This window comes from Beta vulgaris, chromosome 1 (assembly GCF_026745355.1).
Source record: "Beta vulgaris subsp. vulgaris cultivar EL10 chromosome 1, EL10.2, whole genome shotgun sequence".
NCBI lineage: Eukaryota > Viridiplantae > Streptophyta > Magnoliopsida > Caryophyllales > Amaranthaceae > Beta > Beta vulgaris.
Window position 1 is genome coordinate 45,334,473 of NC_079202.1, and position 142,325 is coordinate 45,476,797.

Sequence of the window (142,325 nt, forward strand, 5' to 3'; positions counted from 1 at the left end):
GCTCGTGACCGGCCGTCGCGTCGACCATTGCATCTATATGAGGAAGAGGAAATGGATCCTTAGGACATGCTTTGTTTAGGTCTGTGAAGTCGATGCAGACTCTCCACTTTCCGTTCTTTTTGCTGACCACCACGACGTTAGCTAACCAATCTGGGTATTTTACTTCGCGGATCTTTCCGGTATCGATCAATTTCTGGACCTCTTCATTGATGACTTGGTTCCTTTCAGGAGCGAACTTCGTCTTTTCTGCTTCACAGGCTTGTGAGCGGGTCGACGTTGATTATGCGTGATAACGTCAGGACTGATACCTGTCATTCTTCATGGGACCAAGCAAAACAATCTTGGTTAGCTTTCAAAAATCAATTAACTGACCTCGTATCTCTTGTGACAATGTCGCTCCGATTCGAACGACGCGATCGGGGATGGATGGATCGAGCATCACTTCATCCACGTCCTGCTCGCGGGCGCGTCGGGCGCTGACCCATCCTTTAATTGCTAGATAGCTGCTTTTGGGGGCTTGAGCGACGAACTATAGCATTCCCTTGCAGACTTCTGCTCGCCCTTTATTTCTTGGACCCCCATTTGGTAGGAAACTTCAGGACTGATGATAGGTTGAAGGGACGGCCTTCATCTTTGTATCCATGGGTACCGAGAATGATGTTGTACGCTGACGGGCAATCCACAACGTTGAACCTGGTTGGAGGTTGACGCCTTTGGCTAGCTTGGCAGCGTGATCTCCCCGATAGTATGTTGAGCCTCTCCACTGAAACCTACTAAAACAGTAGATTTTTTAGTAATATCTTTATCACACAGACCCATACCTTCGAGGCGCTTTTGAATATGATGTTGGCTGAGCTGCCCCATCGACCAACACTCGCTTCAACAGGCAGTTGCTGACAGTCAGGGATATGACTAATCCGTCATGATGCTCCACGTCGCAGACGTCGTCGTCATCAAAGGTTATGCCATCGCTTCGAGCTTGCGCTCCTCGGCTGACCTGCAAGATTTATAAAGGCGGACGAGGGGTACCCTCTCTTGCTAGCCTTTTGGCTGCGGAATACGTTAGTCCACATACATCAGATCCACCAGAATGACGTTAATTACCTTTACGTGTGCGGGCGACGCAGGAGGGTCGGATTGCGCGTATTTTTTCCAAAGGACGCTTTACCTTTGTCGCTCAGAAGGTCCTTAAGATGCCCCTTATTGAGCATGAACGCACTTCGCGTCGCAACGCAATGCACTCCTCCGTCTTATGACCATGATCATGATGGAACTGACACCATTTTGACTGATCTTTTTGCGCCTCGGCGGTCGCTCTTCTTCGGCCAACGAACTGGCGCTCCGATTCTAGCTAAGGCATTCACAACGCCTCCGACGTCGACGGAGAATCCGTAGGAATCTAAGCAGGGAAGGTTGGCGACTCCGTCCTTGCGCTGTTACCTGCACTTTCTATAATTCAGTAACATTGTTTACCTGGTTTGAACGGTGTAGGGTGACTTCGCCAGTTGTTCTTCTTAGGGACGAAGGCCTTCCGATCAAGGGAGTATCCGGCGCGCGTCGGGTGGATATGTGTTGAGGATGGCGTCTCTTCCTCCAACCTCATCTGTGCTAATGCTCGCGACTTGACTTCCTCGAACGTCTGGCACGGGTACTTCGTCAGACGATTGTATAGCTTCGACCGCAAGATTAGTCCTTTCCTGAAACATTCAATAGCAGTCTTAGTATCAAGATTTTTAATGCTAATCATTTCTTTGTTAAAGCGATTATAATAATCGCGAACGGATTCTTTGGGTCCCTGCACGAGCCATATAGGTCGCTCGTTTGCTTTTCCAGGCTGCGACTGCCTTCAAACTTCTCAAGAACTTATTGACGAGGGTGGAGAAATTGCCAATGCTTCCTGGCTTGAGAGATCCCAACCACTTGAGAGCGGGACCGGTGAGCGTGGCTCCGAACGACTTGCACATGCATGCCTCTACAAATGCCAGGGAATGAGCTTGCCACATCCGTTGTTTGTATTGCGCGACGTGGTCCCCGGATCGGTTGAACCATCTAAGTAGCAGCTAGGTAGGCAGGTTGAGCTTTTTGGGGAGCACGCTCTTGAGATCCTATCAACGAACGGTGACTCTGCGTAGCCGTCAGGGTGTTCCACGATACCTGGTGTTGGGGCTCCGGGGAGCTGGGACATGAGCTTCATCAAGCCTTGTTCTGCTTTTCGATTGAGTCAGCGCTTGTCATAAGATTTGCTTCTTCTCCACCTTGGTCGTTTCTTCATTGTTCAAGGGCTCTTCGTCCTGGGCTCTTCTCATTTCAGGTTCTTCATCATCCGACTCAGAGAGATTCCCCATAAAGGGATGTCGTTCAGATTTTCTCGACGCCGGGCTTTCGAGCCTTGGACGATGCTAACTCCTCTTGAATTTCTGGATCCTCTCCTGCGATGTCGTAAAGTCGGTAGTTAGACGCTCGTTGCTTGCCTCATTTCGAGCATCTCTGCTCTCATTTGCTCGTACTGCCTTTGCATTTCCTCGAGGTTAGGTGTTTCTCCCATTTGACAGATTTTGAATAGTAGATGGTCTGGTTATGCCCCACGGTGGGCGCCAAATTGTTTATGCTAAAATTTATCACTAACGATGAAATTGAAGTTTTGGGACGTGTCAACCAGATATGTTAAGTCGATGCGACAAAGAATGAAAGGGAGTCAAAGGGATGAACACACAAAAATGGTGACGCGGAAAACCCCAATGAAGATGGGTAAAAACCGCGGGTGGTTAGGGATCCACCAAACTAATATCGTTCACTATCTTTCTTCGTGACTGAGCAGTGTCGTTTACAAGAATGCTTATGCGTAAAAAACATGAAAATGACCTCTCTCTCTCTTTTATATGCCTTCTCTTTTCTTTGGCTTTTTTCCAACGAATACAATAAATCTACTCATTATTACATTGATTTCCTGCTTAAATCACGCATCTCCTTCACTTATCGCCAACTCTGACTCACATCCTCAACGGCTGAATTTAGGCTGTTAAACTCTTCCCTTATTAGCCGGACCGTTCTATTTAATGCTCTAGCTTCAAATTCCACATTGCCTGCTACGTCTTCGTCTGAATTTCTTCGCCACTGTGCAACCGTCGTCATGTCATCGAGTCATCGCGTCCTTGCGTCAATGTCAACCTGTAAAAAATTCAGCCATAACAAACTTTATATACCAGTTTGCTACAATTAACTCCTAACCCTAAAATCTAAACCCTAATCCCTAATCCTAATCTAAATACTAACCCTAAAATCTAAACCCTAATCCTTAACCCTAAGCCCAGCCCAGCCCCCTTCCCCCTCCCCCTCCCCCTCCCCCATCCCTCCACCCCTCCCTCTGCTGCAACCCCCCACCCCTCCCCAACCCCTCCCCCGCCGCAGCCCCCAACCCCTCCCCCTCCCTCCGTCGCAACTCCCACCCCCTCCCTCTCCTTCTGTCGGAACCTCCACCCCTACCCCTCCCTCTGCCGCAACCCCCACCCCCTCCCCCTCCCTTCCGAGGCCCCGTGAAGCTCACCACGCACTCCAAGCCCAGCCCCACCCCTCCCCTCCCCTCCATCGCAACTCCCACCCCCTCCCCCTCCCTCCCGCAGCCTAGCAAAGTTCCCCTCCCTCTGCCCCAACCCCATTTTTGCGGGTTAATGTGCAAAATCGAGCCCAGAAATCGACCCAAATCTGACGAAATCATTTGAAGGAGGGAAGAGGAAGACGATTTGAGGGTGGGGGAGACCGATGGTGTGGGGGAAGCCGGCAAAAGCAGCTTCATGGTAGCTGGTGTTCGAAGGGGAGAGGTGAGGGTTTGGCGTTCGAGGGGGAGGGGTGGGGTGGGGAATTCGAAAGGTCGAGGCTGGCCGACAAAAGCAAAAGTAGCGTCGGTGGGGATGGGGGAGGCTGGCAAAAGCAGCAACGGTGGGGGTGGGGGAGGCCGGCACGCACATTGGCGGTGGGGGAGGGGGAGGGGTAGGGGTTGGGGTGGGGTGGAGGGGGTGGGGTGGGGTAGGGGCTGCCAAGGAGTAGGGTTAGGGTAAGGGGGAGGGTTTAGGGGTAGGATTAGGGTTATATTAGGGTTAGGGTTAGGTTAAATTAGGATTAGGGCTTAATGATGGTAAAATCGTAAATAAATCTAACGGTGGGTTAACGACAGTCAGAAAAAGGGTATCTGGTGCACGTTTTCGAATAGTCAGGGGTATACAGTGCATTTCTGAAACATTGAGGGTATATTGTGAATTTCGCGATTTGTCGGGGGTATTTGGTGAAATAACCGTGCGACTAATTGTTTTCCTTGGTGTCATGAAGCTTTGACAAGGTTACTTCCAATGATTGTCCTTAATGGATGAAGAAGGGTCCTTTTACATCCATTGTCGAGCACACCATTAACAATTGTGGTGTGACGTCACTTGTATGCTGATGTAGCACCAGACCCGTGATGACGCGACGCCGATTCCAAATGTGATGCCAGTTGCCAACGCAACATCGGATCATGGCACGACGCTAATTCTGGATGTGTCGCCGGTTTCATACGCGATACCATATCTTGACGCGACGCCGGTTCCATACCGTTGTGACGATGGATCAGTCATAACCCAAGACGGTTGTGACATCAGAATCCACCAAAGGACGACAATAAGTTATTGGTCTACTGAAACGAGAATTTTTACAAATTTAAAAGCGATTGACATTAAGGTTGTACTTGAGACTTCGATTGCATGTAGATATTTCCTATATCCTAGACGTTGGGACGTGACGCCGCCAATAATTCAATTCAAATGTATGATCTATCAAGATAGGGTCATCAAAATGACGCCACACTTGATGGGATCCAGAAAACAACAAATGAAAAGGCAACGCAATGCACGTCATTGACATTCATGTAAATTTACTCTGAAATCAACTGCCAAACGTCACATTTGACAATCAAAAGGAGGAAAGTCATTATATCGAATTAAGGTATATGTATAGATGTATTGTTGCAAACTAACGGTCTTTGATTTAAGAGAATAGGTCCAACATGAGAAAGGAACAGTCCTACGAAGCATTCAGACACCAAATGGGGGACATTACGACGATGACTTATTCAAGAAGTTTAAGTAAGTTGTTGATGACATGAAACAAATGAGTTGTCGTCGTCATACGAGATCACGTCAAAATAAAACCAGTTGTCCCGTGCAATCTAACATAAACTCAATATTGACGTCGCTTGGAGGTATTCAAGTGGCAACGTCGTCAAAGTGTTAGTCCACGGTGACGATGCCTCAGTGCTGGTCATGAGCAACGATGTCACCTTGTTGTCCGTCGCCGGCAACAACGTCACATTAGTGTCTGTCGTCAGCAAGTTATGTTGGTCGGCAGCAACGACGTCATCTTAGTGTTGGTCGTCAACTAGTGACTTGATACACGTGTCGATCATCAACCAATGAAGGTGGCTTAGCTACAATATGTAAACATAAGTAAGTCTTCTACTTAATGCAAAAAGCAGGTACGCCTCTTTAAGAACGATTATACTAGCTTTGTGTGATATTAATTTACCATAATGTTACCGTTTACAAATTTCTCAAATTCAATAACGACTAATTATATATTCAAGTTTGCTTTGAGATAACTTGAGTTGTTAGGAAGAATGACGTATGTATCGTCACATTATCAATGCCCATCACGAGACATGTTAGAAGTCGTAAACTTCATCAAAAAAATTTGGCTAACTTCAGTCGAAAACTCAAGAAGCTACCAGGTTAGAAGATGATGTTTGACATTGTTGCTGTCAACAAAGAAGTACGGACACCAAATGAAGAGGAAACGCAAAGTGTAATAGTCGAAGACATTTGCTTTGTCCTAAAGTCGCCACAAGGGGACGTGATAATACAATGCCAGCATGAGATGTAGCGTCATGGGGAGGGACGTCAAGAAAAACTACACATTGCCGCCAAAAAGAAGTTTAACATCTCGGCTAAGTAATGATGTTTGGAATTTTTGATGTCATCATGGTGATGCCGGAAAGTTTCGAGACATCAAGCAATAAGAATAAAATGGTAAGGTGCGAAGTTCTCAGATATCTTTACTTAAGACAACTTGTTTTCTTACGACATTTGCAGGATCTTACAAGAGGTGTTAACAATCCCAAGAATAGAATACCTAAAGGAAAAATCTGGCAAGACGATCCACGAACCTAGATCTAAACCATTTGACATCACACCCAAACGTCATGACTTGGGCCCGGTCTAGTGGGCTTCTGGGACGGGTCTAGCGGCCTTTTCGGGTCATTTCTGAACTTGGTCAAAATTTAGCCTATTTTTCCATATCTAGGTTGCCCGTAACTCGAAATTTTTGCCCAAAAAACGGGCTGAGGCGGACCCGATCGCGGGCCAAAAAGGTTTGCCCAAAACCCGGTCATTTTCGGGTTGGGCCGGGCTCACCTTGATCACCTCTAGAGTATTGATTTGTGCTTATGTTGATATTTGTTGGGTGGAAAATTCTCTTTAGGCAACTTTTAAACTTGTTAAAGTGGTATCACATTTTATCTATACAAGGTACGTATATACCTATGTGTTGGTTGGATTAGTATCAAGTCCTAAGGATGGAATCTATGTAGTATCATGTATATGGAACTATTTAAGTTCTTATGTGATTTATATTCAAGTGAAATTGCATGTTTTATGCCGTTGTGTGAAGCATGTTGATTATGATGATTATATTATGTTTGTATGGATGATTGATGCAAATATATGGGATTGAGAACTTTATTTTATTGATTCACATGAGTGACTAATAATTACGTTTTATTGGATCGTGAATTGGATCATGTTGTTCCCTTTGGATTATTTAATTACTTTATGAGGATCAAGTGCCTTATTAGGTAAGTTGGCTATTCACCTATGAAAGGTTGGTTGGTTGTTGACTTGGATCAACAAATATATAATGGTTATGAAATTAATAATGGAATTATTCTTAGATCGTTAAGTTGATGATCACCTTATCTAATCCTAAGATAAAAATGAAAGTTTATGTATCCTTGATGATTATATTATTTGTCTTACTTTGTGAGTCATAACAAGTAAATAATTTATTAATCACTTAAAGTGGAAAGTGAATAGCAATAAACTTTGGACTTGTGGACGTCTAAAGTGTTGGACTAGTACGTGGTGGTAGCCCATGGCTTTTCTTGGGACCGGATTCATCACCGTATCCTACTTTTATTTAAAAGGTTCCTCAATATCGTAGGTCGGGGGAGTACGGGAGTCACGTCCGTACTTCGTCTTCCTGGTTTGGTTTGGACAACTCTTTCCACTGCCTATTCCATCTAAATTAATTAACTTATTTTTTGTGTAGTCAAGTTCAGTAAAAGTAGTCAGTTATGTTATTATATTAATACTTATCCCTGCTTAATGTTTATTATTATCATGTTAGGTTTTATATTTATTTATGTAGTACTTAGTTTTGCTTAATTCGTGCTTTGTGTGTGTATGTTGATCATGGTTATACCTTATTGATCATGTGATGACCCATTTGGTAAACAATCTCTCGCGATCCATAGACCATCGTCCATTTCAGGTTTGAAGATGATGCATCATGGGTTCGAGATTTCGTGGAGAGCTTTTGTTGACTTTATTAATATCATAGTTGACTTATACTTTTTATAGTTGAGTTTTGACTTTATGTTGGTTTGACTTTTGGTTGACTAAGTTTTATTTTCAAAATCATTTATCATTATTTTTTTCTGCTGCAAAATTATGAATAAGCCAATACGTTATCAAACAGGCGATAATGCTTTGATAATTCTCTAAGTTTTATATTGAAAAGGTATTTATGGAAATAGTGAATTGTCGGGTTGTTAAATCTCGGATGATGACACCTGCTGCAGTGGAGGAATGGCTAACGGAGCCATCAAAGTTGAGTTTGTGAAAGGGATTTGAAGGTGGATCTCCACTATACAATGGTAAGGTGCTTCGGTGGTTGATGAGGATGAGGAGGAGGAATATGGGTGGCGAATGTGAACCTGTTGTATGTCAACATTGTATGGATGTTCTAAGAGTCCACTCAGTGAAATAGAATTAGATTTTATGGAATATATGTATATATATATATATATAGTGATTACTTCTTTTATATAGTGAGTTCATATGAGAATGCATACTTACATGAGAAATCATATGAGAATGTATATATATAGTGATTACTTCTTATATATAGTGAGTTCATATGAGAATGCATACTTACATGAGAAATGAGAATGAATTTTACATGTTATAACTCTTTATGAATAAGTGATGTAGCTCTAATGAAAAAGCGGTGTAACTCCCAAAAAATAAATATTACAAAAAAAATCAAAATATGAGAATGTTCCTTACATGAGAAATGAGAATGAATCTCAACCACACGATTGCATTAAAGTTACAACACTTGTTCATTAGAGTTATACCCCCTTTAAAAATTTTGAGCCCAAAAAATTTATTTTTTTGATTTTTTTTGTTATATATATATATATATATATATATATATATATATATATGTTAGCGCTATCATAAATGATAACATGTCATTCCTTCCATATTCTCCATAGTAAGAAGGTAAATTTAACAATGCCTGCTAGGATTTGATCTAATGGACGGTAGGATGGAGAGTTGTGGTTGGGGTGGGGGGGGGGGAGGAGGTCCCAAAGTTACCTACAAAAATGACATGAAATGAAAAGATGGTCGATTGACTCCGCTTTCAATTGACAAAACCCACAAGTTTTAACTGGAAGAGTAAATCTTTCTTTGAAAAATATGCCATCAAAATCTAGATGTCAGCCTGTCAGGGATACCCTCTTCAAAAGTCAGATTCTAATTAAGTTTAGCTTTTTCCAAAACGTTAGCTAATTTAGTACTACTTCTTTTATTTCTTAATAGATGAAGTATATTATAGTGATTGGACATATTTGTTAATATACACTCCCTCCATTTTCTTTTGTTGTTCTTCTATTTCCCATTGGGAAATTTCAATATGTTGTTCATATTTTGAATCTTTCCATACATAGAGTATTTTTATAGCTTAAATCCTCATTGGTTTAAAGTTGCAATAAATGTTTTCATACCATTTAATAGTTATTTTTTTTATTCTTTTACCCCTTAAAATTTTGTCTCATTGGTTGCTTAATACTCCATCCGTTTCTTTTTAATTTACTCACTTTACTTTGGGGGAGAACCAAGGAGGAAGTACATAAGTATGAGAGAGAAACTGAAACGGTGGAGAGAGAAACTAAAAAGTGGGTTAAAATATTAAAAAGTAAATGACATGGGTAGAAAAAGAAGAGAAAGTAGATGTGACATGTTATCAACAATAGAAAAAGCAACAGTGTGTAGATTAAAAAGAAACACACCAAAAAGGAACATGTGTAGATCAAAAAGAAATGGATTGAGTATAGATTAAGGGCTTGTTTGATAAAAGTAGTTGTTGTGGTAGTTGTTAGCTGTAGAAGTAGTTGTTGTACTAGGTATTAGTTGTCATATATTAGCTGTTAGAGTTTCTTAGCTTTTATGATAATTAGTGTTCGGTAAACTAGCTGCTAGTTTTAATAAATAAACAAAAAAACTATATTCAATCTTCAAAAGCTACTCCAAAAGCTATCTCTACCCTAAAAGCTAATATTTATAGCTTTTCTAAAACACTAGTTTAAACACTAAAAGTTACCCCAAACACTACACCAAACACAACTTTTCACCATTATTAGAGTTTTGACGTCCAAACACTAAAAGTTACATAAAAAACTATTGTCGAACACACCCTAACTCAAAGGGTTATAATAATTATTTTTTAATTAATTTTATTTTATTTAAAATAGTGGAATCTTACCCATTTTTTAAGTTGCATTGGTTTATCCCGAAATTCCAAATAGGAACAAAAAGATGGACGGAGTAACTTTTATTATTAATTTTTTTTTAATTATAGAAAACTAAAATTTGAAAATATGCATTAAGATTTATTCAATAACAATATATATAATGACATTTATTTTTTACTAGTTACTAATTTTATAAATAGTGTCAAAATTCAATATGGTTCATTTATTAAGAAATGGAGGAAGTAAAAGTCAATATACCTACTATAGTACTATCGTATCCGCCCAGGCTCCACTTTCGATTTCAAATAATCGTACCCTCTTGGGGTCCAGGGACAACCGGAGAATGTAACTATTCTTAGTCGAGGTGACTTCAATTCGAGTGTGGACAACTTAACCTTGAAATCGTTAGTAGTATGAGGGGTTGGTTTACTTTTGGACATATTGTAATTGTAAAGCTATAGACATAAAATGAAGATTAGACAACAAGTAGTAACATTTTACTGCGCCGAAAAGCTAGCTATACAATAAAAACAAGTTAACAACTTTCACATGGTTGTGCATAATTAGCCTCTCACATATTCCTTAACTTCCTATTCCTTCAACTTTGTTAGGAATCTTAGTATATACTTCTTCTCTCTCTCTCGTCCCACGCAAACCCTAGAAGCCAAACACGAAACCTAACAGCCGCCACCCCTATAGGCTCGCTAGTGGTGGGTCACTCTATCGATCGCTGGCGAGTCTGTCTTATGTTCTATAGCATAGTTAAGGTTCCCTATTTTGTTGTTTTGCGTTGGTTTTGTGCGTCGGAGTGAGGACCTCCGTTGGTGTTTCCGTCGGGACTGTGCCCTTTCTTCCCTATCTGGTCACCGGTCTCCCCCTCGTACTCCTCTGGTCATTGCTTCCCCGCCCCTACTCAGTCTATCCCTTTCCCCTTTTGTTTAATTTCATCACCTCTCCCCCTCCCCTACCATCGAGTCCCATCCTCCCATCCCCCGCCGTCACATCACCCCACCCTCTTTCATGCATCCTTTAGTTTGGTATTTACCTCCTCTTCGCCAGTTTTTTTTCCCTTTCCCTTTCTCAGTCCCCCGTCGTCTGTCGGTGTCTTCCAGGTGGTTTTGCGTTGGTCAGTCTTCCCCCCTCCCCGTTGATATCGATTTGTTTGCGTCCATGGTCTTCGTCCTCGTCCCCGCCCCCGTGTCTGGTAAGTACAGTCCCATATTTAGTCTTGTGGTTGTCTTGGGCTTCCTCTCCCCTGTTTTGTTTGGTCTCGGGCTCCCTTATCCCCTCCCCCCCAACCGGTGTCTGGCTCCCCCTTCCCCTTCCCCATGTTAGTGCTGGGCTTCCTCTTCTCCTTCCCCATAGTTGTTGGAATCTTGAATTAGTTATGCCGGTTTGTCTTCAAATGAACGTTAAATCTTCGAATAATAGGAGTCCGTTATTTTCGAGTTGTTAAAGATGTTGTCCGTGGTTGGTTGTGGCCATCGACAAGTGTTTGCCAGTTGGGTAAGTTTTGATGATTCAAGGTTGTTACAGTAATATATGTCGATTTTTAATATGTGTTGAGGGACAAGGTGACTCAAGAAGTTTGCGAGTATGGTCACTAGGCGATGATAGGTTTTCATGGTTGGGACATATGTTTTATGATTTTGCAAACCGGAGGTGTGTTTGAGAGCTCCACTTTTTTGCGCTCTTTTTAGCTTGGCATTAATCTTAATCGTCATTGCCATGAGAACTGCAAATCTGAAGGCGACATCCCAGTTGCATTTGGGGGTTTTTACCATGCCACTCATCTGCGTTTCTCCTACCTCATGGCGAAACCTGAAATACTCTCGAGCGAGAGTAAGGAGTCACAACGGAACATGACTCTTCAAAAGATCATGAGCCCAGAATCCAAGCGATAGCAAATTGCGGGGATTGCTCGCGCGGCAAGAAGCGACGCTCGCTGTTGGTTGTTTGTTATCCGGATCGTGACCGTCATCTGCTTCTTCTAGCACTTCTATCAGCATTCTGAGGTTCGAATCGACCATCACAAGCATTGAACAGCGACGCCCGCCTTCCTAAGTCTTTTTGTATCAATTTTAATTATTTTGGTTTTAGCTGGAATCTACGAGCTCATAAAGCTCATTTATGTTTGTATGTTTGAATTATATTTGGTTGTATTAGCATTAGGCTGTACTTCCGCTTTTAATTAATGCATGATTCCTCGTTGTCAAAAATAAAATAACAACAAGTTTGTGCTAGTTTTTTTATACATTGAGAAAGAATTAGGAGTAACATCTCATTTTTTTCCTACTTGAAATCCGTTGCTTTATCGAAACCTTTACAAAATAGTAACCTTAATGGTTTTGGATTAGAGCATGGGATTTTTCGAATACTTTAACTTTGTTCTTGCACTTATTAATAGATATGGATGAAGTCATGAAACATCGACATCGCTCGGCCGCGGGAACTTCCTCATCATACTCCAATTACAACCTCTTTCTCCATCACTAACTCCGATAACAATGGCATTATTACGAATTAGAGTGACATATTCAATGAAAATTCTTTTAATGCAATTATTACCAACTAAACCAATTTTGAAAACTATCCAAAAGTTTAAAAATGCAACAATCAATTATCTATACATCTTTAGTCAAAACAAAAATAATTCATTTTAAGTGAACCACCTTGTTTGTTTTTATTAAAATCTGTGGGCACTGGGCAAGCATTGGAGCCCGCCACATGTCACCCCCTCTCAAATGTTGACATGACACTCCTCTCGCAAGCAAAAACTCTTATCATACACATCCAAAAGCAAATTTCATTATAATATATAGAGTTTAAATCTATGACCTTATATAAAAAATGAAGCTCCCACCAATAAGCTAACATATCAATGATGTTTATATCTAAAAGAAACTTATTAACGAATTTATCACAAGATTTTGCTTTACAAAATAAAAGAAAAGATAAACTTATAAAGAAGATTAGACAAACCAATGTTATGAGTTATTACTGGAACTCAATGAGCTAACATATCAATGATGTTTATTTACTCCTAAAAGAAACTTACTAATGAACTTATCACAAGTTTTTGCATTACAAAATAAAAGAAAAGATAAACTTATAAGTCAGATTAGAAAACCCAATGTTATGACTTATTAATAAAACTCTATGAGCTAACATGTCAATGATGTTTATTTACACCTAAAAGAAACTTATTAATGAATTTATCACAACCTTTTGCATAACAAAATAAAAAAAAGATAAACTTATAATTAAGATTATAAAAACCAATATTATGAGTTATTAATGGAACTCAAAAGTTAAGTTGTGATAATTTGTATGCATATATCTCTATTATATAAAGGAAGGGGTGATGAAGATGGTGTCCTCGTTTAAAAATACTAAATTACCTTAATGATTTAATAGAATAAAAAAAATACAAAAGAAAATAATTTAAAAATCCTTTTCCATTTCAACTTTGCATTTTAAGTGGATATAAGGCACTATTTTAAAATTAGTGCATGCATCACGTACATATAAGACTAGTATAATATAAATAAAGTAAGATGCATTGACGTGTGTTGCCCGATCGATTCCACTTAATTCATTATATGATGTCATGTCACCTTATGGCATGCCATTTCGTTAGAAACTCTTATATTACTAACAAGTCTCTCGAACTCTTTACTCCTTGATATGCAAGACATTATCTAACCACCAAGTCGCAATTTTCTACTAGTCAAAAATCAATTGTCAACCCAAACAATTAAAATCATTTTGTCTAATTAACTTATATGGAGCCTCGTCCAAACCCAACAACTAGTTAATTATATATAAGCTAAGTGATGGAGTGTATTAATTAAGGACCACAACCAACAAATTTTAGATTCAAGTTCAAACGGCGACGTTGTACCCAACACAAAATATCATTCCACAACAAATGATCAAAGTAAACAACATTTTCCTCTTTATTATATTTCAAGATAAAAAAAAATCGCCTAACACCGAGTAGCAGACAATCCAACCATCAATTAATAAAAGAAAAACCAATAAAAGTTGCGCAGATAAAATAAAAGTAATTTCATTATATGGTGACTTTTAAAGTTGAATATTCTTCATAAATAAAAAAAGGGCAAAAAGTAGATAGTTTGACAAGTTTAAATAGAATGTGATACTTACACATGAGACAAATTGTTTCATGTGTGAATATAATTGGCCTATCTAGTATGCAATATACGATAATCTAACAATATCGTACTTTTTTTTTTGTTTTGTTAGTTGAAATATACAAGATGATGAGAAATGATAAAACCATATCAGATATAGGCAACTTTGCCTATATCAAGGGCAATTTTATCATTTCAAATGATCTAGTAGGATGGTTTTATCAGGACTCCAAGATGATAAAAGTAGGTATGGCCCTGACTAGGAGGGCTACCAAACTTTTACTCGCTTTTTCATTACCTTTTTCAAATATCAATTTTTTTTACTAAGATATACTATCCCCGCTCTTTATTACTCCCCCCGTTTTCTTTTGTTATTGATGTATTGCTTATTGAAAAATCTCAATATGTTGTTCATTTTTCTAATCTTTCCATACATAGAGTAATTTTATAGCTTAAATCCTCATTGTTTTAAAGTAGTGATAAATGTTTTCACACCATTAAAATTTTCAAAAATTATTAACACAGATGGTCTAATTTTAATATAAAAGTAGACCTAATTACTAAATGTATTAAACTAGTTACCGAAAGAAATTAAACTAGTCACTATTAGACTAATTCTCTTTCTAATATTCGGCTTACCATTGCCTAATTTTAATTTTAAAGTAGGCGCTCTCTTACAAGACAAACTCTAAAATTTTAGCTTTACCCCTTAAATTTTTGTCTTATTGGCTGCCTAACATAGATTAACTCAAAGGGGTCGTAATCTTTATTTTAAATTAATTTAATTTTAGTTAAAATAGTGGAATCTTGTCTATTTTTTAAATTGCATTGGTTTCTCTCCGATTTCAAATAGGAACAACAAAAGAAAACGGAGAGAGTAATTGCAACAATTGAATTTTTACACTATTCACACATCCTTATCACCATTATGTGAAACTACGGTCATGTGAGGATATTATTAGATTCGTCTCGATATATACTTTTAATATATCAACTTTTTACAATTTTTACTAAAAGGTACTTAAAGATATATTCCCTCCGTTTCCTAAAGATCTTCCCTCTTTTACTTTATTCCTTATTTGGAATTTGTTTTCCCCTTTTTACCCTCTCATGTCCCTATCATATGGTCCACCATTACATTATTAATTCAATTTTACTCCATTTCTCTCTCCTACTTTAACCCCTTTTTATTTGTTTATTTATTTTAACCCCTTTCTCTCTCTTACTTTACCCACCCCACACAAGTGGATCCTCCTTGGTATATGTAGGAACAGTAACAAGGAAGATCCTTAGGAAACGGAGGGAGTAGATGGTTAAAGTTGTGCATTGGCAACATGAAAACTCAAATAATGTTGCAATTAATAAAGAATTCTGAAGTATTACTGATCAAAATTGTGCACCGGCAAATGTAGAATCCTATATGATGCAATAGAAAAGATAGGAGAAGTAGTTCCGAAAACTTGTAATATAATAATTTTAAATATAATGAAGTTTGTCATAAATCCAACAATATTACATATTAAAATTTGTTTATCTTCATTATATTGTTACTTCTAATGTTAGTATGTGAATTGTGTCAAAATCACCATATTGCAAGTCGGGGTCCGCGCTTTGGGTTGGTGCGGTTTGGGATGTAACCCAACCCAAATCGCAAATATACGGTTTGACATTTTTCCAACCTAAACCACACCGCACTTTTGCCGAAACGAACCCAATCGAACTGCGCAAAACGGTTTGGTGCGGTTTAACCATCTTTTCCTCCGCGCCATCAATTTTGTAATCTAAGAGTAAAAAAAATTTGTTAACAAATATAAAGAGTCTAAATAAATATGAAGTTGGCTTCATAATTAAACATAAATCTCTATTATATAAGCCAAGGGAGGAGGTGTGGTGTCCTCTTTTGAAGTGACTAAAATACCCTTAATGATGTAATTAATGGAATGAGAAAAATTACAAAAGCAAAACATTTAAAAATTCTCATTCCAACTTGCCATTTAAAACAAGTTTAAAATGGTATATGCATCGAATACTTCAATCAAAAATTAAATGGACAAAATATTTAAACTTATAAAAAAAGATGGCAAACATAACGTGCACATGAAATGTCTGAACATTCACTACCTTTGATACTCTTTAATTCACTTAAACCAACTCATTATTTTTATTCTTTGTGTTCAATGTTCATTCACAAAAAATTAATGTTAACAATCACTCACAACCTTTTTATTTTTTTACATTAGCGAATTAATAAAGTACGAATGGAGTATCTAATAGAATAACAAATTTTGAAATTAACGCACGCATCGCGTGCATATGAAGGCTAGTAATAATTTATCAAAAGTGTCCAGGTTCTTTAACTCAAATTTCTTTTTCAGTTGTATACTTGTATGCCACGTTGTCAAGTGTATTTAAAAAAATGATTTTTTTTTTTTTAAAAATCATATAAAATCACAGTTTATGGTACGAATTCGGTTTTCAAAAATCAAAATCCAACCCAAACCGCAAATCGCGGTTTGCTTGAAATTATAACCCAAATCAAAAATTTGAAACCGCAAACCAACCCAAACCATGAAAAAACGATTTTGGTTGCGGTTCGAACCGCACTCTGAACAAACCTAATTACAAGTCTATAACTAAGAAATGGAGGCAGTAGAGTTTAGGTTTTAGCTAACACAATGGACTTGGAGAGGCCAAGGAAGTCGCATACTCACGTCGACATAGAAAATGTACTCATCGAGAAATTAGGGTTTAGGGCATAATAAGTTGAAGATAATATATCCTTAGGCTATGTTTAGTTAACCTGAAATTTTCTGATCTGAACTTATTTTTTGTGATCTGATCTGATTTGATCTAAACTTATTTTTCTCATCTGATCTGAACTATTTTTTCCGATCTGATCTGATCTTTTATAAAATATATTATTACTATTATATTATTATTTTTTAATTCATTATTATGTATTACATTATAAGATCTTATTATTATTATTATCATTTTATTTCAATAACAACTTTTACACAATTTTTATTAATAATAGTAATTATTATTATTTATCATTATTATAATAACAACAACAATAACTATAATCATAATAATAATTATTACTAAAAGTAATTATATAACCCAAGTCATTAATTTATAAGAGCACTTATAAAATATTTCACACTTCCCCTTAAAAAAATGTTTATAGTATTACTATTATTATCATTTTATATATATAACAACTTTTCACAACTTTTATTAATAATAATAATTATTATTATTATCATTATTATAATAACAACAACAATAATTATAATCATAATAATAATAATTATTACTAAAAATAATTATATAATCCAAGTCATTAATTTATAAGAGCACTTATAAATTGTTTCACACTTTCCTCTAAAAAAATATTTCACACTTGAGAAGTCGGCAGGCTTAACTCTTTTTCTTCATATAAAATAAAATAAGATATACAAACAACTATGACTTGCACAAGAAAGAAATGGACAGCGTGCAACTTCAAATAGCTATAGAGATTTGGAATTCGGTAGGAAGAGATATACATGATTTAAATTTATAATTTGTATTTCACACTTAGCTTATTTTGAAATGTAATCCGAACTTAGTAGTTTCGTTGTCATGAATTTGAGAAATCATATTTTATATATTTCTTATTTTTGCGCCAATCTTATGTTCTTAACACGTGGATTTTAATTAACAACAAAATAACTTAAAATAATGATAACAATGACATTTATAATGACAACAACGAGATTAATAATAATTACCAATATTAATAATTAATAAGTACAACAACAACCATAATAATCCTTTTGAACAAATGTACTAGTAAATAATTGTATTAATAGTAATAATGAGTTTTTAAATATAAGCATGATCTGATTTGAACTTATTTGATCTGATCTGAACTTATTTTTTCCAATCTGATCTGAACTTATTTTTTCTAATATGATCTGATTAAATCTAAAATAAGCAACATTAAGGTAATCTGAACATAGCCTTAGTCGGTGAACGTTTGGTCGACTAGTTTAACTTGTAGGACAAGAGGCAAAATTGAAAGACAAAGTCCACGTGGAACAGTGCAACACCTGCTATGACGTGGCTTTTAAAAGTTAGAGCCAATGATGCGATACCAGCTCAGTGACAGTGGAATCACCAATCCCCATTCTCCTTCGCTCAAACGTCTCCCAATACCAAATAACCAAATAGTAACATTAATTCCAAAATTTAAAAACAAGGATTCACACGTAGATCTACGCAATACTTCCCTCATCGAAACCCACTTGATCCACCGTCTCAACAATAACATTACACATAAAAACAACAAATCCTACTTCATTACAATATTTTAATATTTGTCCATTGGAGATGTAAGTCTCATAGACTCATAGTTCAGGTAAGAATTTGAATTTCTTTATATGCTACTGATCAAATATATAGCTTTAACTTCTTACCTTTTTTTCCCCCCAAATAACTAATTTTGAGCTTTCTTAAATTAACACTTTATAGAAATAATACTCAGGGAAAAACAAAAGTATTAAAATCTTCTTATATATATAATGACATCAATTTAAAGGAGATTCTAAAGATTCGCAATTTACACTATTGGTTTATGTGTATCCAATATATTTATCATAGTATATCCTTTGTGTTTTTTTTGTTTAATTTACTCACTTTTTCTTTTGAACTTATTTTAAGCTTATTATCTGTTGTAATTTTTTCCTTTAAGGAAAAAAAAAAAACTCAATTACATTGTTTTGTTTAGCTCTTATTTCTTCCCCTCTCTTTCTCATCGTAAACGACCTTGATTCAAGTAAAACTAAAGTGAACAAACTAACTACACATAGAAATTGCTTAACGAAGGTAGCTTAGTGTAGTTGGTAGAGGGTTCATGGTCACACACTCAGAAAAATACATGTAGTGTTCTTCGAGTGCACCGAGTACTTCTTATCGATTCCTTCTCACTTGTCTAACCACTGACACATTATTAATTTATTTTAGATTATTATCATGATTTAGTTTTATTTACATTATATCAGCAAACACCACACTAGACAGGTTAAACTTGTGAAATCAACAATAGTGCGAATTCAATAATACCAATACCACTAGGCTATTACCTACCGTTCGAATGACGGAGTACTATTAGGTTTATTATAATAAATTAATAATGCGTGTATTGGTACTTGAGTGATTGGTAACAGTTGGAAATTGGGTCCTCGAACTCTCCAAGATTACTCCCACAGTCTCCTCATATCTCATTTTGAAATTCAACAGAAATTTGGAATTCTCCTCCTTAGGAGAGAGAGAGATTGGAGGAGGGAAATGGGACTGTAGATAGTCCTTCAAAATTGAAAATTTCTCTTCCAATATCTTCAACAAAAAAATTAAGTAGAGGCATCAGCAGTTTCAAATTATTATCCGACCATATTAAACAAATCAAATGCGAAAGTGATCATTAATAATAATAAGGTTTTATTTCTACTCCATTACTTTACTCCATTGTTTGTAGCTTTTATAAACAATGAATCTTCAAAGACGAGTTAACGGGTTGAATCGTCGACTCAGTTCTCTTCTTCTTCATCATCCTCATCTTCTTCTTCTCCTTTTTTGTTGATTTCAGCTGCAATTCTTATCTTGCTTTTCTATGACTGTAAGTTTCTCTCTTTTTTTATTTTCTGGGTATTATTTCAAATTCAACCTTCAATTGTGTCAAATTTGTTTCTTTTTTCTTTTTGTTGTTTTATTTTCTGGGTTCTTGCTAATTGTTGAAGAATCAAGATCAATTAATTTTGATTAATTATCTATCTAATCAAAGAATCTACCCAATTCTGCTACGATTTTTCCCAATTCAAATTAAAAAAAACTCCTTTTTACACGCGTTTTCGAGCATGTCTTTGATTCAATTCTAATCGCCGTTTTCTAATTAACCCATGAATTTGATTCGTTTGTAAGTATAAATTTCAAAATAACTGCATTGAATTTACATAAAGAAATTGTCCGTTACAGTTTTGGTCAACTGAGCTAATTATGATTTGCATTAGTAGTAATTGTTAAAACAAATGCTTAAATATAAATTACCCATGAAAGAAAAAAGGGAGTATATTTTGAATGTATGATGTTTGCTTAAGATTTGGTGCTTTCATTTTCTGCTTTCTTTAGATACAATTCTAGTGAATACCATTTGTTAGTCTGATTCTTCAAGTACAATCCAAAGGATTTAACTTTAGTTAATTTCAGCTTTGCTTAAATTTGAATTGTTGTATTTTGAAGTTTTTTTGTTGGGGGGAGGAGGATAATTATTGATCTGTTGATGTATTGAAATATTGTATGGTGTAGGTTGTAAGCTGGTTGTGTGAATGTTGTGGTGGTAGGGTGCATTGTGTAGGATTGATGAGAGATGCAGAGATCACGTAAAGCTCTTCAGCAACGAAGAGATTTGAAGAAGGCGATTGGCAGAAACCATTTGTATAAAGTTTCACTTTCCTTAGTTATCATTCTTTGGGGACTCGTCTTTCTTTTGAATTCGTGGATTGGTCATGGTGATGCGCATCAAGGTGAGCTTCTTCTTATTATTGTGTTTTGCTGTTGTTACTGTGTTTGTTTGTTGTTAAATATGTATTACTTGGGATATTCATATGGGAAATTAGATACCAAATTATGTACACAATTCATGATTGTTGTCTTATATCCGATAATAGATCATATCTGATCTTTGTGGTTAAAACTTATGTGAGCAATGAGCATCAAGGAGAGCTTCTTCGTGTAAAATGTTTTTGCTCTTGTTATGTACATATATGTATTGACAAGAATTTTCCTAAGCGACTTTCCATACCATATTATGCTCACAGTTTATGACCGTCCCCTTAGTTTCTTGATACTCTCTAGTCTCTTGTTTAGGCAAGATACATTTGATCTTTGTGGTCAAGTATTGTCAATTTTGATAACTTGATTTATCATTATGTTGTAGTAATTAATTATGAAACCACAATTTCATGATTTTTTTCAAAATCTAGAAGCAACCATTTGGACTATTTAATTTCAATCAAGGCCTATCTATCCTCATGATGGCCTATTCATGTTTAATGTGCACTAGCTAAGATCTATATGGCATATTTGGACCTACCATGACCTATTCGTGGTCAATTTAGAGAAGTTTATGCACAATATGTGATGTTTAAGGTCTATATATATCCTACTTGGGTCAGTTAAGGTCTATTTATGATTACTCCCACTTATTTATGATCATTATGGCCTATTTGTGCTCTGTCTTCTTAATTTGAGAGGCATGCAGCTAGTAACTTATAGCATATGAGCTGTTGATCTTTGCTTTGTCACCATCATTTGATTCCTGGCTAAATTGAAGTGCTAAGCTTTTATGCATCTGACTGATGTTTCTATCTCATTCACTAAAAGCTCAGTAGTAGAAACTCTTTTCCTAATCTGTAATCCCTCTGAAAACATCGTGCTAATCTTCTATCTTGGGACACTAAGCTTATATTTCCGTCACATTTTTGCAGCCTGATCAGGACCAAAATTGTAGTCAAATAACAGATCAGTTTGGGTGGAAAACCAAAAGTTAGAATAGGTGGCTTTGGTTGCTCTTATGAGCAAGAACTCTTTAATCGCTTTTTTTTAAATCTTGGGTTCATGTATGATGTATCTATCTGTGTGTTTATCATATATAAACTACCATCCTTAGAAGCATAGAAATAGGTTGTTTTTTTATTCTTACTTCTGACTGCCTCACTGCCAACAACTTGTGCAGATGAATCTAGAGCGCCTGCTCTTAATGTCTCAAGCTGGGATGAAAGCAAACTTGGAACTGATGCAGCTTCTGATACTGTACATGAACATCCATTATCTTCATTAGAGAATAAGCATTTGAATGAAACCTGTGCCGAATATGCTTATGAGACTTCCTGCTATAACAGCACCATGGTCAAAGAAGCCAGTGGTGAGGTGCAATCCGGAGAAAATACTCTAAACAATACTAGTACAGATGTTACAGGATCTGCAGACCATGTTGAGGTGGAAACTGTCAACTCAGACTTGGATCACAGAGAAGGCACTGTAAAGACTGAGAGACTAACTCGCACTGTGCCTCGTGGTCTAGATGAATTTAAAAAGAAGGCTTTTAATTCTAAAAATGCGCATGTACCTGGTGCGACAGGGAGTGTCATTCATAGAATGGAGCCTGGGGGTGGTGTATACAACTATGCTTCAGCTGCAAAAGGAGCTAAGGTGTTGGATTCTAACAAAGAAGCCAAAGGTGCTTCTAATATTTTAAACAAGGATAAGGACAAGTATCTTAGAAACCCTTGTTCAGCTGAGGGAAAATTTGTTGTCATAGAACTTTCTGAAGAAACTCTAGTTGATACAATCAAAATAGCAAATTTTGAGCATTACTCTTCAAACTTGAAAGACTTTGAGCTACTTGGAAGTCAGGTTTACCCTACACAAACATGGGTAAAATTGGGCAATTTTTCTGCTGGAAATGTGAAGCATGCTCAAAGCTTTGCTCTAATAGAGCCCAAATGGGTGAGATACCTGAAGTTGAATATATTAAGCCACTATGGGTCTGAGCATTATTGTACACTAAGTAGTGTCGAAGTGTACGGTGTTGATGCTGTTGAGAAAATGTTAGAGGATCTGATAGCTGTTCCTGATCATCATCATTATGCAAATGGGGAACCAGCAGATGAACAGGAACTCACGCAGCCTGTTGCAGAACCTGCCGAGAGCAACAGCCCAGATCAGAATCCTTCCAGTGAGAGTGAGACAGAAGAAGATAAGAACTTGAAACATGATGAAACAAACAACGCAAATCCTGATCCAGTGGAAGAAGTGCGTCACCCACAGATCAGCAGAATGCCTGGTGATACAGTTCTTAAGATACTGATGCAAAAAGTTCGAGCACTGGACTTGAGTTTATCTGTTCTAGAGCGGTACTTGGAGGAGGTCAACTCCAGATATGCAAGCATTTTTAAAGAATTTGATAAAGAGATGGAAGAGAAAGAACTGTTATTAGAGAAGACCAGATTGGATATAAAGAATGCTCTTGATAGCAGGGATGTTATTGTAAGTAATGATTTCTCATTGTATTTGTATTTTAAGCTCTCTTTATTTATATCATGGTCAATTCTTTTTTAGCGAAATATTTTGATGTAACTAAAATTTGATTTTTTGATCCATTTTATTGTTATGTCGGGTGTTCCAGGCTAAGGATGTTGATGACCTTGTGGCTTGGAGATCCTTAGTGTCCATGCAGTTGGATGGCTTACTAAAGGACAATGCTATTCTCAGGTTGTGTTTTGCTCCCTACTTTGATCATGCTGTTTATCCCTGGGATGAGGGTTGTTGATTTGTGCCATGATGCAATCTTACCACTTGACCTGAACATGTCTGGAACTATGCTGGGCTTCTAGTTTTAGGTGGGGTACAGGGATGAATTGTGACTGAGTTCCTGCTATTTGAGCTAAAATTTTCATCTTGTGATGGATACTGTCCCCAAATCTCCAACTTTAAATTCAATTCATCCCAAAATTCTAAAGAATATGTTCCCTTCTGATTTGAATGAAGAATAGCAAATTAGCAACAATGCTTGGGGGATGGGTGCTAAATAGTATTGGTACTAATTACACACTGCGGTATTTCCAGATTATAATCGTAATACCAACTAAATACTATCTAATACCAATCATGTACACTTTTTGTACTGGTATAAAAGGTTTTGGTAATTTGAAACTTTCAGGTGTACTATGAAATTCTATTGGTACTTATGAAAGCATTTGGCATCATCTTTCGTTCATTTCTTTGCTAATACGAGTCCTTGAATTTTGCAGGTCAGATGTCCGAAAGGTCCAAGAAAAACAATTGTACATGGAGAGCAAGGGTATTGTGGTATTTCTTATGAGCGTAATTTTCAGTCTCTTTGCTCTCGCTATGCTGTTCACAGATATTATAGTAAATAGTGTTTATATACCAGAAAAGTCCAGGAAATTTTGTTTGATGAAGTCTTCCTGGTTTTTCCTCTTTTTGAGCTGTAGCACTACTATTGTCATCCTTTCACTATAAACAGCGGCTTGTATGTTCTTATTGAGTTTATATACATAATATATATACACACATGAATGATCCATTAGCCCAGAACACTTTCCAGTGCCTTGGATTTAAGAAGCTATGCAGTCGGCGTATTCCTCAGACATAAGTGTGCAATATGCTCTTATATGATCCGTGTTTGGAGTTTTACTTGATTGCGTAAGTGTGGCTTTATAATTAGTGTGCTTATTTTTTTTTTTCTTGAAGGAAAGTACTTGTCAATGTTATGAATTTAACTTGAAATTGGTTATACCATCATTCTTTTTTAGTATGTACACGGAACACATCGGCCTACCTCTAACCTCTTTTAGAGCTTCAGCCTAAGCCAGAACAAGCACAACCCCCACTCCCCTCCCTTTGTTAAGAGGCTCGAACCGGGGGCACACCTTGGGAGATTGAGGGGTAGCTACCATGAGGCTACCCCCTTGCCCCTTGGTCTCTTACAGTGTCAGGTCACAGGTGTCAGGTGTGTTTAATCCCGTTCAGAAATTTTCCAGCATGAACGCGAATAACCTGGAAATCTCATAGCAAAACGTAGAATGCTTGAATCTTGATCATGGCGGAAAAAGCATGAACTTGTGTTTGGTATTTACTGATTGGAACTCTGGAGGAGAGTTATTGGATTCAATTAAGTTTAGCACAAGAGCTTCTTTCGCTTTTTTTTCTTGTACAAAAGTATCCATTTAATTAAAAGACATCAGTTTTATCCGCATTGCATAATGAGTTTTTGTTTAACAACAATAACTAGGGGATGGGACGGGAGCTTCTTTCAAAACAGGATTGTAACTTTGAGATTTAAAGCAAACTCTATATGTCAATTTCTTTTTATTAATTGTCATTTTAGACGATCAAAATAACAACAATAAGTATTATTATAAATTTTATATTACTTTTTACAAAAACCACAAATCCAATAGAAAAAAAAACAGTCAATACAAATTATACAATAGGTGTGCTTATAAGTTAAAAGCAATTACCGAGTCACTTTGAGTATTTTTCAGAGGCAATGAACCAGGCATATACATGAACCACTAAAATGTTTTAGAAAAGGGTTGCTATGTCAAAATAGAGGTCATTATGATTATGTGTTCCTCGTACAATTTTTGACAAGCATGACGTTATAGTATACACTTATTTTTGGCGTGCAGCAGGTCTTGCAAAAATTTAGCATTAAATCAAGCCCCATTTGTTTTTCTTTTTTTGGGAAAGTCCATTTGTATTTGTTATTTTGAGGGGAACTCCATTTGTATCTTAAACCCAACTAAAGTATATAGGTTACTAGATGAGTGGCTTCGTGAATGCGTATGGGGCCAACACATGCATCACACGCACACCTACAAAAATGGCGTATATATAATATATTGTCGCGCAAGCATGAGTAGAGCATCGTCTTCCACAAACCCAAGTATAGTCACTCAGAAAAAACTTTATCTAAAGTTAAAGGATACAAGAGGGTACTGAACTTTTACAAAAAATTCAGTTAGAGTACTGAACTTTAAAAAGTTCCAGTTAGGATACTCAAAATGGATGTTTGTTAACTTAAGGTACTAAACTTTGGTTTGTACCGTTATCAGCCCCAAAAATAAAAGAAAAATGTGACGTGACATTAATGAAAAAGAAAAAGGTGACATGACATTAATTATAAAAATTCCAAACTCTTTTTCTCTCTCCTCTGATTCCTCACCATCTGTTCGTTCATTCGAGTTTGCCAGATCCTCCACTCATCGACGGCTCATCTTCAACCTTCAACCATGGAAAAATCACTGTTCTTCTCTTTCTCTCTCCTCTATTATTCATATTTTACCCTAAGTCATAAATCGATTAAATTGGATGGAGATGAGAGGTACAAAGAAACATAAATCATGCTAAAATGACTAACGTCTACCAAAACGGTAAACTATGTTGAATGAATGGCAGCACAAGTAAAATATATAGACTGAGAGGTAAACTTCATCATTCTGTCAGAACTAAGTGCATCACTATTATACAAAACAATGATTTATAGCTGTAGAGTACAATATGAAACGTAAATTTATTTCTCAATTTTTTTCCAAAATAGCATTTCAACAAACGTAAGATCACAAAACACAATAAATTAAGATCTAATATACCTTATACAATAATGCACATTAAACAAAAAAAAAAAAAAAATTCTGCCAAAATTAAATTACAGTAAAAACAAAGGAAAAATACCATCTCAATCCGCGATAATTTTCTCTTGGCCTCCGTCTTCTTCTCAGCCGAACTAAAACACAGAAAACTGAATTTTAAAATTTTTTTAGTAAAAAGGAAAAAAAAAGTTTGACAGAAAAGCGAAATTCCACCAAACCCTAGATCACGATCTCCACATCCTAGATAACAAATTCTTCATTGTTAACCACATTCTACTTAACAACCAGAAATTTCAAAAAAAAATCATGCAAATTTCGCAAAGATTCGAGAGTTATATTTTTCCTTTTTTTGTTTAAAAAATACGAAGTAAAAAAAAAAAAAAGAGGAGGAGAGAGAGCGAAGGATCAACGGAGAATTTTTCCGGTGGGAAAGTTGCTGGAAACCGGTGAACGAAGGTTATCCGGTAGAAGAAGAAGAAGAGAGAGAGAGAACAATGATTTATGATTTAGGGTAAAATATGAATAATAGAGGAGGAGAGAGAGCAGAGGGTGAGGAATCAGAGGAGAGAGAAAAGAGTTTGGAATTTTTATAATTAATGTCACGTCACCTTTTTCTTTTTAATTAGTGTCACCTCACATTTTTCTTTTATTTTTGGGGCAGATAACGGTATAAACCAAAGTTCAGTACCTTAAGTTAATTAACAGACATCCATTTTGAGCACCTTAACTGGAACTTTTTAAAGTTCAGTACCCTAATTGGAACTTTTGTGAAAGTTCAGTACCCTCATGTACCCTTAACTCACTTTATCTACCCAATGAGTCAACAACCCACTATAAATAGAAAGAAATAAATAGTAGTATCCAACTCATCGGTTTTAATAATTTTTAAATTCTTTATTTTTAGTGGGTTAACTAATACCCACGGGTAGATGTTGCATTATTTTAGTAAGCGTCTCCTTCAAACACATTTGCTCCTACATGTGGAAATCCACATTAAATAGTTAATAGTCTTGGATGATGCCCCATGTAATTTAACAAAATAGAGATGGCGTAATTTGGGGTTGATATTTTTCCACAAGTACAAGCCATAATTTAATTATAAAAGTATGACATTACAAAGTAATATTATGAACATAACTTTCCAATCAAAAATCTGTTTGAAACTCCCTCCGTAATGAAGTAAGGGTAAAGAAGAAAACTTTTCTTCTCTTTGTAAATAGTCCTATCATGTTACTTTTTACACTATTTATATTTTCTACTCCAACCGTTTTATATTATACATACATTAAAGAAACATAGTAAAATGAATTTTGTTAGATTTATTATATCATTATTTATTTACATAAACTCAAATTTTCACAATTTTTACTTATCCATAACTAACTAATATTATCAAAATCTTTATGCAATCACCCCAACAAAAAAAAGGTTTTGTCCCTCTACAATCGAGAGCTTCTCTCACATCAAGTGGGTTTCCTTTTCTCCACACTGTCTCACTGTTCCATGCAGATTTCCTTCCTTCTCTCTCTTCTGCATGTGTTAGAAAGTTCTTAAGGATACGGAAGAACTTTCCATCTCTCCCAATCAGGTTGCGTAGCTTTCTCCGGGAATAGTATTTACTAGGTTTACACTTTATAGGCTCCACTAGATCTTGCATTTGTTTCTCACGCATGAAAGCACCAATCAGGTATTTGCACGCCAAACATTACAATCTTGTGTTCTCCAAAACTGCGACTTCTTCAGCCTATTTAATACAACTACCTCCAGTTATCCTCTAGTACAATTACTCACTACCACTTCATCCTTGTCTTGTCATCTTCATTCTCCTCTTTCTAAAATTCTCTTCAATATTACCATGCAAGGAGCATCTGAGTTCCGAAATTTTTGTATGGGAGCATTAATTGATCCCCCACCAGACCCTTCATCATTAAATCGTATAAATTGGAATCTTTCAGCTTTAGGCCATTTCTTTGGCCCCAATCCTCCTGCACCCAATTTGGTTTAGGGCTTATAAATGCGCAATGGGTAAAACGTGGTTCAATAACTATTTAGCGAACTGGAGACTATTATATATTTACATGCAGCCATAAAGCAGATGTGGAGGCCTTACTCCAAGAGCATACAACAGTTATTGATGGTCGTATAATCACGTTCCGGGTTTGTCATTGGTATGTTGTTCCTCAAAGTATAAATTTTCACCATGCAAGACTCTGGGTTCGCGTAGCTGGTCTTCCTCTGGGTTATTTATCAAATGCATGGGCCATGCAAGCGTTGCGGCATGTAGGATTCATTGAAAGTATTCCCGATGAACCGACAGATTTGTCGGTTGACCCGGAATTCCGAGCTTAGATGTTAATTGATCTTTCTAAGCCCCTCATCCCAGGTTTTTTTTTACCACTTTACAACTCTCAGGTAATTTGGGTTTATTTTCATTATGAGGGGGTTTTCAAGTTTTGCAAAAAGTGTGGTTGTGCAGGACATTATACGAGATCTTGTCAATTGTATGATTACGAAGCTCACCGTCGTATTCGAATTCGAGTTGCTGAACTAGAGCACTCTGAAAGGCGAGTCCTTTATGGACCTATGAGCCTAGCCGATTACACAAATATTATTGAAGGACTTCCGGATCGGTTCCGTTTTCGGAACATGCAAGTAAATTTATTGCAACATATTGAAGATCAAGAAGATTATCCAAGGAATCGACCTCGCTCGTATCCAGGAAGTGATGATAATTCAGGACATCAAGAAATTCCTTCAGGCTCGCGCTCTAGGGATTCTGATCAATATTTCTCGGGCGAGGAAAATTTTAGTGACCAGCCTATCTCCCCTGCAGATGCCCTGAGAAATGAGGAAGTTCATATTCCAGGGGGAGTAAATGAGGAAATACATCTGATCTAGTCCCCAAGAAGAAGGTTTGGGCTGTCTTCAGACCTGTATGCTCAATTTTATCCTTCTCAAGCTTAAGGTTATTCAGCTCCTAGTATCTGATCCAGTCCCCAGGAAGAAGGTTCCTAACTCTCTTTCAAGCCCTGGGTATAGATGAGTGGGCCCAACAAAGGCATGGGGAGCCAGTCCCTCTTAGTCCTCAAGTTCAAGAGGCCTCGGAACAAATTAATTCGGGCCTTCTTCAGGAGGTAGTGGCTCAAGGGTGCGTTCTGGCTAGAGTGATCCAATCTCGACCTTTTCAACCTGTATCACCCCCAGTCTGGTTCTCTCTCCCATGCAAGGCAAAGGCTACGTACTATGTTACATTCGTTTGCCCAACGGTCTAGAGTTCACCCTGCAACAACATTTCATCACTCCCCAGATTCGCATTTTTCATCTTTCACACAATCATGACCTTCTCAAGAGAGACCTATATCAAAGGAGGACCCTCCAAACTCCCCACAAACTCCTCGAACCCAGCCTATATTACATGGATTTCACCTTGCTACTAGTGTATGGCCCAGAAAGAAAAGGAGGGCTCCTGAATTAACAAGGAGCAAGTTTGTTTGTGCGGATATCGAGACTGTGCATCCGAGTTATATTGCCACTGATTGGGCTCTTAAACGTCGTCGTGTTAAATGGGAAAGGTGGGAAAGCAAGGGGTTTCAACATGTGGTGGATTGATAAAGGTGAAGTCCAATTGATACCAAAGTCCATTACAGATATAACTATGGCAGAGCATTTTGGTGTTGAAGCTAGTATTGAGATTACTTCGAGAGTCTCCAGTGCTACCAAACGTCATGTAGGGCTGGATTTTCATCTCTCTTTTAAGAAGTTTAAAAGCAACAATGAAGCATCTACTTCAACTTTTGTTCCTACTGACGACAACGATGACATGGAGTTGCAATTTTTCATGGTTCTCTTGCTATCTCCTCCTGAAGGTGTGGGGGCTGACCTTATACAGCCTATAAGGTTTTTATGAAAATAGTAGCTTGGAATGCAAGGGGAATCTCTAGTGATAATCCCCTTGCGTATGTTTTTTGGCTTTTTACTACGCATAAACCTATGTTTATTTTCTTGTCAGAAACTAAAACATCAGTTAGTCTAGCTCAAACTAAGTTTATTCCCTTGCATCCGACTTTTGTTGCTGGTATTGATGTTATAGGATCAAGAGGAGGTTTTAGTAGTGTTAGGGTTTACTAGTTATCAAGTCTATGTTATCCATGCCTGTCAAAATTTTATCTTATATACTGTATGTCAACCTGATGGGATTCAATGTATATCTGTTTCTTTTATGGGGCCCCGGTTGTCAATAATAGGGCAGAAGTTTAGGACCTTTTGCTTCAGTACCTGCAACCTATGCCTTATTGCATGATTATTGGAGATTTTAACCAAGTTGAAAAACATGAAGATAAGCTTGGTGGATCTAGTACTATACGTGGCTGGAATGATTTTGTGAGCTGGAGGTTGAAATCTAACATGCTAGAGGTACCCTTCCAAGGACCACATTTTACCTGGACAAACAAGCAATTAGGGGATTCCTTACTATTAGAGAGGCTTGATAGAGCTTATGTGACTACATTATGGCTCACCTTATTCCCAGATCATGTTGTTCACCATGAATCTATTTTATGCTTGGATCATGTCGCTATTATTTATACTACGTATGATCAATCTCATGGCTCTAAAAGACCATATCAAATTGAATCATGGTGCCTCAAAATGACTCAAGTCATTGAGATTATTACGGAAGTCTGGTCAAGGTTCTTTTGAGGTTCTTTGATGTTTGTAATTCAAAGTAAGCTTAGTATAATTCAAAAGAAATTGTGATTTTGGTGCTTGCAACACAAGAAGCTTCATGGGATAAATTGGAAACAACTAAGCTCAGACATTGCAGCAATAGGACAACGAGTTCAAACCATGACTAGTGGTCAAGACTATATACGGTCTATTATATTAACATATCCTAATATAGAAAAAGGTTTCCTATATTGGAAACAAAGGATGAAGATTCAATGGAAGTTATTGGGGGACTGGCCTTCACATTTATTATACTCAAAGATCCGCAAGCGTAAAACAAGAAATGATGTAATGTGTCTTAAGGATGTTCAAGGCAACTGGGCTACCGATTCCCAGCACATTATGAATATTGTGCAAAATTATCGGATGGTTGTTTACTCAAATGATAGTTCGCCTGGTAGTAATGATGAAACGAATCAAGTTTTAAGAGAACTTGATTTACCCTCACTTTCTGCGCATCAACAAGAGGCTCTCTTGCAACCATTTAGCCCCGACGAGATTAAGCATGCTATGTTTTCGATTGTTGATTCTAAATCCCCGGGACCAGATGGGTTTACGGCCGAGTTTTATAAAGTGCATTAGGATCTCATTGGAAGTGACATCACTATGGCAATTCAAGGTTTTTTTCCAAAATGGTTTTCTTCTCAAAGCATGGAATAATACCCTCTTAGTGATGTTACATAAAGTTCCTAACCCTACAGAGGTGTCTCAATTGCGCCCAATTAGTCTATGCAATAATATTTACAAGTGTATAGCCAAGTGTCTGGTTTTTCGAATGAAGCCTGTGCTATCGACACTTATCTCTCCATTTCGACATGCCTTTGTTCCAGGAAGAAACATGACAAACAATGTGTTGTTATCTCAAGAGTTGCTCCATTTTATTAATCGTCAAACTAACACTACGAATTCGTATGCTGCAGTTATGATTGATCTTAACAAAGCTTATGATAGAATATATTGGAAGATTCTTGGGGCAGTCTTATAAGCCTATGGGCTCCTAACTAATTGGACGAAATGGATCCTGCAATGTGTGTCGTCGGTCTCCTTCAAAATTCTACTGAATGGGTTTGTCTCTCCATCCTTTTATCCAAAGTGTGGACTTCGACAAGGTGATCCGCTCTTCCCATACTTATTTGTTTTATGTATGGATATTTATTCTAGAATGCTCACACCCGGGGAGGACCTAAATATGTTCAAAGGCGTAAAAGTGGCCAGGCGAGGTCCCTCGATTTCTCACTTGTTTTTTGCTGATAATGCTTTGCTTTTCTTTAAAACATCACAAGCTACTTGTCTTGACATACAGAATATTAGCAACCGGTTTTGCCTCATTTCTGGGTCTAAAATAAATTTCCAAAAGTTCTATATCAAATTTAGTCCAAATACATCTACTAGCTCTCAAAGTATGTTTAAAGGGATTCTGCATATGGACCGTAAGGATAATATTGTTTCTCACCTTGGTGTACCCTTGGACATTCAGCACTCAAAGATAGCACACTTTCACTTCCTTATTGATATGCTCTCAAAGAAACTACTAAGTTGGAATAGTATGTTTCTTTCTATGCCAATTAAAGTGATTCTCATCAACACGGTTCTGATAGCCATGATTTCCCACATTATATCAGTTTTTGAAATACCTGTATCGATAATGAATCGCCTTGACTCTATGATAAGGGCTTTCTTATGGTCAAACAATGATATATCGAGTATCCAGTGGGTTAAACAAGAACAGGTTTATCTTCCAAAAGGGTTAGGGGGTTTAGGAGTTCGGTCCCTCTATGTTCTTAATCAAGCATACTTATGAAAAAAGTTTGGTATATGCATACCAAACCAAATTGTTTCTTGTCTACTTTCTACCGCTCTATCAAGCCATTATCTTTATCTACTAGTTTGTATGTTCACAAGTTAGGAGCAAATAGATCTTGGGGTTTTAAAGGACTACAGATAGCAGAAGGTTCATTATTTAAGAATTGCTCTTGGAAGCTTGGAAATGGGGCGTCTTTAAAAACCTTTTCTACTGCTTGGTTAAATGGTCGAATTCCAATCGCGAAAGGTTCAGTTTCCCTACGTCAAATAGCAAACTCTCGTGTTAGAGTTTTCATTGATGTAGAGAACAAGGTATGGAAAACAGCCTTGGTCAGATCCTTTTTCTCTTTTGAAGATGCTAAAGATGTGCTCTCAACTGAACTTCCCTACTAGTCGAGGGATGATTTTATGGTTTGGACTCATCACCTTTCTGGTCAATTTACAACTAAAACAGCTTATGCATGTTTGCTGCAACAACAAATCCCTCTTCATTCTTCTAGTCGTCTAAGGGAAGTAAATCTAAGGGGTCGTTTGGTTCAAAATAAGGAATGGAAAGGGAATGGAAAGGGAATGGAATAGGATGAAAGGATGGAATGGAAATGGAATGTGTTACTTTAAACACTTGTTTGTTTTGATGTAGGAATTGAATCATTGGCCTAATGACTCCCTTACTTTTTGTTTCATGTGGTGTGAGGAGGGTTTCAAGATGGGGGAATCAAAATTGGGCTAGTAAGGGAGTGAAAAAAATGGATAACCCAACCAAACATAAAATAAGGGAGTGTGTTACCTCAATCCGTTTCCAAGCCTAACATATTTCCAACCAAACGGACCCTAAAGGTTTATAAAATGTGAAAGTATTGGGTCAGACCGTCTGACGTATTGTTTACTGTCAGACGGGTTGAGCCCAATACATCTTCTCTCATTGATACTCGTCAGGGACAACGGGAAGAGTGAAGGGAGTTGAGTTAACTCACCGGAACTTCATCGCATTGATCGCTGGTTTTTTCTACCGTTTATGTATCCACCTTCCCTCTCTTTCTCTCTCCTCTTTCACATCTCTCTGCTACCTATTTATACCACTCTCTCTCCCCTCTAAAGTTTCGACACTTTTCTCCATTCTTATTTTCCTTCATCAAAACTCTCATCATTTGACAGTACTCAAATAATAGCAACAAAAAAACTGAAAAAATCTCAAAATGCAGAAACTTACACTTTTCTCTCTAATACTACTACTATTTTTATTCGGATTCTTCATGCTGCTTAGGGCGGTAGCAATGGCGGAGACGTTGGTTTTAATGGCGAGGTTCGATTTCGAAACGATGTTGAAAACTGTGGAGAAGTACAAGGTTACATACATGTCGGTTTCGCCGCCATTAGTATTGGCGTTCGAAAAATCAGCAGAGGTTAGTGTTTTGTTTTTCAGTTGGACTTTGTTTTGTTTCAGTTGGACTTTGTTTTGTTTCAGTTGGACTTTGTTTTCTTTCAGTTGGACTTTGTTTTCTTTCAGTTGTACTTTGTTTTCTTACAGTTGGACTTTGTGTTTCTTTCAGTTGGACTTTGTTTTGTTTCAGTTGGACTACCTGAAAAAAAATGAAGACTACCTGAAAAAGAATGAAGACTACCTGAAAAAAAAGAAGACTACCTGAAAAAGAATAAAGACCAACTGAAACCCAAAGTAAGTCTAACTGAAGTACAAAAACCAACTGAAAAAAAAAAGAAGACTAACTGAAAACAAAATGAAGACTACCTGAAAAAAATGAAGACTACCTGAAAAAAATTAAGACTACCTGAAAAAAAATTAAGACTAACTGAAAAAAAATTGGAACCACCTGAAAGTCGTCCGACCAAAGATTATGGTCGGACGAGTCCGACACAATACGTTCTCTTATAAAATTCTATGGCATCTCCCTATCCTACCAAAATGGAAATACTTTCTCAAGCGCATCTTGCTTGATAGATTACCTACAAAGGAGCAGCTAGTTAAACGAAAGATCCCTATTGATCTTTATTGTGACATTTGCCATCAAGAAACTGAAACTCTACAACACCTTTTTCAAGAGTGTCCCGTAGCTCAACAGACTTGGCAACAACTCACCCTTCCTTTTCAAATTCAACATGGTAGCCCAATTCATTGCTCCGATTGGGTTGCTACACATATCCTGCTTTTTAATAGCAAGGATGATACACAGGGTTCAAACCTTAAAAGGTTTATTTGGACCCTTTGGAGTTTATGGCTGCATTGCAATGAGCGCCCTTTTCGGAGTAAAGACCCTGATGTGGCCTGCGTTTAAGGACAACTTCAGGATATTACTCAAGTAGACTCTCAACTTGCATCTTTATCGTGTTTTAACAATCTCAAATTTCTTCATCCACCGGAACAAGATCTGCATGCTCCGCCAGGCTTTCTTGGGGTTCATCTAGGGACAACTCAGTCTAGCAATCCACAATATGTAATCATCTTTGATGCAGCATGGAAGAAAGAAACAAAGGTGATGGGTGGTGCTTTGAATATTCACTTCCCCTCTTCTTCCTTGCAGCTTATTGCAAAGGGAGGTGGTACATATGATTTAGCTAGTTCAGCACTCTGCGCTAGAATCCTCTTTAGCGGTGCCGACATCGCTTTTGTAGACTATTAACAAGATCAAGCAAGACGCTTTATCCTTTTCACGGTGTTTTCTCTTAAAGGTGAATCGCCAATAAATTCAAGGAGCGCATGATATAGCTCAACAGTGTGCTAGAACTTGTTCGCAATTCACCACTACTAGTTTTTAAATTCTGGTTTTTCCCCCTTTGTCAAGAAAAAAAAAACTAACTAATATTTAATGTTGTAAATTGACAAAAGATAAATGGAAGTATGAATAATACATATCGAGGAAGATAAACTTTTACGCTCAAATCTCAATAATATGAATCAAGAATTTTGATTAACTTTGGGTATTGTTTGAAAATCCGAATTTCATTTCAATTTTAAAAATTGTAATCATGCATTTGAATTCCAATTTTAATTCCTCAAACTCGTTTTAAAACATGAGGATTGAATTCCAAATTCAATTCCTCAAACTCGTTTGAAAAACATGGGAATTGAATTTGAATTTGCGCATGGGGTGGAATTGCCGGCGGTGGGAGAGGGAATGGAAGAAATAATGGGGAACTTAGAGGAAAGAGAAAATAAAATGGGAGAGAATTTTGAAATAACATGGGTAGGGGGTAGAATATATACTACGTGTTTTGAACTTGGGTTGGAATTGTATTGGAATTGACCCAATTCAAATTTAATTTTATAGAGTACCCAAACAAGAGAATTGGAACATTCCATCATTTTAAATGATTAAAATGATAGTTGCCAAAAATATCCCAAAATTAATCAAAACTCATAACAGATTATTTTTACGTGGTAATAGAATCTTAGTACATGGCAAAAAGAATAGTGGTCTCTATCAGAAACAATAGAGTGCCAAAACTTTTAAAGAGCAATTTAAACACGAAAAAACTTCATAATTCAGGACCAACTGTCTTACCAAGTCTCAACCAGTTGCGCTCAATTTGGTCTAGTACGTTAAGTTTGGTTGGAAGTTTATGCCAAAACAATTTAATGCACGCAAAACATCACCCTCACAAGTTGCAGCAGGGCAAAATTAAGCAAATAAATGCACATTATGATTTTGATACTCGTCGATAAAACTTCAGAATTGCATTTCATTTATATATTAAACTTGTTTGGGAATTATTAAAAGGAGAAATAAAATTACAAAAAATTAAAAAGAAGTTTCTTTTTTTGGCTCCATTGGAAGCCTCATGGTAAGATAAAAGACCTATCAGAGTGTCAGACCAACACCTCTCGCAGGTTAACCTGGCCTGCACTTTGAAATTAAGGGGAAAGTAAAGAAACCCTTTCCCAAAGTGCTCTTAGTGAGGATCAAACCCCAATCTTGAAATTGACAGGTTCTTTTTGACCACTAGACCAAGCTTTGCTTGGTAATTACAATCTTGCATGTCTTTTCTTAGTATCACCCTAATACACGTTATATACACAAATCTCAATACCTTATAACCCCCTCCAATTCCCTTTCCCTCATTCACTCATAACCCTCCAATTCCCTTTCCCTCATTCACTCATACGCAATCAAGCTTGCTTGGTGCAGGTGGTGGACCTTATAACTTTGAGGTTACAGATTCGAACCCCACTACCTACTAATGTTTGGGAGCAGGAATTTTCTTATTTTCCCCTACTCTCAAGCATTGACATGTATAGTTGAACTGGCTGACCTGCGAAAGATATTGGTGCAGTAGGATTCTTCTTACCAAGGAGTTCCCAATAGGGGTCCCCAAAAAAAAAAATTCAGTCATACTTAGTTTTATACGTACAAAAGAACTAGGAGGGAAACCAATATATTCACAAGATTCACGCCTTATATATAATGATCAACGCTATCGATGGGGGAGTATATCTTCCAGTGAATTTACAAAACAAGCCAAACATTTTTTTTGGTACAAAGAGGAATATCTATAGGCCAGTACAACCACCTTAAAACAGTAAAAGTTTGAAAATCTAAACCCAGTACTAGAGGAATACAACACAAATCTTTTAGTTCAAGAAACAAGGAAACAAAGACTACACGTAGTGAGTACAGAACCAAGCCACAGCACTAAGCATACAATATCTCTGACCTCAGAGGCAAAATAAAAGCTCCCCTTTCATCAGGATGTCTGGCCTATCTCATGCTTACCACCGGCCATGGAGTCAGTCCAGGAGCTGGCAATGAAGGCCGTATAATTGGTACCCGCTTCACCACCGAAAATGCCTCATTAAGCCGTGCAGCACGACTCATGAACTGAGATACCTTCTGCAAAACATAAAAAACATACAGTAGTGTCAAGGAGTCACCCATATGAAAATTTCCTCTACAAAAGCTATATTCTGTTGATAAAGACATAAAGTTGACAAGGGATTGATAATTAGAGCATCATCAGCTAAACATTATATTCGCTAAATACATTTAACTTTTCGCGTAGCATAATAACTTTCTTGTGGTTTTGACCCTGCTTGGCTCCTAAGTAGATCTCACAACTCAACACATTATACCACTTGTCAAAATGTCTTATCAGAGAGATCTACAGTATTTTTACACCAAGAGCACAGGACGTGCTCAGTTTTAGAACAAACGCAAGCTTGATTAGGTCCTTTCTAATCATGGGAGCAATAAATTGCTCGGTAAGTGATCATATAATCTGCTTGCTACCCAACTGCAACTGCAGTGATGTAGCATACCCGTTCCTCTGTCCCCAAAAGATGATGAATATTTAAGATATGGCTACTCCAGAACATAGTTAAAAGTCTCAATTATTCTAATTATGGTCCTTCCAGAAGATTGCAAAGGATCCAATAAACCTATTAAGGGCAAAAAGAGTATAGAGAGAACAATGCATACAGATGATTCATTTTCCCCACCCAAAAAAAAGAGCATTGAACATTTTAGAGCAGAGGAAACAATGACAAGCTTCGCTTATACTGCAGTACAAGTTTCAAGTGGCTCATATACATACAGCCAGAAATGCAAAGTTATCTCACTGCTACTTGAAGAGGTTTACCTAAACTGACAGAAAAGGTTTAGTGTGTCAGTATCAGATAGGTTCAAGGGGTCGCTTTATTTCTCACAAAGGGTGCCTACTTTCTCTATCCTTCATCCCTAGAAGTGCAATTAAGAAGAGAAAAATGAGGAATAGTGCCAACACCTCAATATCACAAGTTGAAAGACTAAACTATACACTAACAGGCCAAAGGCTCCATAACTACTAGCATTTTCCACAGCTTCAACTGAAGTTAAAGATGTCACGGCAACCAACAAAACACACTAGTAAAAGATAGGCTAGGTTAACAGAAATAACCAAACTTCAATTATAGCATGAAAAAGAAAGTACGGTGTCAACTGTCATCTACGAGAGACTGATAGCCCATGAAAGTAGCTTAGCTAAATTTTGTACAACAAATGTTGCAATACATAACAGCATGGTAAAGGACCATCAGCGAGAAAATCTTGGCCTAAAAAAATCTATCAGGTTAATCAACTGATTAGTTCACTCCCACTCTGGATAATAGAATATATAGGAAATGCTCATGTGAGTAATGCAACAAATCGCCAAGGTATTAGAAGAAAGAAACAGTGTCTCAGATCATGAGCTTAAGTATTCAAATATGTGTACAGCTGTGCAGCCTAGCAGCCTGGCCCCAAACTCAACAGAAGGTAAAGAGTAAGTTCTCACATAAGTCATACATAAATGGAACCATCTATATTCTACTAAGATGTCGTTTGGTTCACCTCAAATTCCACTAGAATTTGGATTTCTTAGGAAGTACAAAATAGAATAGTGGTTTGGTATGCAAGAAATAGGGAATTCATGAAAAATAGAATTTCTAAGGAAATGGAAATTCCTATGAAGGGTAGGAAATTAATCACCAACCCCCTCCCCATTGGTGATTAGAAATTCATGTGTCAATTACAAATTCCTATGCTCAACCAAACACCCAAAGCCACTTCCTAGGAAATAGACAAGGGAATTTACTTCCCATGAAATAAGACTTCCCATGGAAATTAATTAAGTTCCAGCAGTAACCAAACGAGTCTTAAGTGCTCGGGCAAGTCACCCTCTAACAAGCACATATGTGTAGGCTTTGTTGTTGCATAAAAATGAAAAAAGAAAATGGAGCGGAGAAAAAAGTGACAAATTTGGGCAAGTGAATCACATTATTAAAAATAGAGTGAATTGGTAAACTTAACCTACTTTGACAAAGAAGTGAAAGTGACCGTTTGTCATTCCATCTGCTTTCTTCCCAATACAGAATTGAAATTGATAAAGAGTTGTACTGACATTCCAGCAACACATTAAAGACATGGTTTCTCTAGTAAACTATGTTTCCATTGTCGTCAAAGAGCTAACCTTTTCTCGCTTCCATTATAACAACTGAATTTCAGCTGGGAGCAGTGGCGGAGCCAGCTGGGGGGACATGGGGACAGATGTCCCCCCACTTTAAAAAAATAATTTCTTAAAAAAAAAAAAAAAAAAAAAAAATGAAAAAAAAATCACGCTGCAGTCAGAGGGACGCGTGAAATTTTTGAAAGCAAAAAAAAGAAACGCTTAAGAAATAAGAGGAGAGAGAGACTGGGTCTTTGAGGAAGAAAATAACACGCTGCAGTCAGAGGGACCCTTGCCGGTGTACCGACTGTCGACCGGACTCCGGAGAAGGCGGAGATTCACGCCGACGCGAAGAAGTGAAGAGTTGAAGACTCGAACTATCGATTATCGAACAGCAGAAGAAGGCCAAGAAGCGATTCAAGCGAATTGCGAACTCTCGCCGGAGATTCACGCACCGAACGACCGACGCACGGCCACCCATCGTTGACTCAGCGACTCGCCGGCCTCCGACTTCCGATTCACGCACGGCCAAGGGCCCAAGCAAGCATAAATCAGTTTGTAAGTTTTCTTAAAATCTTAACTAACCCTAAACCCTAAGTTTTAGTTTTAGTTTTTTTTTTTAAGGTAATACTTTAAATTTACAATTTACATTATTTGGTTGTGAATTACTTGATTGATTTGTTGATTGTAAAATGTTAATTTGTGATTGTGGAATGTGGATTTTGGTTTGATTGTTTGAAGAGGAATACTTTGATTAGTTTGATATGTAATTGATTAAGGTTTATCAATTTAATAGGAAATGTCAAGTGATTGTGATTCACATCCACCTAATTCTAACAAGTCCAAGGCTAAGGGAAAACAACCCGATCTTCGACAATTTCTCTTTAAAAGAATGAAATCTCAAGAAACTTCTTCACCCGCTCATAGTGAAACACCTCAAAATGAATCTCCTTCATTTACCTCTCCTCAAACTCATGATGTTGATATGGATGTTGGTGGTTCAAATACTAGTAATACTAGTATATTGATATGGATGTTTCCGGTTTACGTCGTTTTAGTGTTAATTGGTTCAAGAAATGGGATTGGCTTGAATATAGCATTGATAAAGATGCTGCATTTTGCTTTGTGTGCTACTTGTTCAAGAATGATGTCGAAATTAATATGGGGGGTGATGCATTTGTTGATGGAGGGTTTAGGGCATGGAATAAACCGGAAAGATTTGAGAAGCATGTTGGTGGTGTAAAAAGTGCTCATAATCTTGCTTATGAAAAGTATGTGAATTTAAGAGATGGAAAAAAGACTTCAATTGTGAATGTGTTTGACAATGTAAGTGAGGTGACAAAAAAGGAATATCATATTCGTTTGAAAGCATCTTTGAGTTGTTTACGATTTCTTTTGCGCCAAGGGTTGGCATTTCGTGGACATGATGAGAGTGATGAGTCTTATAATAAGGGTAATTTTCTTGAGCTTTTGAGATGGTTAGGGGAAAGGGTTGAAGAAGTGAAAAAACATACATTAGAAAATGCTCCTAAGAATTGTCAAATGACTTCTCCTCCGATTCAAAAGGACATTATTACTTGTTGTGCAAAAGAAACCACTAAATGCATAATAGAAGAGCTTGGTGATGATTATTTTGCTATATTGGCCGATGAATCAAGTGATGTGTCTCAAAAAGAACAACTTGCTCTTCTTTTGCGTTTTGTGCATCGTGATAGTGGTAGGATTATGGAGAGATTTTTGGGTATTGTTCATGTTAGCGATACTACCGCTTTGTCTCTTAAAAATGCCATTATGTCTTTACTTGTGGAGCATTCTTTGAGTCCATCTATGATAAGAGGACAAGGTTATGATGGTGCAAGCAACATGAGAGGTGAAGTAAATGGTCTTAAGACTTTAATCATGAACGATACTCCGAGAGCCTACTACATACATTGTTTTGCTCATCAACTCCAACTTATACTAGTAGCCGTTGCTAAAAAAAATGATACTTGTGGTTGGTTATTTGAGATACTTGCAAACTTGTTAAATGTGATTGGAGTTTCTTGTAAAAGAAGGGACATGCTTCGACAAAGCCAAGCTCAACATGTGGCTCAAGCATTAGAGGTTGGGGAAATTGATAGTGGAACGGGTTTGAATCAAGAACTTGGTTTGAAAAGGCCCGGAGATACGCGTTGGGGGTCTCATTTCAAGTGTCTTTTAAATATCATCAACTTGTTTCCTTCTATTGTTGAGGTACTTGTGTATATTGGGAAACATGGTTCGTCGGAAGACAAGTTCAAAGCTCAAATTGTTTTAGGCTCATTGGAGTCATTTGATTTTATTTTTATGGCTCATTTGATGTTGACTATACTTGGGTACACAAATGATTTGTGTGTTGCTTTGCAAAGAAAAGAGAAAGATATTGTGAATGCCATGGGACTTGTTAATTCCACAAAGAATGTGTTGCAAAAAATAAGGGAACAAGGATGGGAGACACTCTTACACAAAGTTACTTCATTTTCAACTAAGCACAAAGTTGAAGTACCTAACATGGATGCTCTTTATGTTCCCCAAGGAAGATCAAGGCGTTTTGTTGAACAAGCAACGAATCTACATCATTTTCGAGTTGGAATTTTTTTGGAAGTGATTGATTTGCATCTTCAAGAACTTGATAATCGATTTAATGAGAGGAACATGGAGCTACTTACATGCATGACTTGCCTAAGTCCCAAAGGTAATTTCTCTTCCTTTGACAAAGAAAAGATTCTCAAACTTGCCTCTTTTTATCCCGAAGAATTTTCTAGTGTTGATGTGATGGCTCTTGAACTTCAACTTGATGTATTCATGGATAATATGTTAAGTGATGAAAGATTTTGTGGTTTGCAAGATCTTAATTCTCTTTCCATGATGCTTGTTGAAACAAAGAGGCATGAGAATTTTCCACTTGTATATTTGCTCATCAAGTTGATGTTGATTCTTCCCGTTGCTACGGCAAGTGTTGAAAGGGTGTTTTCCGCAATGACATGTGTCAAAAATAAGTTGCGAAATAGCATGGGCGATCAATTTATGAATGATTGTTTGGTAACTTTTATTGAGAAGGATGTGTTCTTACAAGTTCCCGATGAAAAAATCATTGATCACTTTCAAAATATGAAGACCCGAAGGATGAAGTTGTAATTTTTATTTTTAGTTTAATTTTTTTTTTTGTCATTTTTCTTAGATTGTAAGACTATAAGCATTTTGGAAATTTGAATGTAAAACATTAAGTATTAAACAATTTATGGTGTATTGTTTTTTTTTACATATTTTTTTCCGAATGTTTGACGGTCGAATTTTGTCCCCCCACTTTGAGAATCCTGGCTCCGCCACTGGCTGGGAGAACGTATTTCACTTAGAGAACCAAAAGGACAAGGAAGTGTTTTTCTTTTTTCGTCCCAGCACAACTTTTTGATAACATTTCACTCATTTCAACTACTCTTAAGTCTTAACTCCCCCACCCTCTATAAATGTTTCCTTCAGATATTTTAATCTGCTAGTTAAACTACTCAAGATATATCCCAGCAAAAGAAAAAGAGTAATATTATTTAGCTAGCTATTAGCCATCTAACAAGGGTAAAATAGAGAGGAAAAGGTTAACCTATGTCTCACCTACCCTTAACTTTTCAACCCTTGTAGTTTATAAAAGTAATTATAAAGATACTTTCTAATTTACTGTTACAATGGCCAAACTAAGCTATTAAAAATTATCCTATCATTTTCTTATCTAATCATGTCCAAAACTTTCATGATATGATGATACTAGTGGTTGACTAATGTTGAAAGCACAATATCAAATTGTGTGACTGATGACCCAACTTTTTGCAGAAAATTCTGACTCCTAGATGCTTCAGAACTAATCCAAATGCTTTGAATAGCCTAATATGCCTTCATTTTCAATAAGATCCATAAATAGACATTTCTGAAATACAACCGCTGCATTTTCTTCAAAACAACACTTTCATGATACCGGAAACAAGAAAAACGTGCGCAAGATAGAATTTTAGATCACAACTCCAATAGCTACCGGTGATCAACAATGACAAAGTATGCTAAAAACTAACCCCTCACAAAAAAAGTATGCTAAAGACTTGCTTAGAATAACATTTTTATTTTAAGGTAGAATAGAGACAAAGGGGTGAGTTTGTTTGTGTGTGCCCAAGCACATTAAACCCACCATTGAACAATAATTAATCTATCACCTACTTGTAAATTAAATGATATTCTGGGTATATCTAGGACCAATTCTGGATTTTCCAGACTATATAAATGGGTACTTTTGGAAATAAAACACCTGCGATTAATCAAGAATTCCTCAACTGAATCTATATTCTATAGTTAAACCAGTAGATATATAGCTGCAACGGGCAATACAGGATTTACCAGAATAATAACAGTAAAAACAGAAAGTTATAACAATTAACAAGCAGCAACTATCTGAAACTATTATTTTCTACACTATAATAACTAATAAGATAAAGGCAACTAATAAACAACATAACACTAATAGAGTATTAACAATAAAGGAATAGATTTTGGGAAACAAACAAGAAAATTGCAAGTATAAAAGATGTAAGTACATAATAAGCAGTGGAAAGAGAGTACAGACCTTATCATCAACAATGACCTTAAGTTGCAATCCAAGAGTCTTACGCTTCATCTTATACAGATACCGGCGTCGTAAAAGCACGAAACCCATAACCGCCGCAGCTGCCATTGATAAAGACCAAACAGGACTCACCCTCAACACACAATACCTCAATACTTCCAAAGGCACCCTCCACCACACTACCTTCTTCTCCTCATTCGACTCCGAAAACGTCCCACTTCCGTTCTCCTCCCCTTCCTCCACCACACTTCCACTCGAATGCGAATTCGAATTCGAATTCAATTGCTGATGATCAACTACACTCCCATCCTCTACATGTTCCTCTCCTCCCTCTTCTTGGGTATTGAATGTTGTGTCATCAATCTCAACCCCATTCCCACTTCCATTTGCACCGGAATAATCAACAGCGCAATCGGAATGAGGATCAATCAATAAAAGGAGATTACGGGAATCAGAAGGATCAGTGGAATCAGAATTGGTACTACTATTACTACTTATTCTCTCTCCTCTACCAGCCAAACTGGTACCACTTGGATCAATCCAACTCGGATTATCCGATGAATCTTCCTCTTCCTCAACATACTTATGATGCGAATCGAGGGAAAAGTAATCAGAACGAATTACACCAGTATCATCATCTGAAGAAGAAGCTAAATTTCTGGGTTTTTCTTCAATTTTCACATCAGTTTCCACCTCTGTTTCTTGAGAATCGTGAAGCAATTCCCAGTCCCAATCATCCATTTTTCCAGAAAAGGGGAGAAACGAAAAACCCTAATTTTTTTTTTTTTAGAGAAGAAGAGATTGAAAATAGTGTCATAAATTGAAATTAAACCAAATCAAAAAGTAGGAGAGAGAATTCAAAAGGTGGGTAATCCATAGGATGATTTGAAAGGAAAAGGGAAGGTACCAGATTCTCTCTCCTTGAATTTTTTCTTTTGAGATTTCTTCTCCAAGTTGGATTTTCCTGTAGGAAAAGAACAAAGGGGAAAAAGAGTGGATTTTTGTAGCGAAGAAAAAAAGAAAGAGTGTTATATGAAGTGACGAATGAAGAAGATGGAATTGGAAATTGGGGGGTATCATACGTGTACGTAGGAGAGGACCTTGATATGTGCCTCCTTATCCATTGACCCACTAAAGCCTAAAAGGGAGTAGTTTAGTCATTTAACTATGCCTTGAGACTTGAATGATGTGGTTACTATAGTATTATTATTAACCACTAGGCTAGGAATTGCTCATAGCCTATTCATTTTGATATGGACATTTTTCTATTTTGGTTTGAGGAGGTGCTCCTTTTATCAAGGTTTATTTGATTTAATAGAAAATATTTATTAATTTTAGTTATTTTGTGTTTAGTTTGATGGAAAACTATTATGTTGAAAAGGGAAAATTGAGATGTTGGGAATAAGAGTGGAAGAGAATAATTTTAAAAAAAAAATTATGGAGGGAAATGTATGCAAAGGTATGGAAAGGTTTTTTCCATCTTAGTTTTCCTTTTTATATTTCTTGTCCAACCAAATAATTGAAAATGTGGATAATCATTTTCCTGGAAAATATTGATTCGAACCCTGGACAATATCCTGAAATTCAAGATGTTTCTCCACTGAGCTACCACCTCTTCCTCTAATGGATATATACAAATTATTAAGTTGGTCTTCTCTTCCTTCACTTCCATTGTATGGAAAAAAAGCAGCAAAAAGGTAACTATTGCCACACTTTTGCTCTGATTTCTTTAAGCACATGGCTAATAATGTTATAAGATATATAATGTGACTTTCTCATTAAACCAAAAATTGAGTGTCTTCTTTTCCCCTTTTCTCTCTTTTCTCTTCTCTCCCAAAAAAAACCCTAATTTTCAATTTATGGGCTACCGTCACCCTTTTGGATAATAGTAGCCTATTTTTCATTTTGTTACTATCACTTCGTTATTCTTTCTAATAAACGTTAGTCTCATTCATGAAGGGTTTTTCTACTCATTTATTGGGTTGTATCTATTTATATATTGGATTTTATATCTTTCTATGTAAGATTTTGGGGACATTATCTTTGGTTTTTTTGTTAATTCAAGAGGATAATTTGTTGATCGAATTTTTTTTCCAATTTTAAAACTGGAAAAGATCGTTAGACTCCGTTGTAGAAGCATCAAACATTAACGTGAAAGTCTAGGGTTTTCAAAAGTGTTAAATCTCCTCAGCTATCGTGGTTTTGTCATGTTAGAATTGTATTTATTTCATTTTGATATGTATTTGTTAGTTTTGACTTTTGTTATATATGTCGTAGGATTTTAAATTAATGAATCAATATTACTTTCAAAAAATATGTGACTTGTTATTTATGAAAAAAATGCAACAAATGATGTCTTTACAACATTTTGGCGAACCTTTTGTAAATAGTAAGAGCAAATTATATATTCCATCTTTAGTAAATTTCTTTGCACAATACATTAACATCTTTGAGGAAAAAAAAAAACACCTCGACTCCCCACCTTCTATAAACCTTCATGCTTCGCCCTTCCTCCTGACGAATAAGTTTGATCTGTCGGCTACAATCCTATTCCATCAACGACCTGCTCTCATTCATGTACAAAAGAAAAGAAAAAACGATTTGCTTTTATGGGAATTTTTTTTAATCTATCCAGTGGGCCAACAACTCACTATAAGTAGAAACAAATAGATAGTAGAATCTACCTTATCAGTTTTAATTCTCTAACTAGTTATTAGGCCCGGGCTATGCCCCGGGTACGGAAAATTTTCAATTATTAAAATTATAATTTAAGATGATAACACTAAATATTATTTGGTCTAGTGGTTAAGACTTTAGCGTATGTTCTTGAAGTTCTGGGATCAAACCTTACACTATGCAATTTCTAAAAAAATTTATTGTTGTGAATTACATGGAGTAAAACTCCCGAGTAATATATTAGTATAAATTTTGATGGGTTAACTATCCACCGAGTAAATAAAGCATTGTCCAGCTCTCATTGATGATAGTGGTCCCTATTGGTGAAGTAATTGAAATAAAAGGTACTCCTATCACCCAAAATCTCCGGCCATTTAATCAAATTATGAGGAATTGACTTTTTCTCTATGACTCTGTCTTCCTTTTCCCTCCCTTTATTTGTTCAATTTTCATTTCTCAACCACACTATCAGTCAATTGGCATTGCTGCAGCAATATTCACCTCAGACATCAATATGGAGTTGAGAATTATGTATTTCCATCACTCTTTTTTTTTCAATTATAGAAGAGAAATTGAGATAAGAAGTCAAAATGCCAAAAATCTAGTAAGCTGGCCGAAATTCAATTAATAATCAACATTTTTTTGCCACCGTAATGTCATAACAAGGAAGTTTTTCGCAACTTTTTTTATTACGCAATTTTCGAAAAGAGTGTTTCATGAGATTGTTTCTCACAAATTTTCTAAATAAAATTCACAAGTAGTCTAACACTTGTTCAGTATTATTATCAATTTTCAGTTTTTGTTTATTTTTTCAAAAAAAATTTATATGATATCTTTGCACAATGGATTTATATTAGCTATACCTATACTTATACTAAATTACTAATTATGTTTATTTTGAAACTTAAAAAAAAAAAAATGAAAACTACTTTTTATAGCTCCATATCTTTGTTTTTTTAGCTTTTAAAAAAAAAGTACAAAAAACGAAAACTAAAAAAGAAAACCAATAACAAACTACTAGTAGTCTAGTATCTCTTAGTTTTCAAGTACACCCATTTGTCTCCATCTCCTCTCCCATATTTCCTTACTCTTCTATTGAATCAACTGTAATTGACTCGTACTTACTGATTCATATAATTAAGATGGGTAGTTATAATGAATAAATGAATTATTATGTTAGCCGTAGCTTGTCACCATCATGGTTAAATCAATTTTAGATGATCTTTAGTTGGATAATCACGAACAATTGGTAATGTTTATGCCGATTTTGTATCAAGTACACAAAAGAAAAGGGGGACCAACAATGAGATCTTTATACTATTGCAATCAACATTAACGAATGAATGAAATACGTAAAGGAAATAACAAAGTAAAAAGACGAAAGAATTGTTGACGCGGAAAACCCAATTGACGGGAAAAACCGCGGGTGGTGCTCTTGATCAACAATCCAATAATATGCCGACGGCGTCAATATAATGATAAGTTACAATGGAAAGCTTTTCTTAACAATGGGAGCTATAGTAGTGGAGAGTCTAGAGAATATGATTGTGTGCTAAAGAAAAATGAGAGAGAGAAGCTAGGTTTACATCTAGTTACATATTTATATCTAAGAATATTCCCAGCTGCAACTTAAGTTGTTCCTTCATGTATGGGCCACGTCAGCCGAATCTCAACGTATCTCCTTGTATTTGTCAACTGCCAAAATGCCAAAATAAACTGCTGCTTGACTTGGTCATGCGCGCATCATTTCTCAGCCCAACTGCCATGCAAATACAATTTCAAAGTGAACCCAAAATACCGCCAAAAGCACAAAGATTTGGGGCCCAACAATTACCCCTGATTGACGCGTGTCCTAAAATCACCCTTTTGGAGAACCGTCAATCATCCACCTTGGGACAACCACCCCCTTCACCAACCTAACACGCATCCTTATTTAAAGCCAACCCATCATTAATTTGTCTTTTCATCTTTTCATCTTCCACCCATTTGTTTCTCTCTCTCCCATTATTACCAAAAATTCATTGTCTTCAAGAACGGCCCTTTCTTCAGGTGCTCCATCAACTCCAGGCGAACCAAGAACCAGGTATTTCTTTCCTTAAATCTTTCACATTGTGTTCATGGCCCCTAAGGAAAACCTTCCTAGAATTAGAAAATCAAAAAGGGCCCCTAAAGCAATGGAAAACCCAGAAGAGGTTGTTATAATCGAGACGAGGGTTATAAGGGGGAAAATGTCGCTAGTGAATTTACTGAAGAAGACATAGACGCTTTCCTTGAAAAATCTGGATTACCCATTTCTACCAAAATTAGGGTTCCCAAAGTAGACGAACGCCCCGACGACTGTCCCGAGGATTGGATAGTCCTCTATGATGACTATGAATACCCCTTCAAAATTGGGTGCAAATTCCCTCTCAACCCATTAATGACACAACTTCTAACCATCATGCAAGTTATCCCCGCCCAAGTTATGTCGTTTGGCAAGTTGTCCATGTAATTGACAAGTTGACACATGGTATGAGTATGACTTTCACAATAGAAGACCTTCTGCACTTGTATGAGGTCAAGACAGTGGAGAACACTAGGTATAACTTCTTCTTGAAACCTGGGCGACACTCTTTAGTGGAAAACTCAGGGGCAAATGACAGGGGCTGGAAGAAGAGATACTTTTTTGTAAATAAGAAATCATTTGGAAAAAACTTCGACTTCTTGCGCGACGGTTGGAATTCTGAAGGTAATTACCATCCTCATTGCCGCGCTTTTTATCGGCTATATTGTTGACGTCGTCTAATTTTCTTTGTATTTGCAGAGGGTGCTCCAACTGCCTGTCGAAGACTCTCTCTACTCAAAAACAAAAGTCAATAGGTTGTTAAAGAATTACTCCATCCAAGAACGGACGTTTAGGAACAACTTCAAGCTTCCAGCGTCTGACGGTGACATTCTGCCCCAGTCCACCGACGAACATACTAACACCACCATCGAGCCTACCAACAACATATCTCCCTCCATGGCATCAGGTACCTTCTCTATTTTCTGAATTTTATGACTTTCCCTTTCCTCTTCTTCTATTCTGGCTTATCTTTGTCGAACTGACGCCGTCTGTATTTTCCAAGAAAACACCATGTCTACCAGGTCAAAGACACCAACTGTAGCCCTATCTGAAGCAGAAATGTTGGAACGGGCCAAGAAGAGGCAATCTGCTAGCAGCCTGGCCATGACGTCATCGCCTATGAACGCTCCCAAAGTCGCCAGGAAAGCCAGTTGAACTGACGCCCCTAAAGTCCCCAGGACGCCACTACAAGAGGGAGAGACTTTCACCATTAGTCTCCCCAGGAATTTCTGCGAGATTACTGCGCCGACTATTTTCCCGTCGGCAGAGAAGTTGGCTTTTCCTGCTCCTCAACGTCGCCTAGCTAGCCTTCCCTTGGCGACGGTTGCGAATGAAGGACTGGCTCTGCAAATTCTATAAGACATCTGGCATATATTATAGTAATTGTATTTATAAAATTTTACTTACTGACGACGACCGTCCATGTAGGCCGTCCAAAACTCATTGGCTTTGCGTTCCCCCGCCCTCACTTTGGAGAAGGAGTGCAAGACTTTACGCGAGAAATTAGAGAGATCTACTACGGCCCTAACGGCGGAGAAGAATGTGTCAGGTCTTTCCGCGAATTTGGCCAAGGAGAAAAAGCAGAATGCCGACTACGCGGCTGACATGGCGTCGCTAAAGGAAGAGACGGGCGCCGTGGTGGCAAGCCTTTGTGAGGAGCTAGTGGACGCTGCTAGCCGTTATACCTGGAAGACCAAGGCTAGGTTGATGAAGCAGTTCATGGAGGGACAAACGTCAACATGGACTCCTGAAGCGGACGTCAGGCAGTTTCTAGAGGTGTTTGGGACTCCTGAAACGGACGTCAGGCAGTTTCTAGAGAGAGTCTTCGACAGGCAGTGGAGCACCCTTGCAAATACAAAGAAAATTAGACAACGTCAACAATATACCCGATAAAAAACGCGGCAAGAAGGATGGTAAGTACCTTAAGAATTCCAACCGTCGCGCAAGAAGTCGAAGTTTTTTCCCAAGGATTTCTTATTTACAAAAAAGTATCTCTTCTTCCAGCGCCCCTGTCATTTGCCCCGAGTTTTCCACTAAAGAGTGTCGCCCAGGTTTCAAGAAGAAGGTATACCTAGTGTTCTCCACTGTCTTGACCTCATACAAGTGCAGAAGGTCTTCCATTGTGAATGTCATACTCATACCATGTGTCAACTTGTCAATTACATGGACAACTCGCCATACTAACGGCATAACTTGGGTGGGGCTAACTTGCATGATGGTCAGAAGTTGTGTCATTAATGGGTTGAGAGGGAATTTGCACCCAATTTTGAAGGGGTATTCATAGAGGACTATCCAACCCTCGAGACAGTCGTCGGGGAATTCGTCTACTTTGGGAACCCTAATTTTGGTAGAAATGGGTAATCAAGATTTTTCAAGGAAAACGTCTATGTCTTCTTCAGTAAATTCACTAGCGACATTTTTCCCCCCTATAACCCCCGTCTAAATTATAACAACCTCTTCTGGGTTTTCTATTGCTTTAGGGGCTCTTTTTGATTTTCTAATTCTAGGAAGGTTTTCCTTAAGGCCATGAAAACAATGTGAAAGATTTAAGGAAAGAAATACCTGGTTCGTGGTTCGCCTGGAGTTGATGGAGGAGCACCTGAAGAAACGACCGTTCTTGAAGACAACGAATTTTTGGTAATAATGGGAGAGAGAGAAACAAAGGGGTGGAAGATGAAAAGACAAATTAATGATGGGGTTGGCTTTAAATAAGGATGCGTGTTAGGTTGGTGAAGGGGGCGGTTGTCCCAAGGTGGATGATTGACGGTTCTCCAAAAGGGTGATTTTAGGATACGTGTCAATCAGGGGCAATTGTTTGGCCCCAAATCTTTGTGCTTTTGGCGGTATTTTGGGTTCGCTTTGAAATTGTATTTGCATGGCAGTTGGGCTGAGAAATGATGCGCGCATGACCAAGTCAAGCAACAGTTTATTTTGGCAGTTGAGAAATACAAGGAGATAAGTTGAGATTCGGCTGACGTGGCCCATACATGGAGGAACAACTTAAGTTGCAGCTGGGAATATTCTTAGATATAAATATGTAACTAGATGTAAACCTAGCTTCTCTTTCTGATTTTTCTTTAGCACACAATCATATTCTCTATACTCTCCACTGCTATAGCTCCCATTATGACGAAGAAAAGCGTTCCATTGTAACTTATCATTGTATTGACGTCGTCGGCATATTAGTGGATTGGTGATCAAGAGCATCACCCGCGGTTTTTCCTGTCAATTTGGTTTTCCGCGTCAACAATTCTTTTGTCTTTTTACTTTGTTATTTCCTTTACGTATTTCATTCATTCGTTAATGTTGATTGCAATAGTATAAAGATCTCGTTGTTGGTCCCCCTTTCCTTTTGTGTACTTGGTACAATACATGAAATCTTTTCATTTACCTAGAAATTTAGCACAGAGAAACAACTATTGTATTAAACCAAATACCAATACTGGGTTGTTTTATCCCTTCAGCAAAAATTAAAGACAAGAGAGAGCTAAAAATCAGAGGCACACATCAACAAAATAGCAGTACTTACCAAATAATTATAAGATACCAGTTTTCCGATTCCGAATTTGGGGAGAGCATGGGAAAACCTAACAGCGTTAGGGTTCCGTCATTAGTAAGGGTATTTTAGACCCAAACACAAATATCAGGAATATTTGAGGAATTTGCCAAATGTGAAGGGTAATTTGACAATTACGCAAAACCTCAAGAAGAACCGATGAATTTTACCTAAATATTACTACTTCCGCTTTTTTTATTTGCTATATTTTCCTTAAATGGTTGTTTTGTTTACTTGCTATATTATTGCAACTTTTTGACTCACCAAAAAGTAACACTATTATATTTGTTTATCTCTTTTTCCACCAAAAAGTAATATTATTATATTTGTTTATCTTTTTCCACCCAAAAGTACTACTTTTTCACCTTTTCCCACCTTATTTATACACTAAAAAAAATTTAAAAGAGACATCTCCTAAAAACTACTGAAAACAACAATTTAGCAAACAAAAAAGCAGAGAGAGTATATGAGCAATATAACCTGATGGCTCAACTTGAAAATGAAAGTTGTGTATCATGGTCAAGTAGTTTTCAACTCAATAAATATAAACATTTTTGTATCTCAATTCCATTGAATTTTTTGATTTTATCCTCAATTCCTCCAAATTTTTTTTAAAGAACTTATCATGTCATAACGTCCAATTTTCAATTTTGCATTATTCAAAAAATACAAAAAGCTAATGAAACCAATTGTGAAATTTATGAATAATAATAATTTTGGTAACTATGAGTGATGCGATGCATCACCCTAATTGAAATACTAGTTATTATAACCAAAACACACCGTGACCCAACTAATAGGGCATGGTTGTTATCTTTTTTGTTTTCAGTTTTTAGTTTTTTTATAAAAAAAAAAACTAAAAACAAAATACAGAAAAATAAAAAAAGTGATTTTCACATTTTAGTTGTCAGTTTTCAAAATCATCATGTTTTCAATAAGTTCCACTATTTTTTGGTTCATTTTAGGACATATATTATATGACCTCCAAAAACAATAAATTAAAAAGCTGAAAAACACAGTGATATCGAACTAACCTTAACCATTTTGCAAGATTTATGGTCAAGGGGTTTTTGTCTGTGTTGCGATGAGTACATATGACTATTGTTGCTAATCTAAAATCTAAGTGAACGGGCATACAACCAACATATTAAAAAAAAAGGCTTTTTTTTTCCTTCATGGTTCTACACTAGTCAATGTTTATTTACCAGTCTGCCACATTCAAGCACACGAACTTCTGCAAGAAAATCAACGAACCCCTAAATGTTTGAGAATAATGATTTTGATACGACCACAGCTCAAAGCCCACTTCAACCCTTCAAACAAACAAAGAGTGTTAAACAAGCTTGACCACCTCTTCAAACATCGTAACAATGAGGCTATCCTTGCAAACCAAGGCTATATATACCCATTTGAGAATTTTAACTCACAGCCCAGGCACCATTGACCTCCGGAGTATGTTCGACAAATTATATAACCTTTTTCTCAACCAATCTACACAAACAACATACTCCAGGAAAATCCAGAGGTGAAACTATAACTTTACCCGGAAAGAAAATTCTGAATCCTCAACAAAAGCATGACTTAAGTTAGCAAGCAGTGAAGAATTTGGAATCATGCTAATACCAAGATCTCAAGTAACCAGAGATTAATGAGAATACTCAAGTTAGCATCAGCAGTGAGACTAATGTAACTATATTTCCATATTCGAGACAGTGACAGTGACAGACAACACTTGAACATATTATTAACATATTTACCACTTTCATATATAGGCAACACTTCTCACACGAATAGATACTCTAATCTCGAAATTTCAAACCACAACTATAACATTTTAAGCCAGCTTCCAAATGAAGATCCTACGCAACACAATGTCAATATGTCATAAATGACACCACGACTTTCTCCAAAGCATGCCTCGAAAATCAGGAGGCAAAGAAGATGACAAAGAAGCAATTACAAATAGAAGAAATATTGATTTAACGGTTAAGGAACCATTCTACCTGTTAGGGTTGTGAGTGCGTAGCGGAAGCAAAATAAAGATGTAGAGATTGAGATAAATAAATAGAGTTGAAAATATGTGGCAAGAAAAGTAGTAAAAGATGGACACACAATTTAACGTGGGAAAAATCTTCAAATAGAGGCAAAAAACCCACGAACGACGAGTACCCAAAATCCCCTATATGAAAATAGGAGAGTACAAGAACCCTATATATTATTAGGGTGAGTATTACAATAAAACTCTCACTATAATAATAAACTCACTAAAGAGTATTACAAGGAGGGATAGTGGATTAATAAAATAGGTGGATTAAAACTAGGAGGTTTTATAATTTAGGAAGACTTGTGATAGGGCTTCTTTAATTTGATGTGTTGTTGGTGCATGCACAACACTCCTATTTATACTTGTAAATGGTGGTTAATAAGTCGGCAAATTTGCCTTGCATGATGATTCATCTCATGAATCTAGATTTCTCTAGTTGAAGAAATCTCAAGAAACTCTAGCTCCACATTTGCCGACATTACTCTTATAACTTGATAAAGACTAGAATTATCTAGCAAAGTTGACAAATGATTTTTCCATGAGCATTGACTTTGACATTTTAACAAGTCTTCCCAACAATCTATAATTGGGTAATTTGGTAAAATGGGCCAATCTAGAATTTGGGCCATCTTATACCCAACAATCTCCACCTTGGACCAAATTCTATACGTACTCGTCGTATGAACCACGAATTTATGTAGATATATCACACTGGCCCAATCGCAGATTGGGCTTGAGAAAATGTGATATGCTGGAACCCGTTCTATGACGATATTGATGTCGGACCGGGGTTGTGTAGGAAGAATCCATAATTGAACACCCTTGTAATACATAGAGATTTCTATGTCTAACAGCCTTCAAAAGTTCATGAGCACCTTTGGAGACTTTAAGTACTCCACCTTGAGCCGAAATCTTGCACCCTTTAGAATCTAGAGTGCCCAAAGAAATGATGTTCTGCTTCAGATCAGGAACATGTTGAACATTGGACAGAGTCCTGATCTTACCATCATGTGTCTTGATCCGGACAGAGCCAATACCACGAACTTTGCAACGGGAACCATTGCCCATAGAGACAGATCTATTCTTCACCGATTTGTAATCGATAAAGTGATCCTTTTGAGAACAATTATGGTAGGTGCAACCGGAATCAAGCACCCAATTAAAAGTTCTACTTCTTTCAGGAGAAGTAGCCAAAAGAACATCATCAGATTCTATTTCACCAAAATCGGCTTGTGCAGTTTCTGATGCTTTTTTTTCATTTCTTCTTTCGAGCTTTTTCTTTAATTTTAAGCAATCAGAAACATCGTGCCCATGCATTTTACAATATTTGCATAAATTTTTAGATTTATGCCCATTAGATATGACCCTACTTTTGGTACTTATTTTTCCGTGTGATCTCCCTTCTACATTCAATCCTTCGGCATTATCATTGGAATGCACTTCAAGGTCAAAATTTTCTTTTGAGAGTAAATGTGATTTAACATCCTCAAAAGATAAAGTATCATTATTACCATATAACATGATTTCCTTGAAGTGCTTGTACGAAGGAGGTAGGGAGACAATTAATAACACGGCTTTATCCTCATCTTCAATCTTGACATCCAAATTTTCAAGATCAATAATAATAGAATTAAATTCATTAAGAAGATTGAATGGAAGTACCTTCGGCCATCCGAATAGTGTAAGCTTCTTTGAGACGGAGCTTGTTAGCGAGACTTTTAGTCATGTAGAGGGACTCGAGCTTTAACCATAGCCCTGCAGTGGTCTCCTCGTGAATAACCTCGCGTAGTACCTCCTTAGTTAGACATAGTTGGATCGTAGATAATGCTTTATCATCCAACTCTTGCCACTGCTCGTCGGTCATAGTAGATGGCTTTTTCTGTTTGCCATCAAGTGCCCTTTTTAATCCGCTCTGAGTGAGAACGGCCTTCATCTGGACTTTCCAGATGCTAAAACTGATCTTGCCATCGAATTTCTCAATCTCGAACTTCGTTACCGAAGACATCTTAATTATAACACACTCTAACACTTTGGCTCAATACCACTTGTTAGGTTGTGTGTGCGTAGCGGAAGCAAAATAAAGATGTAGAGATTGAGATAAATAAATAGAGTTGAAAATTGTGCAAGAAAAGTAGTAAAAGATGGACACACAATTAACGTGGAAAAATCCAAATAGAGGCAAAAAACCCACGAACGACGAGTACCAAATCCACTATATGAAAATAGGAGAGACAAGAACCTATATATATTAGGGTGAGTATTACAATAAAACTCTCACTATAATAATAAACTCACTAAAGAGTATTACAAGGAGGGATAGTGGATTAATAAAATAGGTGGATTAAAACTAGAAGGTTTTATAATTTAGGAAGACTTGTGATATGGCTTCTTTAATTTGATGTGTTGTTGGTGCATGCACAACACTCCTATTTATACTTGTAAATGGTGGTTAATAAGTCGGCAAATTTGCCTTGCATGATGATTCATCTCATGAATCTAGATTTCTCTAGTTGAAGAAATCTCAAGAAATCTCTAGCTCCACATTTGCCGACATTACTCTTATATCTTGATAAAGTACTAGAATTATCTAGCAAAGTTGACAAATGATTTTTCCATGAGCATTGACTTTGACATTTTAACAAGTCTTCCCAACAATCTATAATTGGGTAATTTGGTAATATGGGCCAATCTAGAATTTGGGCCATCTTATACCCAACACTACCTTCCTCCAGAGAGGCGGGAAGCTTCACAGTTAGGATTTCACTTGCAAGTTTACTTTCAAAAAGATTACAAACTCTACACGCATTCCAATAGAATCCAATCTAACAGAATAAACCTGCAATCTTAGACTTCCCTCATTGAATTATATCCTTGAACAATGAAGCTCCCCGTTTTAAACATAAAATCTTATAATCTTTTCCAACCTTCCAGAGGCCAAGACCTTCATGAATCCCATCGATCACCATGAAACAGATGAAGGGCAAGATTTTAGATATTTATTCATAGGAAATACCTCATTTATTCATATGAGCAACCTCACTTAATCATACGAGTAACCCCAATTGCTCACAAAAGTAACTTCATTTCCTCATACGAGTAACCTCATTAGTTCACAAAAGTAACTTCATTTTTTCATACGAGTAACCTCATTAGTTCACAATATTAACTTCATTTGATCGTACGATGATCCTATTTGATCGAGTAACCCCAATTCTTCTCAAAAGTAACCCATTTTTTTCATATGACTAACCTCATACGTTCATAAAAGTAAATTGATTAGTATTCTCTTCTGTAATAAAAGTAACCACGTTTATTTATAAGAGTAATACCCTTTTATTGCTAATAGTAACCATATATTCATACAAGTAACTCTATTTGTTCATAACAGTATTTCCATTTGTTCACAAGAGTTTATGCACAAGTGTCAACTTCAAAAAGTCATATCTCATAGCACAATTAGTATTTTGGGAAGCTTCTAGTCGGAGATGAAAATTTGGCTCGATAGCTTTTCAACGCTTGGTCAAAAGCTCGATTCCGATGAGAAACGAGTGAGATATGACCATTTGAAAATGAGCTGACAAACTGACAAGGTGTCGCGCGCGCGGCCATACCTATAATTTCGTGTGTGGCCGGTTGTATGCAAGACGCACTGAACTTCTTAAAATCGCCCAATTCCCATTAGACATTTCCAACTTTACCTTTTCCTTTTTTTCCTTTTCTTTTCTAGAACCACCACAACCACCATCTCCTGCCACCACCACCACCTTGATTGCCACCACCTGCATCCCCACAGCTACCTCCTCCACCACCCGGATTGCCACCACCTACATCCCCACAACCACCTCCTCCACCACCCACCATCATCCCCCCATGATCAGCCCCTACCCTCCATCCATCACTACAGCAGCCCCCCACCCCCTACAAGCCCCACGAGCAGCACCCCACCCTTGCAACCTCCACAAACAACACCCCACCCTCCCTCCACCCCCACAAGTGACATCCCTGCCCTCTATTGTAATTTCACGGGTTTCATATTCTTCTCTCAACACTCAACACGCCATTGTTTAATTCTCAACAAATGCCTTCATATACACCCACATCCTCACAACAGAGCACCATGAACAACAACGTGAGTTATAAGTTATAACCTTCAAAGTATTCAAAAATGGCAAAACCCGAGACGTTCCTTTTTTTTATAATTGGGCTATGGGAAGGAACCCGAGGTGGGTGGTGGAGGACGTGGCTGTTGGCGGTGGGAGGTAGAGGTGACGAGTGGTGGCGGGTGGTGCAAGAGTGGTGGAAAAAAGATTAAAAAAAATCTATAAAAAGTGGACCAGGCAATTTTAAGAAATTTTGGAGCGACGTTTAACAATCTCAAAAAATGAGCCCTCTAGAAGTAAACCCTTAGAAAGACATACGATAAAGGATAGTAATGCATTTATATGCATCATCAGTAGCACATCACAAAAAATTCAATGCAGATAATGATGCACTCTCATGGCAAAGAGGTTAGAAACATTCATCCAGGTTCCCCTGCTCCTCCCATGTCCCAAAAATGGAACCACCTGTTCTTGCTAATCTAGTCTGGCTAATGCAAGAAATCTGAGTAAAGCACACTTACAAATCATATATTCTTTGCAGCTCAAATACATAGTCAAAATAACCAGCCTGTTCAAAATTAAAGGGAGAGACTGGAGATCACTTTTACAATGAACATGCTATCCAAAAAAGAATTGAAGTGTCAGGTGATATCAGTTATAATCCAAGTTAATCTATGACGTATAGAAGATTAATATTCCCAACATGCTGTGTCAGAAAAAAAAAAAAAGGTTGAACTAAATCTCTACAGAGATAGGCGGAATACAGGCAAAAAAACTCAGTTTTTGCTGTTTCAGGACGAGGTTCATAATCGTTTGAGAAGCTCCTCGACCATTTGACCTCTGGGGAATGATTCCTCTGTCTTGGCCTTTACATCCCTCACTTTCACAATCCCTGCATCAAGTTCTTGCTTACCAACCATGACAGCAAACGGGATCCCAGATGATTCTGCACGCTCAAAGATCTTAAAAACCTTTTTGACCATTATGTATTCTGCTTTTATCTTCGCATCCCACAGTTCATTAACCAATTCGGCAGTCAAACTCAAGTCATCTCCCATAACACCCACCAAAACCTGGGTCTCATTAGCTCGTATTACCTGGCATTTGCATTTAATCAGGATGCATCAATAGTAAGTATACTGTTGGAATACTTTATCATCTATCTATATTGAAGGTTAATTTCACACCAGCACAATTAACTATATAGACAAAGCAACCAGATGTCCAGAAAAGAAAGAATTATATTCAAGTACCCCTTCTCTCCACCTCTCGTCTCTATCTGAGGAAGGCTCCCCTAGCAAATCAGAAGGGTGTGAAGGTTCTTTCTAAATAATTCACAAGCTAACAATATGAGATTATGAATACATGATTGACTGTGCACTCATGCAGTACACAAGGCTGTCGGATATTTTGTTTTTCTTGTGAGGGGGAGGGGTCAATTATCGTATACTTCCTCTGTTTCAGATTAGTTGAACCATATTCCTTTTCCGGAAATATCTTAACAATTGCACCAGTTCTCTTTTGGGTAGGTTTATTGAGTCATAAAGACCATATTACCCTCCTAATTTTAGTACCTGATGTGCCTTACCTTGCGCTCCCCTTTGTACTTCCTCTCTCTCTTCAACCTCACCTTTCCCCTCTTCCATGACTGACACCACCACATATTATAACCACCCCCCCCCCCTCCCCACATCACCCTAACAGCACCGCACACTACCACTCGCCCCCTTTTCCTTTTCCCTCTTTCTCCCCCTCAACTTTCCTACACCATCTTCTTTAACGAACTACCACCGTCAGTACTATACTAAATTAATCCATACTGCTGACACCATATTCAGATCAAAACATCGCATTGCCTTCTCCTCACCATTCACTAGCTTCTGCGGTGAAATTTGACTATGGAGTTTTTATGGTCGAATTCAACCATCTAAAGCCCTAATTCATGTTTAAAATGAGAAGGTTGATAGTTCTCAGAGCTGATGAGTGTTGTGGGGGGATCGTGTGACTGATGGTGCCGCACTGCCGCTACCTCTACCTTCGTCTTTGTTTTGTATCAGATAGCCGGCTTGGTTGTGGTGGTGTTAGAGTTCTTTGGTGGTTGATGGTTTGAATTTACAACATTATCAATGGTTGAGTGGAGGGACAATGGTGATCGGTGGATGGCGAGACGTTGGTTAAAATTGAAATGTGGCTGTTGTGGGATGTTGTGGCTGCAAAGTTTTGATGTTGGGTGGCTTCTGATGAGGGTGGCGGGACAAGCCAAACAATGGTCACTGTATGATGCAGTGTGTGGTCAGGGTTAATAGAGGGTGGGTGGTGGGGGTTCCTTGATGGAAGGAAAGGAGGGTAGAATTGTCTTTTTAACATCCTCTTTCTTCTTTCTTAATGTCGTGCCATTTAGAAAGAGCAAAGACGCAAGCAGATATATCAGTCACCATAGAAATTATGAACCTATATTTAAACCTTCAGTTTATGAATACCACAAAGACAAATATACAACACGGCATCTTTAAATAAAATTTCTTTAACCATCACCTGATTTTGATCTTTCTGATTTTGCTCCATTATTGCAAATACACGTTCTATTCCCAAACTGGCACCAACAGCAGGAACCTGCTTAGAACCAAACATCCCTATGAGATTGTCATAGCGTCCACCAGCAGCGATTGATCCAACCTGGCAATGAATATGTGTGAGTCTGATCCTAAATCGGGCATGTAGAATATCTCCCGAAATAAAAAATAAACCTTCATAGCATAAATTTAGTTATGAGATTAAACATCTTGGTGGGCTACGGATACGAAGGCTATGAAGTAATGTACAGGAAGTTACTGCAGAACTTTGCAAGAAAAGGAGAACGCGCAGTATGATAAAGCACAGCGAAAGAAAAGCAGCGTTAGTAGTCACCATTATGAATTTCAAGCAAAGACCAAATGCCCCAAATGTCCTAGTAAAAAAAAAAATAAGGGTTCAAAAAATCAAGGGAAATTTTACCTGTGTGGTTCCTTTAAAGACAACTTCGAATATCACCCCAGTATAGTAATCAAGACCTCTGGCAAGACTTAAATCAAAAACTATTTTATCTACACATTTCGCTTTCTGCAAAGCTTTAAATAAAATCTCCAATTCATCCAGTGCAAGGGCTGATCCTTCATGTTTCAGAAACTCACTGCCTTCCTGTTTAAGCTTCAATAATAGCTCCAAAGGAGATCCCCTTTCCTTCACAAAATTACCAATCCTATCAGCTGTCTCTGCAGCTAAACCCTTTTCCTCCACCTACATAAGTTAAGACAGATTATATCATCAATCAAAATATATCTTCTCAAGGCAAAGGTTCAGCCAAGTATCAACTGGATAAGTCATACTTCTTCCGTTTCATAATACTCACTACACTTTCCATTGTGGGAAGTTTCACATTACTTACTACACTTCCTTTTTGGGCAATAAACTCTCTCTATCTCTCTCCTCTCACATGAGTCCCTTTTCTTTCTACTCTCTACCTCTCTCTTCTCCAAAAATTGCCTAGGAGTCCGTAAATTGAGAAGTGTAGCAAGTAATATGAAACGGAGGAAGTATATAACAACATTCTCTTTTATTAGCACAATGACAATGACTACCACGGACCATTCATAATCTTGGGAAGTGCAGTACAGATTTAACAACTATAAATTACAGTCCTCACAAGAAAGGAGGACGGCGATATATTGGGAAGAAAAAATAATTTATCAGTACTCAATTCTCACCATTTCCCTTTTAACTTGCTCAAATGATTGCTTGTCCAGCTTGTCAATACTGGAACATATTGTTCTAAACTTCTCTGAAGAGACTCCACATATATCTAACATACCATCCAGCAATTTGCGATGATTCAACTTTACCTACACATGTATTCAGGATGGGACACAATTAATAATCAAAATTTTGTATAACCAGTATTTCACGACATGCGCCTAAAGTTTTTAACACCACATAACTTGAGAAAAATACATGAACAAGTACATTAAAAATAGCTCGGCCAAAATTCAAATACATAAATGGCTTGAACATGAGAGTAACACATGATAAGGACTCAAAAATACGTACCTCATATTCTCCAATATTCAATTCATCAAGCAGCTCGGTTAAAATTTTAACCACCTCAAAATCAGGCCCCATCTTCTCAAACTGGCCAGCAATGTCAAAATCACATTGATAAAATTCACGATATCTTCCCTTTGATGGGTTGTCCCTTCGGTAGACTTTAGCAATTTGGTACCTTTTGAATGATGTAAGACTATTCATTGCCACATACCGAGCAAATGGAACGGTCAAGTCATACCGCAGAGAGCATAGCTCTCCTCCCTGCAGCAAAATTGGCACAACAATACGTCAATAACAATCAATTCGAAAAAAAGAAAAGAAAAAAGGGCTCACTAGATAACAGAAGTTATTTGCAAGAAAAGACAAAAAGAATATTATATCTGCAAAGTCTCATCACCCAAAGTTGCTCGGGATTTTCTGTTATATAATCATAGTTGATAATAAGATCACTCTTGCAATTGCTATTACAAACCTGTATGAGGTGAACATCTGAAATGTTCAATGTTAACCTCATACGGCTTCAGTCTATAGCTGCTTCATAGGCTAGAACAAGTATAAGAAAAAGAAAAAAGTGTGTATTTCTTTTAAAACGGTGAGTATCAGAAAACCAGATAAATGTTATAAAACTTAGGTTAACTAACTTGTCGCAGCCATTAATATAACCGAAAAAGAGTTAAAGGCGAGGCTTGAACATAGTGCTTGCCAGAACACACTTATCAGAAATTTTCCTGAACTTCTGGTTTACATTATAACTTTTCGGCATTTGGGGAATATAGATACATGAAAGAATGAAGGTGGTGGTTATGCAACAAATGAAGACATAATCATCATGCTTCACGTCAAAGCTCAAGTCAATAACAGGGAGCAAGAACGATATATTATATCACAAACCATAGGACAATATTTCTTATACCAAGTATGGGCCTGGGTTGATTGAAAAAACACAATCTGATATAGAAAGGCAAGTTTCACATCAACATGAGGTTTAAGTCCCACATTTAACTGAAGCATCTCGACCAGAACAGGTTGGGAAGTTATGTTTATCATTAGGTAATAAGTACGTTAAACTACTCCAGAAAAGAGATTTGATAATTGAGAACTGAATGGCTATCAAAAGAAGGCAACTGCTTATCTTTCCAGCCAATAAAAACAATCCCAAGATAGAGGAGCGGGAGAAAAAAAAAGGTGCAATACCTGATCAGCCAAATCATAGATCAACTTTGAATCCTCTCCATATTTCCCCGTCAGTGTCTCTCTTAATTCAAAAACAGGTGTATCAAGTGCCATTGCACCATGCCTCTTGAAAACTTCTGTTATTATTGAAAAAGTTTTTTCCCTCACTGCCATCTGTTCTTTAGCAAAATCGCGCGTACCCTGGTATAGAGGGAAGAGTCAGAAACAACTATAATATTCAAGGGCTTCAAATACTGACCACAATAAATAGGTAGCCAAGAAACAAGTTAAATAAAGGGGAGTGATACAAGAAAATTTTTTTAAAAAAATCTGGAACAGATCAGGAATAAACATATGCAAATATGAAATTCAGCAGGTGGTTTTCTATGGAGTATAACAATCAAGTCAGATTCAGACCACAAACAAATTACAGGGTCCATGCAGAATAAAATGCTAAAAGTGCAATAGGAATCTACTTCACAAGAACAAATACCCTACATTAGTCAAACTTGGGTGCTTGTGTCCGACACAGCCACACGGGTATGTGTGCAAGTGCTATACTTGACAGGTTTATGTAAACTTTCAATGATGTTGGCCCAAAATGAAGTATCGAAGTATCTATATTCTATACCCATGCTGGAGCGAAGACGACCCAATACAGGTGCTTGATGTCAAATGAAGAGTTTAAGTAACATAGCATATGTCACCAACCAAGGACTAAGCAAAAGACTCCTCTTGTACCTTTTTATGACAAACAGAAAATACTTCAGCTGAAGTCCATATTTAAAACCAACACGGAAATCGTTTATATCAGCCCTTTAAAGTATCAAAAAGGAGATTAATTCAGGAACTAAGCTCCAGAAATTAATCCACTCAGTTGCCAATTGTTTCTGAGGACAGTGCCCATGTCTTATTCAGACTTTGAATGAGCCTAATTCTCTGAAAGATGTGTCGTATCCATAATCCACAGAAGTCAAACAATGAAAGGTTCCTTAGCTTTACATAAAGATATGATCACTCAGTTAGCACTTACGGGGGGAAGGGAGGAGAGGGGTGAAAAGAGTGTGCTTCTATTTTTCTTCCATATCTTTCTAAATTGTGAAGGGATGTGACTCATAAAGATATGTTCAGTAATTGTCTTAATGCTGCTCACTAGTCGCATAGTTCAATTAATCACAACTTTGGATAGCATCAGAATACTACTTATTAATGCACACAAGTGCAAAGATGAAGGACTTTTTCTTGAAAAATTGGGCAGCTTTATCTATTTTTTACGCACTGAAACCAAAAACAATAATTCCAAGAAAATAAGATATAACAAGTAAAGGTCATAAGAAGTCTTATCAGAAACAGACAAAGCTATGAGACTGGTAAAACAATCACCTTTGGGAGCTTGGGGAGTCTTCTGCTTTCATTGCTTTCGACAATTTCTTTTATCTTCTCTAAGAAATCGCCAAAGGCAGGAACCTTGGGATCCAAAATTGAGAAAACGTGGTCAGCCAATTTCTGCAAAGAATTAATTTCATCAGCTTTAATAAGAGAAAGAACGGCCATCGTTCCCTTCCCTAAAACCTTTTTCTTCTTCTCACTCTTCTTATCTGATTTTACATTCCCCTCATTAGCAGCAACAGCCGGATTCTTTTCAAACAATTCACTTCCTTCCAGCGAAAGAATGGCAGTTATCATCTCCCAAGTAACACCGGTCTTTACCAAACCAAACAATTCATTAACGTTGTGCACAAACTGAACATAATTCTTCTCAAAAGCTGCTTCTGAGGCATGCTTAAAAGCATCTTGTAGAGCTTGTTGAGTAGAACATTTCTCATCAATGAGAAGTTTCAAACTTGACTGTAATCCATCACTACCAACTGAATTAACATTCAAATCTACCCGAATCAAACTACTTTCTCCCAAATTCCAAAGTGCGGCTGCCAAAGACGCCAAAGACGGATACCATGCCTTCCCTGATCCACCTATACCACACTTCGTTGCTGAATTCAGCTCGACCCTAGCTCTCGAATGCACCACCCTCATTGCTTCCCTAAAACTCCCATATGTTTCCGGAATACTCGAAACAGCATCAACCTCAACCTTACCAGTTAATTTGGACCCATTAAGCAAAACCTTAAGATCACTGGCAACACCAGCTTCATCCTTCAAACACTTCCCATCCCCTGAATCAACCAAATTAAAAGCCGACACCTTCGCCTTTGATGCCTCACACGACAAAGCCGCCACAGTCTCGGCAACAGGGGATAGACTGGCAGCTCCATGGTCTAACAAAGCACAAATACTATCCAATGCAGATACAGATAAAAAAGCATCTAATGTACATTTTTCCTCTTCAGTAACATCAATTGGATCAAAACTACAATTATTCGTATCAGTTTCTAAATCCGAATTCAGAGTTTGGCAAATAAAATTAGGGATGTCAGCACGAATTTTGGAGCTAGAGAGCAAGAGTTTAGACAATAGAAGAGTGGAAGAAGCTCTGAATTCTTCTAGGGTTAGAAATTGGGGAAATGAGATTTGATACTTGATTGTTGTCGGACATGGATTCTTGTTCGATGAAGATGATAATTTCTCAAGAATAGAAGAATCTATACGTACCTGAGCGAGCTTGTTGGCCACAAAGAAAATAGAGGCAGAGGAGAGAGACGAACCTTTTCCTCCGACTGTAATGGCCGCCATTTGAGATTTCTCAGCCATTGATGGAGTTTCAAGGAGGACAGATAGTGGGGGTTTTAGCCTTTTAGGGTTCTTTGGCCGAGTAATTTAGTAGCGTCACTACGAGGCTACGACTTACTGTTAGTCGTTACTAACAGTGTAGCTGTGTAGGGGCCTAATGTGTGAGGTGCACAATGAAATGTGCTATCACAATATAAAATAGAAAATATACAAATACGAAAACGAACAATTTATTGGTGAAGTGGAATATTACGAAATTCACTTACGAAAACGAACATTTTATGGTTGAAATGGAATATTACAAAAATTCATTTACGAAAAAAAACATTTTGATTGTTGAAGTGGAATATTACCAGAAACCAAATACGAAAATGAACATTTTATTATTGAAGTGGAATATTACTAGAATTCAATTACTTAAATAGAACATATGCTTATCAAATATAGAACATATTTTCAGGAAACATAGAACATTTTTTTGGGTGGAAAATAAGTTTTAAAAGAATATTTTTTATGATAGAACATTTGCTTATCGAAATAAAACAGATTTAAGAAATATATAGAACATAATTTTCTGATGAAAAATATGCTTAAAAAGAACATTTGTTGAAATAGAACATTTGCTTATTGAAAATAGAGCGATTTTTACGGAAAATAGAACATATTTTTTGCTGAAAATATGCTTAAAATGAACATTTGTTGAAATATAAAATTTACTCATCGAAAATGGAACAAATTTACTAAGGTGCATGATGTGCATTGTGCTCCTGGGAGCACAATAGAATTTTTAGTAGGGGCTGGGGGTTATTTTTTACGCTCTAGTTATCAATTGGTAGATGGTGGACTTGTGTCTACCATTAGGATAACATAGGGCAAAATGCAGCCCAAAAAACATAAAACGCATGCAACTAATATATATCAACTGTTCTTCAATGAACATGTGAAATTAATGTACATCAACTGTTCTCCAATGAACATCGATCACGTTGATTCTCCTTTGTTGGTCTTTTATCTTTATGTTCCTTAGTTTGTTTATTGCAGATATTTCTTGGTTGATTGTGTTTTTCTTGTCTATTCATTAGGTTGAGTGGTTGTTCATCGGTCATTTCCTCTCATGTTCATCTTTTTTCTTGTTGTTCATTGCTGATTCAGATGTTCATTGAGTCTCGTGTGTTGTTCTTTTGTTCTACTTTCATCTTCATGTTGCTTAGTTTGTTTATTGAGGATGTTGTTTTGTTCATTGTACTATAATGCGAAACGGCGTCGTATGGAATGGTGCGCACCATTTAGATTGTAGACTCATGTCTACCATATAATTTGCATCTAGTTATAGAGTTGGCAAAAGTTGACTCGATAAGATAGTAAGATACAAATGAACATGAAATTCGCAGGTTAGTGTTGATCATTTTCTACTCATTTATTTAAGTCGGTAACACGAGTTTTAATGTTTATATGAGTGGGTTTACTGTTGAGTTCGTTAACATAAACATGACAGGACTTTTGTTTAGTTCAAATTTATCAAAAATATTAAGCTCATATCGCAATTTAATGGTATAAGTTAACAATATAGCAATCCTCTTAAAATTTTCAATATATCTATTCGGTTAAGGATTAGCCGTTCCTAAATTGACTGAACCCAACATCATGGCCACAACTAGGCATAGCCTGGCTCTCCAGTCAAGTTCCTCCCTTCTCGTGGAAACATGGGTCTACTGCTACGTACTCAAATGGGCAACACGAGCAAGGTACGTGCATATCTCTATTTTTACGGACTCGGAGCAACTGGTTATGTATCTCTCCACTGACTCTCCTCTGAACATCGGTATGCAATGGATCAATCATGATTTGAAGACCTTGGCCAGCCAAACTGATTCATGTAGGGTTGATAAGTCATTTATATATATAGTTTTTAGGTGCATTTAGGTTGCATTTTAGAGCATTTAGTTTCATATTTAGGTTCATTATTGCATTATATTCTTAAGTTATGATTTTCTACTCCTATTCAGTATGTTTTCTTGTTTTTGATGAATTTCAGGCATTGATAACGTATTTGGAGTATGATTAGCTAAGCTTGAGGATTAGGAGCACTTGGAGGGAAGCTACAATGCATAAGGATCGTCATAGATATTTTATAGTACGAATTCGAGCGAAAACAAAGCGGAAAATCATTAGAAGAAATGTGAAAAAAGAGTCATGTCTACTCTTCTGATCATAACTTCTTATGTGCTCCTTAAAATCGAGTAATTCCAGCAGATTTAGAAACTAGATAGACTTGAAGAGCTTTCCAACGATAGGTGGCACGCCCCGAGGAGACTTTTAGTCAAGGAGTTATGCCTTTCGGAAGATTGCACTGTTTCTGCTGGAATCTGCCACGCGTACGCGCGGATCACTAATCCGCCTATTAATGATTTATTTAAGATTTTCCTTATCTTGTAAATTACTTTCCTAGTCATATTAGGTTAAAGAATATTATTTAGATTAGTTTTCATTCTTTTTTCTCTTTCCTCTCCCCTTCACGTTATTTTATTATTCTTTAGGTTTTTAGTTTTAGTCTCTTTCTCCTCTTTTTCTCGCTAGTTTTTGGTTGTAAACCCTGGTTTTTATTCTTCTTCATTAATTCATGATTTCTTTTAGTTTCTTTCATTGATTTCTTTGATTATGTTTTCATTTATAGTTTTAGATTTCATCTTTTATTTCATGATAGAGTAGTTTTTATTTCTAGTGTTTGGGAATCCATGTTTATATGCTATGATTTGATTGATATTTATTCATGGTTTGATTAATTATTGATTTCTCTAATTGATTAGTGTTTTTATTGTTAATCTTGCAATCTGATCAATTGTCTGATTAAATTTTGCTAATATAGAGTCATAGATCGAGAGATAGTACTCTTTAGAGGCTTACCTACAATTAGCAAATCTGATTATGTTGAGCGACCATACTAGCATATGTTGATTTGAGAGCGTTAATGCCTGACCAAGGATTAATCTGTGCTCTAGATATCTGATTAGTTGAACTGTGATAATATTTTGATAGTTCATAAGTATAAACATGGTGAACCATTACCCTAGATCTTTTTAGTTTGATTTTCGTAGTTTAATTAGTTTAGAACTTTAGTATTCATATTCTTGATCTTGTTTAGTTTCCTATACCTTAGAACTAGATTAAAACGACCATCTCTCTGTGGATTCGACCCTACTTACCCTACTACATTGTTAGAAGGTTTTGCAGGAATTATTTTTGACGGGTGTACGACAACCTATCAAGGATTACCAAGGTTTCCAGAACTACGGTCCAAGAAGCTCACAACCTGGCTAAACACCGTCGTCTAAACAAGATCCCTTATTCTGATAATTAATTTCAGCATTATTTTTTGATGTAAAAAAAAAAGCCATACATAAATTAAGACAATGGTATTGCTAAAAAGTTCTTCCAATTTAATTTAAATTGGTTAAATGAGTCAATACATTTAACCGTTTATTAAATGGTACGGATTAGTGTAATTGATTTTGACACGTTTAATAATACATCGGAGTTTGTGTCAAGGGGTTTCGACACATTTTATATATTGACACGTAAACAAAATTTCCATGTAAAATAGTGATATTATGTCATCAATTTGCAAGGAATTCATAGAGAAATTGTTGCTTTTATTTTACAAGTTTCAAATATATTAGAGATGAATCTTGTTTTAAAGTACTTTTCAACTTGTTAATTAGTCTCTCTTCTTTGTCTTTTTTTTTGTTTTGTTTTGTTAAGTCTTCTACTATAAAACAAACTACTAATCAAGCGATGTATATCACTGATAAATTATAATTTATAGTTTTCTCGAAAAATAAGTTATTGTGTCTACAATAATTTTATTATCTCAATAAAAAAACAATCATAAATAATAACAATTATAAATTCTAACGAAAAATAATTCAACAAAGTACATATAAAGAGATTGACAACAGAATCTGCTTCGCTAACAAATAAATAAATAAATAAAAATTGCTTCGCTAACAAATAAATAAATAAAAATTTCTTCGTCCTAACATAATAATAGAAAATTTATTTTCTAGCTACTTCAAATCTTGTTTTCCTTTTTTCTTCCCATCTTATACTTTTTCTTGAAATTTGCCACTTTTTGCTGAAAATGAAAATTTTTTAAAAGAATTAAGGGTTAATTGGCTAAAACAACACAGCCTTTGACTCAAGTGCAAGGAACACCACAACCTTAAACGGATACAAAGCGTAGCATCAACTTAAACATGTTGTGCAGGAAATAACATAAATGGCACCGGAGCACGGAGATTCCACCAGAGTTAGGGAATCTCCATTATTTTAATATTTTCTTTTAATTCCCTCCTCTTTTTTTGTTACGGTCACGTGCCTGTCCCATTTCTTCTCTATCTCCTCTTTACTCTTCTTCATTGTTGTGCTACTTCCTTATTTTGCCATTTTCTTTCCTGTTCGACGCACCACACATCTTCGCATCATCAACAAATTACATCAGCGTCAATATCGAAATCAAGGAGCTGGATTTACTTCTATCATCATTAATAATTGACGTGTAAAAATTGTGGCAAATTTACTTAGCTTCCTCGGGGCGTGCCACCTATCTTTGCAAAGCTCTTCAAGTCTAGTTTCCAAATGTAACACCATGGATTTCCGTCCTAATTTTTTTCGCTTTAATCTTCCCTTAATCGATCTCTTTTCACTAAAAGTTAGTATTTTATTCAAAAAAAAAAATAATTATATCGTATAAGTTATAGTTTGTCAACCTGTTTTAAAAACAAAAATTATATTTATTTAGTATATGTTATTATTATATTTATTTGAATTATTATTTATTTTTTTATGGTAGTTAAATATTCGCATTGAGGTTACGCTTTATATTTTATCGACTTGTCGCGCGGTTGGACCGTTTAGGTAGCGAGAGAGGTCCGAACTATTACACAATTAATGCTAGTAGAATTTTATGAAGTAATATGAGGAATTTTTTCAGAATTCTAAAGGGTTTATAACCCCCTTGTAACCTCCCTCATAATCATTCTTAATACCTACATCAAATACCATCAATTATGCTTGGTTTCTTTCCCTTTTTAATTCTCATATTTGGGGACACTAAACTAACGTGAATAATACTCATCCTTGCAAACTTTTCGGCCTCCTTGAGTAAGAAAAATATTATTTATTTTACTTCATATTCTCCCACCATTGTTGCTCACCAAGAAGCACCATTTTATTCACCCTTTTGTCACATACAATACATAGTATATATTCACTCTTATATTGGGATTACTAAGCTCTTGTTGGGGTTGCTAGGAGGTCATCACTTGGAGGACGAACCGGCGCACGACGATGGGAACTAGACGACTTAGCTTCACTCCTCTAGTTGGCCCAAGTAACTAACAACGATCCTAGTACGATTAGATTCCGTTTAGGATTTATCTAGTTTTAATACGAAGTTGGGTTAGTGTTGATCTTAGGATTTGGGTGGGATGTTATATGTTGTCATGTTTTTTTATTTTTATGAATTATATTATTATGTGATTATTATTATTTTTGTAGTTTGATAAATACAATGATGTATGTATAACCATACGATTTTAAGTTATAGATTGTGTTCATGTAGAGTTCATGTTTCCTTTGCGTGTATGGTTTGTATGTTCAACTTTGTTATCCCTGTAATTTGAGAGTTTGTAGCAATTATTGGTATTACAAATATTGGCATGAAGTGTAACTCGTAAGGCAAAAATATGATCTTCGTGGCTAGTTTTGGTAGTGAGAATTATTATTTAAATGAGGTGTTGGTAGGAGAAACTAAAAGTCAAGGTGTAGGGAACTCAACTACTTCTGGACTGTCATTCTACTTCCTCTGGATCACTGGTTTTGAGATGATGTTGTATCCTTGCTCCTCTAACTAAGTGTGTATTACATGACAGTGTCGTAGAGTTGTTAGAAGCATGCTTTGTTTTTTTTCATTTTTTTTGTCTTCTAGTGTGTTACACTTAGTGATGAAGAGGAATGGATGTGAATCAAGTTCTGATATGTGTTCTACTTTATATATATATATTGAAACTAAAAACATAGTTCACGTTATGAATTTCTTTGTGGGTGTCTTGCTGCCACAATTACCTTTAAATTGTTAGTTCTAATTAAGATTCTGATTTTCTCATCGGGATTTTACATTATCATCTTTAGCTAAGATGTGGTTTAGTTTTATGTCATTGCATCTAGCAATTTTAATAAGTTAGTATTATGATCATGTTTTCAAGAGATGTCGTCTATAAGTATATAGCACAAGTGATTTCATTATTTTGTGGTTTGTTTGTATCAAGTTAGAAGTATAATAGTTTTGTAGTTTTTATAAATCGATATCTAAGTTATCGACGTTACAATACTCGAGGGAGAATAATACTGTCTTTAGTACTGTTTCGCCAAGAGTTATGTACCGGGAGTATTACAACTAACGTTGTAATTAACTTTGTACCCAAACTCAGACAACGAGAGTGTAGAAGTTGGAATATTTTTGGTTATATTGTGTTTTGGTGTATAAGTATGTTTTAATGAAGGACTATTATTATTATTTTTCTTTGTTGGGAGAAATGATTTATTAGTATAACTATTACTATTACTTTGGGAAAAATAAATATTGTTAAATTGAGACTCTTGGATTGCGATCCTAGTTTCTGCTGATTTTAGGTGTAAGGTCTGAAGGACACCTTATTATTTATATTTGATGAAGAAATTATAGTATTTATTTGTAGAAATACTTTACTGAGATTAAGATATCCGGTGGGATAGATGTAGTCCCCGGTGAAGAACATGTCAACTACCTATGTTGCAATTTAGGGGTATTACCTGGATTAATTGTTGTAGCCCAAGAGGTTGAGAAGTACTGAGCTGGGTAATATCCTGCATGAGGAGTTTGTCCGTTCTTAGATACAGACAGTTGGGAATGTAAGCCCATAGGCTGTCTGGAGATTTCGATCTGACAAACCTTAGAAAGTGGGTTGCAATCCGCTGGCGTTCTACTCTTTCTCAAAAGCTATTTATATTATTTTGTTCTATTATTTTTGGAGGCTTATGTTATTGATCTTGTATGCTTATATTAAGTTCACTAATGATGTTTTACTTGATTTAAGCATGTTAAACTGTCAGTTGTTATTTTGGTTTAGTTTGATGTTTTATGTTGATTCAGACTTATTTATTAATGCTTGGTAACTCCTACGTGGATCCTAATTGAGCTGGGAGAGTTGTTAGTTACTCCCACTAATTGTGGATGTTTGTTGATATATTTTGCAGGTTAATATGTTGCAGTATGGTTTCCTCCTTGTCATGGGTTTGAGAGATACCGGCGAGCTTAATTAGGAGGGTTACTTACTTCGTTTCTTTGCTTTATTTGTGGGATTTTGAGATTATCTCGTTATAGATACTTTTGGATTAATGTTCTTTGGGATTTATCTTGATGTTGTTTTAGATTTTATTTGAACTTTAGAGTGACACTGTCCGTCTTGACAATATCTCTGTTATTGTCTACTACTTAATAGATCTTTCTATTTTGTTTATTCATTGCTTGTGAATGGACAGATTGTTACACCAAATCTGCTGGAATTACTCGATTTCAATAAGCACATCAAAAGCTATGATTAGAAAAGTAGACGTGACTCTTTTTCCACAATCCTTCTAAGGATTTTCCGCTTTGTTCTAGCTCAAACTCGTATCTCTATTACATAAGAGAAGGGGGAGACCTATGGTGTCCTTTTTTGAACTGACTTATTTGCCCCCTTTCCCCTTTCCAATTAAATTACAAATCTCTATTACATCAAACAAAGCCACGGGTATTAGAGAGCAAATCAAACTTTACAAAAATTAAGCAAATCACTTAAATCACTCACAAATCACTTATATCAGGAAACAAATGAGAAAATCATGTTAGAAGAAATCACACAAATCACTGAACTTTACACAAAAACTAAAAATTAACATACAAACCACTGTTATAAAAAACTCACAAAATTAACTCACAAATCACTTATAGTACGGTCTCAATACATAAAAAACATTCACAATCAACACTTACAATTGTTCTCAAAAACTCTTCAATACCTATACACGATATACATAACAATCTGCAAAAAAACGATATACACAGGAATATCACACATTTGACCATCGACGATTTTCAATCTTCCAAAAAGGTACACAATTCTTTCAATCTTGCAATTTATTTCAAATTAGTTGAAAAAACAATAGCAATTGTTATGTAGTCGACTAACAGAAATAAGGGTGATAATAAAAATTTTCGCCAACGAATTTTTCAAAAATTTAATTTCGGATAAAAAGTTACATTAACATTGAAATTAAGCACCAAGGTAAAAGTAACGATTTTTGTTATTTAAAAAAAAAACATGTTAAATCACTGAAATTAACGATTTTTGTTATTAAAAAAAAACAACGATTTTGTTATTTCAAAAAAAAAACAACGATTTTTGTTATTTCATATTAATATAAAATTTTCATGATAAAAGTATAATTTTCATGATAAAAGTGTAATTTTTGAGTACATGATAAAAGTATAAAATTCTAGATTTTTGTTATTTCAAAAAAAAAACAAACAGTGAAATTAAGCACCATTTTCAGAAAAAAGGGCTTTTGTACAATTTAACTTTAATTCATTTTCATGTTAAATCAGAAAACAAGATAAAAGTAACGATTTTTTTTTTTTCAAAAAAAATCCAATTTCAAAATCTGACAGAAAATTTCAAATTTAAGTTTGTGAAATCATAATTTAGATGTTAGGCAAGGGAAAAAAATGAAAAAGATTTATACGTTTTGGATTAAATTTTGGAAACATTGATTTATAATTTTCGGATTAAAACAAAAATTACATTAATTTGCGAATTACCTTTCTTTGAGATAAAATCTACTGCTGCGCATGCTTAATACTTGAAATAGTTGATTTTGATGAACTGGGTAGTGAGTTCCTTCAAAAGTATAATCCGATCGTCTTCTGCATATAGGGTCGGATTCTTCAAAATAGTCAAAATAGTTGATTTTGCCAAAAAATTCTAATACATAGTTTGATGAACTGGGTAGTGGATTCCTTCAAAAATAGTGGAATTACACAGTGAGAGAAGAGAAAGAATGAACTGGGTAGGGGGGTTCCTTCAAAAAAGATGAAATCAGATGATTAGATCTTGATGAAGATGATAACAAAGAAAGGTTGATGATGATGATTAGATTTTTAGGGGATTAAAAACCAAGGTTGATGATGATGATAACGATGCTTGAAGATGGTGAGCAAGAACAACAGAAATAAGATGGAAGTGAGGGAGGAAGAGAGAGAAGGCCGCCTGAAGGGGGTGAAGGTTTAGAAACGTGGGGTTAGTGGGTTACAAAAGGATAGCAGAAGTCAGAAGACACTAGAATTTTATTTGTAGAAGTATAATAAATTGAAGAAGTAGTGCTTAAGTGATTTGCACATATATAGTACTTATATAACAATGATTTGCACATATATGTTAGGGGTCATATATATCATTGTTTTTTTTTTTATCTTATATAAGCAGAATACAAGCAATTAGCGTGCATTTGCCACATAAGAAGAATACAATTTTTTATCTTACATAAGCAGACAATGTTTTTTTTATCTTATATAACAGTGATTTGCACAATATGGCTAAAGATAGGGTAAGTGAGACATTTTAGCGTGCATTTGCCACATACTTCCTCCGTTTAGATTAATGCCAACAATAATTATTGGATTGCAACTGAAAGTAACATGCCGACTCGACACTTCTGTGTTGGTGAAAGTAGCACTTCCAATGTCAATAACACGCCAGGAGAGACAACTTCTGGAATAAGGATTTGGAAGGTCGGGCGACGTGGATATCACAATTGTGCAAGGGATTACCAAGAGAGTAATGGGGTTCCCATATTCAGTCTACCTCCAGTGACAACATGTCCACACTCTCAACCACGACTTATTAGTTGTGAATCATCAGAATTATGTTGCTTGAGCGGGAAGATCAGATTACCTGAATTCCCTTTGTCATCTGCTCTACTAGGCCTCTATTCTGATCAAGGAGAGGATGGGGAACATTTCAGACTGAACATTCGAAAGTATAATCATGTTTTCGCATTTACATCAATGGGAGTCGTTATAGATGATGAATTAGCCGACGCACGTCAAGGTGTGTACACATATCGTGCTCACGGTTCAATTTATCATCGTATTGGTGGATTATTACCTTTGAACTCAAATGATCGTCCTCGATTCCTTCAAATGTACATATATGATACCGAGCATGAAAATGAGCATCGAATGGCAGAAAATGCAACGTTAAGAGTGGATATCATTGATAGGATAAAAAATATTTTGAACGAGCACAATCCTTTTGTCAATACTCTCCGACATCTTGCTCAACGAGATGACATACAATAATGCAACTTTGTCATAAAAGAGCAACCTCCTAACCAACATAATTATTCAATGCCTTCAGCCTCTCAAGTTGCAGCAGTTGTTGTCGGAGGTGATGATATTGCCAACCTGAAAGAAAGGGATGTCATGGTAGAGTCCGTCAATGGACGACTCATGTATATCAAAGAGACTGCAACCTATTACGATCCACTACAATATCCTCTATTATTTCCTTACGGCTCTTACGGTTGGGATTTGAACACCAGATCTTTAACTGGCAAGAAGATAACATGCCGAGAATTTTATTCGTATATGTTTCAGGTACATACAATATCACAACCATTCTCCATCCTCAATGTTAATCATTATGATTATTCTAACTGCTCCACCAATTTATACTTGAAATAGATGAGAGAATGTATAATATCTATAGTCTTAAGAGCTGGCCGTTAACTCAACAATTTGCTGTGGACAACTGTGTAAAGATGCAAGCATCCAATTTGAGATGGGTTGCACTCAACCAAGACACAATTCGTGCAGATTTGTACAAGGGACTAGAGGATTCATACAATGTCGGAGAACACAATACAGGCATGATATCGGTAATTACCTACTTTAATATAGACACGTACATTATTTGAACCTTATTTTATGCACTTTCTTACCTACATGTAGAAAATGTTGGACGAAGAACTATACTTCCATCATCATTTGTTGGGAGTCCGCGAGATATGCATCAACGATACCAAGATGCAATGGCTTTGGTGCACAAATTTGGCAAGCCAGACATATTCCTTACTATGACGTGCAATCCGTCGTGGTCAGAAATAGTAGCAGAATTACTACCTGGCCAACAACCTCATGATCGTCCAGACTTGCTAACAAGGGTATTCCATGCCAGACTCGAGGAGTTAAAAAAGTGTGTGTTAGAAAGGAATGTTCTCGGGAAGGTAGTTGCTTGTGTATATGTGATTGAATTCCAAAAACGAGGGCTTCCACATGTTCATATGTTACTAATTCTTGACCAAAGTGACAAGCTTGCCACTCCTGATGATTATGATAAAATAGTGAGAGCAAAATTCCTGACCAACAACAAGAACCAGAGCTCCATAAAAGGATTCTTAAACACATGATTCACAACCCATGTGGTGTCCAGAATCCACGTTCACCATGCATGAAACAAGGGAGTTGTAAGAAGGGGTTTCCTAAGTCATTCTCTAATTGTACAAAGCAAGGAAATGACTCATATCCCATCTACCGTCGGCGTCAAGATGCTCCACCTATACCGTTACGTGAGAATTCACGAGTAACTGTAGATAATCGGTGGGTAGTTCCATATAACCCGTGGTTGTTGAATAAGTATGATTGTCACATTAATGTAGAGATATGCAGCAGCATTAAGTGTGTCAAATATTTATACAAATACATCCATAAGGGTTCTGATAGAGTTTCCATGGAAGTTCATAAAGGGGATGAGATTGCACAGTTCGTTGATGCAAGATGGATTTGTGCACCTGAAGCTATGTGGAAATTTTACAAATTTCCAATGACTCGGATGAACCCGTCAGTAGACCGTCTGCAAGTTCACTTGCCAAACATGCACCAAGTTAGATTCGAAGGAAACCAGCCTATCGAAAGCATTTTGGCTGACCCAAGGAACTCCAAAACAATGTTGACTGAGTTTTTCAAGATGAATTCAGTAGATCCTGAAGCCGAAATTACTATATAGAGAATTTCCAGAACAATATAGATGGATTAATTCCACGCGAGAGTGGCGCCGAAGGAAAACCATGCAGAAGTAATTGGTCGATTGTATGTAGCTTCGCCTCTGGATGTTGAAAGGTTTTACCTAAGAATGTTACTAAACCATGTCAAAGGGCCCCAACATATGATCATTTAAGGACTGTCAATGGGATACCCCACCCTACCTTTAGAGCTGCAGCTGAGTCCTTAGGTCTTATTGAGAATGATGAAAGCATACGTCAATGTCTTAGAGAAGCATGTCAGGTAAGAATGCGTCGGCACTGAGACGATTATTTGCAACTATCTTAATATATTGTCAACCATCTGGGTTACGTGCACTGTGGGATGAGTTCTTCCCACACTTGGTTGAGGATTATCCGTCTTCGACAACGACAAACAACAATGAAATTCTAACTTACAAGCTTCTTAAAGACTTGGATCGCTTATTACGACCGCTCAGGAAAACAATATCAGACTACAATGAATTGCCAAATTTACCAGAATCTGTTGAAAATATTGACGAGTTATCTGAAGTGATGGAGGAGTATTTCTCAGTGCCAGTTCCTACTGAGGATACCGAGTGCATAGGTAAGTTGAATGCTATCAACGACATGCATATGACACAGTGATGAATGCTATCACTTTAAAAATGGTGGTGCTTTCTTTGTTGATGGTCCCGGTGGTACTGGAAAAACATATCTGTATCGAGCTATATTAGCTACTATAAAAGGTAGAGGTGAGATAGCTATCCCAACACAACTTCTGGAATTGCTCCACATTGTTGCACCAAGGGAGAACTTCACACTCAACTTTTCAACTACCATTAAAACCAGATAGCTCATCGTCATGCACCTTTACAAAGGGTTCAAAAACCGGCATTCTTTTAAAACATTCTTCAGTTATTATATGGGATGAGGCACCAATGACACATAGGTATCAGTTTGAAGCAGTTGATCGTTCACTTAAGGATTTAATGGGAAATGACTTGCCATTTGGGGGAAAAATAATTGTGTTTGGTGGGATTTTAGGGAGGTTCTACCTGTTGTAGAAATGGAACAAGAGCTCAAATGATTGATGCATCCTTGATAAGGTCTCCACTATGGAACCATATTTCGGTTCTGCAATTGAGAGAAAACATGAGATCTAGACATGACAATGGATTCGCTAATTTCTTACTCTCTATTGGAAATGGCGATGAACCTACCATTTCAGATGATATGATAAAATTGCCGAGTAACATGGTTATCCCTACTGTTGCTGATACCTCGATTGATGGGTTGATTGATCAAATTTTCCCCAATCTAAATGAACACATCGGTGATGGAAATTTTATGGTTGAAAGAGCAATCATCACTCCATTGAACGAAAATGCTGATAGAATCAATGACAAGGTTATCGAACGATTTCTCGGAGAAGGACGAACATACTACTCATTTGATTCAGTGCCTGATGATACAAGAAACCTGTATCAACAAGAGTTCCTAAATTCAATTGTCGCGTCAGGACTGCCTCCACATGTGCTCAAACTGAAACCTGGCGTTCCTCTAATGCTTCTCAGGAATATCGATCCTAAAAATGGCTTTGTAATGGAACACGACTACTTTGCCATTCGCTAAAGGATCATTTCATCGATGCTGAGATTTTAACTGGACATGCAAGGGGAAACAGGGTCTTTTTGCCAAGAATTCCGTTGAAAACTGCTGAAGATATTAGGTTACCTTTTTGAGATGGCCAGAAAGCAATTCCCTGTAAAGTTGAGTTTTGGTTTAACTATAAACAAGTCTCAAGGGCAAACCATCCCACATGTTGGGATATATCTTCCTGATCATGTATTTAGCCATGGGCAGTTGTATGTTGCACTTTCGCGTGGAATTTCTGAGAACACGACAAAGATTACTGTCGATAATGGAAAGATTAGAGGAAAGGAAGGAGTGTTCACAAAAAATATTGTGTACAAGGAAGTTTTGTTACTTCTACATAGTGTATCTTACATTTAATATTTCTTATTACCATATTTCTATGAAATTTAATAAATGTTATGAATTATACTTTTGATAGTATGTAGTTTACACATGGTTTTAATGCACGCGATGTTTTAGATTTAACAGTATCAATTGAAAGTGATATTTTTATATATATTTGTATGTAATTGTGGTAATTGTTAGGATGGAATATCATTGTACACCCTTTGCTCATTTATTTCCTTGCGGAGTACGAAAATATGATGTGCGAGCACGATTGGTTCATAATTTTGACATCTTCACCTTCACACATCGTGGAGCTTGCAAACAAATTTGGAAAATGCTTTTTGTGGATAGTGAGGTAAATATTATAAATAACTCTTATTATATTGGGACATTTGCTTTCCATTATTACACCCATAATAAATATTATCATTATTGCTTTATAGGGTGATGGCATACAGTGTACTGTATTGTCCTCTTATTGAGAGATTTCTTGGGAGATTTCAAGCAGGCTACATCTATGTGCTCCAATCTGTACAGATAGTGCCTGCTGACTACACAAATGACATTGTTGACGATTCCCGACAGATGTTATTGACTGATGCATCTTATGTCATTCTTGAAGATGAAGATGACCTTGCAATGCCCACTTTTTTTTGCAAGAGAGTGTCGTTATCTCATATATGGCGTCATGTCGATTGCAGTGACAAATTATTCGGTAAAGTCTATTTATTTCCAACCATATACATGTTGTCACTACGAAAACACATATTTAATGCATGGTGAACGTTTCTCAGATGTCATTGGAATACTCCTTGATGTATCACCGATTCAACCGGTTGGAAACAACTCTTTAAAAGAGATGTTGCAATAATGGATAACACGTACGTGCACATTCTTTATTTAATATCACAATTTATTATTACAGTGCATTGCTTTTTTTAACTTTATTCTCTGCAGGTGGATCATTATCAAATTAACTGTTTAGAATGATTATGTTCATGTCTTCGGAGATGGACCATTTGATTATGGGAAACAACATTCAATTGTTGTTGCATGTGGGCTTCATCTGAAAAATTACCACGGTATGAATAATATCCCTTTTCATACAACAAAGATATTGCTTTTAATTTTGTATATGTATATGGCTGACCAAGATTAATTTTTGGAATCATTTATGTTAACAGGGGTATATCTTACGACCGGCTATTACACCAGAATATACTTAAATACAGATAACAAATATGCCAGTTTATTATCTGCATGGTATGCAACATTCAGTTTCACACCAATCAACTAATCAAAAAAAATGTATACGCACCATTATTATGTATAGCAAATTGATTCTCACATACTGCCGATTCAGGTATGACACCGAGAAACAGGCACAGAAACGGGTTGCGGCTTTCCGCTCATGTCCATTTGCAATGCATTCATCAATTGCAGTTTATAATGCCATTCCTACTTGGATATCTAAATTACCTACTATAAAGAGTGTAAATAACTATAAACCTTTTCAAATTGTTTATTAGTGGAATTATCAATACAAAACAAAATAACGAATATTTGTTGTTTTCTATGATAGGTTCATTATTGTCGATTAGTCGCTCATGTGAGGCGGATTGAGTCACAACCTGATGAGATTGTTTACGAAGCATGTAATTGTTGTCTAAGAATAATTGTCATCACCCAAACGGCCTATAAATGTGTACGGTGCAATCTAACAAATGCTGCAACTATTCCAAGGTATAAACTTTATAACATTAATCTACATATATTACAAATATTCACAAATCTCTATTAATTGTGTTTTCCCTTTGACAGATTAATGCTTCGACTCATTATTTCTGACAAGAGTGGTAAAATGGGAGTAACATTGATGAATGACCTAACTCAACACATGTTGCGGTGTACTCCGACTGAAATCAAATCACTACTAGGGATGGAAATATCCAGTGGATGACCCGCTCACCCGCGTTTAAAAAGCGGGTGAAAACCCGAGATAAATGGATGAGAAGCGGGTGACGGATCCGGGTCGGGTTCGGGTAGATTTTTTTCAACCATCACCCGACCCATCACCCATTTTTAATAGATAAGAGATATACTTTAACAAAGCCCACAGGCCATGACCCAAATATTATACGCTGGTAATAATTTCTCCCAAAGGCCAAAACCCTAACTTAATCACTATCCCTCTTTTCCCAGCCAAGCAGCCACCATCTCCATTCTCCAGTCTGACGGTATCCCTCTTCAGTTCTTCCTCGCCGGGAAACGCTTAAGTCGCCGGAAAAAGAAGCCAGATAAGTAAACTAAACTCTTCTTAATTTACTTTGTCATTAAATTTAATTTTTTTTGTAAGAATTCAATTTGTCAAATGATGAATTTTGTTTAGTCGATTAAATGAATGTATAATCCTACTGCTACACTTTGATAATGATAATATATGATGTATAGTGAGAATCCATGATCTAAGCGACATAGTTGTCAGCATCCTCTTCAAGGGGATATATGTTGTAGATGTCTCCTTTGTAATTTGACTTTCTTTGGCACTAGTTGATCAATGGTAAGTACAATCTGAAATTTCATTTTAAGAGCATGATGTTAGAAATTTGAATGTTGTTTTGGCTTGGAATGTTATATCAATTTGCAATTTCTTTTATCTATCAAGCTGTAATACTGTACATATGGTGAAATGGTGAATTTGTTGAATTTTTTTTTTATTTTAGGGAATGGAAGGTGATGAATCTGGATATGAATCTTCATTTCCTTGCTCAACTCCTTCTACAGCTTCTCCGTCTCCTTCTCAAGTTCGCAATGGAATATATATGCATCATGTAAACTTCAAAAATTGCAACTGTCATTTGTAATATTATTGGATAATTTATTTATTGTACTGCATATTATAGTTGGATACTTGGTTCTTAAAATTTTCATATTTTTCTTTTTTTTTACATATATTCTTTGATTTCACCCGTTAATCACCCGATCCATCCGTTTCACCCGGTTATAAATGGATGGATGGATTCGGGTGGAGAGGGATGCGGGTGATGGATGGATCGGGTGGAGCGGGTTGATGCGGGTGATGGATGCGGGTGATGCTCCACCCGTCCCGAACCCGATCCATTTCCATCTCTAATCACTACTTCAACAGGTTTGTCAAGTATTCCAAACTTTTTTTTACGTATTGTTTTACAACTAAAAACTAATATCTCTATTAATTGCAGCCTAATGGAAGAGCAGCAATTTTCAACAAAGTTATGAAAGTTTTCAGTTTCAAAGAATACTCATGGTTTTTACATCCACCAAGTAACACCATGGAGATTAATCAGTTCCACACCGTTGATTACATATTTGAAGTTGATTGGGCTGATGAGTGTGCGTGGATTTTCAAGAAAATTAGTTAATGTCAACAAAAAAGTAGTTACAAATGCAATTTCAATACTTATACTTATTTATTAAAGTGTTTTTAAATACTATTTGATTGTATTTCAAAGAATCTTATTCACAAAATGGATGTGAACTTAAATACTAACTTGCATTTGCTTTTTGTTTACTACTTAGTAATAATTAGGCCTGAAAATGTCATCGCACGCATCGCGTGTATAAAAAGCTAGTAATGAAATATGCAAACGATCCTTATGCGTTGTAGCTTCTTTCAAGTGCTCTTAATCCTCAAATTTAGCTAATCATACTCCAAACACGTTCTTAATTCTTGAAATTCATTAAAAACAAGAAAACATACCGAATAGAAGTAGAAAAGCATAACTTAAGAATATAATGCAACAATGAACCTAAATATAAAACTAAATGCTCTAAAATGCAACCTAAATGCACCTAAAAACTATATTTAAATATGACTTATCAATTTCTCCTAGCTTAATATTCACTGTTGATTCATGGTGCACGACGTCAATCTTAGGATGTCATGTTAGACCGCTCCACGTGCTGTTTGTAATTCGGTTGGTTTGATGAGTGCTCGCTCCGAGATCGCGCCATGATCGCTCAAATTTCCTGGAACTCTTATGTTTTGTGGTGAATTAGTACGGAGTGCTTGCTCCTTTGGGCTGGGAATAATGCAAGGCTGTGGTGAAGATGGTGTTTGGTGTGGTGGTGTTGCAGTGTTTGGGGCAGAGGATAACTTTGTTGGAGTGGAGGTGGTGTTTGGTGTGGTGAAGGAAGATGATGGTGTTGACGGCGGTGGTGGCGTTGTATAGTTGTGGGCTAGGGAAGAGGGTGGTGGTGATATAGTATGTGGAGGTTAAGGAATGGAGTATTGTAGGATAGTTTATGCATTATAAGGCTCTGTTCCTGGAGAAGAAGAAGAGAAGAGAGAGAAATAGAAAAGAAATGGGACAGGTACGTGAGTTTAAGGAAAAAAAGGGGTGAGAATTAAAAAAAATATTAAAATAATGGAGATTTCCTAGCTTCGGTGGAATCTCCGTGCTTCGGTGCCATTTATGCTATTTTCTGCACCACGTGTTTAAGTTGGTGCTACGCTTTGCACCCGTTTAAGGTTGTGATGTTCCTTGCACTTGAGCCAAAGATTGTGCTGTTCTAGCCAATTAACCCAAGAATTAATATAAATAACTTCTATGTGATAAATGATATACTTCTAGTTACTAAATTCTAGATCTGCCCCCAACTATACAAAATTGCATTTTGTGACTGTTAGCAACTTCTTTTCCATTGATCATCAGCATTATTTTTCTCCACTACTTATAATCCCATCTATAACTAAATTTGTTTATATATACAGTTCAACAAAACATTAAGTTTTTTGATATTCATGCATCATGAGTCTATACCTAGCTATGTTAATATTCAAGCGCATGGTTCAGCAACTATCACAAAATTTTGAAGCTTGATAACAATGATAGTTATGTCATCTTTTTTTTTTGGTAATTAAGAGTAATATAAAAAACAGAACAATTACACTTAAGTTGGGATTAGCAACCCAACTCAACTAAACTGGAAATGCCCGGTTCTACAAGCTCATTATCCACATTGTATCTCGGCCTGTAAGTTCATAACTCAAGATTTGAAGAATTCTATTTTTTACATTAAATTGTATCTCTTTAACTATATGATCTATTGTATGCACAGTGGAATCACAACAAGCTAGATTCCTGTTCATCCATATCTTGTAAAACTGTGGTCTGCACAGCAACCATACCCACATGTCTTCTGAACTTAGAATCAGCATTCCTTCTCTACAGCCATCTACACACCTGAATGACATTCCTCCTTTGCCAATTCAAACCCAACCACTGCATAATCATCTCCATGCATTTCTAGCTAAAGGTGCAGTCAAAGAAAAGATAATCTTCACTTTGATGTGAACAGATATAAAATAAGTCATTTTGACAAACACCAATCTGCATAAGCCTATGTTTTTTCTTCATCCTATATTGCATCACTAACCATATGATAAACCTATTTTTAGGTATAGCATACATATTCCACACAAAACGACTCCATTGAGCCTGAACATCATTTGCATACAAGGTATTGTACAGGTCTTAATGCTAAAAGTTGTATCTTGCATCCATTGAGTGCTATGTAATTTTGTCCTCACATCATTCTTAGCCTTGCACACCACTTTCCAGGCCCAGCTAGCTGTGTTTGGCGCCTCTTAAGAACTCCATATTGCTCCTTGGATGTAAACACAATTTACCCATATAACTCACAAGTTTTCCTTCTCTTGAGCAATCTACCAAGCTAACTTGCAAACAGAAGCCACGTTCCAACTCCGATCCCAATATCCCTGATGCCCGAACCCCCTGCCTTTTTATCTCTGCAAACATTAGACCATTTTACAGCACTTGGTCTGTCATCATTGTTGTTTCTTGTCCATAGGTAATTCCTACAGATGCGGTTAATATTATTTATCACAGCTTTAGGAAGCAGAAAGATCTGTCGCTAATAAATGCGTATGCTCATCAGGACACTTTGCAAAAGCTGAGATCTGGCTGCAAAGGAAAGGTTGCGAGAACTCCATGTTCTTATTCTATGGGTCATCTTGTCAACAAGCCCTTGGTAATCTCTAGGCTTCAACTTTGTAGTAGAGATAGGAACTCCTAGGTACTTAAAAGGCAAAGTACGACATGTAAATCCACTAACATCAGTGACCTTGTTTATCTCCTAAGAATTCATATCAACATATTTCATATTTGCTCATGTTCACCTCCAACCCAGAAGCATTAGAGAACATTTGGAATCATGTAACAAGGTGTAGATGGATCTGAAGTCTCCATTACAGAAAAGTAATAAGTCGTCAGCAAGCATAAGTGGAGCAGCTTAAGTTCTTTACATATAGCGTGGAACTTAAAACCCTCAAGTTCACCAACATAAGAAAAGATCCTATCCAAATAGTCCATACCTAACGCAAAAGGCAAAGAAGACATGCGGGTCTCCTTGCCTAAGCCCTCTGTGCGCCTTGAAAAACCTAGTAAGTGAGCCATTAATCATGATAGAAAAGATAGGAGTCCTAACACAAGTCATTATCTGATCCACGCACAAAGAACTTAGCGAGGAAAGCCAACCCCTTCAAGCATCTGCGGCATAAACTCTCAATTCACTGTATCATACGCTTTCCTAAGATCTACTTTCATGAAGCAGTTAGCTCTAGAGACTTCCTCTTATAGACCTTGATCAGATCTTGACAAATCATAACATTGCTAAGAATACTCCTACCAGGCATAAAAGCACCTTGTCTAGGAGAAATGATATCAGGCAACACACTATTAAGCTTCTCACTAAGCAATTTAGTGATACACTTATAAAGGATAGTACAACATGCTATAGGTCTGAAATCTGTAACAGTATTAGATCAATCAATCTTAGCACCAGAGTCAATGTTGTAACATTTACAGCCTTCAAAAGTTTACCTATTTTGAAGAAGTCAAGGACAACCTCTATAACTTCCTCCCCCATAATGGGCCAACAATGCTTAAAGAACTTACTATATATTGAACCCATCTGCACCAGGGGCTTTATCATCAAGTATGTTGAATAAAACTCTCTTCACATCCTCACTAGTGAACTCAGAATTGATGGTATGCAAATGATCAGTGGTAAGTTTCCTCCCCTTGTCAATCAGAGTACTCAGAACTATTTGTTTTTGTCTTTGACAAGCAAAAAGATTCTAGTAATAATCCAAGAAAGCTAAATCAACTTTCTCTTTTTCATTCACCCATTCACAATCAGAAGTGTGAATGGATGGAACTTTATTTTTGTATCTCCTAGCCTTGATAGCTTGGTAAAAAACCTTCAAGTTTGCATCACCTTCTTTGAGCCAAGCTATCTTACTTTTATCTCTTAGTAAGAATAGTTGATTCTCCTTTCCCACATGGAAAAGCTCACTAGCAGCCTTTTCTCTATCCACACATTCATTATCATGTGGATTCCTGTGCATATCTTCTTGAGCCCTCTCCAGCTCCACCTTTGCTTTAAAAAGGAAATGCGCCTAGCAGGGTTCACTTTGAAAGATGGCCTAGGAGGCATAATGATCACAAATAAGGTAGACATAACGAACAAATTCACAACACAATCACCTAATGACAAATTTCCAACTAAAGAATGCCCATGAATTCTCTCAATGCAAATAGCACAATATCAAGAATAACAATAGCACGAACAATTCAACTCCACAAGAAATCAATGCACCACTAAAACATCAAAAACTTACATGCACTAGCCAACACAAAAATGTTCAATATTGAGCAATAAGTCAAGGAAGTACATCCAACAAGTAAGCATTCAACCCACAAATCAATGGTAAGCAAGTAGTGCAATGAATTTCAAATAGAAAATTAAGAACACTAAAATATGGAAAAGAAAGTGGAAAGAGTATACCAAACTTGAGATGGGCAGGAGAGAAAAAAACCCATGAAAAGGGTTTGATGTAGGTGTGCGTCAGGTCGCACAGGGGTGCGTGATTCTGCACGGGAGTGCATGATTTTGCACGGGCGTGCAGATGTGCAGAAATTCGCGTAAAAGATCTGTCTTGACTCCACGGTCTAGAGAAAATCCACTCGGTTGTGTGCATTATTGCTCGCGTGTAATGTTTTTCTAGGGCGTGCACGATGGAGAAACAAACTCTCCAAACCCTCTGCCTCGACTACACGGTCGAGCGAAAATCCACTTGATCGTGTGACCTGCAATCAGACGACAATTAACACAATCTTTTTTTGTGATTGAACTAAAAGGATTAGCAATTGAACTATGAAAGGTGGTAAATAAAGGAATAAAAATCGATAAAATAAAATAAAATGAACTAAAATGAAAAGAAAATAGAAAATAGAAGAGAAAAAGATAGGAATCGGATTGCCTCCCAATAAACGCTAATTTTTAAGGTCATTAGCTCTAACCTCAGCTCCTCATTTATTATTCATATGAAGGAATATAGGGTATGATTTCAACTCTCTTAGTAGTGGGATATTGAGCTCGATAGTGCTTCAATCTGTGACCATTTACCTTGAAAGTGTCATCTTGATGGTTCCCTAATTCTACAGAGCCATAAGAAAAAACTTTACAAACTTTGAATGGACCCGACCATCATGAACGGAGTTTACCTGGAAATAGCTTCAGAGGGAAATCAAAAAGAAGAACTAAATCTCCTTCCTTGAACTCTCTTCGCACAATACCTTTGTCGTGCCATCTTTTAGTCTTCTCCTTCTACAACTTAGAACTCTCATACGCATTAAGCCGAAGTTCATCAAGCTCCTTAAGTTGATGTAGTCTCTTCTCACCTGCTGTTTGAGAATCGAAATTTAGGCTCTTAATAGCCCAAAATGCACGATGCTCTAACTCAACAGGAATATGACATGCTTTCCCATAAACAAGGTGGTAAGGGGTGGTACCTATAGGGGTTTTTAATGCTATTATGTAAGCCCATAGTGCGTCATCAAGTTTTGCAGCCCAATCCTTCCTCGTTCTCGCAATTCTCTTCTCTAAAATGGTTTTGATCTCACGGTTAGATTTCTCCACTTGACCACTAGTTTGTGGGTGATATGAAAGACCCGCTCTATTGTGCACACCATATTTCTTTAGCATAACTTCAAACTTTTTCTCCAAAAAGTGCTTGCCTCCATCACTAATCAAAACCCGTGGAATGCTAAATCGAGGAAAAATAATTTTCTTAGAGAATCTACTAACCACACGAGCATCATTAGTAGGAGAAGCAAGAGCCTCCACCCATTTGGAGACATAATCCACAGCAACCAAAATAATGTACTTGTTCCCATAAGAAGAAGGGAACAACCCCATGAAATCCACATCCCACACATCGAATAGCTCAACTTCGAGGATGGTGTTGAGAGGCATGTCATTCCGATGGGAAAGATTTTTTGTCCTTTGACAATGATCACAAGAATGCACATAATGATGAACATCCTTAAACAAAGTAGGCCTATAAAAACCACATTGAAGAATATTCGCTGCATTTTTATTGGTGCTAGCATGGCCTCGACAAGGTAAGTCATGACAATGATAAGCTAAATCTAGGTGAGCCTCACAAGTGAATTGAATGCCTAGCGTGTCCAAAGGAGGTGGGTCAATGGCGGGTGGAGAAGGTGGATTGGAGGGATTACGGGTGTTTAATAGATGGGAAGAGGAAGTGTGCCTAATCGGGTTCGTTCTGAAAGATGGTCTAGGAGGCATGATTATCACAAATAAGGTAGACACAACCAATAAATTCACAACACAATCACCTAATGACAAATTTTTAACGCAAATAGCTTAATATCGAAAATAACAATAGCATCAAACAATTCAACTCCATAAGAAATCAATGCATCACTAAAACTTCAAAACTTGCATGCACTAGCCAACACAAAAATGTTCAATACTGAGCAAGAAGTCAAGAAAATACATCCAACAAGCAAGCATTCAACCCACAAATCAATGGTGAGCAAGAAGTGCAATGAATTTAAAAATAGAAAATCAAGAACACTAAAAGATGGAAAAGAGAGTGAAAAGAGTATTCCAAATTAGAGGTGGGTGTGTAATACCGCAAATGATCTGTTCTTCACTTCCAAAAGGACTAGGGATGCTTCCTTGCTACCCAAATTGCTTCCATTTTGAACCACAACAAAACCCTCAAATTGATTTTAAAGTTTGGGTTTTCAAAATTTTGTTTTGAGTGAGAGAACGGAGAATTAAAGATGGAAAGAGGAGGAGAAGAAGCGTGCAGGTCGCCGGTGGGGCGCGCGTATTCGCCGATGGTGGTGCGGATGGTGAGACAACGAGGGAGGCGTGGTGAGTGTGAAGGAGTGATGAGGAGGAGTGAGAGAGAACGAGAGAGTAGGGAGGAAGAGATCGAGATTTGTGAAAGGGGATGAGAGATAAAACCCCGTAAAAGTGGTTTAATGTAGGTGTGCGTCAGGTCGCACGGGCGTGCGTGATCCTGCATGTGCATGCAGATCTGTAGAAATCCACGTCAAAGTTTCTGTCTTGACTGCACGGTCGAGCGAAAATCTGCTCGATCGTGCACGTTGCTGCTCGAACTTCTAATGTTTTCCCAGGCATGCACGCTGGAGATAATAAATTCTCCAAACCCTCTGCCTCAACTGCTTGGTCGATCGAAAATCCGCTCGGTCAAGTGCACTGCTGCTCGGGGTGCAATGTTTTACCCGGCCATGCACAATGGAGAAACAAACTCTCCAAATCCTTAGCCTCGACTGCACGGTTGAGCGAAAATTCGCTCGATCGTGTGATCTGCAATCAGACGACAATTAACACAATCTTCTTTTTTTTGGGATTAAACTAAAAAGATTAGCATTCGAAACTATGAAAGGTAGTAAATAAAGTAATAAACATCGATAAAAAAAAATTAAATGAACTCAAATGAAAAGAAAATAGAAGAGAAAAGGATAAGGAATTGGGTTGCCTCTCAATAAGCGCTAGTTTTAAGGTTGTTAGCTCCGATCTTCTCATTTATGATTCACATGAAGGAATAGAGAGTATGATTTCAACTTTCTTAGTAGTGGGATCTCCAACTCGGTAGTGCTTCAATATGTGACCTTTTACCTTGAAAGTGTCATCTTGACGGTTCTGTAATTCTAACAAACCATAAGGGAAGACTTTACAAACTTTGAATGGACCTGACAACCGTGAATGGAATTTACCAGGAAATAGCTTCTGGCGGGAATTAAAAAGAAGAACAAATTGAAATCTCCTTCCTTGAACTCTCTTTGCACAATACCTTTGTCATGCCATCTCTTAGTCTTCTCCTTGTACAACTTAGAACTCTCATAAGCATCAAGCCTAATTTCATCAAGCACATTAAGTTGAAGTAGTCTTTTCTCACTTGCCGTTTGACAATCAAAATTTAGGCTCTTAATAGCCTTTCTCAACAGGAAGATGACATGCTTTTCCAAAAGCAAGGCGATAAAGGGTGGTACCTATAAGTGTTTTAAATGCTGTTCTGTAAGCCCATAGTGCGTCATCAAGTTTTGTAGCCCAATCCTTCCTCGTTCTCCCAACTATCTTCTCTTAAATGGTTTTGATATCACAGTTAGAAATCTCCACTTGAAAAACTCCATTATTGAACCTTGATTTCTACAATTGAGAAATAAATTAAAAGACATAACGATAAAGGAAGAAAGAAAATTAGAAAAACTTAGTCTTTAATTGAATGAATCAATCCAAAGTAGCCAACTTGTAGAAATCAAGGTTCAATAATGGAGTTTACTCTCAAAAAGCTGTCTCTAAAAAGTAATACTCTAGTTCCTAATTATGAAAAACTACCCAAAAATCTGTTTAATAATCCATAATTAATGTTTACAAAACTAAAAAGGAAATAAAGAAACTCGCGGAAATCTGCTTGCCAACAGCTTGCACAGGCAAGCAGAAAATGGCACGGGCGTGCACCACTGTGCACGGGCAAGCAGAAAATGGCACGGGAGTGCACCACTATACATGGGCAAGCGGAATCTTGCTTGGGCGTGCACGCGAAACAAAATATTTTCTTCGTTCCATTCACAAATTTGCACAGGCAAGCGACCATTCGCTTGGGCATGCGCCTTGGTTCATGGGTCAGCGAAATCTTACGTGGTCCCGCAAAGAGAATATTTTTCAATATCATCATTCCTTCAACCCCAAAGCACTCAAACTCATCTTCTCGCATCCGAGAACTGCCAATTAGACCATCTACGAACCATCTTAGCTTCTCTTTGTCACGACCGGCCATAAAAACCTGAAAATCACAGGGAAGAGCCAAAAGTATCTCGAAATTACACAATCGTTCAAAAAAATGCTCAAATTATGCAATTAGACCTAATATGCACTAAAAACTACATGAAAATGAGACTTAAAACCTACTTATATGCAACCAAAAACCGACTTATCACTCCTCCTTGAGCCAACTATAATCGACTCGCACTGATCCGCATAATTAACCAGGTAGTTATAATGAATCATTATGTAGCTATAGCAATTACTAATGCATAAATATGAACAATATAATTTATGAAGCACACGTACACCTCTTGAATATCGAATCACGTACCAAGGGACAGAGACGGGAAAAATTAGCTTGTATTTGTCCCAAAACTAATCAAGATGAGTGGGTACATGGGTTTGGTTTGGGTATTAAGTCTCAGTTGAAATTGGGTACGTGGTGGCAATCGATTAAGAAGGATAGAGATGTACCCAACCCCTTTTAGTGAAACTTAGAGGAGGAAAAATCAGATATAGGGTTTTCCTCCAAGATTTTGAATTCTCTCTCACCTGAGCTCTTTCGGACTTCAAAGTGCACCCTTCTGTTCACCACCGTCATCAACGCATTAATTCCTTGGAGGATATTGAATTTCTAGAGTTTGCAGAACTCTCACTAGATGAGACTGAGTTAGAAAATGAGTTGCTCGTTGAAGATTGATGTGCTTTATCTACTTTATACAATTTAAGACATTAAACGTAAATGAGTATTTCAACAGAAATGAGCTCATTATTTTGTTTTAGTTGATTTAATGATTGATACATATAAACTACACTAATTTCCCAATGACGTGTCCATTCTATATAGAGTTTTTAGCCCCGTTCCTTGGCGAGTACTGCTTTGAGCTCTTACGTGTGCGATCTAATATTGTTGGACTTAGTTTCACTATTTTGTGTTTGCAGGTTATGTATCTAAGGCCTGAATGTAGCTATGGAAGGCCAGTGCAATGATTATCTAACGTCCGCATTAAGTTTGTGAAATAAGACAAGTGCTCTAAAGAATAAAGGGGGAGTAGTTTAGTCATTCAAATACTATGTTTTGAATGATGTGGCTACTATAGTATTAATTGGCCACTAGGATATGAGATGTTCACCTTGCTTTGGACATTTTTCTATATTTGTTTTATCCCTTTAGGAGGTGCTCGTCCTAGATACGGGTGTAAATTGGTTGAATTGCATTGAACTTTGTCAAATCCAAATTCGATTAATTTTTTTTTGACTTGACAAAATAAGTTTTAACTCGATCCAAACTTGTTTTGAGTTCAATCCTAAACATGTTTCTCGAATCCGAATCTAGTCCAGTTAAATCCGATATTAAATTAGTTTTTCTTTAACCCAATTTAGTCAGCGAACATTAAATGTTTACAATAAAATGCGAATTGCAAAATACAAGACCCAATCTAAAATAATAATTAAAAAGCCTTCTTAAAATCTTATGTTCATAATAGTCAGCAAGATAACAACCACCCATCAACAATACAAGGTGATTTCAAAAAATTAAAAACTAAAAAATGAAAACTAATAACAAACTATCTCTCAGTTGTTAAGTGCACCCATTTCTCTCCATCTCCTATCCAACATCTACTTACTCCTCCTTCAGCCAACTGTAATCGACTCGCAGTGATCACATAATTAATCGAGTAGTTATAATGAATCATTATGTAGTTATAGCTTGCTATTATCCTTGTTAAATCAATTTTAAATGATTTCAATAGTTTGATAATCATAACAATTGGTAATGCATAAATATGAACCATATAACCTATGAAGCACAGGTACACCTCTCGGACATCGAATCACGTACCGAGGGACATATACGGGAAGAATCAGCTTGGATTTGTCCCCAAAACTAATCAGGATGGGTGGGTATATGGGTTTGTTTGTGTATAGCTGGGTTGAAATTAGGTACGTAGAGGGAATCAATTAAGAGCGAGAGAAACGTACCCAACTCCTTTCAGTGAAACTTAGACGAAGAAAAATCAGATATAAGATTTTCAACCAAAATTTTGAATTCTCTTGCACCTGAGCTCTTTTGAACTTCGAAGCGCACCCCTCCGTCTTGCCACCATCATCGGCGCATTGATTCCTTGGAGGATTTTGGGTTTTTAGAGTTTACAGAACTCTCACTAGATGAGATGGAATCAGAAAATGAGTTGCTCGATGAAGATTGATGTGCTTTATCTACTTGTTATAATTTAAAACATTAAACTTAGTTGTAGTTCTTTTTTTTTTGTATTTTGCAGTACTTAATTTTCATTTTAGGGGATTTTGAAGTACTTATATAAGGATTTTAATTTAGTTAAATAAGTTTTTTAGCTAAATCCATACTGTACCCGTTTTAGAAATTTTTATTTTGTCGTTTTCCGTTCTCGTATCCGTCCTCATATTCATTTCCTTGCTACTTATAATATAACCCCTACAACAAATTAATATAGTAAGAGTCCCTTAACTTAGGGTGCGTTCTATTCAACTTATTGGCCCTGAACTTATTGGACCTTATCTGAACTGAACTTATTGAACCTGAACTGAACTTATTGGAACTTATTAAACCTGATTGGACCTGATTCAACTTATTAGACCTGATTGAACCTGATTGAAACTTATTAGACCTTATTGAAACTTATTGACCTTATTGAAACTTATTAGACCTTATTGGCCCTGATTGAAACTTATTAGACCTTATTGGACCTGATTGAAACGTATTAGACCTTATTGGACCTGATTGTAACTTATTTGACCTTATTAGACTAAAAAATTGACTATTAGTAATATAAATATTACCCCTAACGTAAATACTACCCCTCAAAATTTATTATGAAGTAATAATTAATAAAATTTATCCTTTAAAAAAATAATTATTATTAATTATCTCTTATGATAATTAATTTAACAAAAAAAATTACTATTTATATATTTAACATGTTATCTCTAGTTATTTAAAGACGAATTGCAAAATATTGTAATTATAATTATTATTATTGTTAACCTTAATTATTTGACCATGATTATAATATTATTTAATAGCAATATGAATAATCAAATAATAGACAATAATACAAGTATAATACTATACATTGTGGTACTTTAATAAAAAATTCTAATAATAACATAATCAGCTAATAGTAATATGAATAATAAGATAATAGAAATAATACAAATAAATAATAAAATAATAGACATAATACAAATAAATAATAAAATAATAGACACTAATACAAGTATAATACTATATAATCATTGTGGTACTTTAATTAAAATTCTAATAATAACATAATCAGCTAATAGTGATATGAAATCATGAATAACAAAATAATGGACAATAATACAAATGTTTATTAAACATTGACTATTTGGACCTTATTGGACCCTATTAGACCTGATTGGAACTTATTGGACCTTATTAGACCTTATTGGAACTTATTACACCTGATTGGAACTTATTGCACCTGATTGGAACATATTGGACCTTATTAGACCTTATTGGAACTTACTTCCCTTATTTTACTTCCCTTATTAGACCTTATTGCAACTTATCTGAACTTATCTAAACTTATTGGACCTGAAACTTAATTTTTTAAGTTGAACAGAACGCACCTTTAATGGGTCAACTTGAAACCAAATGATGGATTATGGTCAAGGAATTTTCAACTGGGAGGTGAAAACAACCGAAGCCTGAAATTATATAACCACCATTTTTGCGAGGTTAATGGTCAAGGGGGTTTTGTCTTTGTTGCGATTAGTACATGACTATGGTTGCGGTGTTACCAACATAGCATCTTTTTCCTTTTTTCTTGTTTTTTCTACTGCAAAAAAGCCTTTCCTCCACTAGTCAATCTGCCACTTGACTATCACTCAAACAGTCTGCCACATTTGATAATTAAGCACAAAGATTTCTGCAAAAAGATCAAAGGACCCCTAAATGTTTGGGAACAACGAGTTTGACATAGCCCCACTTCAATCCCTTCAAACAATCAAAGAGTGTTAAACAAGCTAGACCACCTCTTCCAAGTTCCAACAGCGTAACAACGAGGCTGTCCTTGCAAACCAAGGCTACACCCGTGGATAGATCTAGGATTTTGAATTTGGGGGTCCTAAATCTCCTAACTAAACCAAGCAAATAGATAATAATTGTAATAATAATAATTTAGTTTTAACAGTAAGAAAACCAAACTTTATGTTATCTGAATCATATACTAGATATACCTTCATTATATCAATATTTCAAGTAATTTCCATTTTTAGTAAATTAAACAAATTGACTTTTACACTCATAATCAGGCGCGACTCTACCTTTAATATCTTCAATTATCTATTCCTAAAGTTTTTAGGAAGTTGATATAAATTTGGTAAATGTAAATATTAGAAACAAATCCAAAATTTTACGTAGTAAAATTATTTGTAAGTTTTTGTAAATAAATCTTGGTCATACTTAATATAGCAATAGTGTACAAAGTCAAACTGTTGAATTATTTATTTGAAAATGAAAGGAGAATAATCGTTATATCACAAAAAAGAAGGTTAAAAATTAGAGTTAAAATTAAGAGAGATGTATAATATTGAAGATTATGAAATAAGATCCAACATAGAAAAGAAAATGTGGTAAAAGAGAAAAAAATAGCAAAAAGTAAAAAGTAAAATAAACAAACAAACAATAATGCAGCAAGTAAATTAAGAAGAAAGAAAAAAAAAAAGGGAAAAAAAAGTTGGAAATGGTGCAGGTGTTCGAACCCGCATACTGCATGCAAGAATTAGTTAGCTACATTGTATTGATCTTAAGTGCAGGTATTAGTTTTATACTATGTGTTTGTCTGACGTTAAAAGAAAAAGGAAAACTAATTTGTTTTTTGTGGGGCCTGTGTCACCTAGGACCCTTAATAGGTCCGCCTCTCACTACACCCATTTGAGATATTTACTCATAACCCAGGCACCATTGATCTCGGGTATGAGATCAACAAATTATATAACCTGCTCTCAACCAATCTATGCAAACAACATACTCCAGGAAAATCCAGAGGTGGAACTACGCTTTTCCCGGAAATTAGAATCTTCAACAAAGCATGACTTAAGTTAACAGTAAAGAATTTGGAATAGTATTACCACCAAAGTCTGAAGCAGACATAGATTAATGAGAATACTTAAGTTCGCATCAGCATTGAGACTCAGGTAACCATATTTCCATATACGAGACACTGACATCGACAGTCTGACAGACACCTCTTGAACAGATTATCAATATATTTACCACCTTTATTACATAGGCAACACTTCTCACACAAAAGGATATCTGTAATCTCCAAATTAAAAAGACAGCTATAGCCTTCTAAGCCAGCTTCCAAATGAAGATCCTACACATGGTTATAAATGAAGACACCACGGCTTTCTCCAAAGACAACCTTGAAAATTAAGAGGCAATGAAAAGATAACAAATAAGCGATTACAAACAAAAGGAACCATTCTACCTTCTACAAAGCTTCATAGTTAGGATTTCACTTGCAGGTTTACTGACAAATTAATTTACCCGGAACTCTAGAGTAGCTTCTTAGCTACTAACTGGTTGTGATTACGAACTCTACAAGCATTTCAACAGAAATTATGTTCCCTGCCACGGAAAACTGGCACGGTCACTCCTATACAACTTCACAAGTTGAAATCCAGTCATATAATTACACAGAGCAACTTTGATAACTCGTCTACATTCATCAAACTCCCACACCAAAGCACATACAAACATTATATATTTCCCAATTCCCCCATGGAGACTAAACCTAGAGTTTCTTTCAACCTTCGAATAACTTGCATTGTATTCCTCTCAACTTTATTTAGCTTCAAATAAAGTAAAGACTCCTAGCAAACTCCTACTCCTAAGAATATTATCACCTAATACTCAACTCCGTACACCAGAATATGAGAAACTAGGCCGCCCACCTCTCAAATGGTACTAAAGTCAGCAGCTAGCTAGCTATGCCTAGTGGTGGGGCAACCAGCAACACAAGCTAGATGATGATACCTTCCAAGCTCCCAATCACTAGGAACCTGTTATGGAGAAGTAATTGGACTCTAGGAGGAAGAAAGAAGTGTGACTTGAAGGACAAAGTGGCATTTCAAGCTAGTGAGAAGAGCTACTACAAAAACTATTCTAACTAGGGCTTTTCAAAAATATCCAATCCGAATTATCCGATCCAAAAATCTGCCGATCCGATCCGAAATTTCGGATATCCGATCCGATTTTAAAATTTCGGATATTTCGGATCGGATATCCGAAAAAAATTCGTGTTTTCGGATGGGATACGAATCAGAATTTTCAAAAATGTCAACGGCCTGATCCGAAAACCCGGTGATCCGATCGAAAAAGTTCGTATATCCGAAAATTTCGGATCGGATTCGGATCACAATTCCTCCGATCCGGAATTGATCCGATATCCGACATTAAACCGTCCTAATTCTGACCATTCTATAGACACAAAAAATGTATGCATTATACTCGGTAAATTTTCGGTATAGCTTGAGTATGAGGTGAATATCCATAAGCTACATGTAAAACTGGGTATATAACTTCATCAGCTAGTAAACTTGCAAATTAAGGGACTGGGGAAAATAGAGAACCCAATTAATAAATCCTCATTCAAAATGAACCCATAAAAAGAACAAAGAAAATCAAAATTTCATCCAGTGACACACTTGCAATGTTAGTTACATCAGGCACAAATCAATAGTGTTCAACAACTATTAAAAACAATGCCACAAGCTGCCACACCTAAATACCAAAAATACTCTTAGGGCTCGCTTGATTCCATTACCATCGCCATTTAGTACCACCTATCAAACGCGCTGTTTAATTATTACCATCACCAACTGAGAGAAAACACTGAATCAAAAAGTAAATTCCAATTTCTTGCCTACTTCATCTTGGCCTCAGTAAATAAAACATGGCGATTAACTCTGGGATCAAATTTACGGAACTCAAGCTTCTCAGTAATCTTCTTAGGGTTCTTCTTTGTAACATAGAAGAATCCAGTACCCGCAGATGAAACTAGCCTTATAAATATTGCACCACCCTTTTTAGCCCTTCCCATTTTCTATAATCAACAAAAAAAAAAAGCTAACTACACCTGCATATGAAGAAATTTATACAAACAAACAATCAGCCACTCAGAAATTAAATTTTCACATATAAATTAAAATAATGATAAATGAAGACATTACTGAATAAACCTGAAAAATCCGAGTTTAAAATCTTGTAGAAGAAGTTTAATTTGCCCCAACATATTCTCATGTAAATCGCAAATTGTGTGTGCTCTGATTAAGGGTTACAGGAAAAAAACTAAAATGGGTCATTGGTTTTTTTTCTTTAGTCCATGCTTTCTTTTCTTTGCCTATGCATCCGAATTTGGGGTTTGAGGCCAATACAACTGTTTATCACTCATTATTTTGTTTTATCTGATTTGATGATTAATGCATATGAACTACGCTAATTTCCCCAATGACGTGTCCATTCTATATAAAGTTTTTATCCCCGTTCCTTGGCAATTGAGTACTGCTTTGAGCTCTTATGTTTCCGATTTAATATTGTTGGACTTGTTTTCTCTCTTTTGTGCTTTATTTTGCAGGTTATGCATCTAAGGCCTCAATTTAGCTATGGAAGGCCACTACAATGATTATTTGACGTCCAAAGAAAGTCCGTGAAATAAGACAAGTGCTCCGGACTGAAAAAGTAAAGTAAGAATAGAGAAAAGGGGATTACCTGATAAGGCGAAAACCACCCGGTTGACCAAGCGAAGTCTCGTGGTGGTTTTACATGGTTAAATTATTTGCATGATTGAAGTTTTCCAATACTTGTTGCATTCATTTTGGCAAATTGAGTGGTCTTTAGTTTATAGGGGTAGTCATACTAGGTTGACAAGATATTTTGACTTAGCCTTAACTATTTGTTGGCTTGAGACCTCAATTGATCCCGAGTTTATTGGTATAGAGCGAGAGTTCATGCTAGATGCTTAGGCAAATTATTTGTGCATCGAGAGATGGTTGGAGTTATTAGTGAAGACTAGGGATGACAACGGGTCGGATTTGGACAAGGTCCAGGTGGACCCGGATCTGTTTTCATACTCGGATGCAGCGGGTCTGAATATGTTGGATCCGGAGATCCAGCTCATTTTATCTAATTTTACCTACTTTTTGATATTAAAATAATTTCCGAAGCGATAAAATGATTTCCAACGCCATAAAACACTAATTATATTCTAAAATCTGAATATATTATTTGACAACAAATTCAAATCAACTTTTCAATTCAATATAAACAATACTCTTGTATAATAAGCACATCACACATATACAAATGATTTAAACAATACTCTTGTATAAATTATAATAAGTACAACACACATACACAAATGATTTAAACAATACTCTTGTATAAATTATAATAAGCACAACACACAATTGACAATACTCTTGTATGATAAGCACAACATACAAATCATAATATAGTCTTGTATAAGACTCACTAGTCACTAGTAAACTAATCATGTGATATTCTTGCTAACTAAAACTGTTCACATCATTAACCACAGCACACTACACATACACACCACAAAACCTACCATTTCCACGTTTACTCACAGCACACTACACATACACACCAATTTTCAGCATGCCCAAAAGAAAAATAAACTTATTCAATTAAAATGATAATACTTTCCAAATTTCAGCATGCCCAGCAGAGAAAAATAAGCTTTTGAGTTCACATACTAATTAAGCAATGTATATTAAGAAATGACAAGAAAAAGAAGTATAATAATCAACAAAAAAGTAATAATAACACACAAGTTGAAAAATACCTCGTCGGAAACAACCTTAACTGTAGAAGATGGTGGTGACAGGTGACTCGTGCGCTCCGTCGAACAGCCTCGAACCGTCGAACAGCGCCGCTTAACTCAAAAGCTTATTTTCGAATCTTTCCGGTGGTGATATCGCCGGAAGGCCGAAGGAGAGTTAGGGTTTAGGAGGATGAGAAATTTGAGCGAAGACTGAAGGATTTAGGAATGAAAATAGGAAAATAAATGTTGAGGGACCAGCATTTCCATGAAAGTAAAAGCCCAGCGCAAAGTGGCTTAGAACTTAGAAGTTACAAGCCCAGCAGCCCAAGTGCCCAACTACTTTTTCTTTATTAGTGAAGAGTGAAGACATTGTTTGATCATGTAGTGCTCATGTATTATTCCCCATGTTTACGGCTCCTTTGTCTATCTCATGATGAGTTATGTACTTATGTTGGAACTCCTATCCCTCTACATTTTTCCTTATCTGAAATCCCTCTACATCTAATTTGGTCCTTAGCTTAGCAAAACAACATTCTTGTCCAAGTCTTCGACTTAGCTTACAACGATTAGCAATATTGTTGCTTTTTTAGCTATTTCATGGGGATCTCGACCTTTACTTATCACTCTACTTAGTTTAGTGATAGTTGCGATTAGTTTGATTTAGGTTTTTGTCCAACGACTAGTATATCCTTCATTACTTATTTATTCAGTTTGTAGGATTTGCTTATAGTTTGCTAGAGGGGTTACTTACGCTAGATGTATATATAGGGTTACTAATAATATTATAAAGTTAGTACGAATTAGAATTTTAGTTTTCCATCTGTATATTTGCAAGGGTTACTTACTAAGTCTATAGGAGTTACTTATAGCAATGTATGGGGGTTACTTATTAAAATTCTTGGTATTTGTTTACAAATGTATTTTGAGATTCTAATAATGTTTTAGGAGGGTTACTTATTAAGTTTATAGTAGTTGCTGATAAAGTTTATATTTGCGAAATGCAATTGTGTTGTATGTGGTGAGTCAAATTCCTGCTATTGGAGCAATTATGCAGTTTATAGTTCTTGAATGGAACCATGTGAGTAAACCTCAAGCGTGTTTACATGAAGATGGATATTTTCTGGTCAAGTTTGATAACATTGCCTATAGAAATGAATTCTATACTTTGGCCCTTGTTATATTAATAGTAGACCTATCATTGTGAAAAATTGGACTTCTAACTGTTATGGGTCCAGCCCATCTTGCAATATTTTCTATTGCTTTTGGTCACATGTGTTATGGGCTTTTATGATGGACATATTATGTCTTATTTTTTGGGTCCATTTTGACATGGTTTTTTTGTGGCTTCTAAGAGAAGCTTGTATAGGCTTTGGTGTAGGCACTTAGTGGGTAAAGAGGGAAAAAAAAGTTCAGATTAAAAAAACACACACAAAAGAGAGAGGAACTAGAGAGTTCCAAGGGTGTTGTTCTGCTCGTTTTTCTTCGGCACACTCCTGGAGTTTTGGTTGCCGAAGGAGATCCCACTGTTGGAATTTTCTGAAATTTTTTCAGCTTGTTGGGGACACACGGGGATAGATTTTGACCGTTCGGATCGTCAATTCAAGCTCCTGTTAATCCGAAATTTCCTCTAGACAAAGCTGTTATTTTTAGGTGAATTCTCCAAACTTGATAATTTTCGGCCTTGATAAAAATTTCCATACGATTCTTCCAGTATGGATAATACTTGCCATTAAACATGGGTGGACGCTGAGTTGAGTAACCTTCTTCTAATCTTTCTCCTGATGTGTTCATCGTTTCCAGGAACTAGCTCCTCAGTGTTAACTGATTTTGGAGGAACTAGGCTCTGATACCAATTGTTAGTCTTGGACGAACATTTAAACAACTACAAGAGGAGGGTGAATTGTATTGGAGAGATTTTTCAAACTTTTTGCGGAAATAAAAGAATGATTGAATAAGAAAGAAATAATGCATGAATAAGAAAGAACTAGGAACACGAGATTTTTACAAGGAAAACTTCCTAGGCCCAATAGGAAGAAAAACCTTGACCACGAGGGATTTTGACTCAATTCTCTTTAATAACTTTAGGCCAAAAGACTCTCTTTTGTACAACCTAAACTCGGACCAACTCTGTTCCACTAGGAACTGGTTCCCTGTCAGCTTGTTCCCCCTGAACAGTTGACTTTCTCCCTCGACTTCACTCGAAGTCTTTTCTCTTTCTCTCTTCTCTTTCTCTTTTTCTTTTTCCCTCAAAATGATTACAGACTTAGATTCACTCAACCCAATCTATAATACATCAATTGCTAAGAAGAAGAAAATCGAATGTACTTTCACTAAGAATCTTACATAGAAAATTCTGAAAGTATATTTAAAAAAGATCGTTACAAACATCTATTTGTAGAGACCTATCTTCTCGAATTCTTCTCCACGATCTTCTCCAAGATCTTCTCCATGATCTTCTCCATGATCACACGTAGCTTCAGCCACTTCTCCCATAATATGTCCGTTGTATTTTTACCGTTAGCAGTTGGTTAGTTAGGCTTCCACAATCTCAGCCACTAACACACGCGCACCTCCACGTTCACACGCCTTGTAAATAGGTTGGTTGTTGGGGTTCCTAAATTGTAGGAACTACTTCAACGCTTCTATTTCAGAGTGCTTGCTTAGGTTAGTTTTTGGCGGCTCCTCGTTTATAGCAAAACAAAAATGCTGCACACAAACTAACTAAACAGAATATTATGGAATCATAATATATCAACTTGTTTACCTCCATAATATTAACGGTTTGTCACAAATAAGGTTTAATAGCTTAATCTTGATTAAACTCCTAATCAATTCTTCATAAGTTATTTAACATGTTATTTGTGAAGTCTAAAAATAACCTAATTAAAACTGAAAGAATAAATCTAACAAAATCAAAACAGAAATAATAAATCTAAAACACACGAAATTAAATATAACAAAATAAACTAAAAACGGACTAATAAAATAGACTAAAAACAAATAAACTTTAATTATTTGTCATTATCAAAATAATGAAATAACATGGATTACAGTCCAAATTTACCCATTTTTCAAAATGAAGTACAACCTCTAGGAAACCCTATTCAATACCCGAAAAATTATGCTAGTTATACGGATCTTCAGCTAATCTTTATTCTTAGAAGGTATATTCAACGTGAATTGAATAACGAGCATGTTATCAAATCATTGAATTTTCAAGAATATCCTGTTGGAGCTTTAGCTCACCAATATGATATCCGGTTGAATGATGTCAAAGAAAATACGCCACTCTTGTTCTTTCATCATTAGATTGGCCATCCAACCAAAAGATCAAAAGACATGGGTCAAACAACTAATCACCCAGATGTTAATTTTGTTGTTTGGTCGGAATCGACACGGGTTAAAAAGGTCAAGGAACAAAGGGTAACGCGTGGTTTCAAGACAACCCATAAATTATATGATGAACAATTTAAGTACGACGAAGTACTACCAAGACGGGTTTATAGGGGTTTAATGGGTTTTACTATAAAGGAGTATGTGTTGCTTGATTGGGTGTATGGACATCACGAACAACAAGATAAACAACACCCGTTAAAGCTTTCCGATTGGGCTATCGTTAAACTTTTCAAGGATTAAGGTGCAATTTCGATATCTAATGGCTTCTTGCTGAGGTGAGCTAATTTTACTGTAATTCAACTCTTTTTCTTGGCTTGTAATTTTTGTGAAATTCTCAATTCTAGGTTTTGTTTTAAGTGAAAAATGTTGATGATTTGTGCTTATTTTGAGTTTGTAAGAGTTGAATTGGTTAATGTAACTGGGAGTTAACTTGAATTAAAAGCTAGCTTATGTTAGTTTGGAGTATTACGCCTGAAATTGCTTATTTCAGTGTCATATTGTAGTATGTATCGTAATTTGTGTTGCTTAAATAAACATTGCGTTGGAAATTCCAAAGTTTTTGCAGTTTATGTATTTTTAATGGCTTATACCTGATCTGCTTGAAATGGTGAAATTTGGACTTAACTGTTTGATCTTGAGCAAATTAAGTGAAATTGTAAGTTCTATCTCTGAAGTGAACATAAATATTCAATCAGGAGTTGTAGATGTGTGATTTTGAATGGAATGACTAAGCTGACAATAAATGTCGTATCCAAAACGGATTTCATACCATAGTCCGTGTTAGGTCATATTAACCCGGGTATGGAAGCAATTTTGCCGTGTCCAGGACTCCATGTTTCACAGACTGTGTGGTAGGCTGATAGTAATTGAAATTGGGAAAAAAATAGGTGGGGTCATGTACTCAACTCGGAAAAGTAAAAAAAATAAAAAATAATATAAAAAGGAAGGGAATGGCCAATGGGTTGTGAAAATGTTGTGAGAATGTTGTTTTATTAATTTGTATTATTACTTCGTATGTTATGTGTGTCTGTTTTTATTACCTCTATGAAATGTAATTACTATTGTGAATCTAAATGTGTTTAAGTTGATTAATTTCTTTTGGGTTGAGAATGATATCTTGTATTATTACTTTAGTTTTTGTTTTAATGGTTGTGTATTATTGTTTTATTGTTTTAATGGCAGCAAATTATGTTTGTGTTTAGAGATATGATTTGTAATTCATTAGATAGTGTTTGGGAATGAGCATTTCATTTGAAATGATTCATTTGAAATTTGTATTCTCAAATCATGGAATCTAAAATCAAATTTATTGTTTGGTAAACTTAAGAATTTCAAATTTAGGATTTCAAATCCATCTTCATTGTTTGGCTTATCATAGAATTTACAGAGAGGAGATAGAATAGTTAGAAGCTAGAGATTCATTAATGGAGGAAAAGAAAGCTAAGAGATTCGTTAATGGAGGAGAGAAAGCTAGGGTTTGTAATTGAGGAGAGAGAAAGTTAGGAATATGTTGAATACTTAAAGAGGAAAGTAGAAAATAGTTAGGTTTTAGAATTTGCAAATGACACCCTTGCACATGGAATTTGAGAATTCTTAAAATTGGGCTATTATTATAAAGGTTGGAATTGGGCCAATTCCAATTTCAAATTTCTGTATTTCCCAATAACATGTCATTTGGCCCAATTTCACATTTAGGGTGCGTTCTGTTCAACTTAAAAAATTAAGTTTCAGGTCCAATAAGTTCAGATAAGTTCAGATAAGTTGCAATAAGGTCTAATAAGTGCAATAAGTTCCAATAAGGTCTAATAAGGTCCAATAAGTTCCAATCAGGTGCAATAAGTTTCAATCAGGTGCAATAAGTTCCAATCAGGTCTAATAAGGTCCAATAAGTTCCAATCAGGTCTAATAAGGTCCAATAAGGTCCAAATAGTCAATGTTTAATAAACATTTGTATTATTGTCCACTATTTTGTTATTCATAATTTATATCACTATTAGCGGATTATGTTATTATTAGAATTTTAATTAAAGTACCACAATGATTATATAGTATTATACTTGTATTAGTGTCTATTATTTTATTATTTATTTGTATTATGTCTATTATTTTATTATTTATTTGTTAGGTCTATTATTTTATTATTCATATTACTATTAGCTGATTATGTTATTATTAGAATTTTTTATTAAAGTACCACAATGTATAGTATTATACTTGTATTATTGTCTATTATTTGATTATTCATATTGCTATTGAATAATATTATAATCATGGTCAAATAATTAAGGTTAACAATAATAATAATTATTATTATTATAATTACAATATTTTGCAATTCGTCTTTAAATAACTAGAGATAACATGTTTTCGTTACTAATAACTACGAAAGATATAAATGTTATCAATTGATTGCTTCATTATCATCACTGGAGTATCTTTCTTCATCGGAGTATCTTTCTTCATCTTCTACATCATCCTTTTCAATCAATACGTTTTCTTCATCAACAGCCAACCATATTTCATCTGCAATTTTCGCCCGAGTTATCTCCATATTCTTTGTTCTTGTCTTGTCAGTCAAATTTAAATCAGCTCTTGGTTCCATGGTTTCAACTACTTGCGAAACTGGAGTTCCTAAATCATGAAAACGAATAAAATTATGTAGCGTGCATGTTGCCACGATGATAGCCAACTGGTAAGCATCATCCATCTTCGGCATCATTCTTAGAATCTTCCATCTATTTTTTAGTACACCAAAAATTCTTTCAACAGTCCCACGTAATGAAGAATGTCGATAATTAAAATGCTCTAACTTTCCCTTTGGTGGAGGACCATTCCTAAATTCAGGAGTATGAACTCTCAAACCTTTCTCTTGATATGGACTCAAATACCCGGTAGAATTTGGATATCCAGAGTCAACCAAATAATATTTTCCTGTTAGTGCAAAAAAGATAATTTATAATCATAGTTAAATAATGCTTCAAATACTTAGCAACAATAATATGATACCTGGAGGTGGGTGGTGGAATCCCATATTAGGATCGCTTAAACAATGCCTCAAAACCGCTGTGTCATGTGCACTTCCTTCGAACCCGACACAAATGTACATGAAAAGCATATCAAAAGAACAAGAAGCTAACACATTCCACGTTTTGTTTCCTTTACGATCTCTAAATGGTTGTGCAGCTTTATCTCCTACTATTGCGTCTATGTGGGTCCCATCTAGAGCACCAATACAATCCTACATAGAAACAGTAATCATAAAGTAATGGTGATCATCTTCATAACAATATTGAAAAAGTTGAGGGAAGTGATTATTACCTTAAAGAAAGGCCAATACTTATCATTGTTGGCGATTTTTGTTGGAACTTCATTTAAACTTTGATATGGCCGAATGATATCTTTTGATAATGCAACTAAGGCTTGCAATACCTTTCTATTATAGATACAAATAGTTGATATTAAGTGTTGAAATCTATCAGCTGCATCACGATATGAATCGGCTTTCGCCAGGATATACAAACATATGCCAACCTGCTCCTCAACAAGTACAAACCTTCCATCTGAGATTAGTTGTTTTTCCATGAGCAGATTCACAAGGTTGATGAAAATATGTTTTTCTACTCTTAATTGTTCCTTGCGTAATTGTGGATGACCATTCAATAATCTATGGATCCAATGAGAACCATTTTCACCTCCAACATGCAATGGTATGTTATCCATGCGTGTAAGCAACCTTTTCAGCTCATGTAAAGCCATGTACATCATACAATTCTCAACCAACATCTCGTCCATTCTACAAGCCAAACATAAAAAGAAGATGGAGATAAGCAACTAGTATTTCTTGAACATAAAGTAAGCATAGATAAGCATCGTCATAACACCCATGAAAATAAAAATACATATTAAAAGCATGAAATGTCGTCCTTGAAAATAAAATACATTTAAATGCAAGTAGTTCTTATGTCCTAGAAACGACGCCCTTGAAAAATAAAAATACATAAGAGATAATTAAGTCGTGTTATGCAGATTTTGAACAAAAAAAAGAAAACAGAAGGAAGAAAGGAGAAGAAAGGAGAAGTAATTAGAAGAAATCTGAGATGTTGAAGCTACTGTCACTTTGAACATTTTTTTTTCTTCTTCTAGTAACATTCAAATAAATGAAAGGTGAAGAAAGCTGAAGAAATGAATGAAGGAGTTGTTGTTAGCAATAAATGTTCAGCTTATTTTCATTGATTAGGAAAAGGAGAATCAGGCCCATAATCAAGCCCTTTACAATGATAGTTCACTGCCTTTTGCTCATCTTAGATTAGTAACTACTAGTATTTTATAAAATTAATTTTTTGATTTTCTACTAGTATTTTATAAAATTAAAACAACACTATTAGATATATTAGTGATGAAAGTTATGTATAGGCAAATATATAAATAGTAATTTTTTTGTTAAATTAATTATCATAAGAGATAATTAATAATCATTATTTTTTAAAGGACGAATTATAATAATTATTATTCCATAAAAAATTTTGAGGGGTAGTATTTACGTTAGTGGTAATATTTATGTTATTCATGGTCAATGTTTTTGTCTAATAAGGTCAAATAAGTTTCAATCAGGTTCAATAAGGTCTAATGGAACTCATGGAACAGCCAAAAATGATAGTGATCTCATGGAACTCTATGGGCTTAAGTGCCCGAATAAAACGTAGTGCAGTCCGAAACCTCATAGCAAAACACCACCCTTTATTCGTGTTCCTACAAGAAACCAAGATTGAAAATCTTGATTCTCGAATGGTAAAGTCCATGTGGATGGATGATGATGTCAAATGGCTATCAAGCCCATCAGAGGGGAATTCTGGGGGCCTAGTATCATTATGGAAGGATGACTCCTTCTCACTGATTTCAAGCTCCATTTCGAGGCACTGGATTGGACTTAAAGGGTCCATGCTCTCCACAGGTCTTATTTGCTGCCTCATAAACATCTACAATCCCTGCTTATTGGACCCTAGATCAATGGTATGGCAAGAGATCATGGATTACTGCTTCCAGTGTGAGGCTCCGTGTTTCATTGTGGGAGATTACAATGAAGTACTTGCGGCTTCCGATCGTGGAAGTCAACTTCTCTCCTCCCAGGGTGTCAATGATTTCCGCAACTTCATTCATCAACTGGGCCTTGTTGAAATTCATGCTGTAAATGGCCACTTCACATGGTTCCGTGGCCAATCTAAAAGCAAATTGGACCGCCTATTTATTCAATCAGAATGGCTGACCTCCTACCCATCCCTGAAACTTACTCTCCTCAACAGGGGCATTTCAGACCATTGCCCATTGCTTGTATCATCCCATGACTGAAATTGGGGGCCAAGGCCGTTTCGGTTCCTCAACTGTTGGCTCACTCACCCCCATTGCATGAAGCTTGTACAGGAGGTATGGTCAAAAAATCAACATCTCACAGTCCCAGAAAAATTGAGCGTCCTAAAAGACGATTTAAAAAAATGGAACACTCTTGAATTTGGTGTCATTGATGAAAAAATAAAACAATATGAAGGAAAAATTCACTTTTTGATACAATTGCAAATGCTCACATGTTATATACTAACGAAATGCAGGAAAGAAATGAAGCGCAATGGGAGCTGTGGACTTGGCTAAAAAGAAGGGAATCATATTGGGCCCAAAACTCAAGGGCAAAATGGATCAAAGAGACACCAAGTATTTTCACACCTTAGCTTCGATCAGGCGAAGAAAGAATCAGCTCGAAAACATAACAATTGATGGAGCTGTCCTAGATGAGCCTATGGCAATTAAAAAAGAAGCTGCAACCTACTTCCAAAAGATCTTCAAGGAAGAGTACACAAACAGGCCCACGATTGAAGGGTTGGATTTCCAGAAACTTTCCGATGATGATGGTGTAACATTAACGGAACCCTTTACTCATGATGAGGTGGATGATGCCGTGAACTCATGTGATTCCCAAAAGGCTCCGGGCCCAGATGGTTACAATTTCAAATTTATAAAGAGCGCATGGGAAGTAATAAAGCATGACATTTACGACATAGTGGATGAATTCTGGCGCACTGCTAACCTTCCTCGAGGATGTAACACTGCCTTTATAGCCCTCATACCAAAAATTCAGCATCCTTTGGGCTTTAAAGATTTTCGCCCGATTAGCATGGTGGGATGTCTATATAAAATCGTGGCGAAAATCCTGGCTAGGCGTCTTCAAAGGGTGATGAACCATCTTATTAGTCCCTTCCAATCCTCCTTTATCAAAGGAAGGCAAATACTTGACGGGGCACTTATAGCAGGGGAGCTAATTGAATCATGCCGAAAATCAAAGAGAGAGGCAGTAATCTTGAAACTTGACTTCCACAAGGCCTTTGACTCCATTTCGTGGAGGTATCTAGATTGGGTGTTAGGAGAAATGAATTTTCCTTCCCGGTGGAGAACTTGGATTAGTTCGTGTGTCATGAGTGCATCAGCCTCGGTGCTAATCAACGGTTCACCATCGGCCCTAATACATCTTCAGAGAGGCCTTCGCCAAGGAGATCCCCTCTCTCCTTTCCTCTATAACCTTACGGTGGAACCCTTGCATCTACTATTCCAAAAGACAATATCCTTGCACAAATGGGAAGGAATTGAGATATCAAAGGGAGGCATGAAGATCTCTCACCTTCAATACGCGGACGATACAATTGTCTTCTGCAGTCGGGACCTTGACTCCCTCATAAACATCAAAAAAACTCTAATCATCTTTCATCTTATTTCAGGTCTTCAAGTTAATTTCCACAAAAGTAACATATTGGGGATGAATTTGGATAGTGCTTGGCTTCGAACTGCGGCAAACACGTTACAATGCAAAATTGGGGAATTTCCTCTCATGTATCTTGGACTACCCATTGGTGGGAACTTATCTCACTTGAGCTCATGGGACTTAGTGATTGATCGTATGAAAAACAAGCTTGCCACATGGAAAGGGAAAACACTCTCACTCGGTGGCCGTCTCACATTGATCAAAGCCTCTTTGGCTAGTCTCCCATTGTATTATATGTCTTTGTTTCCAGTTCCCAAGGGCATAATAGCAAAGATGATAAGTATTCAGAGGCAATTTTTCTGGAGTGGAGAGGAAAGGAAAAAAACTGTTCCACTTGTATCATGGAGTCTAATAGAACTTCCTAAAGATTGTGGTGGGCTTGGAATTGGAAATCTCCTCCACCGCAACCTAGCTCTCTTATTTAAATGGTGGTGGCGGTTTTTTAACGAACCGGGGGCTCTTTGGCAAATGGTTATTCAAGCAAAGTATGGCTACTCATCATCAACCACAATGACAGATCTTATAATCCCCAAACAAAGGGGCCCATGGAGAAATATATGCTCCTCCATTCTCCATCACCCTTGGGCTAAAAGCCTTGCCAAGTCATGCGTTAGGAAGAGCATAGGAGATGGGGCCTCATCGTCTTTCTGGGCCGACGTGTGGATTGGGCCTGCTCCCTTAAAAAACCTCTTCCCACGTCTATTTAGACTATGCAGCAACCCTTACGGTTCAATTGCAAGTATGGGTTTTTGGGACGGAACAAACTGGGTCTGGAGCTTGGAATGGACCCGTGAGCTGCGAGTAAGGGATGAGTCCGAATGGGCCCAACTCCTTTCGACCCTGGGTGCGATTTCTTTGGACCCCCACTGCCATGATAGTTTTATTTGGGCGCCGGATAAATCGGGAAGCTTTTCAGTTAAGTCTTTCACAAAAGAGCTTGATAAATCCTCACCCATGGTATCAAAAGAATCTCTCAAGTGTTTGTGGAAGGGACTCATTCCACATAGAATTGAAATTTTTGTCTGGTTTGCAATATTGGGGAAATTAAATACCAAAGACAAGTTGCTCAGATTGGGCATCATTCCCTCATCCGAGATTTCCTGTGTCATGTGCAACGAATCATCTGAAACAAATTATCATCTCTTTCTTCATTGTAAAACCGCTAGATCGCTTTGGTTTTGGTGGCTAGCATTATGGGAAGTGAAGTGGGTTATGCCTTCCTCTTTGAAGGATTTATTCATACAGTGGCAATACAGCTCTTTAAATAATTTTTTCAAGAAGATATGGAGAGCCGTCTCCTTCATAATTCCATGGACATTGTGGAAGGAGAGGAACAACCGAATATTCAAAGGTACGACAAATAATAAGGAGCAGCTGCAAGATTTGATCCTTACAAGGATGTGTTGGTGGATTAAAGGATGGCAAGAACCATTCCCACACTCATGTAATGAAGTTCTAAGAAACCCGAATTGTCTCAAATGGAGGAATAAATCAGCCCCTAGAATCATCTCACTCCCGTCCACCAATAGCGATATATGGTGCCCTCCTCCAGATTCCACTCTAAAGTGGAATATTGATGCCTCTTTCGATCCAGTTAACAATTGCAGTGCCATTGGAGGAATTCTCCGAAACAGTGTCGGCTCCTTCATATGCTTATTCTCATGCCCCATTCCCTCCTTGGAAATCAACTCAGCAGAAGTTTATGCCATCTTCAGGGCGGTGCAGATTACGGTATCATCATCTCGACTGAGCCCCTTCCCCATCATCTTTGAGTCAGACTCCATAAATGCAGTTCGGTGGTGTAATGAGACTAGTGGTGGCCCATGGAGTCTGAATTTCATGCTAAATTTTATACGAAACGCCATCAAGTCAAAACTTAAAGCTCAGATTATCCACAAAGGAAGAGCCTCTAATGTGGTGGCGGACTCACTAGCAAAACAAGGGCTTAGACGGGAGAATGATTTTATAGCTTGGCTCTAGTATTGTAATTTTAGTCCATGACTGTTAGTACTTCTTCCTAAAAAGTCAGTCACTTGATTGTAATTTCTCATGGCTACGGCTATCCCCTCTTGAGTTAATAAAATACAACCAACTTATCAAAAAAAAATGGTGTTGGAAAAGATGGGATGGCTTACTATGATAAAAAGAGACTTCTTTTCTATTTTTACATCCTTGTTTTCTTTGTCTGCTTCATTTTAGTTCAACGCTTTTATCATAATGTGGCAAGTTCTTCTATCAAATCTTTATATTTTTCTAAGTTATGCTTTTATATATGTTTGTAGAGCTTCATATTATGTTTTTATCTAGTTATACTGTATGGTCTAATTTGATGGAGATTTAGAGGGGTCCATTATCTAAATTTAGTGATAGTAATGAGATCCTCTCTAGTTACTAGACTGTCCAAAGATCTGATGGGGTACTTTTTTTATTTTAATAACGAGATGGTCTTTTTGAAGTTTTTGAGTTTTAACATTAGTAATGTTTATGCACCGAATCCCATAAGAAGTTTGGAACTACGTTGTTGAAAGAAGTATCATGTTCGTGTTAAATCTTTTGTTGTTTTGATATTGTTCACGACACATTACAAAGACTATGTACAATGTAGGATTATTGCATATTCAATTTATGTTCGTGTGTTCTAGTTTCTCTCGTTGATTTTGCATTTGTTTTAGGTTGGTTTTACTCATGTTATTGTGTCTCAGAGATTCATAGCTCTAGTTGTTAATAATATGCTTGATTTACAATAGATAATTCCATAATGAGGGATTAATGCTTGAGTTATAGACTTATTGTACATGATTCAATAAACGAAATCTTGATTCTAATTACTTGTTCTTTGTTTGTTCACTCCTTTAATTTTCAGCCTACACTTGCAATCCCATTATCCAGGAAATCTGCAAATTTAAGCAAAAGCGATACCAATATCTTACATACAAGAAAACTCCCACTGAAAATCACCAAAAAATCAAAGATGATTCGAATGTTTTCCCTCCAAGTAAGCACGGAAGTTACATAACACGTTTCTCTATAAATACTGGAACGATCATCAAGCAAAAGACAAACAAACAAACAACACACAACAACTTGCATTTGCTCTCTTCTTAGCGTAGCCTAGCCTTAGTCTAGCCAATCCCCTTATGGGGTTATAGTTTAGTCCCTTAGACTTAGAACATGTTATGACGCCAAGTTCTGTAATTCTCTGATTGAAACAAGAAACCATGGAGGTAACAACCTTCGTGCTTTCTGTTATTTCACTAGGAACACCACAAGAGGGGGGTGAATTGTATGTGTGAGAAATAAACGTAACTTTTGCGGAATTATAAAACAATGAAAGGAACAAGAGAAAGACACAAGAGATTTTACAAGGAAAAACTTCTTGGGCCCAACAAGAAGAAACAACCTTGACCACTAGGGATTTTAAACTCAACTCTTTCACTATAATAGACCAAAACACCTTTGATACAAACCTATTATCTCTCGAGCCACTCCTAGAGTTCCTCTACAAACTCAAGTCCCAACAACAATTCCCTCTAACTGTTGTTCCTCTCGAACTTCACTCGAAGTTCCTTTCTCTTTCTTTGCTTCACTCAAAGCCTCACGCTTTACAGGATTCACTCAAACCCTTTCCCCAAACTCAAACAATAAGAGTTCTTCTCAACTCTTTTCTCAACTCGAAATACAAGATAGTAGAATGATAGAAAGTACTAATGAAACAATGAACTCATATGGTAATGAAACTTGGAACTTGGAACTTTGAACTTTGGTGGTACTGACTCAATAAAAGTGATACTCAAATTATTACCTTTGTAGATTAATTATCACTTTGTCAGACACACATTGAACTCAGTTAATTGCTTGTCTTAAATAGTAGTAAGTTTAATGAACGTGGTTTAGATCACGTGTTAGTGGGTAAAAACATTTTCCCATGATGTTCCTTAACTAGAGGAACACGTTCCTTTTGACACCCATGATCTTCATGATCTACGTTAAACGTGTGTTATGGAAATTCTACTACTTCATTAATTATAGCAACCACTTGTGCAGTAAACCAAAAATCTGATTTAATTAAAAAGTATTTTAATTAATAAAACCAAAATTAAATCCTTTAATCAAAATAATATTTTTTAAAATATTTTATCTAAAAATCGAAAAAGATTTTATTTTCAATAAAGATAAAATCTTTCCTTTAAAAATATTTTCCTTAAAATCAGATTTTTAACAAACACAAAACAGTTTCCTAAATTTTAGCCTTTAACAATTCAACCGACACATTATAACTGTTGCACCATATAATACTTGTCTAGTTTATTTAATTTCGTTAGTTCCTTAACAGTGTCAGTTCATCAGTTCCTTGCAAAGGAACTGATAAACACTATCTTATAATTTTAGTCAGTTCATCGTTTTAGACACATGTTTCCTATACTAGTTCCATAGGAACAGTTCATTTATTCACATAAACAATTCCATAGTTTCAATTCATTACCTTATGAAGATCTTTGTTTCTTACATAAGAAACCTAATTACACCCTTATGTAAAAAAGCTCTTCTTCTCTTGGAGTTCCAACACAGGAACTTCATTCTTCTCTTGGTGTTCCAACTCAAGAACTTCACTTATTATCTTTATAAAGCACCATTGTTAATTTATGAACCTTGCACACATAAAACTTGTAAACCTTGTTAGTTATTACTTTAATTTGTCATCATCAAAACCATATTGGCTCAACACTTTCCCTTTAATTGTCTAGCCTAGCTTATCCTTTTATGTGTTGTAAAAATTTTCTTAAAGTTTGTGGTATGTATGGGAATGTTTTGCCTTAATTGAAAGATTAATTATTGCTTGCTCTATTTATTGCATTTCGCCTGAATTTAATAGGCATTGTAATTTAATCATTAATTAAATTGCAACAAAGTACGTTAGCAAGGTTTTATATAATCAAAACCGGTAAAAAACCCCAGGGACTAAGCCTCCCGTAGAATTCAGTATCAAACTATTGGATATGCATTGACTTGTTTGCAAGACCAACAAACTGATTTTGCACCAATAGGATCAAAACTACAATTATTGGATTTAGTTTCAAAATCTGAATTCAGATTTTGGCAAATTAAATTGGGGATGTCAAAACGAATTTTGGAGCTAGACAGCAAGAGCTTAGACAATAGAAGAGCGGAAGAACCTCTGAATTCTTCTAGGGTTAGACATTGGGGAAATGAGATTTGATACTTAATTGTTGTCGGAATGGATTCTTGTTCGATGAAGATGATAATTTCTCAAGAATGGAAGAATCTATACGTACCTGAGCAAGCTTGTTGGCCACTAAGAAAATAGAGGCAGAGGAGAGAGACGAACCTTTTCCTCCGACTATAATGGCCGCCATTTGAGGTTTTTCAGCCATTAATGGAGTTTCAAGGAGGAGAGAGAGTGGGAGGTTTTAGCCTTTTAGGGTTCCAACGACTTACTGTTAGCGTGGGGCCAAGGAAAAGTGTCGTAATATAAGATTAAAGAATAATAAAGATGGTTTTTTTTACGTTCTAATTATAGAGCTAGCAAAAGTTGATTCGATAAGATTGTAAGACAAAAAAATGAAAATGAAATTTACAAGTTAGTGTGAGCATTTTCAACTCATTTATATAAGTCGGTAGCACGAGCCTGCTCCGTTTGGTAGGACAAAAAACATTTTTCTGGAAAACTCATCATTTTGCAAGTACATCTAAAAAAAAAATTCCTTTTACAAGTTTCAAATATATTAGAGATGGAACTTGTTTTAAAGTACTTTTCAACTCATTAATTAGTCTCTTTTTCTTTTTCTTTTTTGGTTTTGTTAAGTCTTTTACTATAGTATGAACTAATAAATAAGCATGACTGATGTATATCAATGATAAATTAAAATTTGTAGTTTTCTAGAAAAATAATTAAGTTATTATGTCTACAATACTTTTATTATTTCAGTAAATAAAAAAAGTGAAAAATCACAAATAACAACAATTACAAGTTCTAACCAAATTAATTCAACAAATTACAAATAAAGAGATTAACATAAACTGCTTCCCTAACAAATAAATAAATAAAAATTGCTTCCTAACATAATACAGTAATAGAAAATGTATTTTCTAGCTACTTAAAATTTTGTTTTCTTTTTTTCCTCCCATCTTTTATTTTTCTTGAAATCTGCCAATTTTTGTTGAAAATGAAAATTTAAAAGAATTCATAGAAATAAGTTCTACGTGATAAATGATATACTTCTAGTTACTAAATTCTAGTTCTACCCCCCCAACTATACAAAATTGCATTCTGTGACTGTTTGCACCTTCTTTTCCATTGATCATCAGCATTATTTTTCGCCACTACTTCTTATAATCCCATCTGCAGCTAAAATTGTTTATATTTACAGTCCAACGGAGCATGAAGTTGTTTTCTGATACTCATGAATCATGAATGCAAACTTAGCTATCTGAATGTTCAAGCGCATGATTATTCAGCAGCTGCCACAAAATTTTGAAGCTTGATAACGATGACAGTTATGTCATCTTTGTTTCCTCTGCTACAAGATATATCAACAAGCTTCTTGCATGAATTCATTGCATCTACTTTCTCCCTCGAAACGATTTCAACAGCCTCTTGTTCACTCACCTGAGTTATTCACCAAAGGAAAAAATGATTAATACTCGAAATATTTTGAGATTGAATTAAGTTTATTTTGAGTGTTAAATCTCTATTATATAAGAGAAGGGGAGCAATGGTGTCCTCTTTTGAAATGCCTATTTTGCCCCCCTTTCCATTCTAAATTACAATTTCACTTACAAATCAAAGGAGACTTCAAACAAAAATACCAAAAATATAATTATAACAATCACTCACAAGTCAACTAAAATCATAAAATTGCATAATTTACGTTATGCAAATCACTAAAATGAGAAAACTTTATAAAAACTTAAAAATTCACTTACAAACTACAACCTATGAAAAAATTGACTTGAAATCAAAGTGTCCACTTTCTTTACAATTTATTAAGTACTGTACTTAATTCAAAAATCAACTAAAAAATTATAATATTAGAAATCATAAATAAATTCAATAAAATTTCTATTTTGTTCATAGAATTTAACTTTGAAAAGTAAAAAAAAAAAAAAAAAGCAAAAAGAATGGTGAGAGACTTAAGTGACAGAATCTAAACCAATCAAATTTTGCAACTAATAAAAACAATTATACTTTGTATGTCTAATGTTCAAATTTTGACTCTTATGCCGAAGAAAATCGAGTTTCTGTTTCGAAAAAAATTCAAGCACGCATCGCGTGCAAAAAATTCTAGTACTCCTTATACAAAGCTGATAGATATTAAAATATATTAAGAAATTATATTATAAAAATGCTTGTTAAGATAAAAAACATCTAAAAATATGGTGTATATTATACTCTCTCCATCTCAATATCTATGCTCCATTTGCTTTTCTAAGGTGTTCATTAACTTTGATAGTATTTTCACGAATTTATAAACAATAACATCGTCATATAAATCTAGTAAGATTCATTTCAATGTGAACTTTTGTGACATCAACTTTTTTATATATTTTTTTCAATGTGTAATTGACGTAATGGTCAAAATTTTGTCTTGAAAACCGGGAAAATGGAGCAAAAGTGAAAAAGGCACAACAAATTGTACATGGTCTTAGAATAACATGTTATATTGTTGAGACATGACTTGTTACGTCTTAGCTGCGTGTTTAACGACTAAAGAGAGTTTGTAATTAGAATGGAGTTTTTTTTAGAAATGTAATTGTACCTTGTCCCACAGGCCGTCAGAGGCCAATATAAGGAATTCACAATCTGAAGTTAAGGGCATTTTCAGAATCTCAGGCTCAGAAATAATCCATTGTTTCAAGTGCAGATCTCCTATTGCTCTTGATACTGCAAGAGTACCTTGAAGTCTCCACACTCCATTGCAGCTATGTACAAATCCACCCTGCAATTTTATTTTATACACATGATTAATAAACAAGCATTTTTAAGATAATAAAAGTTTAGAAAGCCATAACTGAGATTGTAATTAATTCTGGTGCGTGATGATATTGTATTATTATTGGATGTACTCACTGAGTTTTCTATACGAGAACGCTCATCTTCTCTGCTGAGGTTATGATCATTTGTCAATGAAGTTGCTAGTCCTTTTCTACTCAATACTACTCTACAATCGCCAACATTTGCAGCGTATAATTCTCCATTCTTTACTAGCACACTCGCTGCACAAGCTCCACTCTTTGCACCCTGCATGAAAATATAATGAGCTTTATCATCTTCCATTTCAGTGACGCCAATTTAAACTCGGGGATAAAAGCTATATAACACATAGAGGTCGTTATGATCCAAAAGCCACTCGAAGAATTAATGGCATTACTTTATGACCTGTTTGGTAATTGATAGTTGACACTTGACAATAATTTTAACAATAAAATTGAGTTATATATAGGTAACTTTTGAAAAAATGTATCATGCCAAATTTCATGCATGGTACTTAATATTTGTCCATCCTCTAATAGATAATTTTATCGATAAATTTCAATAATCATTCATCACCGATTCAGATTTTGTATCTTGTGATAAGAAAAATACATGTTTTGGGATGAATTTTCCTTGTCATGGACATATATATAGGAGTTAGGACGACTTTTGCTATGAATTTATGTATAATTTCATTGCCATAACCTCCAATTTCAAATTCGACCCGTTGAAGTTCTAAACATGTAACTTAGTCAATAATGTTCTAAACATGTAAATGGTTTAGTCAATAATAACAAGAGGATAATTGAGGAAGACAAAGAGAAGTCATCCATGACAAACACCTGATCAACCTAACTAAGTATAAAAAGAATTAAGTTGTCGACAAGAGATTGCGTGAAAAGTCAATTTCCTAAACAAAGGAATTAACAAGGAAAATACAAGATCTGATTACTACGTTTAGATTTAAAAACATAGACAAAGTCAAGATTCCATATATATATATATAACTGTATTATGTCACATAGACGGTTTGAAACAGTCACATAAATAGATTTCATATCTTAACAGAAGATTGTGTTATAAAATTACCTGACTAAGAAACCCCTTATCAGTCTCTAGGTATCCTCTGCGTATGGCTTGTTCTACTGTATGCTGATCTGCTTCAACGATGTTTTCAAGTGAGCTCAGAATGTTCTTTCCTAAGTTATCTGCAACATAATCAGCCGCCGCTTCGCCTCCATGTCCATCCACCACAGCAAAGAACGCCTGCATTACCAACATTATTATTATTCAGTACGAACATCAATTATTCGAAACAAATATTACTCCCTCCGTCCTAAATAACTGGAACATTTGAGTAGCGGTGATCTTTAAAGAACATTCTTATAACAAAATAGGCCAAACTTCTAACACTTTGACCATATTTGAGCAGCGAGTGTCATAAATGACGCAGAAGTAACTTTTTTTAGCGAACTATCAACTTTAGCATGTGAATGGTATTGTTGGATGGCAAATTGGCAATGTACCTGGTTAGAGTCTCCAGAAATATCAGTGATGACCTTGTATCGATCTTCCATGTTTTCTCGCCTTCCTTTCTTGCTAAACAAACAATATTCATTCCCTTGGATCGCAACTTCGACATCTTGGATCTTCCTTTTCTCTGAAGAAAACTCTTTCTCAGGGGAATATGCAGGCAACACAAGCATTGCAGGCCTTTTTCGTGACTTAACTGGCACAGCATTTACATTATTACCAACATCTAAAGAAACATTACTCTCGTGTATATGTTGTGTATGTATGCGACCTCCAAGTTGATGAACCACCACATTTGCAACCCATGGAAGCGGCGAAGGCGGCGAAGAGAGAGATAGTTGACGAGGCAGAGGAATTGCCTCCATTAAAGCTCGAATGAGATACAAAAGTATAGATATAATTGAGATGTTCCAAAGTAAATCGTTCTCAATGTTTATCATAACTTGTTAAATATATATATATATGTATCTTAAGCTTGCTTGTTAAATACTACTATATGATTGATTATTACAAAGAAAAGAATTGGTTATAAATAGAAATGATTCTCATCTTAAAGTAGTTGCCTTATGTAGAAGGTAAACAAAAAACAAAGAGATGATTTTGACGGGTCAAATTAAAGCTGGAGAAGAAGGTTTGTCATAGTCTTTTGAATGAGACAAATGCACGTTTCTGATTGGAGAGAGAATGATGGAGTTGGAAAGTTTCTTTGATTCAAGTGAACAATAGAAATGGTCTTGCTAAATGCTGACGCATTCTAATTCGGTTACCTTATTTTTAAAAGGTTGACTTTTTTTGGGTTTAATTAATCATAGAATAAAACTAATTGCCAAGGTTACACAATTGAAAAGGACAAGGTCAACTATAAACAAAGTGCCAATAATCTGTCTGAAATCCTGGCTATTAAATTTGTAGGGTACTTATCCATTAGATGGAAACTTCGTTTTGAAGGCATTAGATGGAAATTTATTGGCCGGTTAGGGGACCATAGGTTAAGTTATCTAGGTGCTTGGTCAATTAAGAGGATGTTTTTCTTTTTGGTTGTGCAAAGGAGGGGATATGGGACCTTCAATTAAGAAAATGTCTATCAGCATTCCAAACTTATCTTATTACATTCCAATTTGAGAGCACATATTGAAAGCTATATTCCTAACTCTTATCGGGTTGGGTGAAAACAAACAATAGTATAATGTTGATTTAATAACTGATACTCCCTCTGTTCTAAATTAGTTGCTGCATTTTGACCATAGGCGCTATTCACATCATAACTTTGACTATTTTTTACTCTATATACATAAGAAAAAACATAGTCATGTTAGATCTTATTTGATTCGTTCCAATTTTATTTTTCAAATATATAATTTTTTCATATATGTAACTCAAGATATTGGTGTTTGAAGTTGCATCTCGTAAACTGTGAAAAAACAAATGTAGCAACTAATTTGGGACGGAAGGAATAATAAATAGTAGTTTGTCGTCTATATACCTCTATTATATAAGTAAAAGGAGAAGAAGATGTTATCCTTTACAAAAAGTCTAATAATCTCTTAATGAATTTAAATTGTCATACATATTAAATAATCTTTTATTGTCTCTACTTGTCATATATATAATGGAATTGAATTTGCAATTTTAATTAAATATTAAATTAAGGAGAATGATTTTCTTTTATTGCATATATGTTCAAAACTCTAATAAACAATTTGTTGACAATATAACTTGGTTGACATAATTAGAAGAAAAAATAAAAACTTGAATTTCATATTAATAATTTTACTTCAAATATTTTAAAACCTAAATATTATTCGGTAAACTTTTTATATAAATCAAACTCTTTTCCACATTATTGATATTCGACGATTAAACCTCATATACAAATTCTTCCACTCTATTTGAGCACAAGCTTTCTTTTGCTATATATTTCCTTCTCTCAATACTATAATTGAATAATGAAGAACAAATAACTAAAAAAAACTAACAAAACATTGATTTAAGAAAAAACATATTATAAAAATTATAAATGTCTGCTTGTATAAAATTTTGTAACACTAATGAATAACTAATTTTAAAAAAAAACATAAATATAACACGCACACAAAACATGCAAAAGATGCTAGTACTCCCTCTGTTTCCTAAAGATCTTCCCTCTTTCCGTTTAAGGGTGTTTCCAAAAGATCTTCCCTCTTTTGCTTTATTCCTTATTTGGCAAAACAAATTTCCCTATTTACCCTCTCATGTCACTATCATATGGTCCACCATTACATTATTAATTCAATTTTACTTCATTTCTCTCTCCTACTTTAAACCCTTTTTATTTGTCTATTTATCTTAACCCCTTTCTCTCTCCTACTTTACTCATACCATGCCCCACACAACTTGATTTTCCTTGGTATCTGTAGGAACAGTAAGTGGGAAAGTCTTTAGGAAACGGAGGGAGTATTTCATAAAGAAGTCTTTATGTCAATGTCCATAATATTGAAACTTTATCTTCAAATATTTAGTTTTCTTTACAAATTTCCAATATCATTAAATAGCACCTTTAAAGAAGATTATCATGGACATTCAAATGAGATTTTATTCGTAAATTTATCTATTCATTACCATTAATAACATTTATTACCGCTTACCAAGCATGTTTTATTAGCCAATAATTACGGTATGATTTTTGGATCATGGGGCATGATACTACTCATCATGTGGTTGCATCATGCATGCATACATGTCCATAAATCCATGCACAAATTGCACATCATACCCCACAAAAGGGTAGGTCATGATATATAATTTCTGCGCGGTAAGTTGTTTTATGATTATTCAGTCAATTATAAAGCACATCATGTAAGAAAATGTTGTCCTTTAAACAACGTCATTCCAGATTTCCAGCTAAACCCAGTCCACCAAATTAGCTTGCAGCATCTTCAGAGCATTGTCTGATTCAACTCTCTTTTATCAGGTGAAGTAAAATAAGAGGGACAGATTATCAAAGTCAATAGACACATTCATTGGCATTAGTTTTGGTCAATCCGCAGTCAGAATTTCCACCTCAACAATGCTTTTACCGGCTCTTTTGATAATGCCCACAAGGCCAAAACTACTAGATTAACATTTCCGCAACTCTCACTTGTACTCATTCTTCAGCCTGAAAATGAATGAGTCACAAGTGCAGAAAAATAAGAACAAATTCAATGAATGGGCATTGACAAGGCCAAACATAGTGCTATCCATGCAATTTGCTAGGCATTTATTTCTTAGACTTGAACATGCACATAGCAATCAGACAGCAGTGGTTATGTCACTTTTGAACGAGATCACGAGACTAATCCACGGCAACAGTCAGCAAATCTGTTGACAAGTAAACAGATGCATCAGTAATCTCATTGCTTGAACTTCTAGATACTCAAATCCTAAAGAAATGCTAGACGAAGATTTGGAACACCGATAAACAAGATAGTATAGATAACTTACATAGAGCAAGCTGATGATATTCATAGCTATACTTTGATTTCTTTACTCAATTGATTTTTGGACTGAGGTAGTACTTTGGATCCCTGAAAAACCTCAAAATATTCTCTGCCTTATCAGCTGAAAGATCGGTATTTTCCATAATATATTCCTTCGATGCTTTTGCTATTGCTTCAATCGACCCAATAGCTTGATTGAGCTGGACCAATCAGATATTTAGTACCATGTTTTTAACTAGTAAAAGTATGTAGGAAGAGCATCAATGGCAATTTGACCCTATTAATCTGGAATCCTTAATATCAATAAAGTGATCATCAATGCGCTAAGATTTTCCGCTAATTTAAACTTGAGTAGAGAATTATTCATATTCATCCAGCCTGGGTGACATAATGATTTGATGATGAAGTCCATAAGATGATTATCTTTCCTATTAAATGGCTTCCATATAGAATAGAAAATAAATTTTCAAGTATGCAATATAAGATAATTGTTGAGATATACATCGCCTACTATGTAAATATTATCTTTTAGGAAGTTTTTGATTTGTATTGATAGTTTTCTAATTAGTGTAGGATACAAACTATGGTGTATATCTCTAATTACGTTCAAAGCAATCACAACACACATCATTCCAATCTTTCTACTTCTCTACATGGTATTAGTCTAGGAAAATCCATCTTTCTTTCTTCTCGTCTATAACGGCCGGTGATGATGACGCCGTGCCTCCTCCAAAACCTAAACTTGACTCATCTTCTCCATACTATCTTGGCCCCCAAGATTTTCTCACTCCCAATTGTTTTCGCGATAATAATTACAATGACTGGGCGGCGGATCTTCAAACCACCCTTGAAGCTCGTCGAAAATTTTGCTTTCTTAATGGTACCATCACAATACCATCATCTCCCCGACGACTGGGCCACACTCCAAGCTATGCTAATCTTGTGGGTGATGAACACTATCACACCGGAAGTTAAAGCTTCGATTCCGAAGTTTAAAGATCCGCGTCGACTTTGGGAAACTCTTAAAGTCCGGTCTGTCGTGGCTAATGGTCCCCAGATTCATCCACTTCATGCCTCCATAGCCAAGTGTGAACAATCCAAGACGATGTCTGTGACCACTTATTATTCTCATCTGCATGTTCTATGGGAGGAGTTACATTGCCATAAACCTTTACTCATTTGTTCATGTTGCGCCACTTGTGATTTCGGTGCCAATGACGCCAAACGTCGCGAAAAACGCAAGGTACATCAATTCCTTATGGGTCTTTATACTCCTTTTTATGCTCAAACTAGGGCTGCCATTCTTGCCCTAGAAAATCTGCCTTCTCTTGAACGTGTATACCAGATGGTTATACAAGATGAGCGCGTTCGCCTCGCGACTCAACCGCATGACTCTCGGTCATCCCAGGCTCTTGGTTTTTCCGTTCGAGCGTGGACGTCGGGTGCGTCCTGACCACACCCCCATGGTGTGCACCCACTGCAAGAAGTCCGGCCACAACATAGCCACTTGCTTCGAACTCATAGGGTACCTTGCGCATTGGACCAACACAGGTGGTCGTGGCCGTGGCCGCAATGCCGGCAGAGGTCGTGGAGCCCTGCTCGTGCTACTATGGCTGTTGTTGGCAACACATCCGAACAATCAACAAGTGGTTTGAGCCCCTCTTCTGCTCTCTTTTCGACGGATCATGGAAGGATTTAGCGAGAATGTTTGGTAACGTTAAAATTCCTGAAAATCGTCTTACTGGTACGTTTAACACTCATTTCTGGATTCTTAATACTGGTGCTACTCACCGGTAATATTACTTGGCTCTGTAACACTCATTTCTGGATTCTTGATACTGGTGCTACTCACCTATAATATTACTTGGCTCTTTAATGTTCATGATATTGCAGACCGTCCTGTTGGGCTTCATAATGGAAGCACTGTTGTTGCTAATAAAGAAGGCTTTGTCCGCTTGTCTAGCACTATTGTTCTTCCTCATGTGCTTTATGTACCTGAACATTATTGCAACTTGTTATCCATCTCTCAATTGTGTGATAGTTTGCATTGTATAGTCCCATTTGATTTTCATATGTATATGATACAAGACGTGCAATGGAGATGATTGGAACGAGTGTTACACATGATGGACTTTACTTCTTAGGTGGCATGGATTTTATTCATGCATGTCTCTGTGTGACTGGTGAAACTTCTGTTTTGGATTTATGGCATCGTTGTTTGGAGCATGATTATGTCACTCACAACTTTGCTCTTAAAATTCCATCTCGCTCCAAAGGTACTCCTTATCCTATTGCACATTATATCAATTGTGATAGTTTTTCTGCAAATTGTTGTGCTTTTCTTGCATCTCCTACTTCTACTAAAGAGTCGAGGTCTTTTAAGGAGGCTATGAGAGATGAAATTTGGCGCCGCTTTATGCAGTAACAGATCAATGCTCTTGAACACAACGGTACTTGGACCATGGAGTATCTTCCTCCTAACAAACGAGCCTTAAGTAGCCACCGGGTGTTCCGCAACAAATATGATTCTAATAATCTTCTTGATTGGCGAAAATCTCACTTAGTGGTCATGGGCAACCATCAACGGAATGTATTGACTATATTGAGACTTTTGCTCCTTTTGCTAAAATGGTTACTGTTTGCGCCTTTCTTGCTATTGTTGCATCTAAGCATTGGGAACTTCACTAAATGGATGTTCAAAATTCCTTTTTGCATGGTGATCTCGAAGAGGAAGTTCATATGAAACATCAACCTGATTTTGGTGCCTCTTATCTGAAGCTTGTCACTGCTCTTCGTCACTTTGGCTTTTCTTCAGTCATGCTGTGATTGTTCACTCTTCACCTACACTAAGGGCTATGTTTAGATTAATAACCTAGTGTATGATCTCATTATTGCTGGGAATGATTCTGCTGCTTTACTGACTTTTAAAGTCTATTTGAGTGATTGTTTTCGTATGAAGGATTTTGGTCCTTTACGGTATTTTTTTGGGCATTGAAGCTGCTCACAGTTCTACATGTCTATTCCTTTGCCAGCATAACACCTTGGATATTGATGCTGAAGCTGGCATGTAGGGTGTCAAGCCTTCTGATTCTCCTATTGAGCCGAATCATAAGCTTGGTCTTGCTACAAGCGCTCTTTTTGATGATCCTGAGGTCTATAGACAACTTGTTGGTCGTCTTATCTATCTTGCTGTTACTCGCCCTGTTCTTCTATCTGAGTTTATGCAGGCTCCTCGTGAGGAACATCTTGATGCTGCCTTGATTTGACTTTACAGGGTTGGTGTGATTCTGACTTGGCAGTCTCTCTCGATGTTCTCTTACCGGTTGGCTTGTCTTTCTTGGTCACTCTCCTATCTCCTGGAAGACGAAGAAGCAACCTACTGTTTCTCGTTCTTTTGCACATGCTGAGTATCATTCTATGGCCGCTATCACATGTGAGTTAAAGTGGCCAAAAAGCCTTCTTAGTTTGGGAGTTCATCATCCAAAAGCTATTCCTTTATTTTGTGACAGTCAGCTTTACATCTTGCCTACAACCTTGTCTTTCATGAACGCACAAAACACATTGAGGTTGATTGTAACTTTATTATGAGTGATGTTATTACTGATTGTCTTATTGCTCCTTCCTGTGTTCCTATTACTGCGCAGTTGGCCGACATTTTCACTAAGGCACTTGGGAAAACTCGGTTTGATACTCTTCTTCGCAATTTGGGCATTTTGGTTCCCCGTGCTCCAACTTCATGAGGGATTTTGAGATATACATCGCCTATTATGTAAATATTATCTTTTAGGATGTTTGTTGATTTATATCGATAGTTTCCTAATTAGTTTAGGATACAAACTATGGTGTATATCTCTGATTACATTCAAAGCAATCACAACATACATTATTCCAATCTTTCTACTTCTCTACAATAACACATCCCTCAAACAAACAAATATATGTTGACCTCCAATGTAGACCTCCTAATAACTAGCTAACCGCCATAATACCAATTATCAAAACATGGAGAATAGCATCGACTCTATTACCCGGTTGATTAATTAACAAAAATTTCTGCATAAGGCTCCCATTCTGGGGATGAATTTTTCTCAGATTACCATTCCACTACATAAACATAGCACTCTTGTACATCGGAAAGAGCAGAACTAACTTCTAGCGCACCCCAGAATTGTCAATGCATACTTTCGCCCTCATTAAAGGGCACACTAGTGAAATTATATGCAAGTGAAATTTGACTTTAATGTAAAAAAGGCCACTTAAATCTCCTCTGTTCTCAAGGCAGAATTTAATTTTCTGTTTTCCCTTTTATCTTTTTTGGTTGAGATTAGGGATTCAGAGGTAGCGAAAGGGTGATTAATCGAGGTAAGGGGTATTAATGATATACAGATAGACTGATAGAGGTAGATAAGTAACCTTTTCTTTTTCCTGTTAGCACCAGCAGATCAAACAATATCCAAACTTCCTCCAAATCCAAATCTTTCCTTTATGGACTTAATATTCATATCAGTGTTACTCCGACATCTTCATTCACCTCAAAAATAGGGTGTTGTGTCGTATCATGTCCGACACGACACTTTACTTGAATACTTCATTTTAAACTAAAAACTTGATTTTTTTTCTATAAAATAGCCGAGTCGGACACTTGGACACCCGTATTCGAGTAGACACATAATCCGTGTCTGAGTAACATAGATTCATATTATGCAAATTGGCAATTTCACACATTCACTTATCAAAGGACATATTACACATCTAAATACGGTGAGTAAAACTCTCATTGCAAAAGATAATGCCTCATTGGTAAGAGCTCATTGCATTTCACGATCATTAAAATCATTTACTCAAATTCCAAACATCATGTTAATTTTTAACGTGATAAATATGACTTTGTAATGCCAAGCAGAGGGCTATCTATTCTAAGAGGAAAAATTAGAGTAGGATTTATGCTATTTTGATTACCGAATTTGCATCATGATTGTCTATGCCCGGTATGGAAGTAACAACCCTGAGAAAAGCATCCATCCCTTCCACAGCATGTTTCCTCTGAAAGAAAAAGGATTGCATCACGTCTGATTGTCATTTGATAAAGTTCAATGTCACTGAGAAATAAAAACAAACCTCAGCCTTCATCCTTGCTACGATATCTTGCTGCTTACACACTGGACAGAATTTTCGTCATTCAATTAAGTCAGAATAAGCGACCACTCAAAAATGACACCACGAGCACTACAATTTTTTCCCTTACCACCACGGGCGTGAGCAAGCTTCACAATTTTCTCAAATCCCATCTCCAAGTCAAGAACTGGCAAAAATGTGGGCCTTCCAACTTCAATTCCACTCCTTCACAACTCAACAAACCAAATCTTTAATTTCCAGTTGAGTTCAATAGACTAAAACAAACAAGATGCTCGATTAAGGAACTCACTTGAAGTAAGAGCGAACAAAGGAATCGTTTTGCTCCCTAGTAGGAAGGGTGACAACAACATAAAGGTTTCCAAACTGCTCCTTCAGCTTATATACCCTATGTATATATGTCACAGCCAGTAAGAACTGCAAGAAAGTTTTAAGAAAAGCCTCGACAAAACTGTTTACCTGTGATACATATGTGATGTGCTGCTGCAATCCCAGGAAGTCATAAAGACGAAAGCCACTGACACTCCTCCACAGTTGAAGATAAAATCCTATTTACATACGCACATACATGAAATGATTAAAGAAAAAGTAATTGAAAAGTTTGAGAGATCATGAACAAATGAGAAAAGTACAAGCGAATTACAGGTGCAATCGGAACAACATTAAGCCGGAAGGAGTTTGCACTAAGGAATGTCGCGATGAAGTTGATGAAGGATGGGTGTTGTTCCTCTTTCCACCTATTGTTCATCATACATACCCCACTACTACCTGCATGATAACACAAAACTTGGCATATTTACTTGAGCATTATCTAAAGATAAGAGACATAGAGGGGGGCAATATTTTCCGATGAATACACAAATTATAAGAAGCCATAATAAGACAGCTAACCTAATTCTTAAATAACACCCTGTTTTTTCCCAAATACAAAATTTTTTTCTCAAAGAAGCACAACTATAAACTGATCCTGGTTGTTTCTGCACATTATATTAGCCCAAGAGTTACTGTCTATTCTTCGAGTCTCATTACAGTACCAGTGCGTTGGTATTACTGCTCCATCACCTATGTAGCATGGAAATGGCGGGGCTTTCGAAAACAAGAAACCTTAAGTTCCATAAATCCATCCAGGTTTCTACTACTTCTATCTTCATTAGCACAAGAACGGTTGGAAATTCGGAAATGAAAATGTTTTGAAAGGGGAAATCTCATGTCCTAGAGGAATCTGAGCTTGATCCATCACAGACAGACATTTCACTTTTTCTTTGTTCATGGACAACATTGCCAATTTCGTGTGCTTGAATGTTACCACGAGTAACAACAACTAAATAAAGGATTTATCGTATATTTTCTTCATTGCGACAAAAATTTCCCCTCAACTGAACTTCTGAATTCTAATTAGTTTTCTCGGTATGAAATGCAAATGTCCTGATCAGGCCCGTCCCTGAGCCAGGGCAGGAGGGGCGGCCGTCCTGGGCCCGGGGATGACAGGTCATTCATTACTGATTTCCAGCAACAACACTTGAAAAATTGATCTCATGAAATTAAACAAGAACAAGTGAACACAAATATGCGCATCTACAAATTGTAACATACATTTTCTTATCATTTACTTCCATGAAACAAAGATGAAATAAGAAGTTAAACCAGAAACTCGAGTCATAAGTTTATAACATGTAAATTATCACTAAAAACATGAGATAGCATATATGAGAAAGAAAAAAATAAGTTGAATTCATGAAACAAACAGCATAAAACCAATCGCATGAATAATCACATGAAGTACATTCTCAAAAATTGCAATTCCACACCAAAATCCGCAACGAAACAAGTAGATTCATCTAAGGAACAAAACAAGAACCTGGAACGAGCTTCTGCAATTCGAGCTTTGCGTATGACATACGAGAGGTTCCAGATTCCAGAGGTTCTAAAGGAATTCAATTTGCGTATGAGTTGAGCACCGCACCGTCACCGTCACCGTGAGCGTTTTTGGAGTGTTACTCGCATATAGGCTATACCTATGGAGTTTAAGTTTTTTTTTAAGCACAACACCCGGAAATGTAATATAAATTGACGAGTTTATTTCTATTATATAAGCAAAGTGATGAACTACAGTGTCGTCTTGTAAGATTACTGTTCTACCCTTTACTTATTCAAAAAATGCTAACTATAAAATATTCAATTAATAATTAATAAGAAAACTTAAGATTGTCTAATTTATAATAAGATATAATATACACATAATATATTTTCCAAAATAATATGCTTAAAAAGAGATATTTTTGATTGAAAATTAAACTAATCTAACTAAAGCAATTTCAAGCAATTAAAAAGTAAGAACTTATACATTAACATAAACGTGCATATAAGACTAGTAATAGCTTATTGTATATCGATGATCTGTTAGGATTCTAAATATTATCATATGAATAGGATTATTATTCCTAGCCTGTTCTCTCCATCTTATTTTCAATTCAGTTACAATCAGTTGGATTCATGCTTCGTTTGGTAGGGTGTAAAATATTTTCCATGAAAATTAGTTTTCCTTTTCCTCTCCTTTTTCCAATGTTTGGTATGCTAAGGGGTGTAAAACAAGTTTTCTATCAAAGTAGCTATAGCTGGAAATTATTTTGCTTTAAAAAAGAAGGGAAAACACATTTTTCTCCCTTCTTCTTAGCAACCTTTTACTCTCCTTTTATCCATCCTCTTCCTCCCCATCTATTTTTCTCATTCCATAACTTTTTTTAGATTGAACCAAACAAAAGAAAATTAGCTTCACAATTGGATTTTCCATGTAAAATGTTCTATATTGAAAATATATTACATCCAACCAACAGAGCCTCGTTTCCAATCAGTTTTGTTCACTTCCTAATTATTTCGCTGATAATAAAATAATATAATTTATTATTAATAATTACAATTACAATTATTTTATCATTATCATTATCATTATTATCATCATCATCATCATCATTACTATTAGTATTACTATTACTATTACTATTACTACTTCCTCTGTTTCATATTACTCGTTACACTTCTCAATTCACAGACTCCTAGGCAATTTTTGGAGAAGAGAGAGGTAGAGAGTAAAAATATAAGGGACCCATGTGAGAGGAGGGAGATAGAGAGAATTTATTGCCCAAAAATGAAGTGTAGCAAGTAATGTGAAACTTCCCACATTAGAAAATGTAGCGAGTATTACGAAACGGAGGAAGTATTACTATCACTATCACTATCACTATCACTATTTTTTATTATTATTATTATTATTATTATTATTATTATTATTATCTACCATCTACTAGAAGTTGTTGTACTTTAAGCATATTAGCAAGACTTACAAATATTTCTCTACTTAGGCGAAGTTGTTCTTTGCACAAGTTACAATAGCCTGTCAACAATCAAGATCCTATGTATAAAATGATGCCACCATTCTCCCCCCCGAATGCAAAGGCATTTGTTCAACTTGGGTTGTCAATCTCCTAAACTCATGCAATGCTATACGCGTCAAACTTCATTGCACCAAATCTTCATCCATTCTACATAGGCACATATACATTTAATGCAATTTGATTTAGACAAACATATAAAATTCGATAATAACTATAAATTCCACAATAAGTTCCACATGTAAAATACGATAATAACAATAAGTTCCACATATAAAATCATCATAAATAAAATAAGTAAAAGTTCTAACTAAAAAGCAATCCACCATAAAGTCACACAATTTTAACTAGATTATCCTTCGCAACCATCTAAGTCATAAAACATATTAAGATCATCCATAGGCGTCTCTGGCCTATTAATATAATCATTTGAAAGTGCGCAATGTTTCCTAAAGAAATGAAGTATGCCGTCATTATTACGCAAAGAGACAAAAATATATTATATTATTAAAAACTATTATTATCATCAATTATATTACATTACTACATTATACTATACTATACTATACTATATTATATTATATTATATTATATTATATTATATTATATTATATTATATTATATTATATTATATTATATTATATTATATTATATTATATTATATTATATTATATTATATTATATTATATTATATTATATTATATTATATTGTATTATATTATATTATATTATATTATATTATATTATATTATATTATATTATATTATATTATATTATATTATATTATATTATATTATATTATATTATATTATATTATATTATATTATTATATTATATTATATTATATTATATTATGTTATGTTATGTTATGTTATGTTATGTTATGTTATGTTATGTTATGTTATGTTATGTTATGTTATGTTATGTTATGTTATGTTATCTCATGTCATCTCATGTCATATCATGTCATATTATTATCATCCATAGGCATCTCTGGCCTATTAACAGAATCATTTGAAAGTGCACAATGTTTCCTAAAGAAATGAAGTATGCCTTCATTAATACGCAAACAGACAAAAATATATTATATTATTAAAAACTATTATTATCATCAATTATATTACATTACATTACATTACATTATATTATATTATACTATACTATACTATACTATACTATACTATACTATACTATACATATTATATTATATTATATTATATTATATTATATTATATTATATTATATTATATTATATTATATTATATTATATTATATTATATTATATTATATTATATTATATTATATTATATTATATTATATTATATTATATTATATTATATTATATTATATTATATTATATTATATTATATCATATCATATCATATCATATCATATCATATCATATCATATCATATCATATCATATCATATCATATCATATCATATCATATCATATCATATCATATCATATCATATCATATCATATCATATCATATTATATTGTATTATATTATATCGACATAGCTTTGCAACTGTAAACGAGTTAGGTTTCATAAAGTTGATGAATTTTGATTTGGATACTTTTCAATAGATTTAATGATCAACATCCAAAGCACATTTCACTCCATAAGGGAGTCTGCTTACTCCGAGAACCTCAAAATCTCTGACAACAATTTGGTACTCGTATATTTAGATGGGTCCGTCACTACCTTCCTCTTCTGCACGAAATCTCTATCTCTCTGTCACCTCTCCATTATCTCTAATATATAAAAAAATACAGTTATTAATAGGGATATTTCATTTGGTACCATTGAATTTTTGGCTTTTTCATTTCGTACCACTGTTATTTTAAAATTCCACATGATACCACTCTAATTTAATATTAATCTTTATCATACCATTTTTTAACTAAAATGTTAGTTAATGGTTGAACAAGAATTCGATTTTGTTTGGGTTTGCATGTTTCAATTTGCAGTTGCAAAGATTTAATAAATTATGATTTTAGGTGTCGTTTTAATCCTTAAAGCTCTATTTTTCAGTCAAAAATTTCATAAAAATGATCATAATATTCTATGTCTTTTTATTGTCAAATATGACCTCAACTTTGACCTTACCGACTAAAACGATTACTAAAACCTTAATGCAAATTAAAAAATGTAAATCGAAGTAAAACTCTAGCCTTTTCTAACTTAAATTAACACTTTACTTAGTTGAATGCTACAATAGGGAATAAAATCAAATTATAGTAGTACCATGTAGAATATCAGAAAAATAGTGGTATCAAATGAAAAAGCCAAAAGTACAATGGTACCAAATGGAATATCCCCTATTAATAATATAAAAATAATTTTTTGATATAATATCCATAAAAATATTGTAAAATTAATGTTTCTATAAAAATTATGTAAAGGCCGAAAAAGAAACTTATTCGTGATTTGGACTAAAAATCAAAATTTTAAAAAATGCGGGCCAAATATTTTTTTGTTCTGGACCAAAAATCAAATATTCAAAAAACTTGGACCTAATTAGGGCCTTTTAATATGTAAGTTTGCCCTAAGGCCTCCAAAATCTCATAAACGGGATTGGTCCTGATCACTGATTCGAAATTTCCAAAAAGGAAGAAATAATTCTCAGATAAACACAAAAGCAATAAAAGCATAAATCGTGTATAAGAAAATTAAAACAATAATAGACGATGATATGATCAATCTTCGTCTGAAAATGCGCTCAAATAAGATTGCTGAACGTCGTGCACGAGAACAATTAATTTTAAAGTACAAAATAGCTAATTGAGTTTGCGAACTCGAAAAACAAATAAAATGTAGGTTATCCAGTGGATATGGAACAAAAGAACAAATAATCTATAATCTAGGGCGAAATTGGGGGAAATTCGAGGGTTTTAAGTTCTTTGATTGATGACCTGCTAGTTGTGTTACTAAAATTGCACTGAAAAACTTAACAATAGAAGGAAGAAGAATTTACCAGTGTGGTGTGTAGAGTCAGATGAAATTCGAGGAGCTTGAACGTTGTAACCTCTTCCCAAATCAGCCATTAATGCTGAATGCTCAGCAACTGCTACTACAGAGAGAGACAGAGAGTGTGTGAACTGTGAAGGAGGAGAGAGACAGAGTGAGGCGGAGTGGCCGTGTGGGGAGAGCGCGACAATGAGATTTAATTCAATTAGGCGATGTTCTTTTAAAATGAACTAGTAGGAGCTCCTTATTTTCCAAATAAATAGTATTAGTGTCAAAATAACTTTTACTATGCACATGATGCACATATTGTTATACAAAAAAGGTAGTTGGTAGAAAAAATAGCTTTAAAAATTTATTTCATAACTAAAATAATGACATGCATCTTTATAAGCAATTTAAATATTAATTATATAGAGATATTTTGTGAATTTTACGGGATGATGGCACACCAAAGTCTCGAAGTATTGGTGTTCCTTTAAAGAATAAAGATTTTCAACCCAAGATGAGAGGGCGTCAAGCGCCGGTTCATTTTGCAGATGTACAAACTCTGTATATCAAGTGCATTTTCGTAAATAAATGTTATTAATAATAAGTTGTGACTTTTCTTTCAACCTGACTTGCGTGAACGCGATTCACATTAAAAATATTGTGGAACAGGCCCAGGCACGTGACCCACTACAAAGTACTCACTCCCACACTTTCAAAACCTGCGATTTTCTCTCTCTTCAATATTTCCAAAATTCGAAGATTCTGTCGCTCTTAAATTTTCCTCAAATTATTCTCTCTCTTTATTCAAATTATTTCTCAATTTCATACAAAACCTAAATTTACGTACATCTCTTTCAGAATCAAATTATTATTCTTATTTGATTCAATAATTGTAACACTATATTGATTCGAAATTGATTCTTCAACAATTTCCTGTTCAATTAAACGACTACGAGAAATTCATGGAAAATTCGAGTTTAATTGAGCAAATAGATCTCAATAGTATCGTAGCATGTAATATTATAGACTACTTAAATTGGAGCATTGACGCACTCGATGACAAACAGTATCACAATTCAATTCAAAATGAGCATCAAGATCCAATCATAATAAATCTCAATAGTACACCAAGTTTTGAAGGTAACAACATCGAAGTCAATAATTTCATTCGGTTGATTAAACAAAGCAGTAACACTATAATTTTCTGTAGAAAATGTGAAGTTGTTTCATGATGAGCTCGAAAATCAAGTTGACAAGCATTATGTTATAGTATCAACTGTCATTCTATGTAAGTTTAATAAAACACACTATATCATTCATATATTAACTATATCATAAATAGATACACTATATCACACAGAAAGACAATATAGCATACTGAAAAAAATATTACGTACACTATGAAAAACAATAACGCAGAATAATACACAAAATACATATCATAAATAGATACACTATATCATACAAAAACACATTATAACATATATAGAAAATATTACGTACACTATGAAACACAAAAATGGACTAGTACACAAATACACTATATCACACACCCATGCACTATATCATAAACTAGCATGTTTTGCACGCGATGCATGCTTGGATTTTTTTCCAACATAAGTAAGAGTCAAAATTTGAACATTAGACATACGAAGAATAATTATTGTTTTTAGTTACAAAATTTGATTGGTTTAGTCTCTGTCACTTAAGTCTTTCACAGATCCTTTTTTTTTTCTTTTACTTTTCAAAGTTAAATTCCACTAGGGGAAAAAAAAGGAAGGGTTGCGCTTTCTTCATTACGCAGCCCTTCTAGACAGTAGGGCTGCGCTTTTAAATAAAACGCAGCCCTTCTTTACAGTAAGGCTTCATTTTTATAGAAAAGCGCAGCCCTTTTTTGTGAAGGGTTGCGCTTGTCTAAAAAACGCAGCCCTACTGTAAAGAGAATGGCTGCGTTTTTTAGACAAACGCATCCCTTCCTTGTGAAGGGCTGCGCTTTTCAAGAAAAACGCAGCCCTACTTGGGCTTTTTTTTAAAAAAAAAATAATTTAAAAGAAATTGCAAGATTTTAGGTTAGTCTCCTCTCTCCTCATTTCACGCCTCCCTCCTCATTTCATTTCGCGCCTCTCTGATCTCCTCATTTCATTTCACGCCTCTCCTCTATCTTCTCTCTCCTCTCTCCACTCTCTCCACTCTCTCCTCTCATCTTCTTCCGTCGTCACTGTCGCGTTTTCACATTCCCAGTTCTCCTTAACTTGTCCTCTCAATCAATTAGTCATGCAACTTCATCATCGAAACCCAAACAGTTCAATCTCTTCCCGTCAACCTCGAATCCGATTCTATGGAGGGCATTGAGAAGGCCTGTGTCCAAGGACAAGTTAGCCATGATGAGTTGTCCGCTCCAAAACCTCTGAACCCACAACCCAAAGCCTTGCACCTCACCCCAGAAATCCACCTCTTCACAATAAATTCACATCTCCAGAAAACATTCCAACATTTTTTGAATCGAAGTTATATTGCTGGAATTGTTGACTGGCAGATGTGCTCGTGAAGTGGTTTCTGGTGAATAAGGGGGAGGTGTTGATTTGACAAACTGGGTTCGGTTGCGATTTGCTGAAGGACGGGGTTCTGATTGCTTTGACTCTGTCCTGAATGCAGAAATGGGAAATCCTACTATAGCTAAGGGTTCAAAGGAGGTCCTTGCAATAGCTTTACGATGTATACGCTCAGTTTCTGAGAGACCATGTATCAAGATTATATATGAGGATCTTTCATCCATTTAGGTTTTTCGTGTTTTAGTTTTTGGAATTTTATCTTCCTAAAATGGGATATGTTACTAGGTAGCCTTACTTTTGAGGGTTGGTTTTTTTTTCTGTAGGCAGTGAGTTTTGTTTTTTCTTGAATGATGATGATTGTGTAAATGGGTTATCGTTCAATGTTTGCATTTTGAGCAACCAGATTTAGAGCAATTAAGAAAGCATTGAACTAGATTTAGTTTTTGTTTTTTTTTTCATTTTCGTTCTTCTGTATTTTAGTTTTAGTTTTTGTTCCTTTTTTTTCATTTTCGTTCTTCTGTATTTTAGTTTTAGTTTTTGTTCCTTTTTTTTCATTTTCGTTCTTCTGTATTTTAGTTTTAGTTTTTGTTCCTTTTTTTTCATTTTTGTTCTGCAATTATGTGATAACATTTTTTGATTTTCTGTTTTAGTTTTCATTTTCCTGACCTGCATATTCCTTATTCCCCTTTAGGATTTGGATGGTTTACTTTAAGGTTTAATGCAAATGTTAAAATTCAGAAAATGTGAGATTAATATATAAGTAAAAAAATGGAAAAAAAAAAGATTTTTTTTTTTTTGTTAGGAAGGGCTGCGCTTTTACCTAAAAAGCGCAGCCCTTCGTTGTGAAGGGCTGCGTTTGAAAAGCGCAGCCCTACTTAAAAAGTGAAGGGCTGCTATTGAAAGGGCAGCTGTCAAAAAGCGCAGCCCTAAGGGCCTTTTTTAGCGCAGCCCTTCCTTATTTTTCCACTAGTCTTCTATGAACAAAATATAAATTTTTTGAATTTATTTATGATTTTTATATTATAATTTTTTAGTTGATTTTTGAAAAAAGTACATTACTTCATATATTGTGAAGAAAGTGAACACTTTAATTTCAAGTCAAATTTTTGTGAGTATGTATTGACGTTGTAGTGTATTGATGGTAGTTTGTAAGTGAATTTTTTAGTTTTGGTAAAGTTTTCTCATTTGAGTGATTTATATTATGTAAATTATGCAATAATTCTATAATTTTAGTTGACTTGTGAGTTATTGTTATAATTTTATTTCCAGTATTTTTGTTTGAAGCCCCCCTTGATTTAATTTGTAAGTGAATTTGTAATTTAGAAATGAAAGGAAGGTATAAATAGTCTTTTCATTTTGGGACACCATAGCTCCCCCCTTTCCTTATATAATATAGATAGATACATTGCATATAGAAATTACGTATGAAAGCGCAATAGAATACAAAAATACATATACAATAATACACATAAATACACTATATCATAAATAGATACACTATTGCAAAAGTGACAAAAATATCTTAATCTTTTGTAACAGGTTCAACTAAATAATCATTGAATAAACATGAAATTGGGGGAGTTGTACTTGGTCAAGTAAGACCAACTTTGGATGATATGCATGAGCTATATTGTCAAAATGCTACTATAGGGTTTGGTGTTAGAAAATCCAAAATAGAAAAAAGAAGAGAGAAGGGATTAAGTGGTGCATCAGAAGTATTATGTCTGCTCTACTCAAGGGAAAAGGAATACTAAAACGAAATAAAAATAGGGAGAAAATTATACAGATATAATGATACTAGAAAACAATTCAAAACAAGGGAACACCTTAAGGAAACAGAGGACAGGAAGAGTTATGATCACAAAAACCGAATGCCCTGCTTTAATTAGAGAAAGGGTGAACCCTGAAGGACACTATGAGATAGTTCAGCATGTTATGAAACTCATCCACTTATAAGAGAACCACTAAATTACCTTCATAGATCTGAGCGTCAAATGAGTGATCCAGAGCAATAAATCATACAAGGTATGCAAGAGTGGGGATTGAGACCAATAGATTCATTCAAATACATGAGTACAAAAGCTAGTGGTGAAGATGTATTGGGGCATTCCATGAAGGACCACTTCAACTGCTGCTATAGACTCAAAATAAAACTAATTGAGGGAAAGGATTCACATTATGTTGTTGATAACCTTTATGAGCAGATGCAAACAAATAGTAACTTCTTCTTTACAGTAAGATTGAATGATGAATGAAAAGTTTGTTGCTTGTTTTGGAGAGACGCTATGATGCTTGAGGACTACACAATCTTTGACAATGTTATGGTTTTTGATACTACATATAGAACAAACAAGTATAATCTCATTTGTGCACCATTTGTAGGAATTTATAACCATTGGAAAATCACAATGTTTGCATATGCATTTCTTGCGGATGAGACAACATCATCATTTGAATGAGTTTTTGAAACATTCACAAAGTCAATGAGAGGTAAATGTCCAATAACTATATTCAGCGACCAAGATGCTGCAATTGGAGCAGGAATAAAAAAGAGACCGATGTTTATGTGAATTTCTACAACTTCTATTATAAACTATTGCAGGAGCAATATATATTATTTAAAAACTAACTATATAAACTTATTGACAGACTTTCCCAACCTCAAGACCCAACTATGTTTATGCCATTTGAGTCAAAATGCAAATCAACGATTTGGATAGATGAAGGCAGATAGGGACTTCAAGAACATTTTTTATATGTGTCTGAGTGGTTGCATTACAAAGACATAATTTGAATAAACTTGGAGCATAATGACCAAAAAAATACAAACTAAAAAGATGATGGTTGGTTCCAGAGATTGTATAGTTTGAAAGAAAAATGGTGTACATCATTTAGCAAGGATTTTTTTCTCTATAGGAATACTATCTTCACAAAGAAGTGAAAGCACAAATCATGCTGTTGGGATTAAAGCAAACAAAACCACTAGCTTGACTGACTTCTTTTGAGTATTCCAAGAAACAGTAAAAAGGTGGAGAAGACAGGAAGAAAGAGATGATTTTAATTGTTCAAAGGGAATACCAAAATCAGATCTCTGCATGAGTCCACTATTAAAACATGCTGCTTTACAGTACACACATCCTCTTGTCCAAGATTAATTCAAACATGTAATGGCAAGTGTAGTTGAATTAGTTGGTACACAAGGGAACATTCTGACATACAAGGTTCTCCTCAATTGCATTGATGGTTCTTC

General features: G+C 35.9%; 9 protein-coding genes, 2 long non-coding RNA genes and 1 other non-coding gene across 17 annotated transcripts; 6 read left to right on the forward strand and 6 right to left on the reverse strand.

Annotated features, from left to right (window-relative positions):
- Positions 1-18,250: 18,250 nt before the first annotated feature.
- Positions 18,251-24,161, forward strand: LOC104892749 (hypothetical protein). 5 transcript variants are annotated; one of them, XM_048642607.2, is made up of 6 exons: positions 19,195-19,479; positions 19,631-19,660; positions 20,382-20,564; positions 21,776-23,088; positions 23,228-23,313; positions 23,853-24,161. In XM_048642607.2, the coding sequence occupies exons 3-6, from the start codon at positions 20,408-20,410 to the stop codon at positions 24,082-24,084; spliced, it is 1,788 nt and encodes a 595-aa protein (XP_048498564.1). In that variant the 5' UTR covers positions 19,195-19,479; positions 19,631-19,660; positions 20,382-20,407; the 3' UTR covers positions 24,085-24,161. The 5 variants fall into 5 exon arrangements, with proteins under 5 accessions (XP_010677048.1, XP_048498564.1, XP_048498549.1 ...); XM_010678741.3 differs by having other exon boundaries at positions 19,196-19,479; positions 20,347-20,564; XM_010678746.4 differs by lacking the exons at positions 19,195-19,479; positions 19,631-19,660 and adding an exon at positions 18,251-18,403 and having other exon boundaries at positions 20,347-20,564.
- Positions 24,162-37,137: 12,976 nt separating this feature from the next.
- Positions 37,138-45,314, reverse strand: LOC104892743 (uncharacterized). Its single transcript, XM_010678728.4, has 2 exons — positions 44,284-45,314; positions 37,138-37,591 (listed from the first exon to the last, which is right to left on the reverse strand). The coding sequence occupies exons 1-2, from the start codon at positions 45,022-45,024 to the stop codon at positions 37,460-37,462; spliced, it is 873 nt and encodes a 290-aa protein (XP_010677030.2). The 5' UTR covers positions 45,025-45,314; the 3' UTR covers positions 37,138-37,459.
- Positions 42,107-42,999, forward strand: LOC130590924 (uncharacterized). Its single transcript, XM_057393708.1, has one exon. The coding sequence runs from the start codon at positions 42,189-42,191 to the stop codon at positions 42,813-42,815; it is 627 nt and encodes a 208-aa protein (XP_057249691.1). The 5' UTR covers positions 42,107-42,188; the 3' UTR covers positions 42,816-42,999.
- A 4,349-nt stretch (positions 45,315-49,663) lies between the features above and the next one.
- LOC125496834 (uncharacterized) lies at positions 49,664-51,066 on the forward strand. The gene is made up of 2 exons (XR_007273143.2): positions 49,664-49,970; positions 50,067-51,066. It is a non-coding gene; the product is annotated as an uncharacterized LOC125496834 (long non-coding RNA).
- Positions 51,067-59,266: 8,200 nt separating this feature from the next.
- Positions 59,267-66,841, reverse strand: LOC104892736 (histidine--tRNA ligase, cytoplasmic). Its single transcript, XM_010678723.3, has 7 exons — positions 65,400-66,841; positions 64,038-64,217; positions 62,847-63,104; positions 62,507-62,641; positions 61,758-62,039; positions 61,299-61,439; positions 59,267-59,860 (listed from the first exon to the last, which is right to left on the reverse strand). Exons 1-7 carry the CDS (start codon positions 66,723-66,725, stop codon positions 59,567-59,569), a joined length of 2,616 nt encoding a protein of 871 aa, XP_010677025.2. The 5' UTR covers positions 66,726-66,841; the 3' UTR covers positions 59,267-59,566.
- Positions 66,842-77,187: 10,346 nt separating this feature from the next.
- LOC125492390 (uncharacterized) lies at positions 77,188-78,844 on the forward strand. Its single transcript, XM_057392163.1, has 5 exons — positions 77,188-77,265; positions 77,382-77,436; positions 77,524-77,706; positions 77,791-78,182; positions 78,272-78,844. The coding sequence occupies exons 1-5, from the start codon at positions 77,188-77,190 to the stop codon at positions 78,842-78,844; spliced, it is 1,281 nt and encodes a 426-aa protein (XP_057248146.1).
- A 1,081-nt stretch (positions 78,845-79,925) lies between these two features.
- LOC130590155 (uncharacterized) lies at positions 79,926-80,474 on the forward strand. Its single transcript, XM_057392165.1, has one exon. The coding sequence runs from the start codon at positions 79,926-79,928 to the stop codon at positions 80,472-80,474; it is 549 nt and encodes a 182-aa protein (XP_057248148.1).
- A 2,496-nt stretch (positions 80,475-82,970) lies between these two features.
- On the forward strand, positions 82,971-84,367 carry LOC130592207 (uncharacterized). Its single transcript, XR_008970458.1, has 2 exons — positions 82,971-83,656; positions 84,047-84,367. It is a non-coding gene; the product is annotated as an uncharacterized LOC130592207 (long non-coding RNA).
- A 13,764-nt stretch (positions 84,368-98,131) lies between these two features.
- On the reverse strand, positions 98,132-102,348 carry LOC104892731 (uncharacterized). Its single transcript, XR_008968819.1, has 2 exons — positions 101,876-102,348; positions 98,132-98,431 (listed from the first exon to the last, which is right to left on the reverse strand). It is a non-coding gene; the product is annotated as an uncharacterized LOC104892731 (transcript).
- Positions 102,349-107,607: 5,259 nt separating this feature from the next.
- Positions 107,608-108,839, reverse strand: LOC104883504 (protein ALP1-like). The gene is made up of 3 exons (XM_057396400.1): positions 108,569-108,839; positions 108,257-108,488; positions 107,608-108,181 (listed from the first exon to the last, which is right to left on the reverse strand). Exons 1-3 carry the CDS (start codon positions 108,830-108,832, stop codon positions 107,652-107,654), a joined length of 1,026 nt encoding a protein of 341 aa, XP_057252383.1. The 5' UTR covers positions 108,833-108,839; the 3' UTR covers positions 107,608-107,651.
- A 9,190-nt stretch (positions 108,840-118,029) lies between these two features.
- On the reverse strand, positions 118,030-124,399 carry LOC104892722 (probable protein phosphatase 2C 2). Its single transcript, XM_010678710.4, has 5 exons — positions 121,575-124,399; positions 121,138-121,314; positions 120,145-120,315; positions 119,834-120,013; positions 118,030-118,683 (listed from the first exon to the last, which is right to left on the reverse strand). The coding sequence occupies exons 1-5, from the start codon at positions 122,019-122,021 to the stop codon at positions 118,525-118,527; spliced, it is 1,134 nt and encodes a 377-aa protein (XP_010677012.1). The 5' UTR covers positions 122,022-124,399; the 3' UTR covers positions 118,030-118,524.
- Positions 124,400-124,555: 156 nt separating this feature from the next.
- On the reverse strand, positions 124,556-132,204 carry LOC104892716 (protein PARTING DANCERS homolog). 2 transcript variants are annotated; one of them, XM_010678704.4, is made up of 9 exons: positions 132,031-132,202; positions 130,816-130,940; positions 130,632-130,720; positions 130,465-130,560; positions 130,285-130,379; positions 130,158-130,198; positions 129,999-130,082; positions 125,044-125,239; positions 124,556-124,920 (listed from the first exon to the last, which is right to left on the reverse strand). In XM_010678704.4, the coding sequence occupies exons 1-8, from the start codon at positions 132,068-132,070 to the stop codon at positions 125,090-125,092; spliced, it is 720 nt and encodes a 239-aa protein (XP_010677006.1). In that variant the 5' UTR covers positions 132,071-132,202; the 3' UTR covers positions 124,556-124,920; positions 125,044-125,089. The 2 variants fall into 2 exon arrangements, with proteins under 2 accessions (XP_010677006.1, XP_048498502.1); XM_048642545.2 differs by lacking the exon at positions 125,044-125,239 and having other exon boundaries at positions 124,556-124,717; positions 132,031-132,204.
- Between the last annotated feature and the right edge of the window lie 10,121 nt (positions 132,205-142,325).

Coding starts and splice junctions, on each gene's coding strand:
- LOC104892743 (XM_010678728.4), bottom strand. CDS start 45,024: ATGGATGATTGGGACTGGGAATTGCTTCACGATTCTCAAGAAACAGAG. Junction 37,592..44,283: donor AGGTCATTGTTGATGATAAG/GTCTGTACTCTC, acceptor TATGTTTTGCAG/AAGGTATCTCAGTTCATGAG.
- LOC125492390 (XM_057392163.1), top strand. CDS start 77,188: ATGCCTTCAGCCTCTCAAGTTGCAGCAGTTGTTGTCGGAGGTGATGAT. Junction 77,437..77,523: donor TTTATTCGTATATGTTTCAG/GTACATACAATA, acceptor TACTTGAAATAG/ATGAGAGAATGTATAATATC. Junction 77,707..77,790: donor TGTCGGAGAACACAATACAG/GCATGATATCGG, acceptor ACCTACATGTAG/AAAATGTTGGACGAAGAACT.
- LOC104892749 (XM_010678746.4), top strand. CDS start 20,408: ATGCAGAGATCACGTAAAGCTCTTCAGCAACGAAGAGATTTGAAGAAG. Junction 20,565..21,775: donor TCATGGTGATGCGCATCAAG/GTGAGCTTCTTC, acceptor CAACTTGTGCAG/ATGAATCTAGAGCGCCTGCT. Junction 23,314..23,852: donor AAGGACAATGCTATTCTCAG/GTTGTGTTTTGC, acceptor TGAATTTTGCAG/GTCAGATGTCCGAAAGGTCC.
- LOC104892736 (XM_010678723.3), bottom strand. CDS start 66,725: ATGGCTGAGAAATCTCAAATGGCGGCCATTACAGTCGGAGGAAAAGGT. Junction 63,105..64,037: donor TCTATGATTTGGCTGATCAG/GTATTGCACCTT, acceptor ATTTTGCTGCAG/GGAGGAGAGCTATGCTCTCT. Junction 62,642..62,846: donor TGAATATTGGAGAATATGAG/GTACGTATTTTT, acceptor ATACATGTGTAG/GTAAAGTTGAATCATCGCAA.
- LOC130590924 (XM_057393708.1), top strand. CDS start 42,189: ATGGATGCTCTTTATGTTCCCCAAGGAAGATCAAGGCGTTTTGTTGAA.
- LOC130590155 (XM_057392165.1), top strand. CDS start 79,926: ATGATTGATGCATCCTTGATAAGGTCTCCACTATGGAACCATATTTCG.
- LOC104892722 (XM_010678710.4), bottom strand. CDS start 122,021: ATGATAAACATTGAGAACGATTTACTTTGGAACATCTCAATTATATCT. Junction 120,014..120,144: donor GTTCTCGTATAGAAAACTCA/GTGAGTACATCC, acceptor ATAAAATTGCAG/GGTGGATTTGTACATAGCTG. Junction 118,684..119,833: donor CTGACGGCCTGTGGGACAAG/GTACAATTACAT, acceptor TGAATAACTCAG/GTGAGTGAACAAGAGGCTGT.
- LOC104892716 (XM_010678704.4), bottom strand. CDS start 132,070: ATGTCATACGCAAAGCTCGAATTGCAGAAGCTCGTTCCAG. Junction 130,941..132,030: donor ATTGCAGAAGCTCGTTCCAG/GTTCTTGTTTTG, acceptor GTTATCATGCAG/GTAGTAGTGGGGTATGTATG. Junction 130,721..130,815: donor ATGTTGTTCCGATTGCACCT/GTAATTCGCTTG, acceptor GTATGTAAATAG/GATTTTATCTTCAACTGTGG.
- LOC104883504 (XM_057396400.1), bottom strand. CDS start 108,832: ATGGAAAAACAACTAATCTCAGATGGAAGGTTTGTACTTGTTGAGGAG. Junction 108,489..108,568: donor AGTATTGGCCTTTCTTTAAG/GTAATAATCACT, acceptor GTTTCTATGTAG/GATTGTATTGGTGCTCTAGA. Junction 108,182..108,256: donor ATTCCACCACCCACCTCCAG/GTATCATATTAT, acceptor TTGCACTAACAG/GAAAATATTATTTGGTTGAC.